This window comes from Dipodomys spectabilis, unplaced genomic scaffold, assembly GCF_019054845.1.
Source record: "Dipodomys spectabilis isolate Male_0828 unplaced genomic scaffold, ASM1905484v1 ptg000001l, whole genome shotgun sequence".
Classification (NCBI taxonomy): Eukaryota; Metazoa; Chordata; class Mammalia; order Rodentia; family Heteromyidae; genus Dipodomys; species Dipodomys spectabilis.
In genome coordinates this window covers 31,742,743-31,858,394 of record NW_024870678.1, presented here as the reverse complement: position 1 = coordinate 31,858,394, position 115,652 = coordinate 31,742,743, and the positions used below count along the sequence as shown (strand labels likewise).

General features: G+C 42.0%; 2 protein-coding genes and 1 long non-coding RNA gene across 4 annotated transcripts; 2 read left to right on the top strand and 1 right to left on the bottom strand.

The window, feature by feature from the left end:
* Window positions 1-9,927: 9,927 nt before the first annotated feature.
* Zc3h12d (zinc finger CCCH-type containing 12D) lies at window positions 9,928-33,705 on the top strand (the record flags this gene model as incomplete). Its single annotated transcript, XM_042678387.1, has 7 exons — window positions 9,928-10,067; window positions 10,569-10,739; window positions 15,048-15,404; window positions 23,504-23,643; window positions 27,968-28,202; window positions 31,282-31,388; window positions 33,107-33,705. Coding segments are annotated over exons 2-7 (1,467 nt in total), but the record flags the coding sequence as incomplete, so codon positions are not given.
* A 58-nt stretch (window positions 33,706-33,763) lies between these two features.
* Window positions 33,764-36,239, top strand: LOC122117133. 2 transcript variants are annotated; one of them, XR_006149103.1, is made up of 3 exons: window positions 33,764-34,111; window positions 34,358-34,962; window positions 35,768-36,239. It is a non-coding gene; the product is annotated as an uncharacterized LOC122117133 (long non-coding RNA). The 2 variants fall into 2 exon arrangements; XR_006149098.1 differs by lacking the exon at window positions 33,764-34,111 and having other exon boundaries at window positions 34,268-34,962.
* Window positions 36,240-48,814: 12,575 nt separating this feature from the next.
* On the bottom strand, window positions 48,815-92,271 carry Tab2 (TGF-beta activated kinase 1 (MAP3K7) binding protein 2). Its single transcript, XM_042673634.1, has 7 exons — window positions 92,123-92,271; window positions 75,965-76,155; window positions 68,526-70,026; window positions 57,214-57,374; window positions 56,931-57,024; window positions 55,663-55,743; window positions 48,815-50,744 (listed from the first exon to the last, which is right to left on the bottom strand). Exons 2-7 carry the CDS (start codon window positions 76,064-76,066, stop codon window positions 50,602-50,604), a joined length of 2,082 nt encoding a protein of 693 aa, XP_042529568.1. The 5' UTR covers window positions 76,067-76,155; window positions 92,123-92,271; the 3' UTR covers window positions 48,815-50,601.
* Window positions 92,272-115,652: the final 23,381 nt, after the last annotated feature.

Genomic DNA, 115,652 nt, shown 5'->3' with positions numbered 1-115,652 from the left:
AGCAGATCTGCCATCTCTGTCATGTATGGTTAGCTTCTATTGATTGATTTCTACCTTGTTCCCACCCTGGTATGGGATTGTAATTTCTACATTTTGGAATTATTTGATAGGAGTTTGATGGTGTCCTTTAGTCTGTATTTCCTATAAACATGAAGTTAGGCCTGTTTTTGTTTTTGTTTTTAGCTTGAGTTATACATTTGAGGTAGAAAATGTGTTTCTTTGCTTCTTATTTGTTTTGAGAGGGCCTCCCCTGTAGGCTAGGCTGGCTAGGGATTTGAAGTTCTCTCACCTTGGTGTCTTATGAGCTAGAATGACAGTTATGTGCCACCACTTACAATTTCTCTGTTCTGTGCTTTTGTGATCTGTTTAAGAAATCTGTTTGGGTAGGGGTATTACTCAGTGGTCCAGTGTTTGCCTAGCAGGCACACAATACTGGGTTTAATACCTAGCATCAAAATCTGAGCTGAAGTAATGATGATAGTCTATATTCTAAAAAATGATATAACCTCATATACTTTAGTCCAGATTGAATGTTATGCGTGTATGTATATGGCATGATAAATGTATCCAGATCTACTGTATTTATTTATCCAAAGCCCATTATTGAAAGTTTAATCCATTCTCTGCAGTTCCACTTAATGTATGTGAGGGGCTGTGTGTGTGTGTGTGTGTGTGTGTGTGTGTGTGTGTGTGTGTGTGTGTGTGTGTGTGTGTGTGTGTGTGTGTGTGTGTGTGTGTGTGTGTGTGTGTGTGTGTGTGTGTGTGTGTGTGTGTGTGTGTGTGTGTGTGTGTGTGTGTGTGTGCGCGCGCGCTGCTCCTGGGGCTTAAACTCAGGATAGTGTTCTACCACTTGAGCCACAGCTCTACTTCTGCCTTTTTGGTGGTTAATTTTGAGGTAAGAGTCTTACAGTATTCTAGCCAGACCGGATTTGAACCACAATCTTAGTTGTCAGTCTCCTGAGTAGCTAGGATTACAGGTGTGAGCCACTGGTACCCAGCCATCTGTGAGTTTTTGTATGAGTGTTTTATTTGGGCTGTTGATTCTATTGGCTTACTGTCTGTTATAAATCCAATACCAATGCATATATTTCTTGTCTCTCTCTCTTTTATTTTTTATTTATTTATTTTTTTGTTGGCCATGGGGCTTGAATCTGGATCTGAACACTGTCCCTGAGCTCTTCAGCTCAAAGTGAGTGCTCTACCACTTGAGCCACAGCACCACTTCCAGTTTTCTGGTGGTTAATTGGAGATGAGTCTCACAGATTTTTTCCTGCTTGGGCTGGCTTTGAACCGTGATCCTCAGATCTCAGCCTCCTGAGTAGCTAGGATTACAGGTGTGAGCCACTGGCACCTTGCCCAATGCATATATTTCTATGGCTTATAGAAAACTTTATATTTAAACGGATTACAGGTGTGAGCCACTGGCACCTTGCCCAATGCATATATTTCTATGGCTTATAGAAAACTTTATATTTAAACAAGTCCTTTCATCTGTTTATTAGGAAAGGTTTGGTTCTTTGTTCTTTGCAGCTTTGGAAATGAAACTAGCATTTCCCAAAGGATTCTGTTGGGACTTTAGTTGTGTTAGTACTGAAACAGTAGATTACTTAAAGGGGAAAAAAGTCTTCCTAGTACTGAATCTTCTTAATCATTATCATATCTTTCCATTGGGTTCTTAGAATTTTCCTAATAAAGCTTCAGAACATTCTTTGTTGGATTTATTTCTAGTTTCTTTTCTTTTAAAAACGTTGTAAATGGTGCCTTTTAAAAACACAATTTTTGGTATACCGACCTAAGAAATTACAGTTTTGATTACTGCTCTCTCTTTTGTGGGGGAGGGGGGAGAGGCAGGAGGGCAATATTGGGATTGGAACTTAGAGCTTGTGTTTGAGCGGCGACACAACTCTGATTACTGTCTCTGTATCCAGCCATTTACTAAGCCTTTATATTTAAATTTTGTAGGATTTTGGGGGTCTTTTAGGTGGATAATAGCATTTGCAATTAAGACTTTTTTCCTTTCTTAATTATTTTAAAATTAAAATATATGTAACATGGCTGGGAAGGTGGCTTAGTGGTAGAGCACTTGCCTTGCATGCATGAGGCCCTGGGTTCGATTCCTCAGCACCACATAAGCAAAAAGAAAAAAGCCGGGAGTGGTGCTGTGGCTCAAGTGGTAGAGCGCTGTCCTTGAGCTGAAGAGCTGAGGGACAGCGCCCAGGCCCAGAGTTCAGGCCTCATGACCAGAACCCCCAAAAAGATAAATAAAATAAAATATATGTAACAAACCTGCCTTATTTGCAGATGTGTTACACAGAGTTTTGATCAAGCACTGTGAAAAAATAAAAAAAAATTAAAAATTTTTAAGTTTCCATGCATGCATTTTACAGTTCAGTGGGTGCAAGCAAGCTCTCAGCCCTGTGTACTGTCACTTGTGTTAATTTGATGTGAATGCTACATGACCGCCTGCCTTTAATTTGTGAAAACACACCTCAGAAAGCAAGTGGTAATCCCAAAGCAAGATAGCAGTTTATGTATTTAAGAGAAGTGATAAAGTGAAAATTTAGGATTGATTGGAAGGGCTGGGAAGGTGGCTCAGTGGTGCTTGCCTTGCATGCACAAGGCCCTGTGTTTGATTCCTCAGCAACACAAGCAGAAAAAGCCGGAAGTGGGGCTGAGGCTCAAAAGTGGTAGAGGGCTAGCTTTCAGCTGAAGAGCTGAGGGACAGCGCCAGGCCTAGAGTTCAGACCCCTACAACCGACAAAAAAAAAAAAAAAAAGATTGATTGGAATTAGTAGAACTTGGACTGCCTTAGAGGAAAAATGAGTTAGGCATCAAAGTCCGGCACTCAATTCCCAGCATCCTGAGCACACACAGGTATTCCTCAATGGTGAGTTCCTTGGAACCAGGTCTCGAGTGTCTGCCATATCCCTGTTTGTGATACCACTCACTGGCCACCTTTCCAGTAGAGTTTTGAATAGATAAGTGATTTTAGTTGACTCTAATTTCTAATACAGTGACAAGAGGCTGGCTTGTAATTTTCTCTTGTGCTATTCTTACCTGATTTTGATTAGATTATACATTAAGTTGGGAATGTTTTCAACCATCTTTTTTCTTGGATATTTAGGGAAAAAAAATGTAAGTCAACTTTTCTTTAAAAGGTGGGTAGAACTTGCCTCTGAAATCATTGAGTGTTTTATTTCTCTCATGGGGGGGGGACTGGTGCTGAGGTTTGAACTCAGAGCCTGGATAGTGCTCTACGACTTGAGCCCAGGATTATGGGTGTGAGCCACCAACACCCGGCTTGGGATGCATTTTTTGTGAGTGTGTGAAAAAATGTGCTGTTGATTAAATTTCAGTAATTATGGAATTACTAATTTTTCTACTTCTTTGGTATAAGTCATTTTGATGAGTGCATTATTCTGGGAATTTTTCATTTCCTATTGAAGTTTTTTAAGTTATTGGCAAGTGCTCATACTTTATCTGCTAGATGCCTAATTTCCCTTTAACATTATTGATGAATATCATGTTTTAATGTGCCTCATAAGTAGCATACAGCTAAATTGGCTTCTTTCTATTCCCCCAATTTTTTACTATCTTTTATTAGGTTTAGAATGAAATATTGTGACATTTCCATACATGCACATAATATATCCCAACAACTTCACACTCTGTATCTCTCTCCTTTATCCCCGCTCCTTTCTTCTACCATATTTATCCTCATACCCCATTTCCACTCCCTTCTCTCACTCCTCAATGGAGGCTATTTTACTTCAATAGGAATGATAGAGAGGCCGAAATTGAGAGGATCGTGGTTCCAGACCTTGAGTTCAAATTTCAATATTGTAAAAAACTTATTCTACATAAGAAACCATTAATATGACTATAGAAATGTAGACTTGCCTATATAGAAGATTCTAAACTGTGAAAAATGAACAAGAGGAATGTCGATGGCATGTGGTAAGAATAATGAGAAGAAATAACAAATTTGTGTTTAATAGAATCTGGGGGAATCAAAGTGGTAAAATCTTGAGCCTAGCATTTCAAGGAAACAGTTTTTTAACCAAAAGGTATAGGAAACTTGCTTTAAAAAGGCTCATGTGTAGCAGCAGGAGATACATTACTCGAGAGGTTTTAACAAAGTGATGACTTTTTTTTTTTTTTTGGTTGGTCATGGGGCTTGAACTCGGCCTGGGTGCTGTCCCTCAGCTTTTCAGCTCAAGTCTAGTGCTCCACCACTTGAGCCACAGCACCACTTTCAAAGTGATGACTTCTAACTACAGCATTTATCAGAGAGCCCTGATTGGATACAGTGCTGTGTTGGCTCATGTGCTACTGTGTGCACCTAGGCCAAAGAGCCCGGGTTTCTGATTGCTTCCAATTTGCTTCTGTAGATTAGGCTCATTCTTTTCCTGCTTTAGATTGAACACAGAGGCTCTTGCATATGCACACACTCTACCACTGAGCCTCAGCCCCAGCCCCTGGTGAACTCACACCAGACATCAGTGATGTTTTCTACTGACTTGCTAAAATTGAAGGGGAAAAGAAAGGTACACTGTGGACAGTGACTGTGTGTAATTGTGTGTGTGCATACATATACATAGATGTAGTTATTTTGGCCAGATACTCATGTCTCCTCTCTGTAATCCTAACTACTCAGGAGGAGATCTGAGGGTCGTGGTTTGAAGCTAGTCTAGAGAGAAAAGTCTGAAAGACTCTTGAATTAACCAGCAAAATGCCAGACTGGAGACATGGCTCAAGTGGTGGTAGAACACCAGCTATATGAAAAAGCCAAGCCAGAGCTTAAGCCCTAAGTTGAAGCCCCAATAATAGCATCTCAAGCCCACAAGTCTTCATTAGTTATAACTTCACTGTAAAGTTTAATCTTTCTTACCAGTTGGCTTTTCCAAGATTTTTGTCAGTACTAGGGAGTGAACTCAGGGTCTCACACTTCTAGGTAGACTGTCCACTGCTTGAACCATACCTCCAGCCCCTGGTTCTTTATAAATAGGTTAATAGAAACTGCATAGGTTACAGGGTCAGCAATCCTACTCTGAGATTTTTTTTAATGAATGTTTTTTCGTTACTGGCTGGTATACTTTGTGTTTTTCCACACATCATAAAAACATGTAGTCTCGTTTGACATTTCTCCCCCATCTAGGTTGAGTCACCAAGAGGGCATAAGAGCATAAAACCGAAATCACAGAAGCCTTACCTTTCAGTCGCTGTTGCTATGAAACCTTGTTTTGATGGGAAAATTTGAGAAGCTTTTGCTTCCTGTTGTTAAATGAGAATGTGGAGATCCCCTTCATTTTCAAGACTATCTCTTTTCAAAGACCCAGTCTTGCTCATGGTGCCTTCTTGAGTCTTACCTTTGTTATCCACATGGACTATTGATAAGGGCACTTCTCTGGATTAATGCTATATTTCTTCTCTTCTTCCATTTGTTGCTCACTGGATGGCTGATGGGTCCATGTTTGAGTGATGCTTGGTGTGCTGCTATTTACTTTGTCAAGGGCAGTGGGAAGCAGATTCATGAAAGACTACATCTCTGTGCAGACACACTAGCGGGGCAGTTTGGATAGAAAAAGAAGTTAGGAAAGTGCTGCCTGCTTTGCTGTATCTCTGGAATGAGACCACAGTGAACTCTGCTTCCTGAACAAGGGACAGTTGTGTTTTACTCTTGTTTGCTTGATCTGGTGGGGAGAGCTTGGGATTTGAATCCAGCCAGGTGCCTGAGAGTCTTGCAATAATATGCAGGATGGGCTGAGCATTTATAATCCCAGCTACTCAGGAGGCTGAGATCTGAGAGTCAGCCCTGGCAGGAAAGTCCATGAAATTCTTACGTCAAATTAATCAGCCAAAAAACCCACACACACAAAAACCACAAAAAAAAAAAAAAAAAACCAAAATGGAGTTATGGCACAAGTGCTAGGGTGCTAGCCTTGAGCAAAAAAGCTAAAGGACGGTGTCTAGGCCCTGAATTCAAGCCCCAGTGCCAGCACACACACCCCAAAACAAAACAAAAACAGGACACCAAAGAAGCGTAAGGTGATGGTCCAGTTAAAGCCCAGGACTGAAGAGGGCCAAAGGGGAAGAGGGCATGTGGGTGGGGAGGGCACTGGTTATAACTGAGAAGGGTGTTGGACTTGTCAGGTGATGGAATCACTGAGCTATTTCCAAGGAAGGAAGGAATGGACACAGGGCAGTTGAGAAAGGTACCTTGTAATTGTATGCAGGATCATCACCACACTGGATCAAGTGAAGATGATCAAAAAAAGAAAAAAAATCTTTCCTTAGCGCAGTTCTTTCTCCTTAAGCCCATCACAGGGCCCTTCAAGTCATGTTTCCTTGTGCTTCTGAGTCTATGCCTAGATTTCACTCTCTCTGGAAAGTCCTAGAGTCCTGGACCACTTCGCCTAAAATACTGAATTCATTCATCTTTTAAGGATTTCTTAAGCAAGAAAATTATTAAGGAGATTACACAAAAGTAAAATGTTTGTAGGGCCCCAAACGTTACTAACAGACCTCAACCTAGGGTGTTAGATTGTGAGCGAGTACTAAATTTATGGCTTGTACAAAATGATAAGGGCTTCGTATAGCGATCATATACAAGCTAATCCAGATCAAAAAGGAAGAGGCTACCCAACAGGAAAATAGGCAGCGGAAGGAAAAGAGGGGGAAGTGTAGAGACATTGCTGCAGCTGCTCAGAAAGACCCTCCAGTTTGCTAGCAGCCGGGGAGATGAGTTAGTGCTTGTGAGATCCTTTCGTGTATATCACTTTGGCTGGATGCACAATGGACGACCATAGGGAAAGGGGGACTGCCACCACCGCTGACGGATCCCGTGGGGGCCAAGCCGTAGTAGGTAGTGCTACTGCACTGCAAACAACTCTCATTTTGCTGTTTTAGCTCAGGGAGGAGACATAGCACACTGGGGAGGTCACTGATGCTGTAGGCAGCAAGAGGCAGGTGGACCAGGAGAGGCTTCTGGACCATCCCTGGCATCCAGGCCTCCACTATGGCGTGTGCTCTGTCTGTGCTTCCTCTGTGGTGAGGTTTTGTGCCTGTCTGGGCATGTCCAGGCCACTTCCTGAAGGCACTCTGTCCCACCACAAGAATCAGAGTTGGCAGAAATGACCTTAGGACTGTAGATCTAGCATCAAGTTTGCATAGGTGGAAGGGCAAGTGGGTGAGCAGGCTTGGAGCCACCTCAGGACTCCCAGGGTCCTGGGTGGGGTGAGGGTGGGGTGGGTGGAACTGGGCATCATCTTTCTTGTCATCTTTGTGTGTGTGCACGCGCGCACTGTGAATGGAACGCAGGCCTGTGTGAGTTTCTGCCATGCCTTGGTCTCTCCCAGGCCGAGCCTCGGCAGGGTCTGTGATACTGTGATTAAAGCTGCTTCCCCTGCAGACCTTACTTCTTGTTCTAGGGAGTGGCAGGCACCTCCAGCATTGCCAGTAGAGCCATTTCCTGAGACCGAAACCCATGGGAGCTTTCTCTGAATCTCCTACTGTGAAGGGACCCGGTGGTGGTGACCCTTTCCTTAATGGACTCAAGAGTGTAACATATTTTCTATTCTAAATGAGGTTTCTAGAAATTAAGACACCGAATTTTTGGGGTCTCCCTGATATATATTCTAGACTGATAGTTAAGCACACCCCACTTTCTTTGTTTTATTTGTGCCAAGTACTGGGCCTTGAACTCAGTATCTAGGTGCCATCTCTTGGCTTTTTCAGCTCAAGGCTTACTCTCTACCACTTGAACCACACATCTACTTCCTTCTTTTTTTTTTTTTTGCCAGTTAGTTGAAGAGTCTCATCTCTTGCCTGTGCTGGCTTCAAACTGGGATCCTCAAACCGCAGCCTCTTGAGAAGCTAGGATTACAGGCAAGAGCTATTTGTGCCCATTTTTTAAATTACATTTTTTCTATTATTATAAAGATGATGTACAGAGGCATTATAATTACGTAAGTCAGGGCTGGGAAAGTGGCTCAGTGGTAGAGCACTTGCCTTGCATGCCTGAGGCCCTGGGTTCGATTCCTCAGCACCACATAAGCAAAAAGAAAAAAGCCGGAAGTGGCGCTGTGGCTCAAGTGGTAGAGTGCTAGCCTTGAGCTGAAAAGCTGAAGGACAGCGCCCAGGCCCAGAGTTCAGGCCCCACTACTGGACCCAAAAAAAAAAAAAAAGTTTAAAAAAAAATTACGTAAGTCAGGTGAAAATACATCTTTTTGGAGAATACCACCCATTCCCTTCCACCATTTTTTTTTTTTGGAGAAACAACTTAGTGCTTTGCCCTTGGCCCTTATGCCCTATGGCCCTGGGAAGAGGTGCTATTGACTCTGAGCATAAATCAGGATTCTTAGATTTCTTGCCCATGTTCATCTTTTTTTTGGTGGGGCTTGAACTCTGGGCCTGGGCGCTGTCTCTCAGCTCTTCAGCTCAAGCAAGACCTCTACCACTTGAGCGACAGCACCACTTCCAGTTTTCTGGTGGTTTATTGGAGATAAGAGTCTCACAGACTGGGGGGAGGCTGGGAAGGGATGTGAAGGGTAAACAAAGGAGGAGGCTGCAATGCTGGATAAGAAATGTACGCATTATCCTGCCCATGTAATTGTAACCCCTCTGTACAGTATGTACGCACACAAAAAAAATTAAAAAGAAAGATGTTATAACATGCATGACTATCCATTGCTCTTCATTCCATTTTCTAATAAAAAGACTTATTAAGTAAAAAAAAAAAGAAAGAAAAAAAGAGTCTCACGGACTTTCCTGCCCAGGCTGGCTTTGAACCGCAATCCTCAAATCTCAGCCTCCTGAGTAGCTAGGATTATAGGTGTGAGCCACGGTTCCCGGTGTCCATGCTCATTTTTTATTAAGTACCCAGCCTGAGGTGCCTGGCAGTCCTTCAGAGGATTTCTTTGACTGGTTCCAATGCTACACTTAGAGAACTTAATGGCTCAGTCATTTCACATTTGCAAGACATCATTCGTGAAGCCTATAGCTGTGTGCCTCTCTAAGTCTGTGGCTTATGTAATTAGACAGCATGGTTCCTGGATGATGTTGGCTTGCTTCCTCATGGAAACACCCACCTGAGATGAAGTATACGGTTATACTTTCTGGTAAGGCTGCCAGAGACAAATGGGCATTTGGGGACCCCTGCTTGTTATCTTCTGTGGGACCAGAACCGAAGACTAATGTAACGTGATGCAACAACTCAACAACCGCATTCCATACCAGAAAAATATTTCCCTTGAAAGCGATATGCTTTCTCGAGAGTTCGTGCTTGGTTCATTGTTTTGGGTTTCCATCTTGGCTAGATTAGCTACTGATTAGTCTCCCTATGTCAACCCAGTGACCTCATCACTTATCAAAGGATAATTATGTTCTCCTGTATCATGGGACTAATTATCCTTTGGGACCTTTTGGCTCATGACTTTTTTTTTTCTTTGCAAGCACCAATAGAGACGTGAACTCAGGACCTTGAACTTGCCAGGTGGGCTCATTTAAACCCATCCTTCAGCCTCCCTCAGGACATTTTGATGTAACCTCTCAAATAGATACTGTAGATAGCAGACAAATGTCAGATTTTATTGGCAAATCCCCCATGATGCCATAATTGGTGTCCTGGTGCTGGCGCTGTGGTAATCTAACTGTTTAGCCCGATGTCCTTCCCAGCTGCAGGCAGGAATCGGAAGAGCAGGTCTCAGCCTGCTTTTCTCTCGGACTTAGGTTGCACATCTCAAGGAGCCCACACCGACCTGTCAGGAGCGTTCACCGTGCCTGTGGTTGCTGAACTTTGATTCGGTGACTCATGCCCCTGTCTCCTCCTGGCCTTAGGCTGGTGGCTTGCTTCCTTTCCTTTTATTTTTAACTCAAAGCCCAGCTACCTTTATAACCAAACGTGACTCTGTACAGCAAGTGGCTTCTCACAGGAGTGTGGCCGGGCTGGCCGGCCTCCCCTCACTTGAGCCTCCCCTGTCAACTCACTCCCACCCCCCAGGGGCCCAGGCCCTGACTGGCAGGAGGACGTCTGCCAGAAGCAGGCATCCATTGAAGACTCCCTGCTGGTGAGTGCTGGCAATCAGCCATCAGTCAACATGGCAGGACTGCAGACTTCAGCCCTGGGGTGGGCTGGGAAGCAGCAGACCCTGGGGGGGGGAGGGGGAGGGAGGGAGGTGGGCAGATTAGAGAGCAGTCCTGGAGGGAATGTTTTCCTGGACTAACTGACTTCTCAAACTTGGAATTATCTGAAGAGTTCCAACTACACAAATAAGGGAAGCAGTCTTTAATTTATTTTTTGGGTGCCATCTTTATTTGATCATTATTTTAGTCAGGATTTGGTTGGGGTCAGGGACAGAAAACTCTTCCATTTAAGCCAAACCTCTGGCTACTGTCTTTACAGTTACTTCAAGGCCATGGAGTAGAATTCATTTTACCCCATTTCTGTGCTCACAAAGGTGACCGCGGGTCTCCGTGTTAGTCTGGCGGGGTCTCTGTTCCTTGCCTGAACGCAGAGCAGGAGTGTTGGACAGTGGCCCCTCACCTCATCTCCTCTGATGGCTCCACAGGCGCTGAGTAGAATGCAGGAGAAAGCGAGCTACCTCTTAATCTGATTGTGGTAAAGATAATTTGGGGCAATTCCCTGCTGTCATAAAACAAAACCTCAGCTTTGCTCCCCACACCCCAGATTGTGGATTTTCTCAAGGCCAGATGATGCCATCTTGGAGTGCCAATACTGGGTAGGTATAGGTAGGTCAGAATGTACAGTAGAGTCATTCTGGGATATGCATTATCCAGAGGGTAATATCATGTGACCCCTAGTGACCCTAAGTAACCCACAGCAGCGATGAAAAGACCAGAGGACCTGTGTGCGAAGAAAACAAAAGGCCATGTTCTTTTTTTTTTTGTCTGTTGTGGGGCTTGAACTCTGGGCCTGAGCGCTGTCCCTCAGCTCTTTAGCTCAAGGCTAACGCTCTACCACTTGAGCTACAGTGCCACTTCTGTTTTTCTGGTGGTTTATTGGAGATAAGAGTGTCACAGACTTTCCTGCCTGTGCTGGCTTTGAACCGTGATCCTCAGATCTCAGCCTCCTGAGTAGCTAGGATTACAGGCGTGAGCCACCGGCGCCTGGCAAAAGGCCATGTTCTTAATAGCACTTGTCACAGTAGCCACAAGGTAGAAACAACCCAAGTGCCCACTGGGCACTTAGATACTTATACTGTGTGGAGTATATACCTAGGGGAGTATTATTCAGCCGTGTGAAGAAGGAACGCCTAATACCTGCTACAACATAGATGAATCTTGAGACATGATGCCAAGTAAGTAAGTCATGACTAAAGGGCAAACACTGTATGATTCCACTCATATGTGATCAAAAGGGAGATCAGGCCACACGCTGTGGCTCACACTTATAATCCTAGCTATTCAGGAGGCTGAGATCTGAGAATCGTAGTTCCAAGCCAGCTCAGGCAGAGAAATCCAAGAGAATCCAAATAACCAGCAAAAAGCCAGAAGAGGATCTGTGGCTCAAGTGGTAGAATGCCAGGCAGCCTTGAGTGAAGAAGCCAATAGAGAGCATGAGGCCCCGAGTTCAAGCCCTGTGGGCTGGCACACACACACAAAAGAATTCCTAGAGACTGTAGAAAGATGGTTCCAGAACCTGAGATCAGACGCGGTGGGGGGTGGTATCAATGGATATAGACTTTCACAGGTCTGAGTTAGAGGTGAACATTCGGACACCGTGGAACTGTACATTGAAAGTGATTCAAACTCAAAATACGTTGTTCTATATTTTACCCCCATTTAATTTTGTTAAAAGCCAATCTTATAGACTGAAATCTTTGTCTCTTCGTTACTTTACATGTAACTGAAAACAACAACAACAACAAATCAAGCAGACAGGACAGCTGGTTTCAAGGCGGGGAGGGGGGGTGTCTGGAGATGTAAGGGGAACTTTCGGTTGACACTGGGTGAGCCACAGTCAGGAGTCCTTTCTCCTTATGGTGTCCACTCCCAGTGGAAGTCCCTCGTGTGCATTTCTGTGGAGTGGGCACCTGGTACCCAGAGCAGCCCTGGGGACAGGGGCTGGGGCAGGGACAAGGCGATCAGCACGTTGGGGCCTGTTGTGAGGCCTTTGGGCAGTCTGTCACTAGGAGGCGCCCTCCGGCCTGGGCCAGAGGCAGCGTGGTTCTTGGGGCCTCTTCTGTTGAGCAGCTCTGGGACCCTGGGTAAGTCATGAAAACTTTTCTTGTCTTCATTGTTCTCACAGATGGTGCAGCATGAGGCAGGAGGGCGAGTTTCCACTTTGCGGGGCAGTTGAGTATCCAGAGACAGTATCATAGGAAGCGCCTTGTCTCTGAATTTCTGGGCTGGTGAACCTACTACATGGCCACGGCCCTCTGTTTCTTATCCCTCTCTTCCCTTCCTTCACTTTCATATTTCCTCAGATCTTCCAGTCAGAACTTTCTAGACTTTTGGGGTCTTCAACTTGGGGCTGGGGCTGATTCCAGAAAAATCCATCTCATGCAATTCCCTTGTCTAACCCTCTTCTTCCCCTTCTTGGCTTCTGTCTGTTAAGTGGGGCTCTGACTCGTGTGTGTGTGTGTGTGTGTGTGTGTGTGTGTGTGTGTGTGTGTGTGTGTGTGTGTGTGTGTGTGTGTGTGTGTGTGTGTGTGTGTGTGTGTGTGTGTGTGTGTGCGCGCGCAAGCCATTTCCAGCTTTTTTGGGAGGTTAGAGGAGATCAGAGTCTCTAGGACTTGATGTCAGCTTCCTGAGTAGCTAAAGTGGTAGGTGTGAGCCACTGGCACCTGGCCTTGGTCTCTGACTTTGAACTCTACCAGAAAGTCTTCCCATGGGACTGTCACCATGACTAGTAGCCCAAGGGTACAGAGTTGGGGTGCTGACCATCACATGAGCTCATGAGGCCTCTTTGCAGATTTTTATTACTAATCTTTGCTGCTTGTGACTTCCAGTCAAGATTGAGGAAGAACCCTGAGATGAAGTTGTTCAGACTCTCAGGTTTTAAAAATAGAAAAGCAAAGCAAGCAGCTGGGGAGTCGCTGTTCAAGAGCCATCCCATTCCGGGGAGCGTTGGCATGCAGGGGCCAGGAAGGCTCCTCACAGCTTCCTCTTTCTTTATTTGGGAGAAGTTTGTTCTAAAGAGAGCAAAGTTGATTTTCTTTATTTACTGATGATTCTGGGGTTTGAATTCAGGGCTTGCAGATGCTAGGCCACACCCCCAATCCTTTTTTACTTGAGTTATTTTTCAGAGATGGTCTCATACTTTTAAACCTAGTCCAGTATGAGACTTTACAGGGGACAAGTCACTATACCTGACCTGTTTGTTGAAGGCTCTTGCTAACTTTTCTGTCCAGGCTGGTCTTAAACTGCAATCCTCTTGATCTTTGCCTTGGGGGTTATAGGCATGAACCACCCCATCCAGCTCAAAGTTGATTTTAAAGTTCTAAAGGAGAAAAAAAAAAAGATTCTGAATTAGGAAAATTCTGCTACTTTCGCCCTCTGTACAAAACAGCTGTCCTGCCCCACGCAAGTCACCTCTGAGAAGCAGCCGCGCTGCCCGCCCATCCCTGCCAAACACCCACGTCTTCCTTCATTTCAGAAATGTTTCTGTTCTGTCACACCTGAATGCAGAGTTACAAAATAAGCCTAGACTCACCTCACAGCTGTTCTTTGGTGACCAAAGAGAAGTCACCTAGTTGCTTCTTTTGTTTTCCATTTCTGGAAGAACAAGACGTTGCTTCTATTCTGAGCAGCTTACAAATGACAAATTATTTGTGGGACCTACTAATTACCAGCCTCTACCACTTGTCATCTCTACTCTTCCCTTCTCCGTGCCTCAGTTTCCTCTCTCATCAAAGGAGAACCCTTGTCTCTCTCCTCCCACCGGGAGCCACTAGAGCTTGAAGGAAGAGATTTTGTGTGAAAGTGATAGGCAACCACAAAGTCCACCAGATATAAGCTTTCATGTTCCTAAAGTCTGTTACTGTCTTCATCTTCTTTTCTCTCCCTTTCTTCCAGAGCGGAGAGGTGTGTCGGTGGTGGTGGCCACCATGAATGGGCCAAGGAAGGAACTTAAGGCCCATTTTCCCTGTGTAAGCCAGGAGCCCATATTATCTACCAGGGCTTCCTGAACAAATATTGCAGGCTAGGTGTTGGCACTATGAAATCCACTATGTCAGGGTTCTGGAGGTCTGAAGTTGTGGATCAAGATGTCAGCAGGGCTGGGCGCTGGTGGCTCACACCTGTAATCCTAGCTACTCAGGAGGCTGAGATCATGGTTTGAAGCCAGCCTGAGCAGGAAAGTCCATGAGACTCTTATCTCTTCTCTCCAATTAACCACCCCAAACCAGAAGTGGAGCTGTGTGGCTCAAAGTGGTAGAGTGCTAGCCTTGAGCACAAAACCTCAGGGCCAGTGCTGAGGCCTTGAGTTCAAGCCTCATAACCGACAACAACAAAAAGATGTGGGCAGGGTTGGTTGCTTTGGCGGCCGCTCTCCTGGGCTTGTAGGTAGCCACCATCCTCCAGCATCTTCCCGGGCCCTTCCTTCGTGGGTGTCTGTGTCCACATCTCCTGTTCTCACAAGGATTCTAGTCACTGGATGAGGGCTCACTCGAATGGCCTCATTTTAAAGGCCCTGTCTCCAAATAGGGTGGCATTGTGAGCTTCTGGCACTAAGGGCATCAGCATAGGAATTTGGGTAGACACCATTAGCTCCCTACAGAGACTTAGAAATGTCCTTGGCCTATTGTAGGCGCAGAGAGACCTGCTCAGCCCCTGCACTGGGCTCTGGTGGGCTCAGAGGGAAGGGCCTGAGAGAATGATCTGCCACACTCAGCCTGATGGAAGCTGCTGCAGGCTCCGTGGCCACGCTGAGCAGCGGAAAATCCCGGAGGGGAGCAGGGTTAACGTGATTATTTCCTGACAGAGCTGGGAGGGAGGCATGGGCACACAGTTGCCCTCTGTCACCGTGGCTGCTGGGCTGCTTAGAAGATGTCTGATGAATGCTTTTCTTATCTTTTCTTTTAAAGCACATGTCCGTGGGCTTCGCCAGGAAGAAGCTGGGGACAGAACCCATACATACCACATACTATGGAGCGCAAGATGGAGTTCTTCCAGAAGCTGGGTTACAGCCGTGAGGACGTGGTCAGGGTGCTGGGCAAGCTGGGTGACGGAGCCCTGGTCAACGACGTGCTGCAGGAGCTGATCCACACAGGTAGCCGCCCGGGGACCCAGGAGGGTCTACTCAGCAGCACGGGGCCCCTGCTGGTTCCCAGGGGCTCCTGTGGGGCCCTGGACTCTGCCCAGCGAGCACTGGAAGAGGATGATGGCGACCTGGCCAGTTCCCTGCGGCCCATAGTGATCGACGGCAGCAACGTGGCAATGAGGTAGCTTTCCTGAGGAGGCCGGGGCTGTGCTATTCTCAGGAGCCCTGAGAACCATCTTTCTATGGCCCAAAGAGCATTGAGTCAGTCATTTATTATTTATTTACTTATTTACTTATTTGGTGCCAGTCCTGGGGTCCAACTCAGGGCCTGAGTGCTGCCCCTTTGCTTTGTTACTCAAAGCTAGAGCTCTACAACTTGAGCCACAGCTCCATGTCCTGGGGGGTTTTGTTTTTGTTTTTGTTGGTAGTTAATTGGAGATAAGGGTCTCATGGACTTTTCTACCCAGGTTGGCTTTGAAACTTGATCCTCAAATCTCAGCCTCCTGAGTGGCTAGGATTACAGGTGTGAGCTACTGGGACCTGGACTGGGCTTGGACTGGGCTTGGACTGGGCTTTGGACTCTGATCCACCTCTCAGTGGCTGTATGAATTCAGCAAATTGCTGAGTCTCTCTGAGCCTCTCGTTGTCTGGAGCTGTGGGTTGGGGTGGGGTGGTAACCCGGAGGAGCGCAGGATCAGGGGTTGGTTGTCCCTTTGCTCTATCACTAGCTAGCTGTGTGACTGCAAGATGGAAAATGACTTGAAAGCACTTGGTACCACTTCTGTGTCATTGGACCCTCCCCCTGTCTGCCTCAAGAGTTCAGCATCTGATGGGAAGAATTGGTTGAATCGTCTCTCTCTAGCCATCTGCTGTGGGGCTGGTGGGGGTGTGAGATGCTGTTACCTTGTTAGATTTGGGAGAAGTGTCTGGACCCCTCCTCCCTCTACCCCCAGCCCCCCACCCTGCTACCAGCTGCAGATGTGGCTGTGTGACTCTGTGTGGCTTGGCTTTGTGTGTTTGGGGATTTGAACATGGCGGTGTTACCATGCCTAGTTTGGTTGAGCTGTGCGGGGAAAGATTTCCCACAGATTCCCCTGGCTGAAGGCAGGGCCAGTTGGGAGTGCCCAGAGTTGCATCCTCCTAGTCCTGGGCTGCGCTACAACCAGGCAAAGGGCAGAGTCATCGGAAATGGTTCACTCATAGCTGAAAACACACATGCTTTCCTGTTTAAATAAGCAAGTTAGCGGCAGGAATTCAGAACAGCGGCTCTCAGCGGCTCTCACTGTGTCCACAGGTAGGCTGGGGGTTCTCCTGGGCCTTGAGGCTTACTTTGCAGAGCGGAAGTTTGGAATAGTTCACTCAGGTATGCACCTGCTGCATGTTGCGTCAAAGAGCATTTGCTTGTGTGTGTGTGTGTGTGTGTGTGTGTGTGTGTGTGTGTCCTTGAACTCAGGACCTTCTAGCTCTTGGTTAGCTTTTGGGTTCATAGTTGGCCACATCTCCCCTTCTAGCTTTTTGCTGGTTAATTGGACCTAAGAGTCTCTTGGATTTTTCTACTTGAGATGGCTTTGAAACCTTGATCTTCAGAACTTAGCCTCCTGAGTAGCTAAGATTCCAGGTATGAGCCACTGGTGATGGGCTTACTCCATTTATACCCAGCCAGTCTCCTTGGTGTGGAATATGCCAACAGACAAGAGTCCTTGCTTCTCCACCTTACCCCACAGGGAACAGATACAGAAGCCTGTGCTGTCCTGCGAAGTTCAAGACCTCTGGCTTGTTAACAAGACTTTTAAAAATTGAGTAATCTCCGAGAGGGGTGTAAGCATGGGGAATCTGTCCTTTGAGTGATTCTCTTTCACTAGGGACCAATCAGAAAAGGGCTTTGGATAGAAGATAATTACCATGTATATCAAAGTCCTTCCCAGTCTGAGATGATTGGAGTTCTTGAGTTCCAAATTGGAACATTAAAGTGGTCACAGAATACCAGCTTCTCTCTTTGGGGCCAGAGAATATCTTTGGAACTTGTTATAACAGAAGTCCACCGGAGGGCTGTCTTTTGGTGGAGGTCTCTGCCGTGGCCTGGAATTCAAGATTAAGCCACGTGCTTTAGTGCGCATGAAGTGCACTGGGTGAATCCATTTGGTCTGCCACTTCCACTCGCAACTTCCTTTAACCGTTATGAGCTTAGTCCTTTGCACTCACTCTGTGTGGCTTATAAAGGGAAATCATTACTGAAACTTCCTGCCTAGATGTTTTGACACACTTGCTGCTTATAAAAATACCTCAGCCAACCAGACTGTGTTCTCTGTACACACACACACACACACACACACACACACACACACACACACACAAAATATCCCTGCCCCTCTACTCCCTGTCCCCTGGGTTGTAACAGTTAGGGAAAGGAGACAAATTGCATAACCACTTAATTGTGGGACTTCATTTGCTTCCTTCAAAAGTAGGCTATGGGAGAGAGTGGGGGCCTAAGGTCTGCCCCCTTCCTGGCCTTTCTCCCTGCAGTGATGTTTACAGTGTTGCCCACTGGGAGTTTCAGCAGGATCCACGGCCCCCAGAGCCTGCTGGATCCTCAGCTGTGGAAGAGATCCCAGCAGAGGTTAACCCTCTACAGACCATGGATAGTTGAAAGTCCAATGGGCATCTCATCACCGGCTGACCTTAGACTTCACGCAGCGTTGAAAGGGCCTCCTCCTGAGGTTTGCAGTGTTTCACAGCCTTGTCCTCTGTCTTGATGTGGACACTGCTGTTTGCGTGCTGTCTGGCTCTGGGGGAGCTGGAAGATCAAGTGTGACGTGGGTCGCTTCATGTGGCTGCTTTTGGTAAAACCCGGTGTCCATTGCTTGCTGTGTCTCTGTCCTCAGGGCTGTGGTGGCTGTGCCTTGGCTTTCAGAGCAGCAGCCTGGCTTTTCAGTAACTTTTTTTCCCTCATTGTCTTCACGAAATTGTATTTCAGTAGCTATTATTATTATTATTATCTTTTTAGTTTGCCGATCTTGGGGGCTTGAACTCTGGGCCTGGTCACTGTCCCTGAGCTCTTTTTGCCCAAAGCTAACACTCTACCACTTGAGTCACAGCGCCATTTCCCACTTTTTCTGTGACTAACTGGAGATAAGAGTCTCCTAGACTTTCCTTCACTGGGGTCTGCTGGTGCCAGGCCTTGTTCCTACATGGCTGGTGCTTGTGTGGTGGTGCATCGCATGGCCCTGCAGGACTCACAGACCCTATATAAGGGCCATCCCTCTATCTGCCACTTTGTAAAGAGAAGGTGGCTCTCGCTGAGAACCCGCTAGGAGCTGTCTGGCAGTGTGCGGGAAGATCGTGGGTTCTCAGGAGCTGCTGTGAGCACATGTCTTCGGTGGACTCCTAGGCCCCCAACCTATTTTGCATTCTGTAGGCAAGTCTAGAAGAGGCAGCATGGAGGGAAAACACCCAGTGATTTCACATCCTCTTCTTGCTCCGCAGTGGGGCTTCGTGCAATGTGTTTGGAGCACATTGGCCTTTTTCTTCAGGTTTGATGTTTTCATTTTAAAACCTAACAGACTGTTTCTTTTGGAAGGAGTTGCCCAGAGATGGGCATCCAGGCTGGATCTGTACTTTGGTTTACATATGACTTCTCAGGGAGGTAGGAAAGAGATTTTTGAGACAAAAATTAAGCCAGTTTTTGAGATAAAGGTATTATTGTTTTGAGAGAGAGGGTCTCCCTGTCTAGCCCAGGGTGGCCTCAAACTTACCGTCCTGCCTGTCTCCTGAGTGCTGAGATTATAGGTACCTATTATCATACCCAGCCCAGATAAGGTCAGACTGGCCTCTGAGCCTCTAGATCTGTTTTGATTAACTTGAGCCTTGAGCCTCTTCCTAGGTCCTCATCCATTTCTGCTCTTATCATCAGTCAGGGTGTCCAGAGCAGCGCCTACTCTGCCTCTCTTCCTCTGGCCTGAGCTGGGCAGAGATCTCATGCCAAGGCTCAGAGTGGTGACAGTTACAACAGGGCCGTTTCAACTGCCACCCATAAATAACAGCAGAAATAGCACCAGCCCTCTACCGCACCGACCCCTGAGCTCCCGCCTCCATTTCTCCCATAGCCTTGCTTCCTGCTGGCTGTTTTGGGAGCTCTTCACCACTTCAGGGCCTTCTTGGGAACCGGTCAAGGGTACAGTGGTGTACAACCAGATTGTGTCATTTCTCTGAGTGACAGCCCTAGCCCGCTTCCCCTTTTCAAAACCTCAGGGCTCCTGTTTCCTTTTCTCATGGCCTTCTAAGCCAGTTCCCAGTGCATGTTAAGAGTTCCACCAAGGGTCCTCACCTGAGCAGGAGCTATTTAGCCAGAGGAGCTGCCCTGGGGGCCCCAGGGGTCTTGAGGAGGCGGGAGGGAGAGCTGGAAGGTGGCAGTCAGGGTCTGGTTGCCTGGAGAGCAGAGCGCTGGGTGCGTTGCTTTGCTTCAGTTTCAAGGGATCAACGGAGGTGAAGGTCACTTCTGCAGGAGCTTGTGGCAGTGATGGAATGAGACTGAAATGTGCCTCACGGCCCGGCAGGCAGAACTCTCTGCACCCGTGGGCGCTCCCAGGAGCGGCAGGGATGCCTCCCCATATGGGGCCTTCTAAACCAGTGCAGAGAGCCGGCATGGACAACTTACGGTTTGTCCATTTCCCTGTAGGTGCATGACTCAGGTCCCCTCTCCCTTCCCCCCAGCACTCTGAGGCCCGGTGGAGGCCCTTACTGGACTCTGCTCCAAGTGCTCTCCCCAGCAGCAAGTGTTGGTTTATCCCTAGGCCCTCTGACAGCCCACCAGGCCTGCGGGCCTGCGAGAGGCCGATGATGGTGATGTCTGGGGATGTGTTGCCTCAAGGCAGACATGCAGGGCTAGGATCACCCTGAGGCTTCCGGCCTTGCAGGCTGTACTGAAAACAAGGCTCATGTTCCTGACTGCACCGTGTTTCTACAGGGCCGATCAGCTGGTGAGCGGCCGCCTTCTCCCTCCAAGTCCTTTCCTCTTTCCTCCTGGGCTAGCAAGACCTCGTGTCCCAGTCCTTTTTCTTTCCCACAGCCCCTGCATTAAGGTATTCGCCCTGTGGTTTGTGGGAGTCTCCTGGCTCAGCCTGGATGTCTCCTCTCAATGTGGAGAACCCCAGACCTGGCGGCCATGCCAGGCTCCGCATGTTTCCCCCTCCCCCTACAGCCTGACTTCCAGCTGGACAGCTTAGTGCTTCCAACTACATCCTTCCTTGGCTTTTTTTCTTTTCTTTTCTTTTCTTTTTTGGTCCGGTCGTGGGGCCTGAACTCTGGGCCTGGGCGCTGTCCCTCAGCTCTTCAGCTCAAGGCTAGCGCTCTACCACTTGAGCCACAGCGCCACTTCCGGCTTTTTTCTTATGTGGTGCTGAGGAATCGAACCCAGGGCCTCAAGCATGCAAGGCAAGTGTTCTACCACTGAGCCACCTTCCCAGCCCGCTTTTTTTCTTTTCTACTTCAGTTGTGGGACTTGAACTCTGTCCCTGAGATTTTCAGCTATACCACTTGAGCCACTTCTGGTTTTTCTGGTGGTTAATTGGAGATAAAAGTCTCACAGACTTTTTTGCCTGGGCTGGGCTGGATTTGAACCTCGATCCTTAGATCTCAGCCTCCTAAGTAACTAGGATTACAAATGTGAGCCTCTGGCGCCTGGCTCCTTCCTTGTTTTTGTTTCTGTGTCAGTTGTGGGGCTTGAACTCTGGGCCTGGGCGCTGTCCCTCAATTCTTCAGCTCAAGGCTAGGGCTCTACCACTTGAGCCACAGTGCCTCTTCTGGTTTTCTGGTGGTTTATCAGGGATCAAAGTCTCATGGATGTTCCTTCCGGGGCTGACTCTGAACCGTGATCCTCAGATCTCAGCCTTCTGAGTAGTGAGGATTACAGGCATGAGCCATCAGTGGCCAGCTCCTTCCTTGTTTTTAAAAACCTATGTCTGTCTTAGTCCCCAGAGAAAATAGCAAGGGTGGGTCATGGATGACTTTGTGCGGGCCGCAGGCAGACATGGTCAGGGCTCTCAGGACGCTGCTCAGAGCCTGGCCTGCCTCTGCCTCCCCTCCGCCCTCTCCCTGTGTGGCAGCCACGCTGCAGTCTTGGCCCCTGGACCACCCATGTCCTGCCTTACCACGGTCTTTCCAGACGACTATCCCTGCTGCCTACGCGGCTCATCTTCTCAGCACGCTTTTGTTCAGCCCTAAATAATGACCAGAAAGGCAGGGGGAACACAGCGGCGAACTAGGCAGTGGTGTGGTGCTGTGAGAATCCAAGAAGTCAGGGGACACCGCTCCCAAGGACATGAACACACAGCTGAGATTTGCAGGAGATGTAGGAGTGAATGAAGCCAAGGGGGAAGGAAGAACTGGTGCAAAGGTCCTGTGGTGAAGGGGTCAAGGTTGGTGTGATAAGGGGCTGGAGGAAGCAGAAAGATCTCGGTCTGCTGTCTGTCTCCCTTCCCTGCAAAACACCGGGACCCCACTCCTCACCACACTCTCACTTCCTCCCTGGCAATCGGTTATTTTTGTCCACATTGTGGCTTCTACTGTTGCTCAAACTCTAGGCAACGAGCCCCAACTGTTACTGCTCACGCCTCCTCCCTGAAGCCGTGCATACCCACCTGGCAGTCACAAAGCTTCCCCCTTCCCCAACCCAGCGTGCCTCCAAGACCAAACTTGTGAGTGACATTCTGTTTTTAACCCGATCTGCCTTCAGAAGTCCTGTGTCCGTGAACAGCCCCCATCCAGCCATGCCAGAGGTCTGAGCAGCCTCAGTGCCCTCATTCACCCTCCACGGCTAATCAGAAATGGAGCTCTGGAGATGTGCCTTCTACATGGCTCTCAAGCTCACCCACGTTTCCTCTCTTCTCTGGCACGGGCAGCTCAGTTCCCATCACCACAGCTTCTTAGCTGGCACCAAGCCCGCTCTGGTCCCTTCCAGTTTACTGCCCTCTGTGCTGCCAGATGAGGCCCGTGCGGCTTCCGTGCATCATCACTGGGTCTTAGGGCGAGCAAGGGTTTGGTCTTGTTCAAGAAAGAATTCAAGGACACACCCGGGGGGAGACCAAAGCAGAAGCAGATTTATGAAAGCTAAGCAAAGTCAAAGCAAAAGCAAAAACACACATCTTCCAGACAGGCGAGTGGAAAACCTCAAGAAGGATGGCTGCCCCGGGGTGTGGAGGGGGAGTTCTGAGGCTTCAAGCCTTTATTGGGGTCTGCAGGCATGGGGGTGCGCAGTCCTGGACAACCGGAGACTGGGTATCATCCACTCCTTCTGCATGTTGGCTGCAGGAGCAGCGAGGGGGTTCTGGGTCAGGGATGGCCAGACCAGTGCTGTCGTTCACAGGCTGTGGGGCTGCAGGTCAGCAAGGCTCTGCCATTCGTTAATGTGAACAGACCAGGCTGTGATTCCTCATGAAGGCCTAAGCCAGGGTTCTCAGCCTCCAGGTGTCCATAGGTCCTGCCAACCCCTAGATCACTAGCGCTGCTCGTCTACCTCTGATGGAATCCACTGTGGGCTCGTGAAGGAGATGGCCCTGGAGACCTCTCTCTACCCTCACTGCTCATTGATGTGTCTGGTGGGATTTGTAGGGAGCTGGCCTCCTTGTTTGGGCCTTGGGAAACCCCGTAACACATTCATGACCATCTCTCAGGATGAGAGCAGTTCTGCAGATGGCTCCACCCATCCATTCCACATCAGTCCATATTGGCTTTGGTTAAGGAGATGACTGATAGTGAATCCTTAGACAGTTTTCCCCCTCAGAACCAGAGTATGTCTCACAGTTGCCTGGTCACAGTTACAGGCTGTAGTTTCTACAAATACATAATTTGCTAGAATATATTACTTTTTAAATTAATCTTCTTGTTTTGGGCCTTTTATTTGTTGGACAAGTGCTCTATCAGCTGAGCCATCCCCTCAGTCCTTTTTTTTTTTTTTTTTTTGCCATATTTGCTTTTCCTGAGACTGACCTCAAACCGACCTGTTATTCTCAGATAACTGAGATTACAGACACACATCACTTTGCCATGCCTGTGTGTTAAATGGGGCTCCCGCTAACATTTTTGCCCAGGATGGCTTCTAATCTTGGTCATCTTGACCTCCTGAGTAGCTGGATTTACAAACATGCACCACTGTGCTCAGCCAAGAATGCTCTGGGTTAGAGTCGCCTGGGTCAGAATTGTCTGGGTCCATCTTGATCATCTTGTAAGATGGCCGTTAGGCACCTTTGTCATAGCTCTGCAGATTTCTCTGTCTTTCTATCGTAGCCATGGAAATAAAGAAGCCTTCTCTTGCCGGGGAATCCAGCTGGCTGTGGACTGGTTCAGGGACAGAGGACACACGTACATCAAGGTTTTTGTCCCATCGTGGAGGAAAGAGCCAACACGTTCGGATACCCCCATCAGAGGTAGGCTGGACCAGGCAAACGTGTTGGGGTATGGTGCACTCTTCCTGGGTAATGCCCCCCACAGTGGCAGCTGGTTAGTCTGGGCTTAGTGGTATCCCCTCCTCAATGTATTCAAGTTTCATGGGGCCCTTCATCTTGGCTTAGCCTAGCCTCTGGCACAGAGATGTGCTCAATGAATACTCTTGACTCAGCGAATGGCTAGATTATCTTTAACTGTGAGCCATTAGGTTCCAAAAATAATTCTCCCATAATTTTTAATACTCTGAAGAAAGATTGGATCTGTATTCCTCCTGTCAGAGCCAATCAGATCTGAAAGAAACATTCATTCGGCCAGGCAAGGGTAACTTTTTCAGTACTGGGGATGAAGCCCAGGGCCTTGTCTATGATAGGCAAATGGCCTTCATACTGAACTAGATCCTCAGTTCTATTTCAATTCCTAAACCAGGAATAACTAATCAAACACAGTGATTTAAATAAATAGGTTGTTTGGTTTTTTTCTCCCAATTCTCTTATAGCAAGATGTCAGAGGCTAGGCCATTACCAACCCAGGTCAGCAAAGTCAGCCATCAGAGAGTCGACCTTGGGGCCACTCTGTGTTTCACATTTATTTATTTATTTACTTACTCATTCATTCATTCATTCATTTTTGTTCTGGTCCTGGGCTTGAACTCAGGACCTGGATGCTATGCCTGAGCTTTGTTTGTTCAAAAATGCTCTACCATGTGAGCTACAGCTCCACTTCCCCATCTTTTTTGGTAGTTTTTGGAGATAAGAGTCTCACAGACTTCCCAGCCTGGCCTGGCTTTAAACTGTGATCCTCAGATCTCAGCCTCCTGAGTAGCTAGGATTACAGGCAGGAGCCACCAGTGCCCAGCTCCATTATTTTTTTATTTTAAAATAAAGTAATATTCTTGTCTTATGGATACAATATCTTCTTGGGCATTTGAAAAATGTGCTGTTAACTTCTATAAATTATCCTCTGGGATCAGGTCTCTGTTCATCTCTGTCTATCTCTGTGTCTCTTGTCTGTTTCTGTCTCTCTGTCTCTCTCTCTCTGGTTTTTGTCCAGCAGTATGGTGATCTGTGTTTGTCAGTTTTTATTGTGAATAAAGAACATATAAACCTATGCAAGTGCCAGGGGGTTTCTGTCCCTGCATATGGCTGCGTCCCTGAATAGCAGGGCTCACCACGAGTGCTGGCCGGCAGCCCTGTGGGGAGCAGGCAGGCAGTGGGTGCTCTGTCTGCCACGTTTTCCAGTGCCAGAATGAAGAGGGTTCTGTTGGAGATCAGCACAGTGGCAGCCCTCTTTCTGGCTGGCTGTGTCTTCTCTTTCTTCATAGTGATTGGGTAGGCGATGAGCATAGGTTGGTTCCCTCTGAGTGAATGCACTGCTGCGCGCACCTCGGCCAGGCCCTGCCCCAGGGAGTAGCACGCAGCCTCCGGGGAGCTTGGCTCCGGCCTCCGCCGCCAGCCTCTCTAGCACCACTTGGCAGGGTTGCTGTGTCTTCTCTGCTTCCTGTCTTCTGAAACTTCTCACAGACCTGAGTTTGCTGCTGTCCCCAAGTCCACTTTTGATATGATTGTGGGGCCCCTTTGCATTTCTTCACGGTCATGGCTTCCGGATTGGGGTGGGAAGGAAGGGAGTGCATGCTCACCTTTCATTCTCCTCATGAACCAGCAACTGCAAACAACTTTTATCATCTCAACGGGAGACTCGTGCCTCCAGCCATTTGGTTGTATAATATGTCATTATGATAGGGAGCAAAGAGTAAGAAATTATTTTATAGTAGGAAAGGAATTTTAAATAAGCCACACAGAACAAAAGATAAATAACTTTTTTTTTTTTTTTTGTCTATTATGGGGCTTGAACTCTGGACCTGAGCACACTGTTCTTGAGCTCTTCAGCTCAAGGCAAGCACTCTACCACTTGAGCCACAGCACTACTTCCAGTTTTCTGGTAGTTAATTGGAGATAAGAGTCTCACGGACTTTCCTGCCCAGGCTGGCTTTGAATCTCGATCCTCAGATCTCAACCTCCTGAGTAGCTAGGATTACAGGCGTGAGCCACTGGCGCCTGGCTTTGATAAATAATCTTGACTCTAGTAACTTAAAAAAACCTCTTCATTAACAGATACTAGAAACAGGGAGATAGAGACAAAGAGAGGGAGAGATACTAAAACTTGGGCAGGCTATACATAACATATGAACCAGAAGTAAAAAAAAAAAAAAAAAAAAGGACAATGAACCAATGGAAAGATGACCTAAAGCATGAATTACCTTGTGCAGAAAACATAAATGGCAATAAATATGTGCAAAGATGCCCAATCTCATTAATAACAAGAGAATGCAAGATAGAACCACTATAAGAGGCCATTCTGTACATACCAGATGGCCAAAGTTCTTAAGAGATGCTCCCTGGGGAGTTCCCTGGGCTTCTGTCCCAGGGACTTAGACACACTGCTGACAATGAATACATGGGTCTGGCCAAGCCTTGCCCACCGCATGGTGAATGAAGAAAGCAGGTGTAGAAGGGCAAGTATGGGGTGGGGCCCGGGGGAGAGGGCATGGCTCAAGTGGTAGAGTGTGAGCAGCAAGTGTGAGGCCCAAGCTTCAACTCCTAGAATATAGCTTACAGCATGATTCCAGCTGTGAAAAATCCAATGTGTAAGCACACTGAAATAGTCTTCATACACACACATTAAAAAAAACACAAGCAAGGATCCTATAAACATTATGATTAGCACAACTTGGGTTGTGTTAATGAGAAAAGACTGAACTGGGAACGGTAGCAGGCACTGTTCACGCAGGGCCCGCCTACTTCTCCAAGTTTATGGATGTTTAAATTGTACTGTGTACCAGGATGCATTATGTATTTTTTTAGGCAAGTGCTCTGCCTTTTCCTTCTTTCTTTCCTTTCTTCCTTCCTTCCTGCCTTCCTTCCCTTCTTTCTTCCTTCCCTCCATCCTTTCCCCTCCTTTCTTCTTTTTTGGGAGGAGGTACTTATGCTAGGCAAATGTTCTAGCACTGGGGTACACCCCCAGCTCATTAGCACACCCTTCTACACAGTCTGTACATCATGTCATGTTGCAAAGGGCCATCACTTGAGGGAAGAAACAATTTATGAAGACTATACTGCCAGGCACCAGTGGCTCACGCCTGTAATCCTAGCTACTCAGGAGGCTGAGATCTGAGGATCACAATTCAAAGCCAGCCCGAGTAGGAATTTCTGGAGATTATTTCCAGTAAACCATGCACAAAACCAGAAGTGGCTCTGTGGCTCAAGTGGTAGAGCACTCACCTTGTTCTGAAGAGCTGAGGGACAGTGCCCAGGCCTATGCTGATATTCTATCTGAGTTCTGAGTCATTGTCATGTGTAGAAGAGATTTATATTTTTGTGTCTCAAAGGTAAAACTAAGGTCAAAGAGTGGCCCTCCCTTGCTAGATGCCGATGGTTAGCCCCTGACAGGAAGGACCTTGCCATATCTGTACATGCTGACCTGTCTACCTCCTTCTTAACTTGTGCAAGAACTCGCACGCCCCTGGGCTTATGCAATCTGCTTGTGATACTGTGGGATAGGTAAAAAGGTGTATTATTATTATTATTTGTCAGTTGTGGGGCTTGAACTCTGGGCCTGAGCGCTGTCCCTCAGCTCTTCAGCTCAAGGCTAGCGCTCTACCACTTGAGCTTTCGGTTTTCTGGTGGTTTATTGGAGATAAGAGTTTCAAGGACTTTCCTGCCTGGGGTGGCCTTGAACCGAGATCCTCAGATCTCAGCCTCCTGAGTAGCTAGGATTACAGGCGGGAGCCACTGGCACCCAGCGTAGAGCGCACCTTCTGAATCCTGGACTCAGTAGACTCCTTTTTTTCTGTGCTAGGCATTGAACTTAGGGCTTTGCACTTGCACCTCCAGTCTTTTTGCTTTAAGTTTGTTTCCCAGATGAGGTTTCATGCATTTACCCATGCTGTTGTCAACTGAGATCTTCCTACCTCCCCCTCCTAAGTAGCTGGGATTACAGATGTGCACCACCATACAGGGCTTACAGCTCTCCCATATTGAGGGTATCATCCTCTGGACTGTGTCATCAAAGGCACAGGGCAGACACTCCGAATCTCTGTGCTCTCAGTCTGCTGCAAAGTCAGTGACAGTGAAAGAAGTGAACCTCTGGGAGACTGGGAGCACCGTCGTTTCTTCCCCTTTCCGGAACCCTGCCCCCATCTTGCTGGCTGCGGCAGAGCGGGGTCTCAGGAATGGCTAGGGGGCTCCCTGGGCTTGGTCAGGGGTCCTCCCCAAGGCCCTGAAGTGGGGTCTCTGCGTGTGATCCCAGAGCAGCACGTGTTGGAGGAGCTGGAGCGGCAGGAGGTGCTCGTGTACACCCCGTCCCGCAAGGTGAACGGCAAGCGCGTGGTGTGCTACGACGACCGCTACATCGTCAAGGTGGCCTACGAGGAGGACGGCGTCATCGTGTCCAATGACAGCTACCGCGACCTGCAGAGCGAGAACCCCGAGTGGGGGTGGTTCATCGAGCAGAGGCTGCTCATGTTCTCCTTCGTCAATGACAGGTACGGGCGGCATGCAGGGTGCGGGGCGGCATGGAGGGCGCGGGGCAGCATGGAGGGCTGGGCGCAGAGCCGGCATGGAGGGCGCGGGCCGGCATGGAGGGCTGGGCGCAGAGCCGGCATGGAGGGCGCGGGCCGGCATGGAGGGCGCAGGCCGGCATGGAGGGCGCAGGCCGGCATGGAGGGCGCGGGCCGGCATGGAGGGCGCAGGCCGGCATGGAGGGCGCAGGGCCGGCATGGAGGGCTGGGCGCAGGGCCGGCATGGAGGGCGCAGGCCGGCATGGAGGGCGCAGGGCCGGCATGGAGGGCTGGGCGCAGAGCCGGCATGGAGGGCGCGGGCCGGCATGGAGGGCGCAGGCCGGCATGGAGGGCGCAGGGCCGTCATGGAGGGCTGGGCGCAGAGCCGGCATGGAGGGCGCAGGGCCGGCATGGAGGGCTGGGCGCAGGGCCGGCATGGAGGGCGCAGGGCCGGCATGGAGGGCTGGGCGCAGGGCCGGCATGGAGGGCGCAGGCCGGCATGGAGGGCGCAGGGCCGGCATGGAGGGCGCAGGGCCGGCATGGAGGGCTGGGCGCAGGGCCGGCATGGAGGGCGCAGGCCGGCATGGAGGGCTGGGCGCAGGGCCGGCATGGAGGGCGCGGGCCGGCATGGAGGGCAGGGCGCGGAGCGGCATGGAGGGCGCAGAGCCGGCATGGAGGGCGCGGAGCGGCATGGAGGGCGCGGGCCGGCATGGAGGGCGCGGGCCGGCATGGAGGGCGCGGGCCGGCATGGAGGGTGCAGAGCCGGCATGGAGGGCTGGGCGCAGGGCCGGCATGGAGGGCGCGGAGCGGCATGGAGGGCGCGGGCCGGCATGGAGGGCTGGGTGCAGGGCCGGCATGGAGGGCTGGGTGCAGGGCCGGCATGGAGGGCTGGGCGCAGAGCCGGCCTGTCCTCACCATTGGGCAGCCCAGGAAACACGCGCTGGCTCGCTCTCTCAGTTTCTCTTCCCCTCAACCCCAGTACTTGTGCTCTCATCTAACTTTTTCCACTTAAGGCTGGTGCTCTACCGCTTAAACCACACCCCCACTTCTGTTTTTTGCTAGTTAATTGGAGATAAGAGTCTTAAGGACTTTTCTGCCAGGAATGGTTTACAACTTGAATCCTCAGCTCTCAGCCTCCTGAGTCGGCAAGGTTACTGACTACTCCCTCTCTTCTTCTTATTTTCCCTTCTTGAACGTTGTTGTTGTTGTTTTGAATGCTATATGGGCGGTGGGCTGTAAAGACCTTGACTGACTGGAATGGAGTGTGCTCCCGGCTCTTGGCTCAGATGGACAGGCGAACCTGTTGGTTTGGCTCCTTAGACCTGGCCCCTGGGTCAGCTCGGCCCTGGACCTATCAGACATCTGCACCACGGGAATGGTGATCTGCACACTGATCTTGGGGTTGCCAGGCAGCAGGTGCTTGGGTAGGGGTTGCTGGGGTGAGGCTTGTCGGCTGCTGGGTCCCTGGCCCCGTGGTGCTGGGTCTGCACTGTCCGCTGGTGAGGCTCCCGGCACGGTCCTCCCCCACTCCCAGCCCTACAGTGAGGAAGGCAAAGATGTCCTCCTGAGCCCCAGGACAGCTGCTGGGCGACAGTCCCGCCCCCCCCCCCCCAAGTAGGTAACCCTCACTGTCACTTCCAGAGACTCAGGGCCCGCGGCTCTCAGTGGCCAGCTTAAGCCTAGAAGGACGTGGCAAGTCTGGTACCTGTGGATTCCAGCAATGCTCATGGCGGGCTGGAGGGTCGTGGCTGCTTCTGGCCTGGTGACACCAGGGGCCTAAGCCAAGCTCCCATGCACTGGCCTCGGCCGAGGGCGGCCAGAAGCAGGACCTGCCTGCTGCCTGAGCGAGCGAGGGCATTGCCCCGTGTCCCGGCCACGTCCCCAGGGCCCTCTTGGCACTGGTCCTGCTCCTGAGAGACCAGGACTCAAAGCCACTGGGACTTCTAATAACTGTAGACGGCGGCTCCTTGGATTCTTGGTCAGGGCCCAATTCTGAAGCCAGAGACGCAGCGGGGAGCCGGGAGCTGAGCCCTCCAGGGACCAGGAATCACCCAATTGCCCCCAGGTCAGCAGGATTCTGACTTTTAGGGAGACAGTAACCCATGGAAACAGCCTCTCCCATGTATAGGGTTCACAGGCCTCCTCCAGAACCTCTGCACTGCTTAAACAGGTCTCCTGGGAACAGACATTTTTATGTATTTATTTGTTTATTCACATCTCAGCCTCCTGAGTAACTAAGATTACAGGCATGAGACACCAGCGCCTTGCCAAATGTATTTACTTAAAATGGTGGATCTCGGCAAATGGGAGTTTTCCTTCCGAAGGGCTGTTTTCTCTTTGAGCTTGGAGTATACGTTCCTATCCTGTGCCAAGGAGAGGGAGTTGCAGGCAGGGGCAGGCAGCCCTGAGCCCCCGGGTTTGCAGAGGAGAGGAGGGTCTGCAGACCACCAGCTGAGGTGCTGTGTGCCAATGGCCCAAGCCTCGGCTTCCAGGAGGTGCTGTCAGCACTGACTCTCCCATGTGATGCCCAAGCCAAGTGTGGCATGGCATGTGGACACAAGAGAGCATGCCTACGCTATGACACCTTCTAGGAGCTATGAAGCCAAGGGGGTCCCGATGGGTTGTGGGAAGCTGGGGACGCCCTAGGGATGATGTCCCTTTTCCTGGAGGAAAATCACCCAGGCAGTAGGCACAATGCAGAATTCTGATGAAGCAGGTACTTTTGGACTCAAGGCTAGTGCCTTGAACCACAGCTCCACTTCTGGAGTTTTAGTGGATCATTGGAGATCAGAGTCTCAGGGACTTTCCTGCCTGGGCTGGCTTTGAACTGTGATCCTCAGATCTCAGTCTCCTGAAAAGCTAGGATTACAGGTGTGAGCCACTGGTGCCTGGCTTCATGGGTACACTTTTTTTTTTTTTTAAGGCATTGCTAGAGCTTTCTGGGCCTGCGTTGAACACGCCCTGGCAGCTCCTGGATGGATGACCCATGCTTCAGTGGGTGGCTTGGGCCTGTCCCCTCAACCTCCATCCAGATGCCATTGACTCATCTCTGGTTGTTCTTCAGATTCATGCCTCCTGATGACCCCTTGGGCCGCCGGGGACCCACCCTGAGCAACTTCTTGAGCAAGAAGCCGAGGCCCCCAGCGCCATCCTGGAAGCACTGCCCCTATGGTGGGTGGCACTCAGGCATCGCAGGCTCTGGGTTCTAACCCCACATTGTGTCCTTAAATATCTGTGTGACTATGGAGAGGAACCTAAGCTCTCGGGGCTGCAGTTTCCTGACAAGGCTCCTGGAAGGATGAACTGACATCCTAGACATGGTTGCCTGGCCTGGGTGCAGCGTGACATGGAGAGCCAGGCTGGGTCTGAGAAGCAGGAAAGCTGTGTGCCCCCAGCCTCAGGGCTCAGCCTCTTCACCTGACCTCCTTGTACCTCATGTCCTCGTACTATCCCCTCTGTCCCCTGACCTTTCAGACCTGACCACCGCAGACTTTGGTATGGGCTATCCATTAAGAGTTACAGATTAGGCTAGGTGGGGTGGTTCCTGACCGTATTCTCAGCTATTTAAAAGGTGAAGTAGGGACTCAGGGCTTGAGCCCAACCTTGAGAAAGGCCTAAGGCATGGCTCAAGTGCTTCAGCATCTGCCTTACGAGCTTAAGGTTCTGAGTTCAAACCCTGGGGGTGAGGAGAGTTAAGGATTTGATCACCGTCAACCTTCTGGTCAGCTCTTTATCTTTGGCAAGTCATCTTGCCAAGGTCTTGTTTTCCACAAGGCCTCGCGTGACATTCAATGTCACTTCTCGCTGAGTGTAAAGTTATGTTCAGGCTGGCCCAGGCTGCTCCCTTTGGAACTCCAAAGTGCCTTAGTTCAGATCTCTTACTGATCAGCTCTATTAGAACACCGCACAGGAAGAGAACAATGGTTCACACAATGGAGGGAAACAGAGGCAGAGCTAGAGGCACAATCCAACCCCGCGAGCACCCACACCCTGCCCCCAAGCTAGTCACATCTGTAGGTCCCTGAGGAGATAGAGGCTGGAGGTCACCAGATCCAGAGATTTGATCTCAAGACTCTGGTCAAGGGGGGGATCCTGGACAGATGGTCACACTGCTGACTGAAGTATCCCAACTTCCTGGGACTGGTGAGACTCGAACCTATGATCGCTGAAAAGAGTCACTAGCACTCAGTCAATCAGGCTAAGAATCTTTTTTATCTGTGGTGACTGCTTCCCATGATATCAGAACAGTGAAGACCGGCAGCCAAGCCCTCTTGCAGCAGGGTTTTGAAGGGACAAGCAGGTCACACACAGGTGGCAGTGTAGGTGATGACAAGCAGGTTGATGGAAGCAGAACTAGCAGTTAGTGATCACAAGTAACAATGAAGCAAAGCAGCGAGTCATCAAAGCAAAAGTTGTATTTCCAGGCTCACCCTTCCTTGCATTCCCGGGTTAGCTGACATTTATCAGAACACATTCCAAACTTATCACACCACCAAGATCAAACCACCTTCCGGGATTCCCACTCTTTCTGAGTTTCATTGTTATTTACGGCTCTTAATTTGTTCAACTCCCTCCTCTGCTCTGAGTCTCTACCTCTGAGGATTTCCTTTAAGAATGAACCCGGAGTTTCTCTCTACGAAGAGCTTCTGCCTTAGATGTCTCCCCCTTTTCTTCTTTTTCTTGGTTCTGACATTGACCTGGGCTCACTGGTCCCTCCTGTGCCCCTTCACCTGCCAGTCTGGTGGCACGAGGGCAGTAGAGTCTGGAGTGGTGGTGGGCTGGGTGTCTGCAGGGAGGGATCCCCACGGAGAGGGGCCACGTGGGTTCTTCCGTGGGGACCCCTCAGGCCCCCCCCCCACCCAGACTTCTCTCTGCCCCACGGCTCTTAGGCAAGAAATGCACCTACGGCATCAAGTGCAAGTTCTCGCATCCGGAGAGGCCGAGCCGCCCGCAGCTGTCGGTGGCCGATGAGCTTCGTGCCAAGACGCAGGCCCGGCCGTCGGGTGCAGCCCCGCCGAGCCCCCGGGAGCCCCGCGCGCCCGCCGAGCCCCGCGCCGAGGACCTGGCCACCCTGCGGGGCAGCTTCTCGCGGCTGGCCTTCAGCGAGGACGCCGTGCGCAGCCTCCAGGCCCCGCCGCGCGCTCCCCACCGCGGGCTGCCCGCGCCGTCCGGCGCCGCGGCCGCCCCCAGCCCGGGGCCGCTGGGATCGGGCCCGCGATCGGGGCCCCCGGCCCCCCGCGCTCTCCCACCCCCCCGCCTGCAGGTGCAGCTGCCCCGAGGTCGACGGGGCCCCGAGGACGAGGACGCGCCCGGGGACTCGCTTGCCCGGCGCGGACCGGCCGGCGAGCGCCTGCTGAGCCGCTGGAGCTGCGCGGAGCCCACGTGGGGCGATGGCGCCTCGGGTGGATCTGCGGTCCTCACCGCCGGAGAGGAGAGGGACGCGCGCGCCCGGGCGCGCACCGGCACCGCCGCGCCCCGCGGCGCCGCGCGTCCGGATCGGGAGCAGCGCGCGATGCCCGCCGACGCGGCCCGGCCCGGCCCTGGTCTGCGCAGAGCCCCCAGGGCCGGGGCGCGGCTGGCAAACCCCTAGGGAAGGCCGTGTGCGGCGCTGCGAGGGCGACCGACCCGGCTCGCTGGGCAAGGCGGACAGGCGTGGCGGCCCCGGCGGGCCAGCCCGGGCCTGGTCAGCCTCCTTTTTCCCCTCAAGTTGGTCAGGGGACACTTCTTCCTTCTCAGCGGAGGACGCCCACCTGGTGCCACTGAGGCAGCGCCTGTCTTGCTGATTATATACTCGGAAGTGGAGGCCTCACCGCGGCCGCCACGCTGGGTCCCAGAAGTTGCTTCCTACAAGTGCTCACCAACACCATAGACTAGGAAACGTCCGCGCATGGATGGTACTGGAAGGATTCCTCCCTTCCTCCCTTCCTCCCTTCCTCCCTTCCTCCCTTCCTCCCTTCCTTCCTTCCTTCCTTCCTTCCTTCCTTCCCTCCTCCCTCCCTCCCTCCCTCCTTCCTTCCCTCCTTCCTTCCTTCCCTCCTCCCTCCCTCCCTCCCTCCCTCCCTCCCTTCCTGTACTATTAGCCTTGGAACGCAGGGCCTTGCCTGTGTGCTCCCAGCTGTCTCCACCCCTTTTTGCTGTAGTTGTTTTTCAGATGAGGTCTTCCGCTGTTGCCCAGCGCCAGCCTTGCCCCTCGTCTATGGATCCAGCTGGGGTCTTGTAAAGTTTCCTGCCCCGACTGTCCTTGAACCCATCCTCCTTCTGATTGCAGTCTCCGGAGTGGCGAGGGTTATTACAGACCTGAGCCTGCTCATGCCTCACTTGGACTCTTCTTTTTTTTTCTTCAGCCATCTATCTTGGCAATTTCTAGAACATGCCCTTTGGGATGTTTTGTTTTGCCTAGAAACCTCCAGGTAGAGGTTTATTGCCACTGCTGGTTTTCTTTGCTTTCCAGAGAGCTACGGCTCTGGGTTTTAGGGAGAAGGGACCTACTCATTTGCAAGGAACAAAACATGAGCAAGTCTGTCCTAGATGCCTGCATCTCAGGGGCCTGGCCTCTGTGGGTGGAGCCCACTACCCTGGTAGATGGTCACCTCACAGGTGTGGCTCGTTTGTTCATTCTGGAATATGGGAGCTCTGCAGTTCACAGAATTCTGAGACACCTGGTGAAGGCGGAAACTTCCTGCTGTCTGGTGACCCTACGGGAACGAATGCTTTCCTGTTCATTTCCAGGCTGGCACAGCCAAAGGTGGGGCTCTGGGGAATATGTTGCTGTGAACCCCACCCCTTGGCAAGGTAGTGGCAGTACTGCTACTCCTTCCACTTTTTATTGTTTTTTTTATTATCTTTATGTAGTTGTGTAAAGGAATTTCAATCTAATACATCAGTTTATGAGTACCATGCATCTTGATCAGTCCTTCCTTTTTTTTTGTGGGTACTAGTTCTGAGGTTTGAACTCAGGGCCTGAGCTCTGTCCCTCAGCTTTTTGCTCAAGGCAGACACTCTATTGCTTGAGCCATAGCTCTCCTTCTGGCTTTGTGGTGGCTAATGGGAGATAAGAGTCTCACACATTTTCCTGCCTGGGCTGGCTTCAAACCACAGTCCTCCGATCTCAGCCTCCTGAGTTGCCACAGGTGTGAGCCACCAGCGCCACAGTCCTCAGATCTCAGCCTCCTGAGTTGCCACAGGTGTGAGCCACCAGCGCCCGTTACCTACCCCCTTCCTCTTTTTATTATTTTTTTTAGATGCAATCTGTAATTTTATTACAAAACCATTCTTTTGGCATTAGTTGGTTACAGTGATAGCAAGATACTGTGAGTGCAGCATAGCAGCTCTAATGTAATAGTTATATTCCCTGCTTACTGAACCAAAATGTAAGTTACTTCAAACCCATTACCTACATTACCTGTACCTATCACTGATACAAATCTTTACTTATATACCTTTTAGGAAAGTGTTGATTCTTTACTATCTAATCTACATTCAGATTAAATGTTGGTAAGACTACAAAAGTACTAATTCCCTTATGAGACCCCTTCCTCTTTTTAAACCAGATTTTTAGCCTGGTGGCAACCAGAGCTACTTCTTACCTGCTTTTTCCAGAGGATGCTACCTTGCCATCTTGGGATCTCTGTCTTGAAGAAGGCCCCTTCTCCCTCAATTTCCAATTTCCTATGGGAGGTGTGTGACAAGTTGTGCTGTTGCTCACTGCCTTTTGCATCTTTGTGTCCTGTCGGGGAATGATAGTGTTGCTAATTTACAGTCTGAAATGTTTACACTGCTTCTTCTAAGGACAAGTCTGTTTTAGTAAGCTGTGAAGCTATTTTACTTGGTTCACTGGGTTATGACCAATGCCCCCCAAAAGTGAAGGAGCTCCATGTATCAAGTCTAAACCTCTTTGGAAATTTTCCAAAGTCTTAGTATGTCTTTGTGACACAGAAAACTGGGACGGGCTGGGTAACTGGAATGTTCCTAGTGTGTAACTGTTATTGTGCTCTAGAAATAAATCACTTTTCCACACCTGGATGGGCTCTACTGACAAACTGTTCCTCCCACTGGCCTTCCCTTAGGCACCGGCTCTCGCGTTCAGTGCTCTGGGAGAAGGCTGAGGAAACAGCTGTTCCACAGCTGGCAGCCAGAATTATTCTATCATCTTGGGTGGGTGTGGGGCTTTTCCCGAAGTCACCGGGACTACAGCAAGCACATACCTTTCCTGGCCAAGGATGCCTGTTTGCCAGCCTATTTCATCCTCATGGCCAATGATGGAGGGCTCTCATAAACACAGCTGTCCTTGCCAAAACCTGCAGCAGAGTTCCTGCCTGCTCCCAGAAACGCAGGCTCCTGTTTGCCCTCCTGCTGCCTTCCCAGAGGCTCTCACTGGAACAAGAGGCCAAATTGCTGAACGTCAGAGGCCAAGGGGAAGAATCAAGAGGAGCCACTGATCTTGGCATTGTTCGAAATAGAATGCAGTTCAGCTTTGGTTTTAGGTAGAACACAGTTGGAGAGCAATGAGCTGGCTTCGGGCTGGTGTGGGTACAGTTTGGACAGGCCACACGGCTATGCCCGAGGGTCTGTCACTACATGATTGATGAGGATGAACAGACACAAGAAGATCAAGGGTGGCAGTTGTGGGGCTTGAGGATACCCCCCCCCCCCCCACCATCATCCACTTCTGAATGAGACAGTGCCTAGAACGGGCAGCAGGCTTGCTGGTTGTATTAGGCCAGGTTCTTTGGCCATATCTGTGGTTTGCCAAACGAAATGGCAGGAGGTCAGCGATGGAGGTGGCTGGGATTGATTGGAATTGGGGCTGGAAACCCCATTAAGGCATGTCTTGTCTGTTTCCTCCAGTGCATTATCTCCCTCTGAGCTTTCTCCTAAACAATGGAGGCTTTCTCCTGAGGCAAACATAAGCACTTACCTTTCAGTGGAAGGACTCAATAGACAGTCTGAGAACAGTCCCAGGGAAGGGTTCTGATTGGCCCTGCTGGGGTGATGTGCCCATCCCTGAACCAGTAACTGTGAGGTAAGGAAATACTCTAGTTGCTCACACCTGGGTGTCTGGCTGGGATGAGGTTGCACATGGGGACGGTGAGCGGTGCAAACCCACAAGGTAGGTGGAGATGGAAGGAGAGGAGATGAAAGAGGGGACCTTTTCCTCCTCCATCCTGAACTTTGGTCCTGTTTGAGGAAGGAGTGCTGTGTGAGGAAAAGCCTGGCTTCTGCTCAGGCCCTGGTGCATGGGCTTGTGGGAGAGGAAGGCAGGAGGGCCTGGCTGGTCCTAGGGCTGGGCTAGCCCCCAAACCGCTGCTGAAGAGGAAGAGGCTTTTCTGAGTCAGAAGCTGACTTTCTTCCTTTAAGTCACTTCTGAACAGATGCCCTCAGAGCTCAGGAATCACGGCAGAGCTGGCTGGCAGAGATGGCTCAGCTGGAAAGGAAGGACTGGGGGCCTGACTCAACTTGGTAATTTGCCCTGAGTTCTCAGGGATAGATACTCCTCTTTCCTCATGGAAGAAAGACAGACCTATCCCAATTCTCCCAAACTAGAAAGGTGCTGATAAATCAACAAACAGGCTCATGGGCACACAGTATACAGAAGCCAGGTGAGTGGTATACTTATCAACTGGCTGACAGAAAGACACTGATGAAGGCTGACTGATAGACATCTAACACGCTGACTGACACTGACTACCATTGACAGACTCACTGAACTGATGATGACTGACAGGGACCAACAGGCTGACTGACACCGAGTCTGATTCCACAGCTCCCTGATAGGGATTGACTATGACCGACTGACACGGGCTGACCCTGCCTGTCAAGGTCAACACTGTGACTGTTGCCTGCCTGTCAAGGTCAACACCACTGTGACTGTCGGGACTGATCACTCACATGGGATCACCGAGCCAAGAGGTTTATGGCTTTATCTGCAGTCAAACCAATGCTCATTTTTGCTGATTGATTTGGAGATGGAGTCTTAAAGACTCTTCTGCCTAGCTGGCAGGCCAAGATCCTTAGATTTCAGCCTCCTGATAAGCTAAGATTATAGGCATACACCACCAACTCCTGGCTACAACTCAGACATCTTGAGTTGCTGTCTGATAACCCAAATGTAAAGAGCCTTTCAGAAGAATTTCTATCAATCTATGCATGGGCATTTAGGAACTCCTCCTGGGTCTGGCTCTGGTCCAGGTCGCCTTGGGGCTGATATCAGTCTAGAACCTGTATGCTTTAGGTGAGCAGTGTACAGGGTTCATTATCAGGAAAGCCTGTGCTGGCCCTGGTTCCTGAGGGTGCTGGAGAATCCCAGGAGACCTGTTGAGTACAATGACTGCCAGGGAAGATGCATTGCCCAGTGGCGCCGTAGGCCACAAAGGTCACTAGGCTGTGACCTTTGCGATTATGATACGGCAAGAGCTAGGAGGCATGCTCTCGGTCCTGGGACTTCAGGGGATCTTTGAGGATAGGAGGAGGAAGGTGGCATTTCCCTGTTCTCTTTGTGTGCCTACATTGATTCAACTCCAGGGAATTTTTGTGGGGTCAAAGTAGCTTCACAGTCTGTTTGGTACAAGGGCACTGATTTATGTTTCTGCTGACCTTTGAGGCCTTGGCCAGGTCCCGCCTTGTGTCCCTGGGGAGGTTTGCCCAGTGTGATTTAGGAGCTGTAGTGTCAACAGGCTTCCCTATTCTTCTCCTACCCCGAGCCCTGACCCAGTGGCCCCTGCTGTTGGGTTCGCACAGGGCAGGGCTGGGCCTCATACTTTATACGAAGTGGCAGTTACCTTTGGATGCCCTGGGCCACGTCCCTTCTACCCTCTGGCCTGCGTCTCTTCTAAGGATCATACAAGAAGTTCTCCAGAGCTGTTTGTGCCACTCTGCTCTGCTGCTCTTTCTGCTGCCCAGGGGTAGAGGAAAACCAGAATGGATTGCTTTTACTTATTCTGGTTGTCATTTACCCGGATGGATTAGCTTTGTTACAGCGTCCTTGTCGGAGCCCAGCCCACAGTGCTGCGGACTGCTGGACTGGCTGTGAAGTAGAAGGAATCATGGGTTCCAGCAGACTGAGCTCCAAGTACTCTCCTTCTTGGGCCTGTGATTTTCCTGAGCAAGTGGGTAGCAGCCAGCTCAGGGGTGAGCCAGTGGCGTGTGGCATGGTCTTACTGAGTGGGGTGCTGGGGCCTGGGTGCGGCTGTTTTGGGGCCCCTTCTGGGGGTTGTGTCCCCCAACAGTGTTGTTACCCCGTCAAGGGTTGCAAAAGCAGCGAGGCAGGCAGCTGTGGGACACGTGTGTCATCACTGATCCACAGAGAAAACACCTGGGTCCCAGGTTGCAGCTGGCCCAGCTGGCGTCATTGGGTCATGACACTGTCGGGCATTTGTTGGATCCAGGACTGGCCCTGAAGGAAAATCAAGGGAGACAGAGAAGACAAAACCACTGAAGACCTTCAAGCTGGGCGCGCCGGGATCCTCGCTGGCCAGCCGTGCCCCGGTGCTCAGGAATGTCCAGTGTTTGGAGGAATGGGGGTGAGGCAGACACGTCGAACCTGTCCTGTGTATAGTGCCAGACAGGCTTGCATTGAGTTTTATTCTTTGCATTTTGCACTTGGGGACAGTTCCAGATACCCAGGTGCCCCGTGGCGGGGAGATGAGTATAACTATGCGATCTCACATCCAGCCCTGACCGTCCATGATTTCCCAAACCACACCATACATTTCTGTAGCATCATCACTAATCTGCTTCACAATAGAAGAAATCTGTGGTTCCACTCAAGGCAGGCTTTTCCTAACCATCTGCAGAAAGGGTCTTCTCCCTCAGCTCTCATGTCAAATGTGGACCGGAGGCATTGGCTTTTTAGGACTTCAACACCTGCCTGTTGGCGAGGATGTAGGGATAAGCTTAGGTCTTCCGTGTGGAGCACATCTGCTGAGGCTGGGCAGATCCCCTGCAGACCAGTTCTTTGTTCACACAGAACCACTATTAGCATCTACAGGACCTGTAGTCCCCAGCCCTGCAGATGCAAGGCTCATGTGACTCCTCACACTGACCATTAGGTGGCGCTGTGGTAACACAACACACATTGATTTGGGGCTGTCTTTCCCCCCACAATTTCAAAGTGTCCGTCCTTGGCCATTGGGTTCCATCATTGTGGACCTGTGGTTACAGGAAGACAGAACAAATCCACTCTGCATTTGTGAAAACAAAACAAAACAAAAACTTGAACCAGGTAACTTGAAGGATTGGGTGGGGTTGGGAGAGATGAGGGAGAAGCCTGGAAGTGGCATCGGTCAAGATGTTTGTACTCAGAAACTGACATGTTGAGTTGAAACCCTTTTGCACAACTAAAGATACAATGAATGAATAAACTCAATATATATTTGGAAGTGGCGCTGTGGCTCAAGTGGTAGAGCGCTAGCCTTGAGCTGAAGAGCTGAGCGACAGTGCCCAGGCCCAGAGTTCAAGCCCCACGACCAACAAAACAACAACAATCAATATAGAGCTTGGGTAGTAGCATGTCCTGAGGCATGTCCGAGGGTCTGTCTGAAAGACAGCAGGAAGGGAGTCAGGCGAGAAATATCAGACAGAGCCCCGTAGAAAAAGAAATCTGGGAACTACTGTGTATCAAATCAGCCAAGTACTAAAAGGTGAGTTCCAGGCAAATACTACAGTAAATAAAAACAGATGAAAGATGACTGTGTCTCACAGGTATAGTCTTTTTCCAAGGCACAGACACCAAGCTTTTGACAGGCAAAGAGGTAAACTAGACAACTCACCAAAGTGGAAAGAAACGTTTAAATACATGGGGAAAATGTTCACCAAAGAAATGGAGTTTGAAGTTCTTACCTACCAAGTTGCTGGTGTGGGGATCAGCTGATGATAGTGCTTCCAACCTGGCCTCCAGCCCTGAGGCTTGGCGACCCTCCTGACTCAACTTCCCAAGTAGGCTGGAACCACAGAGAATAGAGAGCTCCATCAGCCAATGCCCTTTGCTCTGCTCTGTTTTTCAAACCTGAAGTCACCTCCCCCCCTCCCCCCTGCCACTCTCCCTTGGTTCCCTATCTCCCTAAATGGCATCCTTATCCATCTTGCTGCCCAGAAAGCAAGCTCTAGACTGTCAGGATACTTATCATAACCCAAATCTCACCCTTGTCCCATCCCCTCTGCCTCCCTGTGCACGCTGTTTAGGTTGCTCATCTTCTAAACATGTGAAAGTGAAAACATTATATAATGGACAAGGCACTAAATGTATCATGCTGTTAAAAGAAGAAAATGAAATGTTCTGTATGATGCTCTAAATCCTGCCCTCCATCCGCGCTCCCTAGGCTTGATGGCTGCTGTGTATCCTCCCATCTAGTTTTACGCTTTGGATACATACACATAAGCCTGAAAATACATAGTATTTTACATTAAGTGGCACCAAATGGCCTATTGCCTTCTGCCTGCCACTTATTTTCACTTAGTATCATCTATTGAGATTTAGCCCTGTGGTACAGTTTATTTTCATTGCTGAATAGTTCCGTAGGATGAACTTATACCAGTTCACATCTGTTCCCTGAAGGTGGACATTTAGGATATTTCCTTACTTTCTATTACAAGCCTTTTCAGGGGGAGGGAGGGATACAGTCTTTCTATGTAACCCACGTTGATTTTGAACTTGCAATTGTCCTGCCTTCCCCTGGTAGCTCGGGGTTGTATCACCACATGCAACACAAACCACATTTGACTTTTAATTCATTTATTTTGATGGTGTGGGGGTTTAGACCCAGGTCCTTGTGCTGGCCAGGCAGGTGCTTTGCCACTTCAGCTCGCCTGCCAGGTGCATTATAATGAGGGCTTTGCACTCATTGATACGCATGTGAGTTTCTCCAGGATTCATCCTCAGGAGTAAAATGGCTGATCTTTGACATCAGCCTGCAGAGACACAGTACATAGCAGCAGGCATGATCACTTCTGTCCTGACCATCACACACATTCGATGCCCCTATCGGCCCAAGTCTCAGGCAGTTGCTTGGCTTGCTGCTGTCTAGCCACACTTGTGCTGATAAGTCCTGGGCTCTGTCTGCCTCTTTCTTCATTCTCATGGCATCATGGAGCTGGTTCTCAGATACAGGGATCAGACTGTTTCAGACACCTCAGGTCTGCTACTTCCTCTCAGGCAGGGAACAGATGGAGGAGCTGCTCTTTGGACCTGACAAGAAGAAAGTAGAAGAGAAAGGTAAGGCTGGGGCAAAGGCTGGTAGACAGCCATGAGAACACCAGGATCCCTCCTGCCAGGCTCCTGGTTAGACTGTATTGTCCTTATTATTGTTTTCCTGAAGTTTTGTGAAGGACTGGGCTAAGTTCAATTCAAGTTTTCTGTTGTAGGAAGGACTTCATTGTCACTCAGTCAAACTAACAGTCCTGTTGGTTGTTTTTTATTTTTTATTGTGAAAATACTGTACAGAGGGGTTACAATTACATGGGCAAGATAATGAGTACATTTCTTTCTTTTTTTTTTTTTTTTGGGTCCGGTCGTGGGGCCTGAACTCTGGGCCTGGGCACTGTCCCTCAGCTCTTCAGCTCAAGGCTAGCACTCTACCACTTGAGCCACAGCGCCACTTCTGGCTTTTTGCTTTTTGCTTATGTGGTGCTGAGGAATTGAACCCAGGGCCTCTGGCATGCAAGGCATGCGCTCTACCACTGAGCCACCTTCCCAGCCCCGATAATGAGTATATTTCTTATCAAGCATTGTAGCCTCCTCCTTTGTTTCCCCTTCCCGTCCCTTCCCAGCCTCTCCCCTCCTCCCCACTCAATCCTTCCCCCCCCCCCACCGAAGTTGTAAAGTTCATTTCGACATGACAACTTGTACTTCTCATTGTTGCAACGGGTCCACCTACATCCTTATTTAAACGACTTGTTTTTCCCCTTCCCCTCCACAAATTACACCAACATCAAATACAGTGAAAGCAGGGGTTATACCGTGGGGGAGGGACATACAAAGCAACAAAGAAATAATCTTATAAATGCATTAGAAACAAATGCATGAAAGAAAAAAACATTTAAATACATACCTTAGGGTTCATTTTCACAGTCACGATTTTCAGTCAATATATTTTTGTTGTTGTTAAAAAATAGTGATAGTCTCATTATCTGTCACACAATCACTGCCAACAAGGAGTCACCTGACAGGTGCACACTGACCATACCTTGGGAGAATTGGGCAGTGGGTCTGGCTTCCCAGAAAGAGGACTGCTGCTCTCTGGTAGGATGCCTGCTCTGTGAGACTTGTAGGGAAGAATCTAAACCCTAATCTGCTCTAATACCAACCAAATAAGAAAATACTTCAGAAGGAGGAACAAGAAAGTAGGGTGCTGTGCCCTGCCCTACACAACCTATTTAATATGGAAAGGGGTTGGCTTTTTGAGAGGCCTGATCTTTCCCTCCTGTGTGAAAGTGGAAGAAGAGAAAGGAGAGGGAAGGGGGAGGGAAAGAAGGGAGAGAGAGAATGAGTTCCAACTTAGGACTCCATCCAACTTTAAAAGAAAATGCGACCTGGTGTAAGAAGGGACGCCATCCGCAGGCTCTGGAGCATCCATTCCCAGACCTCAGGGTGAGAAGCAGGGACAGCCAGGGATTCGCCCTGGCCCTTCTCACCCCGCCTCAACCCTGCAGCAAAGACCTGGAAGCTGATTTCTTGGGCAAGTTTTATGTATATGTATATATATATATATCTATATATCTATATATATATATATATAATATACCAGAAATATTATAGTTTGTTAAAAGTAATGTTTGCTCCCATTTACAATTTTATTCTTTTGAATCTGACCATTTGCCCTTAAAGAGAGAACCTAAATGAACACAACCTGTGGCCTTTCTCACACTACTTGATAACACACCCGGAGAGGGCCCCAGTGGTGGTAGCCCAGAGCTCACCAGACGACCCAGACTATGGACATGTACAGGGCGACTATCTTACTCGCATCTCAGCCCCACAACCCAGATGAAACTTGGCCACATTCTGAGTGAATAAATAAGCTATGAAATGTCTAAGTCAGGCTTTAGCTCTAGAAAGCAGAAACATCTGGTAGCTGTTTGGGACCTGTCAGGCAGTATGAGATGCTACCTAGTGAGTGTAAGCAGAGGCATTTCCTCTGAAAGAGAATCACTACACACATAATATGCTCATGGGGCTGGAGCACCAGACGTGGGCGCCAACTCCTTGGAGAATAGGCCTTGGGCCCGCCCACAGGAAGTCAGGTGATCCTCTAAGAACCATCTGACAGGGGCTAAGCAGGACTCCAGGAGCAAGCTTGTGTCATATGGACATGTTCAATGCCACACAGGACTCCCTACAAAAAAAAAAAAGATTGCTCCCAACACAGGGAGACCTTGAGCAATTCTTTTTTAGCATCACTTAATTCAATAGTTTTAAAGTGTGAGAAGAAAATCATGTAGCTGTGAAGTGACATAGTCCTAATTCAAGTGTCTTAGCCATGACACAAAGGCACAGATCTTGGAGGTACTCATGCTGGAAGCTGTCTGGTCTTTAACTTTAGACAGGACACTGTCTGTGAATTCCCATGAGGCCTCTCATTGGTCACTTGTCTAGTACCTTCTTCTGGGTGTCTCTTCATCAGGCTGGGGACACATGAAATACTGGAAGCACATTAAATACTTCTTGCTCTAAGCCTCTTTTAAGAACAACTTTACCATTTTAATTTACATATGGTAGGGTCTGAAGGTTTGGGGTCCCCACCGTCATTCATATGCTGAAACCTCATCACTCAGGTGATGGCATCTGACACCCTTGGGAGCTGATTAGGTCACAAGAGCAGAGCCCTTACAAAAGAATGTCTGTGCATGGTAGCCTGTGTGTAGAATCCTAGCACTGGGGAGGCTGAGCAGTAGGAGGATTATGAGTTTGAGGTCAGCCTGGCTTACATGTGAGACCTTATCTTGTTTCATCCCTTCTATGGAAGGACTCATAAGGTACTATCTAGGAACTGTCCTCATCAGACCTCTACCAAGCTGGTACCCTGATTTGGAGCTTCCCAGCTTCTAAACCCCTGGCAAATAAATTTCTGTTGTGAAGAAGACAGTCTACATTACTCTATGGGCGCAAATGGAATATTCAACATCAAAGAAAATGCACCCAGGTCAACTGTATAGTTGACACGCAATAAAACATCTAAAGCGTTCTGACATATACACCGACATAAACACATAGAACACTTTCATTGCCCCGGAAGTCCTGTGTGCACTTTCTCACTAACTTCAGCTGCTGTCACTGTAGATGAGTTTGGCCTTTTCTGTAATTTCCTGTCAATGACACTGTCCGGGACATTCCCTTCTGTATCTGGCTTCTTTCTTCCCATATAGTGTTTGGGGACTCAACTATCTTGCTTTATCAGTATTTGTTCTTTATTACTGTTCAGTAATATTCCAATGCATGAATACTCCATCCTTTGTTGATGGACATTTGGGTTGCATATAGTTTTGGGCTACTATGAATAAAGCTATTAATATTCAGGTTCAAGTCTGAACTTAAGAACTTACATATTTATTTTTCTTAGGTAAATCAGTACTTAACATTTTATGGCTTTTTTTTTTTTTTTTTTGCCAACTGTATGATGTAGGCTCTCAGGACTGGGGATGTTGCTTAGGGCTAGAGTATATATTTACTATACACAAGGCCCTAGGCTCAATTTCCAATACTCTCAACCCTAAAGGTCTTTTAAAAAGTGTTGCTGTAGGCCTTTCTTTTTCTTTTTTGGTTTGGTCATGGGATTTGAACTCAGGGTCTGGGTGCTGCCCCTTAGCTCTTTTTGCTAGCTCCACTTCGTTTTTGAGTGGTTAATTGGAGATGAGTATCATGGGGATTTTTCTGCTGCGGCTGGCTTTGAACCTTGGTTCTCAGATCTCAGCCTCCTGAGTAGCTAGGATTACAGGCATGAGCCAGTGGTGCCTGGTTAAGTACACTCTTGATCGTGCTCTTCAGATGGGTCAAATGACCTTTCTGCCTTCCCTACCTTCCAGTCAAACAAGAAGTTTCTAAACTCTACCACTGTGGCCTCCATGTGGAATGTTTCCTGCTTGTCAGTGTCACCCACCACTCGGGGTGTACCAGGGAACTCAGCAGGTGCACATGCAAACTGACCGTGATCTATGAAGAATAATGGCCCATCTTTCCCTTCTAAGCCTTGGTGGTTCACTCCTTTCTTGCAATCAAGCAACATGCCTGGCCAAGTGAGCAATGTGATACTGAGAAATAGTTACAGGAAAGTCACCGAAAAATAAGTTAGAGGCAGTAACAAAATTTGTTGTTACTTACAGTTTGTCATCCACCTTTTACTTATCAGACCCCAGCTGAACATGCGGTGGACAAGACCCTGTCCTCATACACTGGGAGGAAATGGCAGTGAACATCAACAATTGTATCATCTACGTGGAGATGATTCCAGAAGCTGAGAGCAGGTAGCTTTCTAAAATAAACAGGAATAAAGGGAAATTCAATTTCCAGCACCCTCACCTCAAAATTAAGCAGATTCTTTATCAGAAAAGTTCAAATGACTTTCAGTTCCCTACAAGCACAGTGGTTAAAAGCAGGACAGGAGCTACTCAGTTCTTAACTCTGCCCGTGACCCCTAGTAGCTGTGTGACTCTGGATGAGTTACCTGGCCTCCCTTTGCCTCCGTTCCTGTGTGATGGCAGAGGGTCACACATGTTCCTCTCTGGGCTGTTTTGAGGATTACTTACTATTCACTTTGCACAGCACCTAAGTGTGTGCTAGATGAGACCTATTTCAAAAATGTACATAGTATGGAACTTATTTGCTGACATAAATATTGTCTGGTTAATTTGATGACCTGGGAGACCGGGGCGGAGGGGGGGGGGCAAGTGGGACGTGTGGTTACTTCCGCTAGTATTCTCACGATCAAGCTGCAAATGTGGTTGCAACCACTTCAGGGAGAACCTAGTACATGATCTCTCAAAGCTGTTGTTCTGTACGGACGTCAGGACCACCCTGCGCATCCCTGAGGCAAGCCTACTACCATCCATCCAGCCTGCAGCCAGTCACGCAGATTCAGTGAGCAAAGGCTCAGGTGTTGACTAGGGCTAATGCAGGGTAGAGCAATCTCACTGAAAATTAAATCTAATAACCGTAACTATTACAGATGCCATAAATAGCCATGAAATAAAACACTAAAACTCCTCACATAACTAAAGCAAAGACCGTGACAGGGTAGCGAGGCTCTAAGGGTTGGTGACAGGGTCCCGCAGCTTGAGGGTTGGTAGGGCCCACAAAATTCCTCTGAAAAGAGGCAGAAGATTTTTGGTGAAGACTACGGTAGAAAAATCCAAAGCAAATGAGGTTCAAGTGCCAGAAAATAAGCAGTAGCCTCTTTCCCAAAAGGGTAGCCAAAAGTTCTGTCCTAATTTATAAAATGGGTGGGAAGCAGCTGAGCTCTAAGGAATAGAAAGTGGATGGTAAGGGTTACTGTTGGGAATAACTTTTTTTTCTTAATCACCAGTATCATGCCTTTAGAAAATACAAGAAAATAGTGTCATTTCAGAAATATATAAAGTCCATTCATTTGTGAATGCATGAGCACTACAAAGAGAAGCCTCATACAACTTTGGGAGTTGCACCAGATGTGTCTATTCTAGAGAAACTGTAGTGCAGATGTGCTCAGACTTGTTTTAGGCAGGGAGCTGTTTCTTGAGATATGAAGCCAGTACAATCAACTACCATTCATGACTGAATGGAGAAAGAAAAATGGTGTGGGTAAGAGTACAAGAGGCAGGTCTTTAAAAATGTGGCTGGCTGCAGGCGATCGCCACCTGCTATCTAGTGATCTGCGTTCTGGGATGTCTCACCTGCTGTCCCCTGGCATGAACTGCATATACTGCTTCTCACTAGCCAGCGAACTTGGCTGTGCGGATCTGGCACTTCAGCAAAAGGGCATGTGAAAATTTTATTAAAAACCAAAAAGGTAGTAATTAAGACGTCAAGCCAAGTCATGTGATAAAATTTAGGCCCGTTTCACGTCACGCTTTATACAGGCAGTGGTAGTTACATGAATCCAATTTACAATATGCGAGCGCTTCCTGCTCCTGCGATTAGTCTTTTAGTCTGAGGCTTGCCTCTCCATTTTTCATGGGAAAGAGAGCCGAGTTATGACACTTTGCAAGTTTCTGTTTTCTTGCTCAATATTCTTTGGGAAAATACTCTCCCATGTCCCTCTCAGCTTCAGTTTTGAGTGGAAACAAAACAATACAAAACAGCCACTCACATTATATCCAAGAACAATAAGCTACTCAAATAAATGTATCTAAGAAGATAGGCTTGGACATAAGTCAGATGTAAGAGAATTAGAAACCTCAATTTCAAACACCAATTTCTGAGCCTACTACGATCTCTCCACCAAGGCTATGGACTCCATCCTCTTCTGGCACAATACCATGGGAAAGTACATGGCGCTTCATCTCCCAAGACGAGCCCTCCTCCCCACCCCCGCCCCTGCCCCCACGGGTTCAGGTGACAAGGCTCAATGCTCTGCTAGGTACAAGTTTTACTTGTCTCAGAAAATTTTTAAAAACAAGCCACAAGATCCACATTAGAATATAAGTTTTTTAATTTTTATAAATAACTTATCTGTTACAAAGATAGTTTACCCAGCTAAATCACAAAAACCATCAACTCAGATATCCAAATTACGTTTTATTAATAAAACAAGTAAAAACTGATTTATCAATCTTCACATAGAACCGCAGATGAAGCTGAAAAAAACAAGGCCTACTTTTAAAACAAATGCATCAAATGTCAGGGCTTTGGGTCTATTGTCTACAACTAGAATTGTTGTATTCCGTTCTGCTCTGCAGAGGTCACCTGCGATCATGCTGAGTGCGAGAACGCAGCATCTGCAGACGTCTTACAGTGGTGACAGTATGTTACCTCCTTTCTTTTGCTGTATTTTAACACTTCCTTTAGCTCCATTCTAAGCACTGGTATGTAATTTCATAATTCTTTAAAAATGTATACTGCTAAGATTTTTCTTGATTTCATTTAGTTTATATACACTCCTGATTATCTAAATATTTATTTTTCTTACAAAAATAGATCATCAAAATAAAGAGATGCTTGAGGTTGCTTCAGTGTTCAAGTTTTTTTTTTCTTTTTCCAGCTTTTCTTCAGTTGTCCTAAATATGACTAGTCTTGTTTGTGTAAATACATATGATACTGCCACCAAGTCAGTTTAGAAATGGATTGTCCCAACAGCAAATCACTTAAACATCTTTCTAAAAAAGGGGGGGGGGGAGGGGCTGTCGGTCGCTCATTTTGAAACTGTGCTTTCCCGGTAACAACCTCGGTGACAGTTCCGTGGACACCAAGCAGGTGAAGCGCTCTGTCTGTGGGTTAAAAACTCCTTGCTTTAAGCTTCCCTGTGGAAGACTAAACACTGTTTTGTCACCCTGACAGAGTCAGTACACAGGGTGTGGTGTCATCTCCTAAGACCATCGTCCTGTTTTCTGCAATGCATCTGTCTGGCATCACACAACATGGCACCCATGAGGGCAAAGTACACAATAAGTAGAGGAAAGTTATTTTGTGCATCGTTTCATTCATTAATGCTTTTTATTTCATGGCATTGCTTTTCTCAGGTAAGGCTTTTAAAAGGGGACATGATCGTGATTAACCACTAAAAAGAAAAAAGAAAATCAGTTAACAAAAGGCTATTACACTATACATATAGACGTATAAGAAAATAATAAAGAAGAAATCACTTAAAGCAGACGAGAAATCTGTACAGGAGGGAAAGCTTGGGGTATCTCACTGCATGTTTGTACAGACAACGTAAGCTGCTTTCCTTCTCATCTGAGACCCGAGATGCTGGCTTCACAGAGACGTTTTCAGGGAAGACGAAGACAGGGCCAGAGTACCACAGATGTGTGAAGATGAAGTTCTTCCCCGTCCCTGGCACTATGCGGCAGCAAACAGTCTTTAAATAGTTAAACCTTGTTCCTCCTCTTGTGTGTAGTGTTTCACTGAAAGCTTTAAAAACAGCAAAGAAGCTATCATTCTTTCCTTCCTCCTGTCAAAAATCAGTAGTGACATGAGGGGAGAAAGCAGTGGGAACACGGAGGCGTAACAGAGCGAGAACCATCCACCGTGGGACATGGCAGGCAGCAGGCAACCCCGTCTTTCAGCAGATCCCCTTCCACGGGATGGCTCTCAACCGCCCGTGACATTCTACTGAGGTATTATTAGCTCTGTGGGCTGACATTTAATATTAGCACAACACCATCTTGTCACACCTTCAATTTGACAAAATCCTATGTAGCAGTGAAACTTAGGTTCTTGAATTTGAGACGTGGCTGTGGAGAAGACACAGGGCCTTCTGGCTCAGAAATGCCGTGGCATCTCGCACTGTTCACAGCGAATTAGGGCTGGATGGTTCAAGAAAGTACAGGCAGTGCAGTTCCACTGAGCACCCTCGTCATCTTCTGTGTCTTGAGTCTTTGGTGTTTTGATGGCGGACCTTTGATCTGGAAGGGAAAAAAATTGAGAAGTAAAAATCCCCACTCAGATACTTGACTGGCAATTCTATACATTTGTACTGCAAGGCACAAAGCAGCTTGTTAACTGAAGGAAGCAACTAGCTGAAATGGAACCAGGACACCAGCAGCTTCAGGTAGACTAGACCATGGCCTCCGCTCTGGGGAAGTACAACATGGACATGGGAGACCTCCCTACCCTCCACCCCCCGGCCCCGGCTCCTTGAAGGAGAAAGCATGTTCTCCAGTCTATAATACAACAGCAAACCAACAGCAAATAGTGCTGTCATGTCACTTAGGACTGAAGTTTCATTCCCACTCAAGTAGTGAGTGTTTCATTAAATGTTTTTATTTTCTGCTGAAAATGACAACACTGTCTCTAAATAAAACAATAGCTAAAGCCTTATTTACTCATGTATCAATGACTGCCCGAGAGGTAAATCAGTGTAAAAATTTCACCTTAATAGTTTGTTTCATTCTTTTTTTTTTTTGAGTCGGTTGTGAGGCTTGAATTCTGGGCTTGGGCACTGTCCCTCAGTTCTTCAGCTCAAGGCTAGCAATTTACCACTTGAGCCACAGTACCACTTCCAGTTTTCTGTTGGTTAATTGGAGATAAGAGTCTCACGGACTTTCCTGCCATGGCTGGCTTTGAACTGTGACCCTCAGATCTCAGCCTCCTGAGTAGATAGGATTACAGGCATGAGCCACCAGGGCCCAGCTTTTGTTTCATTCTTTAAATCAGATTTAATATGGTAGGACATAAAGTCTGATTTTAAAAGAACACTAAGTAGCCTTTTAACTCTTGAAAATTTTCTTGATTCTGTAGCTTTTTTTTGTTAGTGGTGGTGATAGGGCTTGAACTCAGGGAAGGGGCATTGCTCTGGAGCTTCTTTTTGTTTAAGGCAAGTTTTCTCCTACTTTGAGCCACAGAACCACTTTTGGTTTTCTGGTGGTTAACTGGAGGTAAGTCGCACAGACTTTCTTACCCAAGCTGGCTTCAAACTGTGAAGCTCAGATCTCAGCTTCCTGAGTTGCTAGGATTATAGGCAGGAGCCACCAGTGCCTGGCTCTTCTGTAGCCTTTAAATCTGATACAACTCTATTTTTCTATTTTTGTTGTCACATTAAGCTAATCATTGTCCACGCCAAAGTCTACAAAGCCTCTCCCTGTTTTCTTCTAGTAGTTTTACATTTTCACATTTTATGTTTAAGTCTTTAATCCACTTGAGGTAATTTTTGCACATGATTCAAGAAGAGTCCAACTTCATTCACCTGAATGGGCACATTTAATTTTCCTAATATCATTTATGAAAGAGACTGTCATTTCTCTATTGTTTTTGGCTCCTTCATCAATAGGTTGGCCATACAAACAGATTTATGTATGTGTTTCTACACTCTATATTCTGTTATCTGTTTTGTCTCTTTTTATGCCTGTACTGTATTGTTTTGATTATGGTAGGTTTGTATTCTGTTTTTGAAATAAGGCAGTGTGAACACACTCTAGCCTTATACTTACGAAAGATTCTTTTGGTAGTTTCATATGAAATTTAGGATTATTTTATTGCTATAAAGACTGTCATTGGGATTTTGATAAGTCTGGGGATGTCTTCATAAACTTAGGTCTATTAACTTCCTTCATTAGTGTTTTATTATTTTTTTTCTATGTCAGTCTTCTACCTCTTTAAGTTTTTTCCCCTAAATGTATTTATTCTTTTTTGTTGGTAGTAAATAGGACTGTTTGCTTGGTCACCATGACTTCCATCTCACAGTTTATTGTATATAGAAACATAATTGATTTCTTGATTCTGATTCTGGATCTTGAAACTTCACTAGATTCATTTATTAGTTTTAATTGTACTGATCAAATCTTTGAGGATTTCTAGGTACACAGTAAAGTTAATAATACCTGTTAATAAACTAGATAATAATATGTAATGCTACAAATTGAAAGTATATAGTTATTTAAAACTTAAGAATTATGCATTTCTGGAATTTTCCATTTAATGCTTTCAAATGGATAAGCTGTGGCTGAACTGCAGAGAAGAAAGACTAAGGTGTGATCATGCCTTTGGCAAATAGGGATAATCTTTTTTCCTCTTTTCTGAGTTGGATGTCTGTCCTCATCTTTTACTTCTTTTGCCTATCAAAATGTTCTGAATGAAGTGTACAAGATTCTTGCCTTGTACCAGGTCTTCAGAGGGAAAGCTTTCTACTTTCTCTCACTGATTACGATGTTAACTGTGTTTCTCATAAAGAACTTTATTATATGTTGACATTAAGTTCCTTCTACACCCATTTTGCTTAGTTTACTCATAAGTAAATACTGAACTTGATCTTTTGCTTTTTATGCATCTATTCAGATGATCATTGTTTCTCCTTTCACTTTTCTTCTATTGTTGTATCATACTTATTATATATTACGCCATTTTTATATCCTAAGGACACATCACACTTGGTCATGGTGCATGCCCCTTTCAGTGTGCTTATGCATTTGGTCTGCTAGTAATTCATCTGGGATTTATGTGCCTGTGTTCATCAGGTATACTGGTGAGAGTATTTACTTGCAGTCTTCAGGTTCTGGTCCCAGGGTGATGCTGGCCTAACAGAATGAGTTCTATTTTTGGGGAAAGTACTGGCATTAATTTTTCTTCGAATGTTTTGTAGGATTCACTCTTGAGGCCATCTGGCCATGAGTTTTACTTTTTGGGGGGAGATTTTGATATGCTAGTGTTTCAGGCTTACCATTTCTTTTTGATTCAGTTTGGACAGGTTTTATGTTTCTGCCTATTTTTACTAGGTTATCTAGTGTGTTGGTATATAATTTTTCCTAATAGTCCTTTTATTTTTGAGGTATTTGTCGTCATATCCTGTTTTTTAGTTCTGTTGTTATTCGAATTTTCTTTCTCCCCCTTAATCTGAGAAAGCTAAGGGTTCATTAATTTTATCTTCTCAATAAACTCTTAATTATCACTGATTTTTCTAATGTTTTAAAATTATCTACCTACCTGACTTTAATATTCTAATATTTATTATTTCTTTTCTTCTACTAATTTTGGGCCACATTTGTTAGTCTAGTTCTTTGAAGTATAAAGTTGTTTATCTGGGATGGTTGTCTTTACAGTAAACATTTTACATCTTTTTCTGTTGTTTTTGTTGTACCTTACATGTTAGTATGTGATTTTTTTTTCTCCAGATACAGATATGCTTTTCATTTGCCCAGTGGATGTTGTTTAGTTTCCAGGAATTTTCTAATTTTATTCCACTGTGGTAAAAAAGAAATGATGTTGGTCTTCTTAAATCTGTTCGGATTTGATTTGTGAACACGTGATCTAACCTAGAATGTTCCGTGTGCCCTGTGTGTACTATTTGCTGTTTGGTAGATACATGTTTGTATTTTCCTACCAGTTGTTTTTTAAAACTTCTCCCTCCCTATATAGGTTGGCCTGAAACTTGCAATTCTCCTGAGTAACAGGGATCACAGCTATAAACCAACACATGCTCCCTTGTTTATTATTTTAATTTTAGTTCCAGTATTAGATCTTGAATGCAGAGTCTTTCCTACCTGTGGCTAGGATTATATCAATGAGCAACTGGTGCCCTGCTAGATGAGCAATAATTTAACGAATAAATCGTGTACCATAATTTCAGAGTTTTTGTCAAAGCATGTGTTCTAGAGGAAGTAGCTGGGATGAAGAGAATGGAAACAAACAATGTTAATGAAGCTGCTGAGTGTGAAAGCTGCCTGTGTAAAGGCCAGGTGGCAGGAGGAAGACCTGAGCTGATCTTTTATCATACATATGAAAGGACATGGTGTTAAGAGTCAACCTAAGACTTAAAAAATGGATGTTGCTTGTTTAACTATAACCATTCACAATTTCTTTTGGTTATTATTTGAAAAAAATCCTTTTCATTTCCTTCATTTTCATCTCATGTCTTTAAATCTAAAATGAATTTCCTATAGATAGCCTCTTATTAAATTCTCTTTTGTAATATTCACTTAATTTACTCTGTCTTTTGGTTGGTGAGTTCATTCATTTAAGGCAATTACTGATAAGGGGAGATTAACTATTGCCTTTTTTTTTTTGGGTCCAGTCATGGGGCCTGAGCACTGTCCCTCAGCTCTTCAGCTCAAGGCTAGCGCTCTACCACTTGAGCCACAGCGCCACTTCTGGCTTTTATTCTTTTTGCTTATGTGGTGCTGAGGAATCGAACCTAGGGCCTTAGGCATGCAAGGCAAGCGCTCTACCACTGAGCCACCTTACTAGCCCCTATTTTGGAAATTTTTGTCCTTCTAGAGTTCTTCTCTTGCTGTCTTCCTTTTTGCTACTTGATAATTTTTTTTAGAGTGACTTATTTCGATTATTTTTTAACCACTGGTGTGTATGTCTATTGGACTTATGCACTTGATACCATTTCTATAAATATTTTAATGCCTGGCTCAAACATAAAAGACATATTTCATCATGCAATTTGGTATGCCTATCAGAGTATCAGAGATGTAAATAGTAGGTAATACTTTTGGAAAAAACTCATTGTAAAGAATTCAAGGTATGTTATTTGCTTAAAAGTTTCACATAAAAATAATGGAATATTCTTAAGGAATCTTCTTTATTTAAATACAAATTTTTTTCACCTGATTTTTTTTTCTTTTTAAACCAAGACTTGCTATTTTGGGAGTTTGCAGTGATCCTAACTAAAATCACAAATATTACTCAAAAAAAAAAAAGCTAAATACACTGCAGCTTTGAATCCGCCCCAATCCCCAGCATGGAAGTGAAAATAAACAAACATCTTCCTATGAATCCACCCAAGAATGCCAGCTACTTCTAGAGTGAAAGGTTGGCAAAAATAAAAACACCCTAAAATCTTGTTTCTAAATGTAACAGCTTTCACATTTAATGGACACTAACCTTTGGGTTTTGGTGGCACAGGACCTACAAATCCAATATTGTCATAAAAGTTATGAATAGCGCTGGGGTTAAAGTGTGGTCCTGAAATATATAAAAAGTAAATATATCAATGTTTATAGCTCAGAAATATTTGATTTTTAAAGCAAGCATTTCTTTCTAAAAACACAACAATATAAACAGAAGAAATGCTTTTCAATTATTTTCACCAGTAATCTCAAATTATATGTAAGATTTCACAAACATTTAAAAAATATAAGTACACTATAGTACTCATAAACAGAGGCAAGTGCCAAATTGAGGAAGAAGCCAAATTAAAGCTTATTATGAAGAATTAGAAGCAGATCTTGCTTTACGTAAGAAATTAAATAACCTTAAATGTGATGATTAAAAAAAATTTAATTATCAAACAGACTTAAACAACAGAAAAGCCTTGCCCCACATTACTATAACAACCTTCAGCTAATGGATAGAATGGTTTGGATGTCACACTAAAGGAACAAGTTCAACCACTCATTTTCTTTTTCTCTCCAAAGTTTAAACTCTGGCATTTTTTCTAAAAATGTTTCAAGATAAACGGCGTACCACATTTTAAAAGAAATTTAAGTGAAATTAGTCACCTTTTAGTATAATGGATACGGGGTCACACTCAAAAGTATGACTGAGGATTCCTTTAGGTTAGCTTCCTTCCTTTGCCTATCTTTTCTGTTTTGTACATTTGTGTTATGGCCTCAAATTCAGAACTAGGTTTCAGCAGTAAAATCTCATTTTGGTTTTCTACAGAGCTGAATTATTTTTTTTTTTACTATAATAAGGAATCACTCCTTGTTTCTAACAGCTCAAGTAATAAAAACCTATCACAATCCTAAGAATGAACTTTTATTTTGTTCTCTGGTGGGAGGTGTATAAGTTATTGAAATTATTGAAAAGTAGAAGAAAAAAGGGGCAAACAATTATTTGGATACATCTGTATTAATGAACATCACTGTTTCAGGCTTCACCTATAGGTCACAGCTAGACATACTAATCAGTGGCTTCCCGTGGGGATTTACAGTATATAAAATACGTCTAGTTGCTCCTGAATCAAATGCATATCTTTGTTTTGGTGGAGAATAGAGGAGATAAAAATCCAGCTGCTGAGCCCTATCTGGCTCTAAAGTTAACTAGTCTGTGACAGTAAGTTTGTGAGTGAGTGGCAAGTCTGTTTTTAGCCACAGAAGAGTTGGCGGATCGATTCAATGACTTTCAGCTGAGTATGCACTGAACTTTACCTCGGGCTTGAAAAAGATCAATTTCTTTGGTTAAGCAGTCAATGTCAATCTGGAGTTGTCTATTACAACTTCTCAACTGCTGCATTTCTTCAAGCTGTAAAATAATTCCATGTAAGAAAGATTTGCATTCAATTTTCACATCATTTAGTTAAAAAAAACAGAGTGGAGGAACAGGTAAGGACAGAAAACCAAATACGAATCATGAGCATTTGCAGAAAACTAGATCAAGTTTTTTTTTTATGATGGCAGACAGTATGAGAGTATATAAGACTTTAACACTTACTGAAGGGATCTGGGATATGGAATTTGACCTTTTCAATCGCCTTCGGGTTAGATTATTTTCCATTTCATTGACCTCGGATTTTAGTTTATCCAGCTTTTTCTTCTGAATCTCAAGTTCTCTTTGAAGACGCTCCATTCTGGCTTTCTGGTGTAGCAACAGAGCTGTATACATATAAGGAAACGTGAGGATCCACCACCTTAGGAATGAACCTCTAAGCTGACTTGGTAAAACAAAAAACAAAAGGACTATACTTGTGACAAACCAGAACTGACCAATAATCCCAAAGCTACATTAAAACACAACATTGTTAGTTGTTTAAACACGTATAATTTCAAAAACTCGAACTTAAAAGTTGTTTTAATTATTTAAGCAAATATCATTCACATTTAAACGTTTCTTTTAGGGTTTAGATTAAGTCTCCTTCATGGTCAAGATAATATTTTCAGCTTATACCTTTTCTTTCGTTTTTTACTTTTATTATCAAGGTGCTGTTCAAAGGTGTTAGTTACATATGTAAAGCAGTGAGTGTATTTCTTGTGAAACATTGTTACTCCTTCCCTGGTTTTTCTCCCACTTTTCCTCCTCCCACCCCCCCCTCCCAAGTTGTACAGTTCATAGTGCCTGTATCACTGTTGCATTGGTTCACTCTTTGTCCTTTGTCTCACCATTTTGTTATTCTCCTTCCACTCCCCACATTTAATGTATATACAAGACACAGTGTATCAAAATAAAGAAGTGGCAACAGAGGATAAACCAAAGGGGGAAAATACAAGAAAAAAGAAATAACTTCACACAGTACATTAAAAACAACAACAAAACCCTTTGTTTCCATATATTGGAGTTCATTTCAATTAGCATCATTTTTATATGGTCACATATACATAGCTATAGAGCTATTATGATCCTCTGCTAGGACTATCCTAGACATATACTAATTATTACAAATGAAGGAAACCATCTGGTGTACTTCATTTAATATGTTTTTTCCCAAGTCTTTTCATTTCCTTATGAACGGGGTGATGTCATTCTGATGGAAGCATAGAATTACATTGTGTATATATACCACATTTTCTTGGTCCATTCATCTATTGAGGGGCATGTGGGTTGGTTCCATATCTTAGCTATGGTAAATAATGCTGCAATGAACATAGTTGTGCTGGTAGCTTTAGTGTGGCCTTGTTTGTGTTCATTTGGGTAAATGCCTAGGAGGTAGGAATAAGTTTGTAAAACCAAAATAAGTTTGTACAATCAAACAATAAAGATCAAGAAGTCAATTAATGGACAACATATTTCAACAAGTTTTAGAACTTAGTAAAAGCAGATGAAATGACAGAGACTAATAAAGGAGAATAGAGAAGACTACAGCAAGGCATTATGAACAGGCAATTAGCTTGCCCTATAGCCCTCTAGGAGAATGAAGGAAACAAGTAGTGGGAGAAGTGACAATGGGGCAGAAAAAAGTGTCTGAATGACTGGGTATGGAGTAATCATTCCCCATTGTGAAGGGCAAGCTATCCGTAGCTTCATGTTTATTTTAAACCCCCACTTCCATTTCCCTTCCTAATGCAAAGGTGTAAGTCTCACTTTCATAACACGGGCTTTCATATGGCCTTTCTAACACTTTACTCTTGTACTGAAACCATCAGCCAAAGATCACCGCACATGAAAGAAGTGGATAAACAAAGAGCAAAACTGAACCTTAAAAAATGAAGGCAACCAGGGAGACAAACCAGCACTTCTAATTAATGTAATTAAGTGATAAAACATTCTGCTATTAAAAAGAATCTGCGAACCAGTTCTCAGAAATTAGAAACATCACTGCTGAAATAAACATTTCCTATATACAGGTTATAACAAAGACCAAGGTAGTCTCCTAAAACAGAAAATGGAAAGACAAGACGGTAGAATATACTAAAGACATATGGTCCAGGGGACTGAAGGCATGGCTCAGTGGAATAGAGCCTGCAAAGCCACTGTGAAACCCTGAATTCAAATTCCAGAGCTGCTCCCACCCTCTAAACAAGGAAGCTGGAAAGTTGGTGTAGGATGTTGAATAACTGGTGACAAAGTCTAAAAAAATGAAACTGTAAAAACTGTTAGAGATCAGAAGAACTTTTCTAGGGCTGAAGGTAGAATATGGAGTAGGGAACAAAAAGACTAAAAAAAGTCCTAAGAGCTTCTGCCTACAGTCACAAAATTCTGAGTTCAAATCACAGTACTACCAAAAAGTTTTTTTTGCCAGTTGTGGGACCTGAACTCTGGGCCTGGGCACTGTCCCTCAGCTATTCAGCTCAAGGCTAGTGCCCTATCACTTGAGCCATAGCACTACTTCTGGCTTTTTTCCTGCTTATGTGGTGCTGAGGAATCGAACCCAGGGTCTCATGTATGCAAGGCAAGCACTCTACCACTGAGCCAACTTCCCAGCCCCTTTTTCTTTTTTTAAAGAAGGAAAAAAGGTCTACTACTAGTCACGTCATTGTAAAATTTTATTATTTCCAGGAAAACAAGATCATCTACAAAGGCACAAATACAATGATATAGGATTTTCTCAGTGACATGTTCTGTGGAAAAATGAATTTCATTGAAGAATTCTACACAAAGGTAAAAATATGAGGGTACTTTCAGACATTTAAGGATTTATGTATATTTCAGGAGATATTCTAACATAATGAAGGGATAAATGAAGAAGGAAGAGTCAAGAAATGGTGACTCCTATTTATAAAAAAACAATAAAAAATCCCTAGGTGAGGGTTAGGTAGTAAACTTAGCAAAAAATCAGTTGATATTGTGAGGGGGCAGCAATGTCTCTTGGAAAAAGGAATAAATGGTACCTTAGAGAGATAAGAATCTGATAAAGACAAAATGAAAAAAAACCCTTCTAAAATTCCAAAAGAGAGAGAAACCAGTATCAAAGAACTATCATACAAATAAACAACTTGGCTCTGTCATGAACTTTAAACAGTATGTTATTTTTTGTGACTTCTATTAACTGTCAGTGTTATAATCAACCCATAGACCAAGCATAATCTATAAACTGCTGTTTGTGCTGCTCCATCTGTTGAAGCATATCCCCGCGGAAGCGGTATGAGATGAGACCTCTAGTGCTGCTCTTATACATGGGATTAGTGTCCTTCTCAAAGAGACTTGATGGTGTTTGCTCTTCTCTTCCCACACCACACACAAGTCACCATCTAGGAGTCATTGGCCCTTACCAAATACTGAATCTGCTAACACCTACATTTTGAGCTTCCCCGACCTCTAGAAGTGACAGGAGCACATTTCTGTTGTTCATAAGTACTTAAAGGATTTTTTTTTTTTTGTTAGTCCTGGGACTTAAACTCAGGGTCTAGGCACTGTCCCTGAGCTTCTTTCTTTGCTCAAGGCTAGCGCTCTACCACTTGAGCCACAGCACCACTTCCAGCTTTTTCTGTGGATGTGGTACTGAGGAATAGAACCCAGGCCTTTATGCATGCTAGGCAAGCACTCTACCCAGACCTTAAATAATTTTCTTGTAACACTGGAATATACTAAGGAATCATGAACAAAGTGTAAAAGTTAGCTACTATGAATATGTATTATATAAGTAAAAATAAATAGATACAAATTGGAAAGAAATAAAGAGAAAGGAAGAGCTGCTGGTGGCTTACTGCTATCAGTAAAAGCCTAATTTATCATAGCAGTTAGCAAAAAAACCAATTTAAACAAAATAAACATATTTTAAAAAGCTACACTCTGGGGCTGGGAAGTTGGCTCAGTGGTAGAGCGCTTGCCTTGCATGCCTGAGGCCCTGGGTTCGATTCCTCAGCACCACATAAGCAAAAAGAAAAAAGCCGGAAGTGGCGCTGTGGCTTAAGTGGTAGAGCGCTAGCCTTGAGCTGAAGAGCTGAGGGACAGTGCTCAGGCACAGAGTTCAGGCCCCACAACTGGACCAAAAAAAAATAAATAAATAAAAAGCTACACTCAAACTCTGTATATATCTATATACAGTAATATGTGGTTTATGTATATATCCAACGTAATTAGATATAAACAAAAATTACACTATATAAATGTACACATAAAATATATGTATTGATAAAATACAGTGAATGTTCACCATTTTGGAATTCAAGCTTAATCAGATAGTAATGGAAATGAAGCTATTTTTGTACTACTAGTTTAAAAGGCATTAAACAAACACAGGGAAGTACAAGGGATAGAAACAAGCAAATTATTTCAAGGGCTGACATGTTATTACCTTGGAAAGTGTAGACATTAAACATCTCTTGGATATGAAATAATAAAAATAATTTCACTTTTAATGAATCCTAATTTTAATTAGGATTTTAATTTAATAGAAGAAAACATTGATAGAAACAATGGTAAAATAAATAACTGATATTATTAAAAAGTCTCTTTAAATGTTAAACTTTAATTTTTTTCACGTAGCAATAGTTAATACATTGTGAAATATAGTAAGACCAGTAAGACTTTTATGGTACTTGCACTGAATACATATGACCTTTTTATATGCTAATTGTACTAAGGTAATAAAAGTGGCATATTTAACTTAAAATTGTTTTACTTCTTTAGTTTCCCAAACAAGTCTGTTTTCCTAAACACATAAAAAAGGAGGAATTACAGGTTAAAAAAAATTAGAATCTTTTGAATCCTTTTTCAGACAAAATGAAATTAATGGATAAAAGTAGTTTAGTCATGTAACTACCTCCCTCTTGTGGCTGTTAAGATAACTGTTTGTGAATTAAAGTTCAGTATATGTAAATTTAAGTACACCTATCCAGGTGAATCTGATGTGTTATATAGAAAGCTAAGTCTTCACCCAATATTTGGCAGCTTCTGATGAACAATGCAGAAAAATGTCAATTTTATTTGAAACCAGAAAAAAAAAACAAGAAGTTCCATATGGTGTTAGTTTAATAATTTTAGGCACTCTATAGTATCAGCAACCTTAAACATGAGGACAAGATGAGCTTAAAACATATCTATGATTCTGTAAAGTGTATCCCAGACTTTGTCTTGATGGATATAAAGATTATGGACTTATTTCAAAGAAAAAAAATGCAACTGAAAACATAATGGGGACATATTTTTCCTTATATATATATATATATATATATATATATATATATATATATATGTATGTATATATAAAAATATATGCATGCTTAAATCATTCCTGTCATTATACTAAGAAAGTACAATGTCAGTTTCCAAGAAAGAGTCAAAATTTCCTATTTGGTGATTGAATCACAAAAGATTCAATGGTGGCAATTCTTTAAAACAAAGCACCCTGTTTTTATTATTTTGCTATTTTAAAGGCAAATTGAAATCCTGGCTTGCAATAGTGCTATAACTAGGCCTGTAACTTGGGAATAGATGCACCAACAGCACAATGAGGGATGATGCTTAATCTCTGTAATTATTTGTAAGACATTTAAATTATTTATACTTAACAGGAGATGAGTGTTAATCATTTTACAGCACTGGCAGGGTCTCTTGTTGGAATTCACTTGTACATAATTAAAACTTTATGAAATCTTGTAAAGACACAGATCTTCTCCAAAAATCATTTCAGAGATTAGGAATGTTTTTAGTTTAAAAGAAAATATTGTAGTTACGTTGATGTTTGTGACAGGACGCTATGAGACTAGCTCAATGTCATTTCAGGGAGTCTCATAACAGAAGACACAACACAGTACACATTTTGATTCTCTTTTTGAAGTTTTAGAAGGGGAAATTGAAAAAAATAAGACAAAACTTACAAGTCTTGTTAAAAATCATTAAAATTAGAAACAATAAAGTCTATAAAAACAGAAAAGTTCACAAATTAGTTAAATACAATTGGGGAGGAGGAGTGAGGGTCAAAAAAAGTAAGAGGGGTTTAATATGACCAAAGTATTTTATATGCATGCATGGAAATGTCACTATGAAGCTTAATATTAAAATTTAAAATATGCCAATGAAATTTAAAATATGCCAATGAAATAGGCTTCAAAAAAGGGATGCATGGAAAGATGCTCACCTTCATTCATGAAAAGATATAAATTAAAAAAATAATATTGACCTAGCAGATAAAGATACTTTTTTGATAGGAGGGGTAGAGAAAGAACAGTCTTCCAAATGTTCTTCATTAGTAAGTATAGGAGTATAAGCTAGTAGAATAGTTTTAGAGAGAAATTCAAATTGAAACTGGCATCATTTATTGTGGCAGTCATCAATGTCTTTCATCAAATATTTCTGGCTGCCTTCCCCTAGGAATGTGGTAGCACTGTGCCTTTCACTTCCTTTGAATTTGGTGTGATTAAATGACTTGTTTTACTCAAAGTGTAATACATTGAGGTAGAGTGCTGTACTTCCAAGTCCCTGGGTAGAGACAACACTAGAGAATCTATACTGCTGTATAAGCATAAGCAAGAATGAAGTCACTAGTATGATCTGGCTGTTACTGCAGCATGGTAACCAAGCCTACATCCCAAGTCTCTTTTGCCAACATTCTTGGATATGGGCAGAAATATGATATGGGAGGACTTTCATTGTATTGGTGTCAAAGCTGATTAGCAACTACCATCAAGAAAGGACTGGTTAGATATGGCAGCTAGGTATGCTTAGATATCTTGGCAGCCATGTTTAAAACAACAGACCTAAACTCGCTAAAATGGAATTCACTTGAAGAGGAAACACACTCACACACACAAATATAACTTGAATTTTTAGTAGAAAAACTATGAATAATCATTGGTTATCTCTGTGAAGAGACCTTTTCATAATACATGGTTAGATTCTATTTGTAGTTTTTATTAATCAAATAAGGAAGAAAGTATTTTATAGCAATCTTTGTAAGAACTGGTTAACTGTGTAGAAATTGATAAAAACTGTTTCTACCACTTATAAAGAATGAGAGCAAGATCCCAAATACCCAAAGTCATCTTGAAATAGAACAAAGTAGGAGAATGCACATCTCAATTAAAAAACTTATTGTACACCAATGGTAATTAAGACAATGTAATCCACCTTAAATCCCTTGTCTCTACCATGTTTGGAAACTTAGCAAAATGATTAAAGGCTGCTATATGATATGATCCTGTGTCTATGTATCGGTTCAGGCCAGAATCACTGCCCTCTACACCAAGAAGGTAAAAATATACCTGGACAGGGTTGTCATTTTCAGCTTCTTTGCTTTCCCCTTCTGTGTGTCTGGGGTCTGCTTCTCCCCATTTTGCCAAATCTTTTATGAAAGAGTGTAAAGCTGAGCATGGGTACCTCATTCTTATAATCCTAACTACTCAGAAGGCTGTTATCTGAGGTTCAAAGCCAGCTCTGGCAGGAAAATCAGTGAGATTTTATCTTTAATAACCAAAACCTGGAAGGGGAGCTGTGGCTTAAGTAGTACAGTGCTAGAGTGCTAGCCTTGAGCATAAAAACTCAAGAGACAGTGCTCATGCTCAGGCCCTGAGTTCAAGCCCCAGGATCAGTGTGCGTATGGGCCTGTATGTACACACACACAAACAAATTAAGAGTGTAAATACTGGCATAAGGAACATATAAATCAATGACAAAGAATGCGTCTAGAAATAAACTCATTTGATTATAGTCAATAGTTTTCTTCAAAGGTGCCAACACGGGAAAAAGTTTTTAACAAATAGTGTTGGTGCATCTGGGTAGTTGAATAAAGTTGAATTTGTAACTTATACTATTATACAGAAATTAACTTAAACTATACAAAAAAGGGGGGCGAGGGAGGGGGGGAGATGGGAAGGGATGGGAAGGGGAAACAAAGGAGGAGGCAACAATGCTTGATAAGAAATGTACTTATTATCTTGCCCATGTAATTGTAACCCCTCTGTACGGTATTTTCACACACACACAAAACCTATACAAAAAACCCCCAAAATACAAAGACTAAAACTATGACTCTTATATCTTAATGATCATAGATCTGTCAACTGATTCTTAGATAAACATCAAAAGCATGATGAACAAAAGCACACAAATGAGACTTCAGCAAAACCAGTAACTTTTGGGCTTACTACAGGTCTTCATCAAGAAAGTAAAAATATAACATAGAACAGGAAGGAAGAATTACAAATTTAAGTAACAGAATTACTTTGAGAGCACATATAGAACTCATATAATTCAATAATTAAAAAAATTGATATTCCAATTAAGACGAAAAACCACAAAGAAATAATTTAAAGGCAAAAGTAAGACAATAAGCAAGTCAGATAATAGCAAATATTGGTGAGGATTTGTATGTTGCTGTCAGGAATGACAGTTATTTTGAAAAAAGCTCAGGCAGTTTCTCAATATAGGAATATAGGATGATTACCTCATGTCCCAGTAATTCCCCTCTTAGGTATACACTGAAAAGAAATTAATGAAAATCTACACAAAAGCTTGTACACAAATGTTTATAGCAACATCTTTGATACTAGTCAAAAGTCAGAAAAAACAAAATGCTCACCAAAAACTCATAAATTTTAAAAATGCAGCATTATCTATATAGTGGTGTTACTTGGCTATAAAAATAAAGTACTAAAACTGCTACAAGACAGTGATAATAGATCAGACAGTACATGACTGTTTATATGAAGTGACCAAAATGACATAAGTTTATAGAAACAGGAAGTAGATTAATGGATGCCTAGCACCGATGGTGGTGGTCATGGTATGGGGGAGGTAAGAGCTTATTAACAGGATCTGAGTTTTTTTTTTTTCCATCAGTGTATATTAACTGGATAAATAATAGGTTTCATTGAATTTCCACACACATATCCATGTATCTAATATATTCTGACCACATTTACCTCCTAATTACTCTCTATTATCCCATCTTCCTCACCACCCCCCAAAGTCTGTTTTTGTTTTTTGTTTTTGGCAGTACAGAGGTTTGAACTCTGGCTCTTACACTTGCTGTGCAGATGCCACTTGTGCCAATACCTGCAGACCCTTTCTCATTTTGGGTGTATTTTTTTAAAAATAGGGTCTCACATGTTGCTTGGGCCTGACTGGACCACTATCTTCCTGCAGAGCTGGGATGAAAGATAATCATCATATCATCACTATTCACACCATTATTCTTGATTTTTTATTACTTAAGCTTGAATGTCATGAACTTTTGTGACTAGGCTGGCTTCAAACTGTGATCCTTCCAATCTCAGCCTTCTAAGTAGCTGGCTAGATTACAGGCATGGTCACTGTACCTGATCTTTGGGTTTCTTTTTGAGGTAACAGAAAGTGTTCTACTACTGGTTGTGATGATGACCAATATCAATAAATACACTAAAAATCACTGATTTGTACACTTGAGTTGTATGATATGTTAAATATAGAAGCAGAATTCTGTATGACTTTTAAAAATCTTTTCTAACTCTGAGATTTACCTCAAATTAAAAAGTTACTGTTAAGGGCTGGGAAGGTGGCTCAGTGGTAGAGCGCTTGCCTTGCATGCCTGAGGCCCTGGGATCGATTCCTCAGCACCATGTAAGCAAAAAGAAAAAAGCCGGAAGTGGCGTTGTGGCTCAAGTGGTAGAGCGCTAGCCTTGAGCTGAAGAGCTGAGGGACAGCGCCCAGACCCAGAGTACAGGCCCCATGACCGACCCCCCCCCCCCAAAAAAAAAAAAAAAAAAGTTACTGTTAGGATTAAGAAGAACTGACAGGAAGGAGGGAGTCACTTGGGGCGAAAAAATCCCTAAGTATTTTAATGTAAATTGATTTTAACTATTATTTAATAAAGTGATTTTAATGCCTATAATGAACTAAGTTCTACAAAAGGCATTTCTAATCAGCAGATCCTTAAACAAAAGTACAAAAGTCTGAACTAATTTAATTTACATTTCCTTTTGAAAAGAATATTTAGCTCATAAGTTTTGGAAAACTGGCATTTTATTAGGTCTCACATAGAAGAGCTAAGATTTAGAAAGAGGCCCTAATGAAAAATGACAAGGAATGAGAAATGCTGAAGGACATTTTTTAACTCATTTTTTTACTTATATTTTTATTTTAATTCAAAGCTAAGGCTACTGGTTTAATAAAGTCACAGCTTTGATTAATATCAATCTGATGATCAGAACATAAATATAACCGGGGGAAAGGCTTTAAAGTATCATTAAGTAATTTATGATTTTGTGAGACTTCTAGGATTTGTGATTATGTGAGACTTTTAAAACAATGCAGTGTGTCAGCTAAGTCATACTACAGATGGATTTCAGGAGAAATAAAACAGCAGAAATAATTTTCAGTCATGTTAGTTTGCTGAGTCCACCCTGGTTTTTGTAATAAAATAATGTAGGCTTTTTTTGGTGCTGGTGCTGGTCATTGGACTTAACTCATGGCCTGCCCGCTGTCCCTAAGCCTTTTTGCTCAAGGCTAGTGTTCTAGCATTCAAATCACACTCTATTTTTGGCTTTTTTTTGGTAGTTAATTGGAGATAGGAGTCTCATGGACTTTCCTGCCCAGATGTCTTTGAGCTCCAACTCTCAGGTCTCAGCCTCCTGAGATTACAGGCATGAGCCATCAGCACCCAGCTTTGCAGAAATTTTAAAGTCAGCATTACTGCACATACAGGAAGAACTGAAAGTTGGGCACATTCCTATAATCTCAGCTGCCTGCAGGAAGGCAGAGGCAGGAGGATCAAGAGTTCTAGGCCAGTCCAGGCCTAGCTGATCCTGCCTCCAGAACAAAAAGCAAACCAAACACAAACAACAACTTCTATCCCCAAAAGCCCAGGGACATGATCAAGTGGTAGAATGCATGTCTAATAAGCACAAGGGCCTGGATTCAATCCACTGGGGCTGGAGAAGCTGGGTCATGAGGAATGGGGACAACAGGTAACTGGAAAGCATGTGTCTATAGATACTAAACCAGAGTTGATTTATCTGAGAAACTGATAACTACCAACATTGTTGTTTTATGATAATAAAAGAGTTAAAATTTCATGCTGGGCATGGTGGCTCAGGCCTGTAATTCTAGCTACTCTGGAGGCTCAGATCTGAGGATCGTGATTTCGTGATTCAAAGCCAGCCAGCCGGGCTGTGAGACTCTTTATCTTCAATAAACCACTCAGAAAACCAAAGTGGTGCTGTGGCTCAAGGTTGAGTGCTCGCCTTCAGCCGAAGAGCCAAGGAACAGTGTCAAGGCCCAGAGTTCAAGCCCTACAACCGACTAAAAAAAAGCGTGTTAAAATTTGTACAAATGTTTTCAAATGTTAGCATTTGAGGTAACATTTGAAGGTAATACCCATTCTACTATGAAATGAAGTGTACAACTATAAAGCCCAGCACGGAAAATTGCCCCTCCTTTACAGTAAGTATTACCTTGTGTATAGGCAGCATCATCAGATCCCATACTCAGTTTCCGGGCTTCACTTATTCTATCCACATGTGCTAAGGACGGGTCAGTGAGGTGCTGGATAGTCTCTGTTTCTACATAATGATCAGGATGATTGAGAAGATTTGTAAGTTCAAAGGTCGGGGACACAACCCCTGGTGAAACTGCAGGGGGCTTATTGGGAGAAACTGTAATTTTGAAGGTGTATTTTGTGTTGGGCTGGGTGACTACCACTCGAGGAGAAGTTGCAGAGTTACTGCCTATAGCTCGACTTTTGGGAGGGTGATGATGGATGAAAGCAGGGCCCATGCTCACTTGTCCGGACATATTCCTGGAGGCAGCAGAGGCCCCAGAGTTTGTGGATATGAAGAGTGTGGGCTGATTCCGTAGGCCCTGCTCATCTCCTGTGGTGGCATTAGCTGAAATATAGACCTTAGGCTGACTCCGGGAGATCATCTCATCAGTACTTGGAGGACTGGCAGCTATGTAAACAGTGGGCTGATTTCTACTTAAGGTATGGCTATTGACTGAAGAGGAACTGTTGGCGGTTCGAGGTCCAGAAGAACGTAATTTTGAAGAATTGTTTCTTTGGGGGGGTTCAAGTTTGATTTCAATCTGGTTTTTTCGAGGTCCTGTCGAAATATTCTGAATGTTATATTGGCTATGGGCAGAAGGCTGTGAGCTACCAGATGAATGAACTGTTGGTGGTTGTGGAGTAGTAGGTGAACTGATGGGCATGTAGACATGAGAGGTCTGGTGGCCTTGCTGATTTGGCTGTTGGGCTGAGGTATGTGGCAGAGGATTAGATGCAGGATAAGTAGTCCAAGGACCAGGCTGTGAAGGTTGATAGACTTGCTGAGGGTTCATGGGATTAAACTGAGATACCCAGCCAGAATGCTGTTGTGTCTGTCGAGTTGTACCACTAGGAGCGGTAATATAAGGCCTAATATAGATAGAATTTCCCTGTGGACTGTTAAGTACAGGTGGAGGTACACCATGTATGTGCAAAGATGTAGGAGTATTACGACCAGTCTGGATATTTGGGGCTAATGTTACCATAATTGGATTAAATCTGGGAGTTTGTTGAGAAAGGTTAGATGCTCCTTTGCTGCCTAGGTGAAATCCAAGATGTGGTGTTGCATTTGAAGCACCAGATGTACTGGACATTCCAAAAACATTAAAGCCTTGAGGAACTTGAGCTGGTGCTGTCTGTGGCTCCTGCTGAAATAGTTCATTGTTGGACTGACCACCTTGAAGCTGTCCATCACTAATGCTGTGTGTTAAAGTCCGACTTCCATTCATTCTACTTCCTTCTCTTCCATGGTGGTAAACATTCTGTGATTGCAAGTCCAAATTGAGAGAAGTCATGTGATTACGTAGACCAGAAATTCCTGAATCATCCGAAAAATTCAGGTCTCCTTCACCATAAAGATACCTTGTACTCTCCTGAGAGAGAACAGCACAGCAAGCATCCAGGTTATTATTATTCTATAAGATAAACAAAAACAATTTATGTTAATAATCAGAAACTAAACTCAGATTGTTATTATTACACAGAATGTGTTTAACAAATTAATGACTAATAAAATTATAGCATATATATGAAACTTTTTGAGAATAATTTTTATGCAAATGACTGAATTAAAAATCCTCACTACTAGTGTAATGAAATTGGTAAAAAATAAAAATGAATCCCATCACTGTTGTTTTAGAAGCTATTTAGCCAAATGGTTTCATACAAACAGTAAAATTATAACAACTAAAACAGAACTTTAATGCTGAATAAAGTAACCAAGTTAAGTATGTAAGAGTTTATAATTAAGTTTATTTCTAAGGTGAATGTATCATTCAGGGTTTCTCAAAGTATTCGAAGAAAATATTCTATCAATACTTACACAATACTTATTTTACCAATAAATTCTCTTAAACCAACGACCGTTTAGCAAAGTTAATTTTTTTTTTTTTTTTGGTGCTAGTCCTAGGGCTTGAACTCAGGGTCTGGGTGCTGTCCTTGAGTGTGTGTGTGCGCGCGTGTGCGCGTGTAGTGTGTGTGTGTGTACGGTTGGTCATGGAACTTGAACTCAGGGCCTGGGCACTGTCCCTGAGTTCTTTTGCTAAAGGCTAGAGCTCTATTATACTGAGCCATAGCACCATTTCCGGCTTTCTGGTGGTTCACTGGAGATGAGAATCTCATGGACTTTTCTGCCCAGTCTGGCTCTGAACCATGATCCTCAGATCTCAGACTCCTAAGTAGCTAGGATTATAGAAGTGAGCCAGCGGGACCTGGCTAATGTTTAAATTTTTACAAGTTCTATAATTTAAACCATAGTTACCTAACTTCTTTACCATCTTCTTCCTTTTAACCTGTGGAAAGTATCTTTCCATGAAATACATAAATGTAAGGAAGCTTCCAGAGGAAATGAGTGTATACTCTGCCTTTAAAAAGTACCATAAAAATCCACTCCAGAGAAACAAAAGAAAAGCAAAAACAAACTTTAAGGAATCACCAGCAGAGACTGTATAACCATCAGTCACAAATCATCTACAAAGTATTTACTGAACATTTACCATATACATAGCACTGTGGAAGACTGGATGACATATAAAATTTGATTTTTCCATCTAGAACTTGCAATTCAGGTAGATTAACCACAGTGAGTATAGTGATGACACATGTCTAATTTCAACACTTAAGAGGCAAAGGCAGGGAGATCATGAGTTTGAGGCCAGTCAGTCTCTACATAATGAGTCTGTCTCAAATATAAACAAACAAGTGCTGTCACCAAACAAGGGATACTTACATCACATTTACAGGAGACCAATTTGTCTTTAATATTTTCCAAGTTTGGAGGTCCTGCAAGCTAGTTATACTTAGAGAAATTCTTTCCATTCTTTTCTTGTTACAGTTCTTGGTGAATCAGGTAAAGGTAAATTACCTGGATGTCCAGAATGTTGAGAGAGAGAGAGAGGAGGGAGAGAGAGAGAGAGAGTGTGTGTGTGAGTGTGTGTATGTATGTGTGTGTGTGTATACTGGGGTTTGCACTCAGTGCCTTGGGCTTACTAGGCTGGCACTCTACTACTTGAGCCATACTTCCAGTCTTGGTAACTGGAGTTTGAACCTCAAGGTAAGATATTCCCCCAGAACCTGCCTTTCCTTTTTCATTAGTAATGTTTGGATAAAGTCTTGTATTTTTTCCTTGGGATGGCTTCTGACTACAACCCTCCTACTTATGCCTCCTTTGTAGCTGAAATTACAGGAACATACAACACTATTCCAAGCTTCCTGGTTGAATTAGGGTCTTGCTTTTTTGCTCAGCCTGGCTCTGAATTGGAATTTTCCTGATCTCTACCTTTTGAGTGGCTAGGATTACAGGTGTGTTCCAACATGTCTGGACCCTGAACTTTTTTTGAGAAAGAATCTCATTATTCAGCTCAGGCTAGACTTGAACATGTCATCCTTCTGTCTTAGATTTCTGAATGATAGGATTATGTGTATGCTACAAGAAGCATCTTGTTTTCCTAACACATCACAAAGAAGATATTGAAGAACATATATACTTTATATATGTTATATGGGCTGGGAAGGAGGTTCAGTGGTAGAGCGCTTGCCTTGCATGCATGAGGCCCTGGGTTCGATTCCTCAGCACCACATAAGCAAAAAAGAAAAAAATCGGAAGTGGCGCTGTGGCTCAAGTGGTAAAGCGCTAGCCTTGTCAAAAGTTGAAGAGCTGAGGGACAGCGGCCAGGCCCAGAGTTCAGGCCCCACGACTGGACCCAACAAAAAACAAAACAAAACAACTTTATATATGTTATATACATACACGCTTACATACATAACCTATATATACTTTTCTCAAAGTATTCTAACTGGGTTTGGGGTATGGCTCAAGTGGTAGAGCACTTGTACCTGAGGTCCTGGGTCCAATCCCCCAAAATGAAGAAAGGGAAAGAGAAAACACTTAAAGTAATTCTACAAAAGACTGTTTTATTCCTATTTTAAAATATCAATTACTGAGTTATGGGGAAGTGTTCTAGATAGTTTTGTCTATAGAATTTTATTAAAGAACTTACAATATTTTCCTACTAGTTTTTCAATAACTATGCATCTTCAATATAGTTTCATTTTGCTACAAAAATCTATTTTACCTGAAAAGTTAAGAAGTGACTTCTAGGGAGACTAGCTATCTCTCCACCTTCCCCATTTACTCCTTCCCGCCTTTTGTTTGTTGATTGTGGGGCTTGAACTCTGGGCCTTGGTGCTGTTTCTCAGCTCTTTAGCTCAAGGCTAGTGCTCTACTACTTAAGCCACAGCACCACTTCCCCCATACCTTTTTTAACTTAAGTCCATTCTTATTACTCCTCCCAATTATTTTCATTTCACATTCTATAGGTAAATGGGGACTGCTATCCATTCCCTGGATGTTTACTAGAGCCTTTCATTTATTATTATTATTACCCCTTTATTTCCCTCTCAATTTGCTTTATACAACCAGGTAAATATGAATTAATGAACAAAAACTTTAGCTACACACACACACACACACACACTCCCTACCCCCCCCCCCCCCCAATTTAATAGAACCTAATAAACTTCTCTCAATTTTTTCCAACCTTGGACTGGGAAGTTGGCTCAGTGGTAGAGTGCTTGCCTTGCATGCATGAGACTCGGAGTTCGATTCCTCAGCACCACATAAGCAGAAAAAAGCCAGAAGTGGTGCTGTGGCTCAAATGGTAGTGTGCTCACCTTCAGCTGAAGAGCTGAGGGACAGCATCCGGGCCCAGAGTTCAACCCCCATGACTGACCAAAAAAAAAAAAAAATCCCCTCTTCAATTTTTTCCAACCTCATCTTTCCATCATGGGGCTCAAAGGGAAATTAACATATGGACATTACTACTGAATGTCAAATAAAGTAATTATGACATACTAAGTTCTTTTATAATGCAATCATGAAGACCCTCATACAAACTGCTTTTGTGTGTGTATATGTGTGTGTGTGCTGGTCCTGGGATTTGAACTCGGGACTTGAGTGCTGTCTCTGAGCTTTCTTTTGATCAAGGCTGGCACCCTACCACTTCAGCCACAGCTTCACTTTGGATTTTAAATAGTTTATTATAAGAGTTTTACAGTCTTTCCTGCCTTGGCTGGCTTTGAGCCTGGATCTCCAGATCTCAGCCTCCTGAGTAGCTACAGGTATGAGTGGCCAGATCAAATTGTGTTTTGTATGTAGAAAAGTATAAGACTCAATATTCAACTTAAAATAATACATTTTTGACTTCTTGGTTATCCACAGACTGCTTCTCCTTTTGATAGTGAATGATTTTTAGTTATAACTCCACTGAGCTGAACAAGCAAGTCACCTTTGAGAATGTAAAGAAATATAAACACATGCAAAACAGATAAGCCATCTCTACTACATCTTTACTAAGCCATCTCTACTTCTAATACTTCAGACACTTAAGAGATTTACACTTACACTAATTGCAAGAAAAGTTAAAGGAAAATTTTCATTTTTGAGATACAATTATGGTACTGACCAATAACACGTACCAAGCTCTCATTATGAATCAGGTATCCTACTGGTTGCTTACCTGCATTATCGTATTTAATTCTCACATGTTTTTTCTTCCTACTGTACTGTTAAGGATATTAATATGAAGGTAATAAAGTGAAGGGTAAAAGGCTCATCAGATTATTGCTTGTAACAATCAAAACTTGAATTTAGGTCTGCCTATTACCAAAACAATGATCTTAACCACTGTCTATGTATAGCAAGCAGTATGGAGAATTGGATCCAGCTCAAAGGATAAGAGCAGCAGAGGGTGTGAGGAGGAAGAACTAGATAAGCCCATCAGTTTTAGAAAAGCCAAGTTCCACATCAAAAACTAGTATGCCTTAGGAAAGACACATAAAATTTATTCAGAAGGTCCTGAAGTAACAACGTTTTATAATAATGCAAATACATGGCAAAATCTGCAGTTAGAAAGCCATTGACAAAAGTGGATTAGAGACTAGAACTGGATTAAAGACTGGCAGTTTACTAAAAGAATAAAAAGTCAGTTAAAGGATAGATACAAGGCTATAAAGGCTTGAACAAAATCCAATCACTTGTGATTAAGTATAGATCTAAGAAAATATACATTCAATTGCAAACTTTGAGTTATTTGTAAAAACCATCTTTTATTAGTCCAGAAAAATATGCAAACATATGTGTATGTATGTGTGTGTGTATGTGTAGGCACACACACATTTATTTATTTAATTGTACTTTGAACTCAAGGCTTCCTGCTTGCTAGGCAGCGGTACTTATCACTTACTCATTGCCTCTAGCTCTGTAGAATACTTTCTGATACAAAGATTTCCAGTTTAATCAAATAGGAAGACACAACTATCCCTAAATGTTTAGAATTATAAATCCCTAGAATTGTATATGCTATGAAGAATGAAGAAACCTACAACTTAAATTTAAAACTATAAAACCTAACTTTTTTTTTTTTGGGTCCGGTCGTGGGGCCTGAACTCTGGGCCTGGGTGCTGTCCCTCAGCTCTTCAGCTCAAGGCTAGCGCTCTACCACTTGAGCCACAGTGCCACTTCCGGCTTTTTTTCTTTTTGCTTATGTGGTGCTGAGGAATCGAACCCAGGGCCTCGAGTATGCAAGGCAAGCACTCTACCACTGAGCCACCTTCCCAGCCCAAACCTAACTTTTTCTTTAGCTTTTTTCTCTTTTTTAATTTTTTTGTGGGTCATGGGGCTTGAACTCTGGGCTTGGGCGCTGTCCCTGCACTCTTCAGCTCAAGGTGAGCACTCTACCACTTGAGCCACAGCACCACTTCTGGTTTTCTAGTGGCTTATTAGAGATAAGAGTCTCACAGACTTTCATGTCCCGGCTGGCTTTGAGCCACGATCCTCAGATCTCAGCCTTCTGAGTAGCTAGGATTACAGGCGTGAGCTCCGGGCTCCCGGCTTTCTGTGGCTTTTTTCTTTAGAACTTGGATCTTAGGTACGCTCAAATAAAATACTTACATTTTACAGAAAAATAAAATACAAAGAAGGCCTTTTAAACAAATGTCCTTCTTGAAGTGCTGAAATAGGATTATAACACAAGTTTTCTGGTCTTTAATGACTTTCCCCCCTTCTACTTCTGTACAAAGAGGAATTTTTAAAACTTTTGCCTAGAGGAAGGGGAAAAATAAAGTGAATTCGTAGTTAATACATATAAAACCATGAATCATTGATTTAAATAATTTAATCCTGGTACCTAATCTACAAGATTGGTATCTTGTAGGAGATACTGCAGTCTGCTCTTGACAAAAGCAATATGATTATCAACAGCAAAGTTCTCTTCTTTTCATCATAGCACACTAATGCCAACAAGAAAATAAAACACCAGATTTATGTTAATAGATTAAGAAATAATCAACACTAACCTGTAGCATGCACCTGGATACAACAACTTCAGGTACTTCAGGGAATTTTTGTCGCAGGTCATGTAAAACCTGAAAATCAATTTGGTGGCTTCCTTGGGCCATTCGTATACTGCCTGCTCAGGACTATCTGTACAGTAGGCAATTCTAGGCCTTAGTGGAATTAGTACTCATCTCTTCTGGCCAAGCATTTTCTGTGAAAGAAAGAAAAGAAATTTAATGAGAACTAATTCTGAATATTCTTGTGAACTTAAAAGTTACAGTATAAAAAGTAGTATACTTTTGTACCTAACAATATAAACAGTAAAAATATGCTTGAACCATATAAAGCTTTCCATATAGCTGGTTTCTTGCAACTCTTAAAGACAGATATTCTTTTATATTGCCTAATTCCTTATTGTTACATGCATGCACCATGGTGGTGGTGTCAAGAGGCATTCAAATAAGAAGTTATTACCAAGGTTGTTTTTCTTGCTTTTTTAAAAAGAGAAGCATCAACAACTTTAGTGATACTATTTTCTTAATGATTACAGAGAATGGCTGAAGGCATAAAATTTTATACTATTTAAAATTCGTAGTTACAAACTTGTGGTTCTAAGAATGGCTGCACGCATTGGCTTTTAAAACTTATTAACATAATCTATTTATTTATATTTAATATATATTGGATATATAATCCAATAGTTTATATTTTTGAGATATACTTAATCCTTAAATGCATAATTCATTCATTCTCAGGGGATTAGTAATATTTTATTCCCTGTGTCTATTCTTTTAAATTGGTATTTGCAAAATTCTCATACATGGACCCAGCCTTAGAGGTTCTGTTTAACTGGGTGGGGAACAGTCTGGCATATGCATTTAAAAAAAATCCTTATGTAATGTTCTAATGTGTGGCCAAAGTTAAAAGCTTCCTCTTATTTTATATTCTTAATGTTCCGAGTGTAAATCACATCTAATTTTTAAAACTTCTTTGATACAAATATGATTTAAGCATATCAAACCTAAACAAAATAGTAAGCTATTTTAACCATTCTACTATTCAATTAACAACTTAAAAATAATACAAGATTAAAATTTAGCAAGATAATACAGTCTCAAGTTGTGTGTGTGTTGGTCCCAGGGCTTGGGTGCTGTCCCTGAGATTTTTTGGTTAAGGTCTAACACTTGAGCCACCATTTCTAGCTTTTTGATGGTTAATTGGAGATAAGAGTCTAATGGGCTTTTCTGCCTAGGCTAGTTTTGAATTGTGATCCTCAGATCTTAGCCTCCTGAGTTGTGAGCCATCAGTGGCTGGCAATAAATTTCTTATCTGTAGTCTAAGGTATAATGAGGCTTAAATATAGAAGTCTGTAACCTATATGGATGCAGGTCTCTTGTTCATTACTGTGTAACTAGTACATTACACAGCATAATAAAGTTTAGATTTGATCACGATATAATTCCTGAGTCATCAATAGAATTAAAGTTCATGTATTAAAAACAGCAAACCTTTTTGTTTTCAATCATTTGATTATTTTTTTGTTGTTGTTGGTTGTGGTTGAACTCAGGGCTTGGACACTGTCCCTGATCCTCTTAGTGATCAAGGCTAGTGCTCTACCACTTGAGCCACAGGGCCACTTGTTTTTTGAGTGGTTAATTGGCTATAAGAGCCTTATGGGGACTTTTCTGTCTGCGCTGGCTTTGAACCTTGATTCTCAGATCTCAGTCTCCTAAGTAGTTAGGAGTACAGGTGTGAGCCACCAGTGCCTGGCTAAGTTTTACTTAATTATTTTTGCTGATGCAACTTTAGCTTTATTCTGTGACATAGGTAAAATCAAAACAAAATTATTTGCATTATAGATTTCCCAAAAAGCATTTCCATAAACACCCCTGCACATTTACACACATAATTTGAGCACTCAAGAGTAGTTTTTACAAATGGATTGCAGAAAACAACCCAGAAATATTGTAAATAGTAAATAATATTTAAAACTAATATAAGGCGTGATAAACATACTACAGAACTACTCATCTTAACAAAAATCTCCTTTAGCTCCTCTCTAACCTTTCACTTCTCTGCCTCCCTCATTTGAGGTAAAATACTTTACAAAGGTTGTTTATTCTTCAAATTCTTTCTTCCTTGTTTTTTTAAAAGTAAGTTTTTTATGGTGAAAATACTGTACAGAGGGGTTACAATCACATGAGCAAGGTAATGAGTACATTTCTTATCAAGCATTGTTGCCTCCTCCTTTGCTTTTCCCATACCATCTCTTCCCTCTCATCTTCCTCAATCTTTTTCAAGGAGACAACACTTAACAAAGATGCTATCTACCTTCAGATTGTAAAACTCCACGGCAAGTTCTCAGATCTCACTTTAACAAACCTCTCTGTAGTTTATGACCCAATCATAATTGACTCCCCAATTCATCTTTTTTGGTGGTACTGGGGACTGAACTCAGGGCTTTGCATTTAGTAGGTAGGCGTTCTACCACTAGAGTCACTCTTCCAACCCCTTTTTGTGTTGGTTATCTTCAAGAGATGGCATATGCCTATCTTCCTGTGTCCAGCCATAGATTTGAGATGCATTCGCATCTTCCCCTCTAGCTGGCCTAAAACCTTGATCAATTGTGCTTGCTAACTCTTGTGTAGCTAGGATTACAAGATTGAGCCACCCTACCTGGCCTCACTCTCTGACTCTAAACAATTTCTTCTTCTGGCTTGAGATGAATAGTGTTCCTTTTACCTGCCAGCAACTTCTTAGCTTGCTTTACCAGGTCCTCCTTTTTTCCAAACATGAAACTATTTACTGGCTTAATAGAGCTCAGACATGGGAGTTTCTGGGCAGCTTTGCCTGCCTTCCTCTTCACCATAATTTCAATCAAATAGACTGCTTCAAGTAGCATATATATATACTGAACTTTGCGAAAAATTATCATCTACAACCTCAATCTTTTGAGTTACAAAAGACATTTCCTATTTCAACTTTAACATGCCCAAACTGAACTTGTAATTTCCTCTATTCATAACAACCCTTTCTGAGTTTTTCTTTCCATGTCAGGTTTTCATTCAATCATTCACCCAATTGGTCCTTCTCTTATCCCACATTCAATGTATTATCAAGTCTTGTTGACTTTACGTACAAAAAGTATTTTGAATTTGGCCACTTTTCTTTCCACCTCTAACTGCTTTTGTTAAGCCATCAAAATTCAACTAGATCACTACCACAAAATCTCTGAAATGGTCTTTTTCATCTTCATTCTTTGCTTACCACCATTCTTCCCCCACTACCAGTGTTTCCTCTAGCAAGCAATCTTTGTGAAAAGGAAAATCAGAGCAATCATCCTTTTTGCTCAAATTAGACATTACAAGGCCTTTTGTTAATTACCACCTCTCATTTTTAAGCTACTCCTTATTCCTTGGTGACTTCCTTGTTCCTCTCATAAAGTTTTGGACTTTGACCAGTTTTTTAAATAAAATAATGCTACATCCCTGGTTTTGCCCCCATCATCACATTCTCATAGCATTCATCAATACTGGGCCTATATTTCACTTATATTTATCCTCCAAACTTAACAATACACTGGCTATTGATGTATGCCAAGGATATAGATCATTCTTGTCTTGGAAAAGATTCAACATTTATTGAATGAAATAAAGGTTGTATTGTATGATACCTTCATATATCACAGATTCTAAAATACATCTCAAATGATTTATAATTGAAAAAAATTATACACAATTTTATGAAGAAACAAATCCTTGTTCTAAATGAGGAACATGTTATTTAAAAGATGAATTATGAAAATAAATTTAACTTGCTTTTCTAAAGCAAGGCGCAAACAATGGGAAAATTATTCAGAGTATAATTATACTTTTGTTTTTTTTTTTGTGCTGGGAATCAAACGAAAATCCTCTGCATACTAGGCAAATGCTTCATCAGCGCCTGCAACTCTATTTCATGTATGCTTACTATAAAGACTAAACAGTTCCTATTGGGCCAATGCTTCGTGAACAACATCTATAAACACAAGATAAAGTATAAAACAGCAACCATTTGAAGGCAGAAAAAGAAATACAAGAGGCAGTATTTGGAAGAAGAGGAAAGCAAGGATAACTCGTATAGTTTGGGTGTAGAATATCCCTGAAAGGTTATGTGTTGAAGGCTTGGTTCTCAGCAGGTGGTGAAGCTGTGGGAGGAAGTGCCTTGTTTAGGAAAGTAGGACACTGGGTGGGGGAGAGGGGAGCCCTGGAAGGATAGAGATCTTGTTTTCAATACTTCCCTTACTCTCTCTTTTCCAGACTGTCACAGGTGAGCAGCTCTGCTCAACCACTTTGCTCCTTTCACCATGATGTTCTATATCAAGGTGAGAAACAATGAAGCCAAGTGAGCAAAGACTGAAACCATGGGTCTAAGTAAAAACTTTCTTTTAATAAGTTTTATTATCTTAGCTATTTGTTGAACCAAAAGACAGACTGTGGCATGAACACAAGTGTTGAAAGCCTAGTGAGAAAATCGTGAAAAGGATAAAACTTCAGAGAATTGGTCCAAATTTCATGTCTACACTCTGTATACTGATTTCTGAATTACATATATGAGACAGAGCCCAAAAAGCCAGGCTAAACTTAAAATAACCAGAGATTCCAAGTTTGTAGCCTAAATTCAGTCAAATTAACTGGCCACTAAAACAAACCAAGTATCAATATCCACTGAAGAATATAATAGAATCCAGAACCACTATATGTCATATATTGACTAAATACAGCCCCAAATTATTATATATAGAGAACAGGAAAAAATGATTCATACCCAAGAGAAAAAAGACAACCAATGTAGAAGATGTCCAACATGACTGAGCTACTAGAATTAGCACTATTTGAAAGCAGCTATTTTAACCATGCTCATGAATACTTAGGGAAAATATCCTTGACTTTCTCTGTAGATAGTAACTATACTAACTATGCACACATGTACAGACACACATACACACAACTAAAACCTCAAGAGCTAAGAAATTAACTGAAACAAAAAATTCACTTGACAGATTTAACTACAGGTAAGAGTTGGTAAACTTGAAGACAAAGCAATCATACAATACACTCAACCAGCTAAAAACCAGAAAATCTTAAAACATAGACAGAGAAATGATATTTATAGCAGAAAAGCAATCAGAATGAATGCTGATTTCTCAGCAGGAACAATGAAAAGCAGGAGATAGTGGGATGGTGTAACTTAAGTGCTAATGGGAGGAAAAAAAATCAAACTGTCAACTCACTTTCACATCTAGCCCAAGTAAATGTTAAGGACAAAGGTTATATAACTAGATGACTAACTCCTTTCTGGATCAAAAAATGATTTGTAAGGAAAGCAACCTGGTATTTATTTTCAGTATAAAAACTGGGAAATTGGGGCCGGGAAGGTGGCTCAGTGATAGAGCGCGTGCCTTGCATGCATGAGGCCCTGGGTTCGAGTCCTCAGCACCACATAAGCAAAAAGAAAAAAGCCGTGAGTGGTGCTGTGGCTCAAGTGTAGAGTGCTAGCCTTGAGCTGAAAAGGTGAGGGACAGTACCCAGGCCCAGAGTTCAGGCCCCACAACCGGACCCCCCCCCCCAAAAAAACAAAAACTGGGAAATTATCTTGACCAATTTACTCTTGAAAAATTACTCAGCAAAAATTATTTCCCATACCATATTTTCTATGCTAAGAGGCAAAGTGATGGCTTTTCTGAGAAAAGAATAAAGAAACCATTCTTCACAGAATGTTTCCAGCATTAGGTTCAGTTGTGGCACCTAAACTTTATAATGATCCCTTCATTCTTTAAGGATTCTAGACAGTAGTAGCAGATATTCATAGAATGATAGAACAAAACAATAAATAAATTGCAAAAGGTTATTAAATATACCATTTTCTTTTCTTAGGAAAATGCATTTTTGACCCTTCAATAAAATAAAATGGATCCTTCAGACAGCAGGCTATAGACTTCATATTCAGCCTAATTTATCACAGTGAACACTTGCAGAATTAAAAGCATATAGAGCTAACTGTGCAACCACAAGAAGCCAATGCCCATATTTTTAAAAATGTATAAAACAAAGAATGCAAGCAATTAAGAGATCTGATTAAAATTTGAGTAATTATAACAGCATTCAGAATTGGAACTATCATCTGCCTACTATCTACAAGTTGAAGAAATGTCTAGTGCGTAGTGCATATTATGGTGGTGATACAAGTCTTAGAAACCGTGTCCAGCACAGTAGGTCACAGAAATTTAATCCAACCTTGTAATTTTTTTTTAATCTCCCCCATTATTCTATTTCCTGTTCTATTCCTTCAGCTGAATCTGCCATCCCGCCATTCTACTTGGTGCTATTCTACTGTGGTTCTCATCTCTTTGTTCCATTTAAGAAGGGAGCTCATAGCACATTATAAATTATAAAGAGCAAAGAGCAAGGAAAAGAGATAGGGCCAAACTATAAACTGCCTCGAGACCATTAAAATTTGAGTTTTAAGATTAATGGGAAACTACAGAAAGACTTTAAGCTAAGATGTAGGAGAGTGACATGGAGTAAAGTATAAATAAATATAAGCAGACTAGAAAATACTACTGCCATCTAGCCAGGAAAAGAAAGCAGCTTATATTGAAGAGAGGGCAATATAGGGACTGTATAGAAAAAAGCTAAAAAATTTAAGGGATACTCCAGAAGTAAAAAACTATAGGGTTGGGAATATAGATCAGTGGTAGGGCACTAGCATGCCCAAGGCCTTGGGTCTGATCCCCATTACTGAAAAAAAAAAAATATAGAACTTGGTGATTAGATATTAAGGTGAAAGAGGGGAACTATCAAGGTTAGTTTCTGATATACTTACCTGATTAGTAGTCCTATCTATGAACTACAGAATGGAAAAGTATCAAGATACAAAGACAAGGGTTATAGGTAGAGATTTAAAACTATGGGGGGGGAGGGGTCTTTGCTATCTTTAGAACATCCAAATAGATATTAGGATATTAGAAATGTAGGTCTGGAGCTCAGAAGAAGTTTGAGCTATGATAAAAATTGGGGAGCTATTTTGGCTGCTGGCATTAGTGAAAACCTGAACGCAGATGAGATAACTCTGTTCTATTATGTAATTTAAGAATACTTGAAAAATATTCTTGGTTATCTTTGGGTAAAACATAGCCAAGTCTTACTAAATTTTTCCTCTAAAGGCCAGCAGTAATATACATATAGTACTTGAGTGAGCCAGGAATCAGTGGCTCATGCCTGTAATACTAGTTACTCAGGAGGCTGAGAGCTGAGGATTACTGTTAGAAAGAACCACTGGAAAGCCCATAAGACTTCTTTGAACCCTGGATCCTCAGAGCTCAGCCTCCTAAGTAGCTAGGATCACAGCATGAATCACCGGCACCTGGCTCCCATGAGACTCTTATCTCCAACTAACTACCAGGAAGCTGGAATGGAGCTGTGGCTCAAGTGGTACAAAGCTAGTCTTGAGGAAAAAGCTCAGGATCAGTGCCTAGACCTGGAGATCAAGCTCCAGGACTGGTATAACAACAACAAAGAGTTTTGTTTTTTTTTTTCCCCCCAGTCCGAGAACTGGAACTCAGTCTAGGTGCTATCCCTGAGCAACTTTTGATTAAGGCTAGCACTGTACCACTTGAGCCACAGTGCTACTTCTGGCTTTTTCTGTTATTAATTGGAGATAAGAGTCTTATGCCCTTTCTTGCTTAGGCTAGCTTCAAACTGCTCCTCAGATCTCAGCCTCCTGAGATAGCTAGGATTATAGGTGTGAGTCAATGGTGATCTGCAAGAGTGATTTTTTCAAACTTAGAAATTCCTAAATAAATAATTCATTGTAAGTTTAAAATACATGTACAAGATAGTTCAAGTAGCATACACCTAAAAAAGTAGACCACAAACGTACTGCTTTGCAAATGTAAGCTATCAATCTTAACTAAGGTGCAGAAACTCAAACTTATAAAAACCTCATAAAATGAGCTGGGCATGGTGGCTCACAGCTATTATTCCAGATGATTTATGAGGACTGTGGTTTGATGCTAGCTCTGGCAAAAAGTTAGCAAGACCTGACCCTAGTGGGAGGAATAAGTAGGAAAATGGAAGTCCTAGCTGCCCAGTGAAAATATGAGTACCTATCTGAAAACTATCTAAAGTAAAAAAGGGAATGGTGGGGTTGGGAGAAATGGAAGAGAATGATGGAATGGCCTCATCTCAACAGAAAAAGTGAGGCATGGCAGAATGCACCTGTCATTCCAGCTACAAAAGAAAGTAGGATTCTGTCTCAAGCCAGCCTAGACAAAAACATGACTGTATTTCAAAAATAAGAGAAAAAGAGGTGGGATATGGCTAATGGTTTTAAAGTACTTAGCAACACAAGGACTGCCAAAAACGAAAAAACAAACAAAAAGCAACCCAGTGCTAAGCAGCTCAAGATTATCTAAAATTCTTGGGATTGAATTCTTATTCAGAATGATTTGATGACATGAACATTCTAAAACACCAAGTATTTAATCAATAGAAGTTTTGAGGTATATACAATGTAACATTAGGTCCTATATGTGCTTGTTTACTTTTCTTTAGATTACAGGATCATTAAGATAAACAGATATTGTATTTAAAATATCCAAATGAGAGCTGGGCACCAGTGGCTCATGCCTGCAATCCTAGCTACTCAGGAGGCTGAGATCTGAGGATTGCCGTTCAAAGACAGCCTGGGCGCGAAAGTCTGTGAGACTTTTATCTCCAATAAACCACCAGAAAACCAGAAGTGGCACTGTGGCTCAAGTGGTAGAGCTCTAGCCTTGAGTTGAAGAGCTGAGGGACAGTGCCCAGGCCCCAGAGTTCAAGCTCCACAACCTACCAAAAAAAAAATTATCAAACTATACATACCAGGGATACGACTTCATTTTGTACAGCTAAAGCTGGGGACAATTAAATACTGACTTATTTTATTTTATTTTGTTGGGTATGGGGCGTGAACTCAGGGCTTAGGCATTGTCGCTGAGCCTTTTTGTGCTCGAGGTTAGCACTCTTACTACTTGAGCTACAGCATCACTTCTGAGTTTTGAGTGGTTAATTAGAGAAAGAGTCTCATGGGGACTTTTCAGCCTGGGCTGGCTTCAAATCACTATCCTCAGATCTCAGCCTCCTGAGCAGCTAGGATTATAGGCATGAGCTACCAGTGCCCAGCTAGATACTGAGATTTTAAAGCATATTATAAATAAATCAATGTCTAGCTGGTTGTATGCCCTTTATCTTAGCTACTTGGAAGGCAGAGACTGAGAGGATTCAGTTTGAGGTCAGCCCAGGCAAAAAGTTCATGAGAAGCTGGGCACTGGTGGCTCACACCTGTAATCCTAGCTACTCAGGAGGCTAAGATCTGAGGATCGTAGTTCAAAGCTAGCCAGGGCAGGAAAGTCTGTGAGACTCTTATCTCCAATAAACCACTAGAAAACTGGAAGTGGCAATGTAGCTCAAGTGGTAGAGTGCTCGCCTTGAACTGAAGAGCACAGGGACAGGGCCCAAGACCAGAGTTCAAGCACTATGACCACCAACAACAAAAAAATTCATGAGACCCTCTTCTCAACTAACAGCTAGGTATGGTGGTAAGTACCTCTTATTCCAGCTATAAGAAAAGCTGAGATAAAGAGGATAGATCCAGGCCAGTCTGGGCAAAAAAGTTCCAGAGACTTTATCTCAATGGAACGAAGCTGGGAAAGGAAGCATGCACTTGTCATCTTAGTGATAATGGGAAGGGTAAAATAGAAAGATCAGAGTCCATGTGCAAGTCTTGGCAAAAAGTGAGAATATTTCAAAAATAGCCAGCTCAAAATCTAGGACTGGAGGTGTGGCTCGGAGGTAAAGTGTCTACCTAGCAAGTGTGATGCTCTGAGTTCGAACTGCAGTACAGTCAAACAAAAAGGTCAATGTCCAGGGGCTGGGAAGGTGGCTCAATGGTAGAGTGCTTGCCTAGCATGCATGAAGCCCTGGGTTTGATTCCTCAGTACCATATACACAGAAAAATCTGGAAGTGGTGCTATGGCTCAAGTGGTAGAGTACTAGCCTTGAACAAAAGAAGCTCAAGGTCAGTGCCCAGGCCCTGAGTTCAATACCAGGATTAGCCAAAAAAAAAAAAAAAAAAAAAAGTCAATGTCCAATAAAAAATATCAGAGAAATATATTCAGCTACATTATATCTAGACATCTTTCAATACTGAGAAAAAAGGAAGCGGCAAAGACATGTTATTTAACTTTTATGCATAACCCAAAGTTTTATTGGAGACTCCCTTGGATATTAAAACATATATGGTCTTCACTGAGATAGAGAAAATAATCCAAAATCTAATATGGAACCACAAACTGGCCCCAAACTGCAAAATCAATCCTGAGCAAATAAAAGTAGTGCTGGATGTATCACAAATCCAACTTTTAACTACTGAGCTACGGTAACAACAACAATTCGGCACAAAATTAGGTCTGAAGATCAACAGACCAGGCTAGAAGATCTGCAATTAAACCATATACCTCAAGTCCTCTAATATTTGACAAGGAACCAGAAATATATGTTGGAAAAAGTTTCTTCAACAAATAGTGGGGCTGGGAAGGTGGCTCAGTGGTAGAGTGCTTGCCTTGCATGCATGAGGCCTGGGTTTGATTCCTCAGCACCACATAAGCAGAAAAAAAAAAAAGCCAGAAGTGGCGCTGTGGCTCAAGTGGTAGAGTGCTAGCCTTGAGCTGAAGAGCTGAGGGACAGCGCCCAGGCCCCATGACTGGACCCAAAAAACAACAGAAAAACAAATAGCGTTGAGGAAACTGGACATCTGTATATGAAAGACTGAAACTGGATCTGTCACCTTGTACTTTTAGTATCAATTCAAAATTAATCAAAGACCTCAAGGTAAGACCTGAAACTCTGAAACTAATACAGGAAGGAGTAGGGGAAACATCAGAACTTAGTGGCATAGGCAGGAACTTTCTGAGCAGAGTTCCAGGGGCTCAACAAATTAGACAAAGAACTGACAGATGGAGCTACATCAAGCTAAGAAGTTTCTGCATAGCAAAGGACAAAATTACTAAACTAAAAAATGTTTAACATCTCTGGCCATAAAAGCAAGTAAATCAAAACAACAGAGATTTCATCCCACCCCAATAAGAATGGCTACCATCAAGAATATAAACAGAGGGACCTTCTTACACTAATGATAAGAATGTAAACTGGTTCAATCACTGTGGAAGGTGTTTGGGGATTCCTCAAAAAACCAAACACAGCCAGGCTCCTATGGCTCATGCCTGTAATCCTAGCTACTCAGGAGGCTGAGATCTGAGGATCAAGGTTCAAAGCCAGCCTGGGCAGGAAAGTCCATGAGACTCTTATCTCCAATAAATCACTCAGAAAACTGGAAGTGGTGCTATGGCTCAAGTGGTAGAGCGCTAGCCTTAAGCTGAAGAGCTGAGGGACAGCACCCAGGCCCAGAGTTCAAGCCCCATGACCGACAAAAACAACAACAAACAAATAACACACACACATAGAACTATCCTGTGATCCAGGAATACCACTGAGATAAATACTATTTATCCAAAAGATTACAAGTCAGGATATAGTAAAGACACTGCACTATTCACCATAACTAAGTTACAGAAACAGCTCAGATGTCCTTCAGTGTAGGGATGGATCAAGAAAATGTGATATCTATCTATTCATCTCTTCCTCTCTCTCTCTCACACACACACACACACAACATATACACCTACATAGGATGGAATTTTATTCATCCATCAGGAAGAATGATATGTCATGTGTAGGGAAATGGCAGAACTTGGAAAACAGTATGTTAAATGAAGTTGGGCTCAGGGAGACAAAGAATGCATGTTGTTTTTTTTTTTTGGGGGGGGGGGTTGGGAAGGGATGGGAAGGGGAAACAAAGGAGGAGGCAACAATGCTTGATAAGAAATGTACTCTATCTTGCCCATGTAATTGTAACCCTTCTGTACGGTATTTTCATAATAAAAAAAGAAAAAGAAAAAAAGAGAATGCATGTTTTCTCTCATAAGCAGAAATCAGATCTAAATTATAAAACACATACAGGGTCCCATATGCATATATACACTAACATGTCAGCTAAAGTGGAGTATATGCAGGGAGGATTACAATCATCTAACTTTGAGTTTAACAAAATAAAAACTTTTTGAGTTTTAACAAAAAAAATCCTGAAGCTAGAACCGTTTTTTGTGGGGGGGGGTGGGGTGGGGTGGGCAAGGAGTGTGAGGGCAGATGAACAGAGAGGAAAGGTGGATAAATGCAGTCATAATATTCAATGTACGTATGTGAAAAGAGAACTTGATGTTACAGAGTAGATGGGTGGGGTTGAGAGAGAAAGAATGATGAAAGGGGTTGACACTGACCATGATGCATTGTACTCACAAACTGACATGTTGAATTAAATAAAGCCCCTTTGTAGATCTGCTTAAGGATACAAAAATACCAAATATGTACATCTCTACTCCCAGAGTACATACAATGTATACTTTATATTATGTACAATGCATATATTCTACTTTCTAAAAACACATATGTATACACACAAATAAAAAAACGAAGAAATAAATACATATGTAAAGAAAAATAAGCATTCAAAATAACTGCAGAACACTGTCTCAGGTACGTGTACATAACACCGATTTATTGTATAACTATAATACTGACTCATGTCATATAATGAAATATTTGCAAAAATAACAAATGTATCAACCATTTAAATGCTGCTACATACTTCAAGTTAATTATCATGTTTAATTTTATTGTTATTTAAAAGGCTGAAGGGAGCAAATGATTGTTACTAAAAAGCCAGTTATCTCAACTTTTTAAGTGTAGAATAATTTATTTCCCAAAGAAAGCAATAAACTTTAATAGCTATTGTAACAGTAATCTATACACTACCATCTCTTTACAAAAATGTCCTAATTTTCTCATTTAATGCTTTGCCTCAAGGCCATGAATGCTAACCATTTCTCATGGTTAAAAAGCTTACTAGTTCTAAGTTCTTTTAAAAGGAATGTGCAAGTCAGCCACACTGGGCAATTTATGTATTGTGGTTTTGTGGTGGGTACTACCATTTTCTAAGCATTAAAAAAAGTGCAATAAATTCGAGACAATCCATGTTATATAACTGACTACCTTGTGTGAATTTTCTACTTCATATCTCATGATTATTTTCCAATACAGTATGGCTTTAAGATGGGAACAAAGTTTCCTTTCAGTATCCTCCCCTTTCACAGTATTTTTTGGATAATTATCCTGGGCATAGATGTCATCTTTAAAAGATAGTAGAAGCTAAAAGTTCTTACTTATGGATAAAAAGGGAAAGAGGAGAATAGAAAACGAAAATGCTTCAAAATTATTTTTGTTTTATACTAACCATAAACATTTATAACAAACCAATTAACTCAACAATAACTTATAATAATCTGATTATTAAAGTGGAACTTAAATAAAAAGTTTTACCAAACAATCTCTATGCAGAGGTAAATCCTTACTTGGTCCCATGTTTTTTCCTGGTCATTTTCTATACATTCCTCACAGTCCTTGTCAAACTTTTTACTTTTTCTCATAGTAAAGTGCTGTACAGCTGTGGAAAGGGGTGTGTGTACGTGTGTGTGTGTGTGTGTGTGTGTGTGTGTGTAATAGCACTGGAATATAATTAAATTTACAAGTAGAAATAGCAAAAATGAGTATTTGTCACTAATAATACAGTACAGAATTTTATGTATATATTTCTCTACATCTACATTAAACATCTAGGGGAAAAACATACTTGTAAAAGGAGGTGCATAAAAGGACAATTACCCCAGTGTACATTACTAAAACAAATTCCTATGTCCACTAAAGAGAAATAAGTAAGCATTGCATGGCTACTCCTCCTCCCCGTTTTCTTGATGATATTGAGGTTTTCAACTCAGAATCTCCACTTGCTAGACAGGTACTCTATCATGTAAGGCAATCCCAGCCCTTTTCTGCTTTAGTTATCTATCAGAGTCTTGAACTTTTTCCCTGGGGCCAGCTTCAGATTGGAACACAGGCATGCAGAACCATGCCATGTTGAAATGGAAGGTCTCACTAACTCTGACCAGAGTTCTATGCTAAATGCTTAGTGCATATGACTTCGGCTAATTCTTACAATATTCCTGCAGTGAGGATTAAAGAGAAATTACAGTTAATACTCTCCATATGCTTAAAAAAACGAACTCTCCTTCATTAGATATGACTATCTAATCTCTAACATCATTATCTCAATACTTACTCTACCACAGTCAGCTTTTCAAAGTATTTATTCACTTATATGCACACTGCTAAGAATTTTTCAACAGACACTGCATTCCCAATGTCCTTAATTTGACATTGAAAATACATACATCATAGGGCCCACCTAACATTACATCCCAACCATTCTCTAAACACTCTGGATAGAATAAGAATATGTACAAATATTCTTGCCACTTCACTATAATATAATGTAATATAATATAAAGAATTGCATCCTTCAAGTTTCAGTAGAAATGTTACCTTTTGTCTGAAACTATTGTCTCTGGTGCTGTCAAGTGTATTACTTCTTTCTCTAGTGTGATACCCTCCTTTCATATTACAGCTGACCAGTATTGGGTGGTGGTGGTGAGAGAATTAGTTCCAGGAACTATGAGAACATTGGTATCGGCAAACAATGATGCTTTTGCATATAACCTACATACATCCTCCTTCATACTTTAAGTTATCTCTAGGTTACTTATCATGCACATTCTTTGTAAATAGCTGTTACACTGTATTGTTTCGGCAATAATTTTTTAAGTCTATATATTCAGTATAAATGGAGCCATGGTAGGCCTAATTAATTTTCTATCTGTAGCTGAAGCAGAATCCATGTCTCATGAGGCCAAGTATAATTGCCTGTAAGCAACATTTATTCATTTCTATAATCCCTAATGTGCTTAGCATAGTGCTTTATATACAATTTACATTCAATAGTACAGAAATTTCTTCATTATTTGTAGCACCTCTGAAAATAGTAACACTCGATTGATAGTACTAGTCCTTCAATTTCTTCTTTTATTCACCTAATGGATAATTGATCCTGTAATGAAACTCTGCTAGCTGCTCCTTTTCTAGGTTCTAATTCAACATCAATGAGATATAATTCTTCCAATACCAAACCAATAATTATCAATTCCAAACAAATTATGATCAATGATCTAATGCTAACTGCCTGATATTAAACACGTTATACGTTAGCACTGGAGGAATATAAGGAAGGGGTTAGGCATGTGCTAGATATTAAGATCAACTGTTAACATTCATAGTTAAGATCATCTGTTAAAATTCCTAATTCATAAAATTCTTCTGTTCAATTTCAGGTGACATGACTTAGATTAACTGAACTTTAAAATGAAAAGATATACACATGGCTATCTACTCAGTAACAAAGTCACCTTTATTTCTAAACCTATACAAATTAGTGAAAGTAATTAACAACCTTAAAAGCTAACTGTAACCATTTATGAGTAGTTTTTCTTGGTTAAAACCTAGAGCATTAATGCAAACCCCAGCTTTTAGTTTTGTTGAAAAATTTCAGTTAATTCCAATTATTTATGTTTTTCCTATCTGGTTTCTTTTATGAAATCAAGTTTAAATTAGCAAATATTAGTTATATACTTATATTACCTATGATTTGCAATTATTGAGAATGCATTAACTCTTTATGTGAAGGCATCGGTAATTCCAAATGCTTGAGGGTAGCAGGGGAGAATTTGTTCCATTCAATTCCCTATACTACTCGCCTCATGTGAACCTCTGACCACGTTTACTTTTCAATGAGGACCACAGTACTTCTGGCACATTTTTACAGAGCTTAACAAGGGCATTTCCAATTTATTCTTCTTAAGAAAAAATGTTTTTTGCATTAGTTTGCTACTACTAGCAAACAAGTTAAATTAGAAATATGCAGGCAAGTTATGTTAAAGTCAATACTAGCTGCATGTTACCTCAATGTTAGGGATGTTACTGTATTTTAAAGCACAGTGACTGTAAGTTTTGAAAGTAAAGTCATGGTTATTATAGAATTCATAGTAAGGCAGTTACACAGGCTAAGCTTGTCTGATGCCTTGGACTTTACCATACCTGGAAATAGAAAAATTCAAATTGTAGCTGTTCTTGGTTGGCCCATTGCCATTTTTGCAGCTTACAAATTTTTAATTAAGTAACTGCAGTGAGCTCATCTCTACTGGATACTTCTTTTCCAGGGCAGGTCCAGGAACTGGGTCTGAAGCCTTGAAAGCAGAAGAGAAACTAGAGTAAACTAGAGGTAGGCAGAATAAGAAAACTGACCAGATAACATTATGAGATTTAATGGCAGTGAGGTAGCTCCTAAAGTTTCTAACATAAAATATTTTGAAGTAGGAAAAGAGCTTACAAGTTACCAGAGATAGCTTTGTAGTAAGGCATTCTCTTAATCCCCAACTGCAGTTGGCACTCTCAATTCTAGAAACTGAAAAAATACCTTTTATGAATTATCCAAGGGCTCTTAACTACAACCTGTCTAACTAAGGACCAAAGTAACTATAATAGAAAAATTTAAAAAAAAATCCATTTTCATTAGTAAAATTGGAATTGTAAAGTCCTCATTTTCAGGTCACTGTGCTCTTACCTTTTGGTATTTTATTTCCTATCAACTTTTAACTCCTCCCCCAATTTCCCAGGATCAGTTTGCAGGGGTTTCTTAAGAAATGTTTTAGAAACAGCCAGGCCGTGAACTAGAATTTCAAGTTCCAGTTTCTAAAAATACTTGGTAACCCTTAAAGAAGGAAGTAAAAAACAGCTCATAAGATACGGTCCTAAATTATCTTGTTGGAAATTATCTTTTCCATTATCAAGATAGATGATTATATAAAAACAAAAACCCTGTATGACATTAAAAGTGGTAGACTATTATACTAATAATTAGATTTCAAGGATCTGGAAATTATGTCCTTATAATGGGTAAGCTGGCAAACTTCGGAGTTTTTCTAAGAAACGAATCCCCCAGAAATCAAAATAAATTGAATTTCTGCAGCTGTTGAATGTGAGAATTCTAACAGGACAAAAAATAGTGAAGACAAAGCTGCAGAGAACTTGACTCTGTATTTCTAGTAACTCGATATAACAACAACAAAAAAAAAGAGTAATAGTTTTGTGAAAAATTTAGTTTCCATCTTTTTTTTTTTTTTTGATGGCTAGTTTCATGGAAAAGAATTCTGAAAAAGACCTAGGTTCAAATCTGGTTTCAATATGGTCTTGACTAAACTTTCTGAAGAAGATTCCTTTCTATCAAGAGGTACCCTACTACTCATGTCACTAGACTGTAATAGCGTTTAGTTTCAGTACATAAAGGACCTAAAGATGGCACATATTAGATATCCTATATACTTTTGTAAATTACTAAGAATAAAATACTTCCTTTTTTTGGTCTTTACTTGAAATGAGGGTAAATTTTCATAAATTCTAAAGCATCAGTTATGTAACAAGCTTTAGGTTTAACTAAACTGCATTACATTCTAAAGAGATTTAACCCTTGATTTATCAACATTTACTTCAGAGTAGCTATAAAATACACAGGATGTCTCAATTCTAAAAACTTACAATAAAATACTACAACTTATATATAGAAATTCATCATAAAGTAGAAGACACAAAATTCTTCTCTAAGTAAAGTAGAATATACTTATGTCAACACCAATCTTGTTAAAAAGAAGTTATAGACTTGGAATATAAAGCTCTCTGCAAAATGTAATCAATAGATGTTTTAACTTGGTTTTAAAGTCAGAAAAGTCTTCAAAAGGAAAAGAAAAGCCTTATATTACATATAGGCAATAATTTTCCTCTCACTGATGATAGAACAGTGGGTTCCAACAAAATTATTATTTACCAAATATGGCTCAAAGATCAGATTACACCTCTGACATTACCAAGTAATAGCACAAGCTTCACAAGCCACAAGGAATTTTTTTAAAAAAATGATTTCCTTACAGTCACTCTAAATGTATTCATTACCACACTGTATTTCAAAACAGCTTATTCAAAATGGAGAGATGGTAAGATTAAATTGGTGTATTTAGCAGAGAGGAGAAAATATTAGGAGGACTTCCCTTTACTATTTTATACAGATAGGCTTTTAGTTTAAGGACCATTGAAGGGAACACACACACACACACACACACACACACACGCGCGCGCAAAAGTGCAGAAAGGCAATAAAGTTAAAACCTTCTTGATGCTATATATCCATGTATTAATTATCTGGACTCCAGTTTTGGAACATATATCACACTAATAATATTCATGATAATATCTGCCACCTGACTTGATGCCTTGACCTCATCTACAAAGCATAAACAGCTGCTCTAGCACTTAAGAGCACAAAACTCTCCCCCATTTACTATGTTCCTTTCCCACTTACCACTCCTGCTAAAATTTATCAGTGTGTTTTCAATGGCTTCTCCAGTTTGGTTCTATAATATTGAGTCACTGGTCCCTTTGGCAGTCACAAGAAAGCCAGATTCCTTCTTCAGTTGTGTTAAAGGCATACCATCCCATTCATCATCTCATCCCATCCCATCCCAATCATTACAAAGAAAGCCAATGTTACTGAAGTACAGTTAATTACTTTTGAAAAGAGAGCCTTTAGTTGCTGTCACTATTATTATTTTTTGGTATTTTTGAGGTAATGTCTCACTAAGCCTAGCTTATAACTCTCTATCCTCTCTATCCTCCTTACGTGCTGCATTACAGATATGTGCCTCTATGCCCAGATAAAATATGGTTTTAAATGCATAAACAAAACAGAATTATAAAATTCTTAATGATACTGAGACATAGCATTCTTTGATATATTAACATACATATGCTGTTTTTGTTTGTTTGCCTTTTGAGACAGAGTCTCACTATCTAGCCTAGGCTCACCTAGAGCTTGAAGTCCTCCAGACTCTGCCTCCAAGGTAGAGGGATTAGAGGTGTGTGCTATGATCCCTGGGTTACATGCCTCATTATTAACACATAACACAACACAATGTATCAGGAGTCTAAAATACAACCATAATTTTGAAGTAGTAATATGTATAAATCATATAGAGACATTCACAATATCAAGTAATATCAAATTTCCATTTAAAATTCTCTTTTCTTTCTTTCTTCTTTTTCTTTTTTGCCAGTCTTGGGGTTGAACTCAGACCCTGAGCTTCTTTGGCTCAAGGCTAGCACTCTACTACTTGAGCCTCAGCACTCACTACTTCTGGCTTTTTCTGCTAATGTGGTACTGAATCGAACTCAAGGCTTCATGCATGTGCTAATGTGGTACTGAATCGAACTCAAGGCTTCATGCATGTTAAGTAAGCACTCTACCACTAAGTCACATTCCTAGCCCAAACCAATTCTTTTTTATTAGTAATGAAGACACAATCAAGGAACTGGTGGTTTATGCCTATAATCCTATCTACTCGGGATGCTGAGATGTGAGGATCACAGTTTGAAGCAAGACTGGGCAGGAAAGTCCCTGAGACTCTTATCTCCTGCCAATTAACTGTCCAAAAAAGCCACAAGTGGAACTATAGCTCAGGTGGTGGTATGCTAGCATTGAGGGGAAAAAAAGAAAAAGAAAAAAGAGCTCAGGAAGACTGCCCAGATCCTGAGATCAAGAAAAGGACCAGAAAAAAATAAGTATAAATGTGTGGATATGTATACAGATACACACACACACACACACACACACACACACACACACACACTCACACACACTTACATACAGGTACCACAATGTGGTCTGCTGCTTAAAATTGTAAGGGAAATACTGAAGTTCAGTAAAAAGTTAACAAAATTAACTTCTTTTTCTTATCCAAACACACATAACTCTAAATTCTCTTCTCAGATCTCTCTTTTTTTTTTTTGGGTCCGGTTGTGGAGCCTGAACTCTGGGCCTGGGCACTGTCCTTCAGCTCTTCAGCTCAAGGCTAGCGCTCTACCACTTGAGCCACAGCACCACTTCCGGCTTTTTTCATTTTGCTTATGTGGTGCTGAGGAATTGAACCCAGGGCCTCTGGCATGCAAGGCAAGCGCTCTACCACTGAGCCACCTTCCCAGCCCTCCTCAGATCTCTTTAGGGTCATGTAGCCTACATTAAAACCCTTCTATTAAATCTACCTTCTTTTTTTTCCCACCAGTCCTTATACCCTTAGGAATTCAGTCAGGTTTGAACACATCTGGCTTTTCTTCATTGCCCTATCTACTGCCCTTACTTAGGGTGAAAATTGTAACTGCTCTTCAGGACCAGCTCCACTTCCACTCCTTCTTGAACCCTAGTCTTCAGTTTCAGTCCACATGGGTGCTATCCTTACAACTACTAATGTTCCTATGGATCAACACTTTATGATTCAACGTTTAATATTCTTTTAAAGTTTCACTTCTTTGGGGATGTGGATTGTGGGCTTAGATACAGAATACTGACAGTGTATAACACAGTACATAAAGTGTATGCACTAAGTAAGGTGCTCTCAACAACTTAAAAACATTAGAAAATCACTTATTGGCAATTTCAAGTACCAGACAATGTATTGGGAAGGACAAAAAATCACACTGAGCATCTAAAGCAGACATCATAAATTAAGCTTGTTTAACTTCACCTCTAAGAACCTAGATACCTCTATGTATCAAAAACTCAGGAACCTATTTACTGGGCAGCAATGAATCTTTAGTAATAAATCAGGGAAGGAGTACTAAAGAAGACAGGAAAAGGATTCATTCATTCCTATTTGTTAAGTATCTATATCTCCCCAGGCAGTGTTCTAGAGTCTATGGATTCAATTCTCATACAATTAACTGAATGCCAGACCCTGGACTAGAACCTAGGGTTCCTGACTCATTTTGAAGCTCTGACACAGACAGCTATGTCTGTCTTACAGAAAAGGTTTAATATGCGAAGTAGGGATATGTCTGTGTAAGAGTCCCTATTAAAATATTATAAAGAGGGCTGGGAAGGTGGCTCAGTGGCAGAGCGCTTGCCTTGCAATGCATGAGGCCCTGGGTTCGATTCCTCAGCACCATATAAGCAAAAAGAAAAAAGCCGGAAGTGGTGCTGTGGCTCAAGTGGTAGAGTGCTAGCCTTGAGCTGAAGAGCTGAGGTACAGCGCCCAGGCTCAGAGTTCAGGCCCCACAACTGGACCAAAAAAAAACAAAAAAACAATAAAATATTATAAAGAAATGGATTTGGAGCTAAAAATATCTATGCAATGTGGATATTTTAAAGTGTCCAAATAAAATATCTCTATAAATATAGATTGGAGGTAATTTCCATTATGTTAGGGAAGTAGTTGGTACTTTACCCCATGATTAACATTTGAATCATAAAAACTTAAGAACTTTTGTTTCTACATAGAGCTCTACAAAAGCTGTCCCACTAATCTCATAGACAAGTTTATCTATAGAAATCCTGATGGCAGGCTGAGGCTGCAGTGGACGAGAGATCAAAACATAACCATGTGGGCCAGAAACAAGAAACTGTTCTCCACATACTTCAAGCCCTATAGTTGCTTCTGTTTTTTTCATGGCTTACTGCAGGAAATTACTTTTTCCTAAAGGGAAGTTCTTAGACTAATAGCAATGGAATTCAGAGTGAGGGGGAAAAGACTGGGTGGAATTGGAACAAATACACTATCCACCAACCTAAGTTCATCTTGTTCAACACTAAACTGCCTCCTACCTACTTATGTATTTCTCTTAATCACTAATGGCATCATAATGAAACTAGAAATATCAGAACCAGGTCTCCAGTTGTTTTCTTTTACATTCAATCAATGACAAGGTTCACTAATCATTCCCGCGAGTCTCTTGTATGCAAACTTTATTTTCTATTCTCATTTAATGTTCTAGCTCAAGTTGTTACCTGAACAATCACAATGACAACAACCTTACTGGATAGCTTCTTCTATTATTAAGTCTTTCTAAGCTGTATTTACAATAGTAACCAACTTACTAGCTGCCTAAAATATATGATGGATTATGTGTTTTCCTCAGCAGGAAAGGTTAAGAGATTTTTATACTGTGTACTGAATTTCAGTAGAAGATGCTGACCCTGACCTAGAGAATAATGAAGAAAAGGAAAGGCTAGATTTGAAGATCAAAAACTTACAGTAAGATAAGAGTAAAAAAAAAGTTATACTGGGCTGGGAAGGTGGCTCAGTGGTAGAGCGCTTGCCTTGCATGCTCGAGGCCCTGGGTTCAATTCCTCAGCACCACATAAGCAAAAAGAAAAAAGCCAGAAGTGGCTCTGTGGCTCAAGTGGTAGAGCGCTAGCCTTGAGCTGAAGAGCTAAGGGACAGAGCCCAGGCCCAGAGTTCAGGCCCCACGACCGGACCTCCCCCCCCCCCCAAAAAAAAGTTATACTGTAAGAAAGAATGGCATCAAGAAAGCCAAATGGTTATAAAGTCTGTTTGATGTTTCTTTTGGTTGTGCTAGATTGAACTCAGGGCTTTAGGCCTACTAGGCAGACATTCTACCACTTGCTTCCACCTCTAACCCTTTTTGCTTCAGTTTGTTTTTAGATAGGGTCTTACATCTTTCCCTGGGCTGGCCTAGTATCACATTTCTCTTATCTCTGCCTCCCAGATGACTGGGATTACAGGAACAGGCCACTATGCTCAGTCTGTTAAAAAATTTTTAAATAACAACTTTCTAACAAAACTTTTCAATTATTATTTACCATTTAATGCTCTAAATAATCTTATGAGATAGGTATCGTTATATTAGACTCAGTTGACACTACATATCTCATAAAAAGAATTATTTTCAATTCTCATTTATTCCCCCAAGATGCTTAATGTTTTAAGCACTACACATTTTTAGTACCAGAGAAAGCCATTCTTTCTGCCAATTTTATCAATTCATCATGGACCACGACAATATTTATTTGTACTTGTGTACAGACCACCCTGAGGTTCAAGCCCCAGTACCAGAACAAAAAAAGTAAATTTGACATGTGTATAGACAGACTTATATATATATATACATACAAATACATACACATTATGCATCTGGAGATAAAATACTTTGGCTTAAAAACTACCTGTTTTTCTGGTATTTAAATCTACACTGCAATAGTTAAGGCTCCAGGGTTTTGGTTTTTGTTTTTAACTCTCATAAAGCCTAACAGTGAAAAAGTATATGAAACGGCTCTTATGTAATTATTACTGAAGGGAAACTACCTCTCCTATCTATCTAGAAGTGGGGAGGACTAAGTAGAAATTAGACAAATGAACATTCCTTCCTTTAAATATACACAAGAGATTTCCCACAAGGCATGTTAGTATGGACTCAATAAGCCGTCTTACTATTTGCAATCCATTGAACACAAAAAAGTTGGGCCAAGATTAGATGAGTATGTGAAATTCATCTGCTAGGGAAAAAATTAGCAAAGGAACATATATGCCTCACTGATCTTAGCTTAGTGATACTGTTATACAGGTGTGCTTTCTCTAGCACTAAAATGCTTGTTTAAAAGCATCAAAGAGACATTCAAACATAACCTGTATTCTGGAATCTCAAACTCATTTACTTTTAAAGCCAGGAAAGTCTACTAGCTCTAAACTGTGATAGGCTATGCTCATTCATTCACAAATAGCTAGTAATACCTCAATGCTAAGGCATTGTACCAACTAACATTTATTGGAAATCACTGAAAAGTAGATTCATTATAACGTGGGAAATTTTACAATGGGGTTAAATAAAACTAAGTGCTACATATATATATACATATATATACACACACACACACACACACACACACACACACACACATGTATTGTATCAAAAAGTATGATTAAAGAATAACATAAGTATACTCTCCAGAATATCTGCCCCTCAAATTATTTTTCAATCACATTGTTTCTGTCATTAATACCAGATATTCAATAGTCACATACAAAATCAATCCCATTTTTCACAACGTTCTCCACGTACTAAGTAATCTGAGTTTTTGCTAACATGTCCTTAAGAAAAAATAGTTATGCATATAGTTTTTAATAAATTTGATTATGATTTCTTGTATGTCAACTCAAAACTGAATAATCAAAACTTTCTATTTCTAATCTGATTATCGCCTAAACTCCAAGTACTAAATCACCTACTTGGTATCACCAGTTCTATGTCTAAATGGCACTTCAAAGTTAATGTGTTCCAAAAACAAGCTACTGATTGCTTAGCCCAGTGTAAGCTTGCTACTTCACCACTCTTCCCCCACCTCATCCAACAGCAACTCCATACTTGCAACTGCTTAAATTCCCTCTTATGCCTTACGTCCAATTAACCAGCAACACAGGGTTTGAAACAGATTCAAATTTGACCTCCTTGAACTCTTTCCTGTTACCAACAGATGCCAACTGCTATTACTTCTCATCTGGATTATTACATAATTTCCAAAATGGTCTCTCTGCTCACATCTTTGTTTCATTCCCTGGGTATACTGCTCATACAGTAAATACTTAAAAAGAGAAGTTAGTGGGGACACTGGTGGCTTTCCTAGCTATTCAAATGCTGAGATCTGAGGGTGGTGGTTCAAAGCAAGTCTGGACAGACAAATTCCCAAGATCCTTACCTCCAATTACCCACCAAAAAGCTAGAGTGAGTGCTTGAGGTCCTGAGTGTGCACATGTGGGCACACGAGGGGGGGGGGGAAGAAAAAGAAAAAGGAGTTACCAGTAACCTAACAAGAAGCATTTACACAAACCCTACAGAATGAAAGACTGAATGCTTTTCCTTTAACATCAAGCTTGTTTGCTCTCATCATTTCTACTAAACATAGTCCTGAAAGTGCTAGCCAGAGAAGGCTAATGAAAGAAAAGGAAATAAAAGGCAGAACAACTGGAAAAAGCAAATTAAAACTGCCTATATTTAGACACATTAGAAAACAGAACTTTTATTAAAAACAGAAGAATTTTGCAAAGTCTCAGAATATAAGGCCCAACCACAGAAATCAAACTGTGTTGACAAATGCTAACAGGGAACAATTAGTAATCAAAATTAAGAACACAATAACCACTTAAAATAATTTAGGTATGAAACTAACAAAACATAAGAGTTGTATGCTGTAAACCACAAAACGCTCATGAAAGAACTGTAAGATGTAAATAAATGGAGAGACATACCATGTTCATAGATGGAAAGATTTGACAAAATAAATTTTCTCCCAGAATGAATTACAGATTTAATGAATTCTTACCAAAATTTAAGAGGCATATTTTTATAGATTCTAAATGTTTATACAGAAAGGAACTAGAATAGCAAAAAAATTCTGTAAAAGAATAAAGTCAGAGAGATTTCACCATATTTTTAAGAGTTAGTCTAGTTACAGCATTCAAAATAGTAAGGCACTAGTGGAGAGAAAGACACAAAGATCAATAAAGAGCACAAAAGTGAGAAACAGACTCCACAATTACAGTCACTTGATTTTTGACAAAGCTGTAAAAGCAACTTGGTGGAGTACTCTTTTCAACAAGTGACGCCGGAACAGCTGACTATCCACAGGCACAAAGCCTCCTCAACCTTACATAAAAATTGCGTCAAACTAGATCACACATCTACATACATAAGATACGGATCTTTAAGGAAAATGTTTGAAGAAAAATCTCAGGCACCTAAAGTGAGCAGTGTTCTGAGTTGACAAGAAAGTGCAATCTTAAAAGAAAGAACAAATAACTAAAATAAATGATAACTAGATTTTTAAAAAGGCAAATTTCATTGAAATTAAAATTTTTGCTCTGCAAAAGATACTGTTTAGAAGATAGAAAGAGGACCAACAAGCCAGGAGAAACTTTGTAACTCAACATACACAACAAGGAATATAGAGATAGAAAAGATAGAGAGACAGAAAAGTGGGCAAAAATGTGTTTAACATCATTAGACATTAAGGAAATAAAAACTAATCTTAATCTATTAAGATTATTGACAGTACCAACTGTGGTATGGATGAAGATACACCAGATTTCTCATATATTGCTGTTGCAATGTAAAATAGTATGGCTACTATGGAAAAGTCTGGCTGTTTTGTTTTTTACAAATTTGAACATGTATTTGTCACATAGTATAACTATATTTCTTGCCATTTATACTGGAGATCATGTATTTTTACAGGCAAAACTGTTCACAGCAGCTTTAATTTTATAGCCCCCAAAAAGAGACCACAAAGCCTTTCAAATTAGTGAATAGTACTCAATAATATACTTCTCAACATTACTAAGGAATAAACTGACACATGCAATGATCTGTCTAAATAAAGGGCATTATGTAGAGCTTACAAGTGAAAAACAGGGCTGGGAAGGTGGCTCAGAGGTAGAGTGCTTGCGTTGCATGAATGAGGCTCTGGGTTCAATTCCTCAGTACCATATAAGCAGAAAAAGCTGGAAGTGGCGTTGTGGCTCAAGTGGTAGAGTGCTAGCCTTGAGCTGAAGAGATGAGGGATAGCACCCAGGCCCAGAGTTCAGCCCCCACGACAGACCAAAAAAAAAAAAAAAAAAAAAAAAAGAGAAAGAAAGAAAGAAAAAAAAAGAAGGAAATAACAAAAGCAACACAATGTAGGAATCCATATATATAACATTTTCAAGGTGACAAAATTATAGTAACAAGTGGCTCTGGTAGCTAACATCTGTAATTCTAGCTACTCAGAAAACTGGGATCTGAGGTCTACAGCTCAATGCCAGCCTTTGGCAGAAAAGCCTGAGATCTTATCTGCAACTGATCATCAAAAAGCTGGAAATAGAGCTGTGGCTCAAGTGCTAGAGCCTTGAGTAAGAAAAAAAAATAATGCCCAAATTCAAGCCCCAGTACCTGCTGAATACACACAAAAATTACAGTAACAGAGAACAGATTGGAGCTTGTCAGGGGTTTTAAGGGAATAGTAAGCTTACAAAAGTATAAGACAAAGGAATTTCTTTGTGATGAGCAAACAATTCTACAGTCTGACTGTAGAAATTGGTGACAACATAAATCTGTGCACATGATAAACACAAACATGAATAATTGTCAAGTTCTAAGAAATAAGGAAAAATGCAGTTCAATTACATCTTAATGTTTCATGCTGAATAAAATCTGAAGTCCTACCACAAAGTAAAATTCCCTACATGTAAAGCACACACGCACTCACTTGGATTTCATCTGTCTTCTTCCCTCTGTCTTACTTTCAATTATACTGAACTGCCTCCAAGTTCCCAGAAAATGGCAAGCAGGCTCCTATCTAGAGGTCTATGTGTTCTGCTTCTTTGATTTGTAAAGTTCCATTTACAACTTCATTCCGGTACTTACTCAAATGTCACTTAATCAGAAAACATTTCCTACTGGGTGCTGGTAGCTGATGCCTATAATGGTAGGTTCTCAGGATGCTGATATCTGAGAACTGAGGTTCACAGACAGGCTGGGGAAGGAAAGTCCATGAGATTCTATCTCCAATTAACCAGCAAAAAAGCTGAGTGAGAGCACCAGGTCTTAAGTTCAAGCTCCAGTTCCAGTAGAAAAGAGGAAGAGAGGAAAGGGGTGGGGGTGTGTGAGAGAGGCTTTCCCATCTCTTTCCATTTAAATAATATCCTTTTCTTCTCTCTACAAGAACCTTAATATAAATAGTAGAGCATGGTGGCTCATGCCCGTAATCTCCAGCTACTTGGGAAGTGGAGATCAAAGGATTGAGGCTTAAGGCCAGTTTGGGCAAAAAAGTTATGAGGAGCAAGACCAAAGTCAACAATTAAAATGGGCATGGTGACACGAGTCTTATAATCTCAGCTACACTGGAGGTAGAGGAAAGAGAATCTTGGTGAGAGGATGGTTCCAAGGAAAATGCAAGACCCTATCTGAAAAAATAACTGTAAAGCACACAAGGGAAGGTGATGTGGCTCAAGTAGTAGAGAATTGCCTAGAAAGCCCGAGGCTCTGAAAGACCAGCATTGCCCCAAACAAAACAAACATAATAAACAAACTTCTTCATCTGTTACTCCTTTGGTCTGTTTTTGGATTGGAGAATATCACCATTATGTACTACAAATTAAAGCCACAGCAGATGTGCCCCTTACCTTTACTTCACACTCAGTATTCCCTTCTCAAGTCCATCACCTACTCATTCTTATTTATCCCCTTATAAGCTTTAATTCAGATCCTTTCCAACTCTCCAATATAAGATCATAAGGCTAATCTCTGCTGAACCTATCTCTTTACTGCAGCTAAAGTCTTTCTAGAATTCTGATTTAGGTATTTGCTTTTCACTGATAGGATGAAGTAAAACTTTAAGAGCATGCACGTACCTTCATGCTCTCTATTCTTATTTTCCTTTCACTTCCTACTAACAAAGAGACTAGTGCATGCCTTGTGGAACTCCTCAAAATGACTGAATTGTTGGCCTTCTGTCTTCTTTCTGTCCAAAATGCCATTTCTACCCATCCATGTACCAAACAACCATCTCTCTTCCTTATCTGACACAAACTGAGATTGTCATCTTTCTTCTGCTGATTTCCCTTTTATCTTTTAAATCTCTATTTAATCAGATATTAGATTCCTGTTTTGTTCAACCCTGTCACAGTATTTGTTATATCATATTCATTTGTAAACATGAATCCAGAACAACAACTGTATCTTATTAATCTATCCAACTCCCTTACTTATCAGTACCTGGCATACACTACAAATTCAAGACTACTGAATTAATTTGAATAATAAAGATTTAAGACAGGAGGCACCATAGAAGAATAAGTAATGCATAGTTTTTTGGGCGGGCAGCCATTCTACACAGAGGTACCAGGTAAAACACAAGAAACACTTTGGAGTGTCTTTTTATTCTTTCAACTATATCATATTCTATATAAAAGCTGAAGAACTGATTAGAAGCTTGTTTTGATTAAGATCATCAGTTCAATTCCCATGAACCAGTTATCTTTCCAAAAAGGTTCCACTTTCAGAACTATAACCATGCCACTGGACAGTCATCCTTCAGATTATGTCACTATTCATGAGAGGAAAATCTCATGAAGAGAATGAGGATGTCTCATTCAATCCAACCAATCACCTTAGCTAGGGAATCTCAAAGAGCACCCAGGCCCAAGCAGCATGTGTCAGTGCTTTTTTATATATAAAAGCAGAATTGCCACATGTGGTAGTGAGAATTTTCTTTTGAAATCCCCCTTTCCACATGCTTATTTTTCTGCTTCCTAGGAAGTCATCATAAAAATGGCAAATAGTACATTGTTAGTCAAATACAATTCTGCTATACATTCATTACACAGAGTAAACAAGTTATCTTCAATTCAAATATACAATACCTATATTTCCAGTCACTGTTATTTGACCTTGATCCTTTAGATGGTCCCTTGAGGACATTTTTCCTCCACTTGTAGTTCCTATGTAACTGTGGTAATTATATATGTGCTTAAGTGCAAAAGAGTAGATGCCTGTTGATAAAGTTACAAACTTGATTTTTTTAATAACTAAAACAAAACACTAAATAAAATTTAAACATCTTCCTCACCTGTTACTCCCTAGGTCTGTTTTTGGATTAGTGAATGTTGCTACTACATTGTATGCAATGGATTAAATGAATTATAATTTGCTCTGAATTTTTTAAAGTGTAATGAGTTTTTGTTGTTTGAGGAAGCTGAGATCCGAGGATTAAGGTTTGAAGCCAGACAGGGCAGGAAAGCCCATGAAACTCTTAATTTCAGTTGATGATCAAAAAAGCAAAAAGTGGAGCTGTGTGGCTCAAGTGGTAGACTGCTAACTTTGAGCTAAGAGACAGTAGACAGGCCCTGAGTTCAAGTGCCACACATGCACACACACACACACACACACACACACACGCACGCACGCACGCACGCACGCACGCACACACACACACACACACACATACACACACTTTACACTGGAAATGCTAACATAAAAGAAAGCATGAAAGATTCTTGGGAGAATGCCAACAATATGGAAGAAGCATCTGTACAATAGGCTTTATATCAAGATTTCAGTATTATTTTGTTGTTGCAGTACTAGTTTTTGAACTCAAGGCTTTGAGCTTACTAGGCAGGTTCAATCTGGCCCATACCCTTAGACATATTATTGACTTTAAATTGAAGAAACAATCAATTTAAAATTTTATGCAATATATTATTGGCCTTGCTGCATGAACAAGAAGCTGTTGCAAACATAAAAATGAAAAATTTACTCACCTAATTATTATTTGTATTAAGGGACTCATCTGAAAGGATTTGAAAATATGATGGGTTTCAAGATAATGGTACTTGTTCAAATAAAAATAAAACTTTGGGATATTTAAATACAGACTTTTGTTAGCAGCAAAATATATGGCTCTAAGACAAAATTGAAAAGACCAATATGTACCACACAATTTTTCTGCAATAACATGCAATTTATCTAGTGATAATGACCAAATTGTCATCATTGTTTATGCTTCTGATTTTATTTTAAAAATTGTACAAAGGGCTGGGCTGGAATGTAGCTTAGTGGTAGAATGCTTGCCTAGCATACGTGAAGCCCTGGGTCCAATTCCTCAGTACCACATAAGCAGAAAAAGCCTGAAGTGGCACTGTGGCTCAAGTGGTAGAGTGTTGGCCTTGAGCAAAAGAAGCTCAGGGCTAGTGTCCAGACCCTGAGTTCCAGTCCCAGGACTGGCAAAAACAACAAAAAAACAAAAAAAACAAAACAAAAAAAAAAACAAAAAAAACTGCACATAGCTAGAACTAGAGTATTATTTGTCTCTAAGAAATGTCATATAGATATATAAACTACAGAATATTGTTAATATATTTAATAAAATGTAGTCAAAAGGAATTGGACTTCTATTTCAGTAAAAATGTTACTTGTAGTCAAATAGCAAAGAGTTACGAAGTTCAGTAGTTAATTGTATGACTGATTTTAAAATATCTATGCAAACTGCATTTAATTCTAACTAGCAGAGTAGATTATTGTACAATAATCAAACTAGCTCACTCAATAGATTAAGACAAAAAGATTAAGGCAAAAATCTTTAAGAAAAATCAAAACAATAGACAGAGTTAATCCAGTTAAAAAACAAGCATAAGACAGCACTATTTCCCTTATAAATGTGAAATACAGACATACAGTTTTATTGAAATAACTCAAAGATTAGCAATCTAAATAAGTACCAGGATCGGCCATAGATCTCTATGCAGATAAAGTGTCATAAATTTTGTATTTCTATATTTAACTTCATATTTGAAGGGTTTTCAAAACCTAATCCATGCCAATCATCAAATGCCTTTTCTACATAAGCTCAAATTAGGGATTTATTGCTTTGTCCACAAGAATAGGTAAAAAAATGCAAAGAGTTCATATCCTGTATGCTTACTTTATGATTTTAAAAAGTGGCATTTTACACCAGGTGTTAGTGGGGTTACACATATAATCCTAGTTATTCAAGAATGGAAAATCAAGATCAAAGTTCTATGCCAGTGAGACTCCAACTTTAAAAGAAACAACAACAAAAAGTATTTATTTTACCCAAGTACTTAGGAGTTACAGTACAGAAAACAGTATAGAGATTATTCTTTTCATTCTATTTGGAATGAAAAGAGCAGATACCTGAAGTAAAAACTTAGTAAAGCAAAATTCCAATATGAAATTACTTGCCATCATTTAAGGTATATATAACTAATATAATTACAACAAAAATTAACCTTGTTTTATTTAAAATATTACCTTTTATAACTAACTTTGCTAAATAAAAGGTGATTAAAATGAAACTAATATGAAAAAGGTATATGTAAGAAAAACTGCCTCCCAAAAGACAGGATGGGCCGTGAGTGGGCTCAATGGGAGACCCTAGCATACAGGAAGTACTTCATTCCACCCCTACCACCATAAAGCAAGCACAGAACTTTTTACATTTTGGGTGCTACTTAATGCCACTAGGTTCCAGGTAAATACTGTGCTATATCTAACACAAGGAATGCAGAAAAGAAGTGGTTAAAACGATACCACATAAGGTTGATATTATCATATCCATTTTCTTAAAAGTCATTAGCTAAAGACTTTGAGTGACATATCCACATGGATTGTTAGCAATCTCACATTTGAATTTAGACTAATCTGAGTTTTTTTTCCTGATACCAAACTGACCTCCAAATAAGATTAAGACATTTAATTGCTGACAAGTTAAAGATACCAACTCAAAATCAAAAGTACTATTTCTTCAGTTCCTAATAATTAAACTCAGATGAACTAGCTTCTACACTCTATCCCTAAATTCATATTACAGTAACTGCTTTTGGTGATTCCTTGGCCTAGTCAAAAGGTACCTAGTGGGATGAGGGGGGAGGGAGGGAATCAATGTGTTGCAAGGTCAAGCTGCTGAGTTGAAGTTCTCATTTGTATTATCAAGTATTCTCTACTTGATGAAGAATGGAAAAACCACTCCACTGAAATGGCATTTGTCTAGACTGATGCAGCATCTTTGGCTGGGTGGCTAATAAACTGACAGGAAATTAGCTTATGAAACTCCCAATTTTGCTAATGCTAAAAGGGTAACATTAAGGTATGAAAGATAAAATATAATTTTCTTTTTCTTAAAGATATATTTTTTCACAATATATATAGTGAAAATACCGTATAGAGGGATTACAATTACATGAACAAGTTAATGAGTACATATTTTATCCAGTATTGTTGCCTTCTCCTTTGTTTCCCCTTCCCATTCCTTCCCATCTCCCCCTCCCCCAAAATATAATTTTTTTAATATAAATAAATCTAGCGTCAAACCTCAAAAGAATAGTATTATTTAATGATTTAGATCAAAGTAATTAACATACTAGCAATAAGTATTCACTATTAATATTTTTTTCACTCAGCACATTTTCAACTGTAATTGCGCTTTTGAACAACTCTATAAATAGCAATTTTCATAGATTTCCACCAAAATCTCTACTAAAATCTGTTTTTTACTCTTGCTTCACCTTCCCTTCTCTGTCCTTTCTAGCCACCACTTCATTATTTGGCTTTTGTGACATCTAGTAGAGGCAAAGGCATTACTATATTTGCTCTTACTTGTTTTTTTTTTTTTTGAGTCCGGTCGTGGGGCCTGAACTCTGGGCCTGGGCGCTGTCCCTCAGTTCTTCAGCTCAAGGCTAGCGCTCTACCACTTGAGCCACAGCGCCACTTCCGGCTTTTTGCTTATGTGGTGCTGAGGAATCGAACCCAGGGCCTCAGGCATGCAAGGCAAGCGCTCTACCACTGAGCCACCTTCCCAGCCCTGCTCTTACTTGTAAATGAAACAAACAAAAGTATCATTTTCTCTATGGAGGCAAATGAATGACCACAAATTCTTACTTTATTTTGTTCTCCTTTACTGTACCTGTCTGTCTGTGTGTAAATCAGACTTTTGTTTCTGAGCCACTCAAAATGTCATCTTGCAGTGGTACTTACTTCCAGTGGTAGATAAATTATTGACTAGGTAAAGAGTAACTTGTAACAGAAAAGGAAAAGGCTAACTGATGCTAAAATTTCAACATCTGAGGAATGGTTACTGTTAAAGTAGGTATGGGAGTAGATGGGATGATTTCCCTTTTTGTGAAAACAAGATTTTCCACATCACAGGAGTGGAAGTGAATGTCTGAGCCAATTAATTCATAACATGAATTCAGCAAAAATCTGTTTCACAGAACTGCCTTAAAGGGATAAAACAATCTTAATCTTTAGTTAAGAGCATATAATTATGCAAGACTGATTATTTTTCTATTCTGCTTTTAAAAACTACTGTATCCTCCTGGACATTGTGATACATGACTTTAATCCTAGCTACTTAGGAGGCTGAGGCAGGAAAATCACAAGTTCAAGACCAGTCAGAACAACTCATCACTGAGACCCTATCTCAAAAAATGGCTGAGGTTGAGGCTCAGTGGCAGAGTGCTTGCCTAGCACAATCCAGGCCCTGGGTTTGATCCCCAGCACTGATGGATTGGGGGAAGAGTGACTAATCCTTTCCACATAGACAACAGCACCTTAAGAACAGCTTAATGAACACTACTAGCTTCAAACAACTGACTTTCCCTGCTACTCAGGAGGCTGAGATCTGAGGATGTGGTTCAAAGCCAGGCCAGGCAAGGAAAGTCTGTGAGACTCAATCCAATTAACCACCAGAAACCGGAAGAGGCACTGTGGTCAAGTGGTAGAGTGCTCACCTTGAGCTGAAGAGCTCAGGAACAGCACCCAGTCCCAGAGTTCAAGCCCTACAACCACCACTACCACCAACAAAAAGGCATTCAGAAAACTGCATTATCACTTGTGCTAGCCTCTACCCTCTCAGGATGAGAAGTACACTTCTAAACAGGGTGATGTACCAAAAAACTACTACTACATAGCATTCAACATTTAAACACACAACGCTTCAGGCTATAGCACCTATCACTCTGGGATAAAGACTAACAGGAAGAGAAGACAAGATCCACTGTTGACAAGGTCAATTCATTAATCAGGGTATAGAAATGAAAATTATTTGGTCTGAATAGCTATTGTGATCTTGCATCAAAAACTTGTTATTTTATCCTTGTAAATTTTTCCTTACTACTTGTAAATTCTCTGAAATGTCTTGTACAATAAATGAGAAAAGCATGAGAAGAACATTTACTGACTACTTACTACGTGCAAGACACTACACTAAATGTTTTATAAGTATTTACCTGAATTGGGATTTTATACTGTATTTGTTGTTTTCCTGTCAAAATGCTTAGAATCTGTTTATCAACTTATGACAAGCCACAATGTTCTTACACCAGAAAAGACTGTACTGATACATTGACAAGGTAACATATACACTAACTGTGTAGAAAGTACCAGTGCCCATAAATTAAGAGTTGTACACTAATCTTGTGGTATGAGTCAAGACTTTTTAGCAGGCCATATGAAACATATATTAAACAATGTCTATACAGCGCTGTAAGAGCTTCTTGGATCATCAACAACCATGCTTATAAAATTTTAGACAGGCAATAAACAAAAACATTGCAATTTACTGAGCCTCTACGGTTATATAATGTAGTCTGCATTAAATAAACAGCTGAATTGCCACAACAATTTTTACAGACATTATAAAATTCATTTTAGATTAGAAAACAAGTCAGAGAAGCTGAGAGAATATAACTGGCCCCAAGTAAGTGGGAAAACTAGGATTTGAACTAGCAGGGTAAATTCCAAAATTTTCTGAATCACAAAAAAGTTTTCTGAACTATAAGAAAATCCTTATTAATGGAAACACTGCAATCTCACTTATAGATATCTTGTTCTAGGTTATCAAATGTATTCTTATTCAAAGAAAAAATTATGTATTCAATATTTTGCTTTGAAATCAAGAATGATAACTCATGGGATTATATCCCTCATGAAGGGGTTGCTCAAATGGCAGAGCACCTGCCTTGCAAGCTCCAGGCAGAGTTCTATCTCCAGTACCAAAACAATAACAAAAAAGAAAGAAAGAAAGAATATTATTGTTATAGTTTTAAAAGACCAATTAAGTAATATTAATTTACTAAACCCTCTTCTGCTTTATTTTTTCTATTATTCTCTTGGCATGCTACATTCTACTCATTATGTCTTCTATCATGAATACAAAGGAGAATAAAAATATTTTCTGTTTTGCTGGCTATCAGTGGCTCACACCAGTAATCCTAGCTACTTAGGAGGCTGAGATCTGAGGATTGCAGTTCAAAGCCAGCCCAGGCAAGAAAGCCTGTGAGATTCTTATCTCCAATTAACCACCAGAAAACTAGGAGTGGCTCTGTGGCTCAAGTGGTAGCGCACTCTCCTTGAGCTGAAGAGCTGAGGGACAGTGCCCAGACCCAGAGTTCAAGCCCATGACCAACAAACAAAACAAAACAAAAAAACCAGAAATACTTTGTTTTATTCAAATAGTACCATATCTCTGACATCTGAGATACTCTCCAGCACATATTAATTTCTTAGTAAATATTTGTGAAATGAATTAGAGCTTTATACAGTAGGAATTCAGTATTTATCAACTGCTTTCTCTTTATGCAGGATATTACTCTTTTGACAACAAATGATGAACTATATGATTGGAAATACAATAAAATTTCCTATTAAAGTTTCATATTACAAAGTAATCAAAGCCAGGTACAGGTGGTGGCTACCGCTAGCTACTCAGGAGGCTGAGATCAGAGGATTGTGGCTTGAAACCATCAGGAAAGTCCATGAAACTCTTATCTTCACTAACCTACCAAAAAAAACAGAAGTTGAGCTGTGGCTCAAGTGGTATAGCACTAGACTTGAGCAAAAGAGGCTCAGAGACAGCACCCAGACCCTGAATTCAAGCCCCAGAACAGGCACCAAAAGGAAGAAAAAAATCTAGGTTAAAAATAAAATGAATTGAGGTAGCTGGATATGGTGGTGTATGCCTGAAATCCCAACACTTCAGAGGCTGAGGCATAATCATCCTGAGTACAAGGTCAGGCTGGGCTAGACATCAAGACCCTGGCTCTGTCAAAACAAACAAATAAAAATGAATGAGGTAAGTAAAAAAGCCATATTCAGCAAAGCCTCATTTACCAAGCATTATCAGAAGATAAGAAATTTAGGTAATCATTTTTGAACAACTGAATTTTAAGTGTCAGAACCTCAAAAATTCTCAAAAAGACCTTGTGCTGATGTTAATATCTATGATTAAAACTTTAGCAATTCTAATTTTACTATTCTGAAACATCCACCTGTTGATGGCATTATCATGGTGCTCACTCCTTTCAAAGGAAGTAGGAAATGAGAGAGTAAGCATGCTCTGTAAAACTAGTCAATAAACATCTCACTGAAAGCCATCACTTCACCACAGGAGTTTGTGACCATTATTTTGGTACTCTCCTCTTTTCTTCTTTTTAACTAGAAGGCTGAATGCACATTACCGCTTAACTACAAAACAAGAAAACAAGAAAAGACAGCCCTTCCTCTTTAATCCAGGACTCTAGTTACCAAAATCAGTCAAGTGTAGTAATTAACCAAAGAGACTAGAAGGTACTGTACCTGGAAACTCCGATAGGAATTGTAACTTACTAAGGAATTATAACATTCTATATAAGCCAGTGACTTTTTAAGGATCAGAATCACTAGGAAAGGTGTTTTTTAAGGTCTAAATATTTTGGAATACAAAACAGAGGCAAAGAAATATGAACATACATACATTTAATTTTCATTAATTTCAATGGCTCCAAATTTGTAACCATCTTAATACAGAGAGTTTTAAATAAAATGACATATTTAGTCAGAGACTATCAAAAGATTCAGAATATATCTCCTTAGTACAGTTCAGCACAGTCATAAATGCTTAGCAGCCACCACTCCCTACATATCTACATTTCTAGCTGCCTAGAAATGTTTACCAAAGCCTCTATTAGCATCTTATTCCTACCTCTGTTACTGTTTTGCCTTAATCTTCACTCTTGCTTCTATTGTCTCATAATCCATTAAAAAGTCTCAATTTAAGATTAAGATGGAGTAAGTGAAACAAAAGTGCTACTACTGTTCTCTGGGTCATGGGAACCCAGCCAAGTAGAGGTGTAATGGAATTCAAGTGTTTTTTAATTATTTTAATTGATAAATCTTACATACTGTAAAGACTATCAAGATTACCAGGAACTTTATTAAATCTACAATGAGTCAAAAGTTATCTAAGTATACTGATTTTCATTTAGTTTGTTTATATAACAAAAATGTGCAGTTATAGAAAATTCAGACATTTTTCAATCAATTTTCTGGCATGCTACTTGCAGAAGAACCTGTATTTTATCCCTGTTTTTCAAAATGCAACAGGTTTACTGATACATGAATACATTTCATTCTAAACAGTACTTTGGGAAAAGAATTTTCCTTACAGAGCAAGTTACAGGAGTAGGACAGAGTTTTGTTTCTGTCAAGATACTGACCAATCATATTAACTGTAATGTGTTACTAACAAAAAGAATACTTGATACTGGCTTAAGTTACAGTGCTAGGTAACTATACAGAGTTGAACTATACAGTTTCCTTCATTGGGATGTAATAACTGAAGACAAGGTTTACAATATCCTTAACTGAAGGCAAGGACTTCTTTCCACTAAAGAAAAAAAACCAAAGATAGGCACTTAGGTCTGATTCTAAGTTCGAATTTGTCTTTCAGGACCCATGGGTCACTTGAACTTCTGGTCACCTCATCCACTTATTAATGAGTTACAGAAGCACAGATTCTACTTTAAAGAGTTCACTAAGATCTGAACAGTGGTATTGCATGTGTTCTTCGGAGCATACTTTTAAACTCAGGAAAAGTTATTTTATGAAGCCAGGAGAAAAATGAAATGCAGCACATTTAGTGGATATGTTACTGATCTAATTAGCACTTCATCTTTCAGTTTCTTTATGATTTAAAACGTAAGCAACCTTTACTAGATACTAGTTTAGACTTAAGAGGGGGAGAAGGTAAGTTCTGAATCACAGGAATTTTTGTTCTATTTCCTGTTAACACACGGAGGGTGCCACCATTCAACATATTAATTCCACATACATTTTCTTAAAAGCTGTTAAAAATCTCTCTTAAACTGCACACTTCTATAGCTCACAAATCTGGACAATTCACCCTACGGTTTCTAAGTAAAAAGCATACAATCAAATGAAAAGCGAAGTCTTCCTTTATGACAAACTGCTATGTTTTCAATTTTAAAGTTCCAAGTTGTCAAGTTGAAAAGTCAATAAGGAGTTCGTGAATTTAAAAGTATTCTGAAAAGGTATTAAAATTCTGCTACTATACCAAGAGTATGGTAAATAAAAGAGTATGGTGAATAAAAACTGAAAGCACAAATTTTATTCCATACCCATTAAAGCTGAAATTGCATAATGAGCAATATTTTGAAAACAGAAATGCATTCCTTTTATAAAATGTGAATCAACCTGACCCTAAAACTGAGCCAGTCACAAACTTACAAACTGAGTTAAGTTACAAACTTAACTGAAACAGACAAAATGGATGCAAAATTCTACTGCTTTACTGTTGGCTTGAATTCGACCTTAGTGTTCAAGAACTTTCCAATGAATAAAGGCACTGAAATGGGCTGCTCCTCAGCTCTGGGCACCTCAATTTCATGAAGCTCGGGAGAAAGTCTTGTGAAGCTGCACATAAACCCGCCCCCCCGCCCCCCACTCTCTTGGAAACCCCTCTTATCAGAAACATTTGAAGAATTTCTCCACAACAATTAAGCTGACTTGAATGGAAACCTAACATCCCAAATATACTATATATGGAATGAAACGTGGCCAAACACTTAAATACGAACTCGCACGGCCCCTGACACTTCGGCACACAACTCTGCGCGAGCCACCCTACAGCATCCGCCACGCACGGGCAGATCCACCTGTCACCTGTCAGCCAGGCCAAGGGACCCCCGGAGCCTCGCAGTTGGCTCGCCCACTGTCGCCGGGGTTTGGGGATCGGTCAGAAAACTAGAATGGTCCCGGGAACCCTAAGGGGCCACAGTCTCAGCGGGGCTTGCTCCCCACTTCAAACAAGGCTGCCGAGAAGCCCAAATCGGACCCCTGAGCAAACGTTCCACTGTCTTCTTCCCCCTCCCCCCCCAACACCTCGGTCCCTAAGTCATCTCCATGC

Bases quoted from the DNA above. Each gene is read 5' to 3' on its own strand.
- Tab2 (XM_042673634.1), bottom strand. From the start codon at position 76,066: ATGGCCCAAGGAAGCCACCAAATTGATTTTCAGGTTTTACATGACCTG. The intron at 70,027-75,964 runs GTTAGTGTTGAT...TTTATCTTATAG, and splicing joins TATCCAGGTGCATGCTACAG to AATAATAATAACCTGGATGC. The intron at 50,745-55,662 runs GTTAGTGTCCAT...TTTCCCTTCCAG, and splicing joins TGTGCCACCAAAACCCAAAG to ATCAAAGGTCCGCCATCAAA.